Genomic DNA, 140,025 nt, shown 5'->3' on the forward strand with positions numbered 1-140,025 from the left:
GGTATGAAAGAGGTGGACCTTTCTGTAACTGAACACAAGTTAATTCCGCACACGCGTTAATACTCTGTCATAGATATTGTGTTTTGATATATAACTTTTGTCGAGATTCAGAAAAGTACACTTTAATATGAATTCATGCTTAAAATGTTGCGTATGAATGATAGGGTTCACTTAGCAAGGACTCGCCGTATACTACAAGACAACGGTGTGGACATGTCACAACCATGAGCCAGATTTGTAAGTGGCAGCGTTAAGTTTACCTCGTAAGGTGAGTTATGTTGAATCTACTCCTACTAACTTTAAATCGTTTTCCAGAATTTGAATCAGGGATCAAGTGTTGGAGGGTTAAGTTTAGATGGAATTTGATTGGCAGATATTAAAACTCCCAAACCCCTTTTCCGCCGTCAGTATGCAACTCGGCTCATAATTTCTGATTCTGACGCCAACGCATGCCAAATGGGCAGATGAAGGTAACTTTTTTTTTATCAAAAATGGATAGCATTAAAATTTGTTATTATTATTGTATACATATCATATCGAGTCTTGTCTAATTGCTTTTGATTAAGCAGTACATGTTAAGTTATTGTGGTGTTTCCTCTCACCAGAATTGTATTCATTCAAACAGATTTATTTAAGTTTGAATTTAAGAATGGGTACAAATATTAGTGAAAATGTATCATATATATAGTTCAGTTTGTTGTCAGCAACAGATACACGTGCTAGTGAAGAGGGTATTTCAGTTTGATGACAGGAACAGATATACGTGTTAGTGAAGGGGATATTTCAGTTTGATGACAGGAACAGATGCACGTGTTAATAAGGGGATATTTTAGATTAATGTCCGGAATAGATACACGTGTTAGTGAAGGGGATATTTCAGTTTGATATTAGGAACAGATGCACGTGTTAATAAGGGGATATTGGGGATATTTTAGATTAATGTCCGGAACAGATACACGTCTTAGTGAAGGGGATATTTTAGTTTGATATCAGGTGGAAACACGTGTCAATGAAGGGGATATTTTAGTTTGATATCAGGTGGAAACACGTGTCAATGAAGGGGATATTTTAGTTTGATATCAGGTGGAAACACGTGTCAATGAAGGGGATGTTTTAGTTTGATATCAGGTGGAAACACGCGTCAATGAAGGGGATGTTTTAGTTTGATATCAGGTGGAAACACGTGTCAATGAAGGGGATATTTTAGTTTGATATCGGGGGGATATGCGTGTACAAACGATAGGTTTTGAACATGCTTTATTTTTATGTTCACAGGAATCCATAATGAAAAAGCGCGTTGTATAACCCAGTGTTTATTGATCTGTTTAATTCTTCTACTTAAAATGTTATATTACTTACTCGTTATGGAGGACAATATTAATATTTCGTCTGAATCAGACTTATCGCCCTCAGATTAAAGACTAATTCTCGAATTTCTGTAAACTCTTTACCGAATAATTAAAGATAATTAACACGCTAATACAGCTTGATGTGACTTTGACCTAAGATGACAATAGGAAATCTAAGGAGACAATAATACAATTATCTATACCTGTAACAATAATGTGTCCCGTGTACACACGTGTCGGTATAGATCTGATATCAGTGTTACACCAAGGCCGGGATGAATCGCTGGTGCCACACAATGATGGCGAGATTGAATTTTCTATCTGTCAAATATGTTTTATGATAATTAACCATTCACCTGTGTTAAAACGTATCAACACGATGTATACACTACATATCACACGCTGACACAACTATTATTATTTAGATGTTCACAACATGTAAACATTATGTACACGTCGTTAAATAAAGATCAGTAAAAATATTTTAGTTAATATGAATAGAAGCTTACATAGATTTTTAATTCATAAAAAAAAATCGATAGCGAACTGAAATTATAAAAAAATGGTGACGACTTTCATTACTGCGTTTGAAACGGAAACGAATTCGGCGCTAAATATCACAGAAAACATTACTTTACTTGTCACTCTTCACTAATCGATGGTCTTCATTGTGACGTCATAATGTAATTTACATGCATCTGACGTTAATGTCTTAATAATCTACTGATATGACGACACGACACTAACTAGTGTGTTTGGCAAAAACATTATACATGTACTTTTAATTCGCTTACCGAGAGCGTTCGATCGTCGATCTTGGTCACTCTAGTGTTTGACGCCAGTGGCTACGACACTCGAAGGAGCGCACATGTTTACAGTGGTGATCAATCTACATGAGAGTCCGTAGTCCTGTACTGATAGAATTTTGATGGGACTCATAGAACTTCTGGAAAAACTTCAATCTTACATTGCGGGACCCATCTTTTAACAATAAAGTTGAAAAGGACTCGTGTAAATAATTTGAAAATCGATCACTGTTACAGCCGAATTTTTGAATTTGCAGATCAAGAAAATAGATTTTTTACAGATGAATTTACCGATACACTGGTTCATGTTCTTAACTCTCCTACACGAGATGTTTGTCACCAGCGCCTTCGACCCCGTGAGTACTTATAGTGAACCAGGTAGAGAATATGTTTGAAAGAAAAAGAAAGAAAAAGAATTGCTGATTATTATCTATCAAGCTGCAGTGACTCTTCATATTTAACTATCAAAATAATACGATTTTAATAATTGAAAAGATTTTAAAAAATTAAAATGGGAAGTGTAAACAATGGGTATAAGCTCTAGATTTGGTAAAATTTAATAACGTAAATGTTTGATCGTCTTCAAACCTTGCAATAACACGTGTCTGGTGTTGAATTATCCTTGCAGAGTTGGTCCAATATGACCTATGTGACGATGACGGGAATCACGTGCTTGAAATGTCCCCCTGGGACGTACTGGGTAGCAGATTGTATTGAAGATTATCACGTGTCAAATTGTCGTATGTGTCCGGACAATTACTACTCTGATGTCTACAACAGAGCGGACACTTGTCATCCTTGCTCCGTGGCCTGCTCCGTCCTACGTATGGTAATTACCTCCCCTTGTACCGGAATGTCGGATGCCGTTTGTGAGTGTCCTGAAGGCTATTATTACAGTCGACGGAAAAAGGGCAATTTTGAGGCATGTTATCCTCACACGCAATGTGATAAAGGATATGGTGTTACACGATTGGGTGAGTACGAATTTTAACTGTTAGAAGGGAATTATCTAATGCATGGGAAAATAGTTTAATTTCTCTCCGGACTGGAGCCCGAGTTCCCTCTGGTCCCAACACCAGACAGTGGATATTTTGACGAACCGACAAAATGTTAACCGTCTAGTTTATGATCTTGAGGAAACCCGGACGATCATGGATGTATGTGGTCTCAACCAATCCGACAAAGCCGGAAATCCTGTCAGCAGCATCAACAAATTCTCAAATTCCCATTGGTTGATTTAAACAATGTTTTGCAATCCAAAAGTCCTTTACAATGTTGACTACCGAGGAAAAAAAATTTTTGTCAACTTTATTGAACAAATGTGTTTATTGGATAGCGAGGGTGGGGGTTGGGGATTATTAACGTTGTATTTAGATTTATTTGGTGTATCCTTTTGGATGGAACAACATTTTTGGCGAAGCACCATCGTCATCTTGACAGCTCTATAATGGTTTTTTCCTCTCTGGCCAATATAAGGGGAATGCCACGCAAGTGTAAATGTATTTTAAAACAAACAAACTAGAAAATGATTGTACAGGTCACCTTACTAGCCTTTGCTAGTGGTAAATCCCCTTTCGTCGAGAGATAGCGTGTTCGGCTAGAGACCGAAGAGTTGCTTGTTCGAACCCTGGTGGGAGCAAGGTACTTTTTCATCTCTCTCTCTCTTCCTATTACATGATTGATGCCGTTGACGACCCCAAGGGTAGAAGCTGTCGTCATAAGCCTTTTTGGACTTCAGTGCGTAAAAAGTAAACTCTGCGCTATAGTCGCAAAGTATGGGATATGTTGAGTAATTTTTGTTATTCTTTTCAAAATCTTACTGAAATTTACTTAAAGCATTTCATTTCCCTTCAGGATCCAAGACCAATAATACGATATGTGAGGCGTGTCGTCCAGGTTGTATGTACTCAGATGTATCGTCTGCTACTGACCGGTGCAAGAGCTGCAGCTCGTGTGGTCCGTTCGAAGTGCTCCTTGAGTGTGGCGCCACTCACAATACCGTATGTGGAATGCAGAGGACTTCCGAGGAGTATGCCCTGAACAAAACAATTGGAGCTCAAAGTGAGTACATTTGAAGCTAATTACAGATAGATGGTATTCAGTGCTATCTCAGACCCTCAAATTATCTGCGTAGGTGATTGGCTGGCACAATGGTAACACTCTTGTCTTTCGCTCAGTGGACCGGGGTCAATTCCCCGATTTGAAACGAAAAGGTAAAAATTATCACCTACCCGAACACGTGGATTTTCCCCGGGTATTCTGGTGTCCTCCCACACGGTATAACATCTCATGCGCTTCCATCCGGGCGAACGAGAGTGATTAATTTAAGTTGGAAATAATTTGTTTGACAATTGATGTAAATTTAAGAAGATGCAATTATCCGATTTCAGTGCTAAGCAGCACTTTTTCTAATGTAGTAGATAAAATATAGGAAGCCGTCATGCCATAGATAAATTATAGGAAGCCATCATGCCATAATGATATTTCACGTTTAAAAATCATCAATATCGTGCACAAACTTGTATTTTCAAATGTCTGTAAGATATACCGCTCACGTGCAGTTTTGTGTAATATGTACGCAAACACAGTTTGACATGCAAGAACAATTGAAATTCCGAAATTATTTCGCTTGCTTTCTGTTATATGTAGCGAGATGCAGATAACAAATTGAGAAGTTATGATTTTAAAAGATGTGCAATAAAAATAATATATATATATATAAAGTTATGAATCCAAATTGGTGGTGTTTTCATATAAACATTTTGTGGTATCTACTTTTTATCATTGTAGATATACGTGGTCCAGATTTCCCTCTAGTGGTCGTCCTAGTGCTGGTCTTTTCTATCGTGTTGTTTGTGCTTATCCTTGTGCTAATAAAACTCTACTGCTGGAGACAGAAGTATAACCAGATGAAGGGTATGAGCATGAATGCCTCCCATCTGTATACCGACCATTCTTCACTACAGTACGCGTACGCTCAGGACGGCATGTCGTCATTCTACTTCAGTGACGCCTCCAGCATCGCACCAAGTATGAGGTCAGTAGAAGGAGACTTTGTCATACTGTGAAAACATCCTTTTTTGTCGGACTCAAATTTCGCAGTTTTTCGAAAAAAAATGTACATTATTTCGTGATATTTCATTTATTATAGTATCTTATTGTAATTATCAGGAAATTCATCTTCAGTTCTATGTAAATTTTTAACAGTTATTGGAATTCATAGGCTGGGAATACCCACAGAGAATAAAACCACCACGAAAATTATTTTACAACAATACAGAATATTATACTTGTTTCTAATTATTATATGTGTTTCTACTAATTTTCAATTTGATTTTACCGAGCTTCTGGAGAGATAGAGTTCAAATTTTGGCGGTCTTTGTGTTTGGTTCTTGTTCTCCATGCACTTTTTCATGAGTCTCCGTGTAAATCATTCTATTGGTTATGTTTTGTTGGAGATTAATTGAATTTGAGTTTTGATGATGATCATGTTGGCACATTGATATTTTCTTGTTGTTTTCTATTAAATGGAAACATATAGGGATAAGATTGTGTTAACTTAGATACTTTTGTGTAAAAACAGCATTAAATTAGACAGATACAGTGATATTCTCATTATATACATCCGTCTTTGTTGATGACGTCAATATGAATATGACTCTTTAAAGTTAAGACATCACAATGAAAATGATGGGCACATTCAGCCAATCACAACTCAGCTTGATCTTTATACTTACTACAAGTGTGTCATATAAATTATGTTATGGATGTTATTACACTGGTAATATATTTGGTAAATAGAGGTTACACAACGAGTGCTCTTGGTATGTGGAATCTCTCTCTCTCTCTCTCTCTCTCTCTCTCTCTCCCTCTCTCTCTCTCTAGTCATTTGTTTTTCAAAAGTTAGACAAACATGAGTATTTTTTTTTAACTTTTTGATAACACCTTACGAGAGTGAAAAAAATTCCATATACCACCACCACCACCACCACCACCACCACCACCACCACAACTTTGTGTGGCCTATTTCTACCACAATAAAAAGCCATTCCAATGTTAACTTGACCTGTTGTGTGTTTTGTTAACGTCATCAATTGGGGCGTGATGATACGAACTTTAATAAAATGTTATATGCACAACTGAGAAATACATGGGGACATTGTGACTCATTACAAATATTATAACTCAAATGAAATTGTTTGATATCGTCATAGCAAAAAAGGAAAAGAAACCTCAAATAAAATAAAAAAAATCGCGGACTACTTTTGCACGTTTTAATTTCAGTTAGTGTGTGAAGCGTGTCTCATATGGTATAAAATTTATGTTTATATAACAATTGAAATAATAAACCGATGCGTTTGGAGTGATTTCCAAACTGTTGTGGCAGAATTTTATTTATCAAACATTTTTATCCATACGTGTTGAAATGTGGTATATTTTCACTTACCACCTGATACATTTGGTGTGTGACTCACTGGAATATTTGTGCGGAGACGAACACCCTATAAAATATCCAATGTACAAATGCTAAGTATCTTCTGAGCAAGTTCACAACGTCAGGACCAGGTAAGTTCACTTTAAGCAAACAAAAGCCATATGCAACAGATCTCGTACGACTGTTAAAACGCCGTCGACTTATTTGCCAGTTAACGAAGCGGACGTCTCATCTCGTTTAACAAGTGCGCAACTGACGACAATTGAGACGATATAACCAATCCAACAGCTAGACAGAAAGGACATCGGACACAATTATTGCTTACAGCTTCCGGTGTGGTAGCGGGCACCGTTCACATTCGCAATTTTAACTGAGAGAGATATCAATGTTCTTGCATCCACTGTAATTCTCTATTCCGATCATCGACTCCCTTCACCGAAAGCGATTCTAACCTTTGCTCTTGTCTGCCTTCCCTTTTGGCCTTTAGTTTAGTGTTCGCCATTTGAGGTAAACTTTGTTGGTCAAGACGTACAATACTTAAATAAAAATGATAGTTTCATATATGTTCAGTATTGCGGTATGGATGTTGTGACCAGCTGGGAGTCTTTCAGTGTAATAGCGCTATAAAATCGGTTTCAGTTCAGCACTATCACAGTCTCCTACAAACGCACGTGTTCACTCCTCATACCCCAGGAGGCCGTCATGGCTGTTGATGGAACATTAAACAGTATCAAAACAAACCAAATCTTTTGACGATGTTCTACGGCGAAGCACTTGTGGTGCATTCTGATGAGACCACCTTTAAGCTCTTTGAACAAATTTTATCATTTTAGGTCCAGAACAACACGTTCCGTAAGGTCGATGGCCCCGATAAGCGAGATGGGCGACAAGTCCGTAAATGGGTCCATGCTTACCATCGACGGACAACAATGGGGTTATAGAGGGCGCTACAGGGACAGCAGATCCACACTCAACCTTCAGTTGTCTTCTCATGAAGATAGCAATGGCTGGGAAGCTCGCTACGACTCTGTCTTTAGCTTCATGGCACGGAAAATCTCCCCTCACTGGAAATCTCTTATAACCCGTTTGTTTATCGGTACGTGTGTCTTGATTATTTCCTTGCATTTGAAGAATTTTAATAGGCGCCATCTTAAGACATTTCAGTGAACCGTAGTAATGATGGGTTTCCTGGTGGTACGGGAAATTCATGAAACAGAGGCATTGTCTTTAAGACATTGTACATTAAATAGCGCAAAGTTTGCAGAGAACAAGGTCTCGACGTATTTATCAAATAATGTCAGATTAGTTTAATCCATTTGAACCGATCCAACCCTATGTAAATTGAAATACAAAAAGACTGAGATGAATTCATCCTTGTGTCTAACATCTATGATGACATTCGAGAGACCATTTTCAGGATGCTGTATATCGGATACGAATTGACGAGAGTTTCAAGTCAATAGATAACTATTTCCTTTTTAATGTTTTTATACTAGGTATTGGCGACAAGCAGGCCTACACCTATACCAAACAGCTTGAGTCTGAGGTGAGTTCGACGAGGGAGAAAATGCACGAAGGTCTGTTGGAATGGAAACATAGGGGCGGTGATGCTGCATCGCCTGGAAAACTCCTCGCCGCTCTTTACGTCCTAGATCACCATAATGTGATAGCGCTCCTCAGAAACAAATACCCGACTGTTTTCAACAACGAAGATGATGATGACGACGATAGTGACGACGATAGGGAAACAGATGTGTAGATTTAAAGTTGATAGTTATACATTTATGTGTTCATGGTGTCCCGTCATTAGATACCCGGGAAAATTCGGAGTGGACAAGGATCAATTTTGAAATATATAGTAGTAGATTTTCAGACGCCAAAATCTCAAGCAAAATCATTCTCATTTCAAAAGAAATAGCATCGTTATTTTAATTTAAACAATATTGTATAATCAGCAGTTTTTGCTAATTTCAATTTTCGAAAACATTTTCAATACAGAGCTAAGTGTCTAAAGTTTATTTAAAGAATATCAGGCACGTATGAGCTACTTGGTCCTCAGAAAAATAACAAATTGGCAGGCACTACGGCACAAGAGAAGTAACTCGTATAGAAAATAGTCCCAATTCGAGATGAATTTGTACATAAATATATATATATATTAGGTAAATAAAAATATGTACCAACGTTATTTGTTACTTTTTTTCTTCGTCTGATTTTCCGTCCGGTTGAAAAAAGGGCCAGAAATATTTCTATGCTTTCGATCGACCTCAAAATTACATGCGTAAATAGCAACGGGGATAGTCTATACAGACACCTGAAGTTTTCTCTGAGAAATTAAAAGACTTCACAACTAGGAGCCAAGAAGAGCCTACATTCGACATCCGCTAAATAAGGCATGTTAGGGGAACATCATGGTTGTCATTTTTAGCCCTATTTTCCCGAGATCATAAAACTAATAACTGAAATGTCAAGGAGTAGTTTCTATGATGACGACACACATCTTTTAGACATTTTGTTTTCAGGATCACCGTCAGAACGAATCTACCCAGGAGGTAATGATGACCTTATATGTTACATGTGACAATAGAAAGATATGCACCAACAAATGACGTTCTATGAAAATTGCTCTCCGTGGTCATCCCGAGATCTGTCTCAGATTTCACGTGTAGGTTTATTTCGGTACGTAGTTATATCCTCGTCAGTTTTGGACCAATAAGAACAAGAGGTCAAAAAGGCCTGCATCGCTCACGTGGAAATATTCTATTTAGTGACAACATGTGTCATAATACATGGAATGGCATATGGTTCTTAAGATTTCTACTACTGATCCTGAAAATTGTACTAAATGCTTTAAATAGTATCCTTATGAAATATGTTTTGCTTAACCATAAACAAACGTCACTAAAATGGACAAGTTTTTAATGACATATGACCGACTTGTGAATTAGTTTTGCATATTTGATATAATACACGAAAAAAGGTGCCAGACGGGATATTATAAAATTATAAAATAATTCAGAAAGAGATCAAAAATTGTACTTATATTCCGAGTATAAACAGCGAAAATCTTTTAAAAACGTCTTCGGTATCCTTGTGAAACATGAAAATATGAAGATTGTAGGTACGAGACCAGTCAGAGGTATATCACGTTTATCTCCCCTACCCTTTAAGATCAGAAAACAGGCTAAATGTTTTTTTAGACCTCTGGTGATTAATGAGAAAATATTTATTTCACCCTAGCATGACTATAGCGAAACTAAATGAACTAGTTTTTCATGAATTATTTTCGAGTCGAGATGTTGCTGTGTAATCTACATAATACGTAAAATGATGTAGGACACAGTAACATTTTTTTCATTAACTTGGTCTAAATAATTAATCAAGATGTTAATAATTATATATCAACCCGTCGAAAGTGCTTTTACACTATCTTTAGTATCCTAGTTAAATAACATAAAGAATATTGAGATAGTTAAGATCTGACGAGTATGAGGACGTCTATCTCCTTAACCTCTTAATAGCGAATATTTTCAGGAGTTGCTATTAATGTAATGAGAATACATTTCTTATCAAAGCATGAGTATATTTAGTAAGTAAATTACGTTTGAATAACATGTCCAAATTATGAATTTGTTTTGTAACTTTGGTTATACGTAAAAAGTATGTAAGACAGTGATAAATTATACAAGTTTTAATTTGTATCTAAACCTTCACGGACAAGATTTGTGTTTTAGCTATTTCCTTTATATATTTGTGGTTAAATAAGAAAGTATGGACAAAGTGAAAGATTGATCGGTGAGATTATTATCGTTTTTATTTCCTGTCCCTTTAAAATGTTTAAACCTGTCAGCTCATTCAATCAGAACCTTTGTAACAAAAGTATTTACAAAGTATATCAGTTCTTAGTGTTACAGTACTAACGTAGGCATATCGGTATTTTTTTTCATAGAAAATAAACATATTATGCTATGAAATGTAATGTAAACTATAGTAAACTTTACCCCCTTCCCAGGGAGAAATAAGAGATCCAGAGGTCATGATTTTTTTTAACTTTTTGGTAAAGCATCCTTCCAGCCATTAAGAGTAACTGATTCAGGACCCTTAGGAATTAGGGCCATATCATTCAGAATATTTCTTCACCTTTGGCCAAGGAAGATTTCTGTGAAATTTCATGAAAACCGGTTCTGGGACATCCTCGTTGCTACAGGAGTTACAATTTCTTTCGCTCTCTGCACCTCTGACACATGTCACGACAAAATTGAAGCTTCCATGTGCGTCACCTTGTGATCAAGACGAACATCAAACGAATCTCAGCGTATCAGCTTGTGACTGGTCATTTTTTTTTTCTACTGGAACCAATCGAATTACTTTGCTTGTGCCTTCAATTTTACCACATGTTCCTGGGGTGAAGAGAGCGAAAGTAACTCCTGGAATATTGAAGATAGTTCTGGGGTTTTTCAGAAGTCGAAAATATCAAAAATTCACAATGTATGAAAAAGTAAAGTGTACAAGCCAAACAATGTCATCACACGACTTCGTCTCAGATGGCCTGAAAACAAAATGTCGGACAGGCATCCATCTTGGATTTTAACAATGAAAGTTTGTTATTGTTAATTCTTGAGAAGTACTGAATGCATCTTTATCACTGGTTCCAAGTTATGCAGTCTTTGATTTGACAAGTATCATCATCACGATTTCTCGCGACGAATGTCATTAATCCAAGAGCAAGAACTGCGGAAAGAGTACAAATGATGTCAAATATGGGACTTTTAAAAACAAATTAAGAGCTAACGTTGGCGATTACCAAAATCCCTCTGGCATCTCTTGTAAAAGGCTGATAAAGTACATTACTAAAGAGGAGTGTAAATTTGAGGAGCCTGGAAACAAGGAATTGGCAAGGAAACATAGCTTGTGATACAAAGAGTTTAACTGCAACTTATCTGGACCATATTTTTCCCATACTGATAGTAAATAAAGCAAACAGAAGCTGTGGTGGAGTTAACAGTGCCCCCAAAAATTTACCCTCTAAATCTAGTATAAAATGGACCATCTGTTTATCACAATCAGGTGATGGTGACATAGTACAAGCGGCACTGATTTTATGAAATTTTATTTTAGTTGTGGTCACTTAAGATAGTAAGAATTTCTCCCTCCATAAAATCACCATATTTTAGGGACTCTAACATGTGTTGGCATTCAGGCAATGTTTTACATAGTTTACAAAAGCACCTAGTTATAAATCATACATGATGGAAAGATAAATCATTTTAGTACTAACTTGCATATGTGTCAAAGTAATCAAATGTTCTACACTATTAGTTCTATTCAATATCTGCAACAACTTTACTTCAAAAATATATTCTTAAGAGAGCAGTGGGAAAAGAAGATTTACAACAAGTCTAGAATAATGATTTACAGAACAAAAATAAATAGATAAACTCAAAGAAGAAGTTAAAGGAAAATTTCAACTACTGAAGTACACTTTTCTTTAAAGAAAGCCACAGAAAAGCAAACACCACAAAACAAATGAAATTATTTTAATTGTAATTATAAATATTCTGCAATGCTTGACGAGTATGAAATAGAAATGCATCAGTCAATGTCTAATTTACCTTCCATGTGTACACTGGATCAACCAAACATACATTCATTACAAAATATCAACCAGTCTGATTTTCACAGTTTATCCGAATTTATTGTCAAATTTATGAAACTTCATTCTCCGCATTGGATTGAACACAAGAACATGGTATTTTGGATGAAATGTAAACTTCATAATTTAAATTTGAGAAAGTGAATTACACAAACAATTCAAAAATCACTTAGATATCTAGTTAAAAAAAAAAATCCTTTGCAATATATTGATGTCACTGATGATGTTTGTTGTCAATGATGTTCCAGTTTGTATGTTTTCTATACACAAATTTCTCCATTTTTTTTTCAACTTTACGTAGTCTTTGCACGAATTGCAGCACGTTTGCCAGTGACAGCCTGGAATCCTGATTTGATGCTGGCGACAGAACATCTAGATCCACATGTTTCACACTGAAGGAAGAATAATCGGGTATCCTTTTGAAGGAGGGTGTCTGGCGATCGGCATGTATGACAGGTCACATATTCCTCTGCAAAGAAAATAATCAATATGTGTTGTTTTTGCATCTGTGGACAACAAATTTCAATACAAACTGCTTGTTTTCATTTTCAGGATGTTTGTACATCTTTGTTAAAGTCTATACATTTGGAAGTGATGACTGTAAAGTCTAAATACCATTGTTTTTAAACAGATTTTTCATTCTTTTCAAAGTTGAAATGAAATTATGCAAATATGAGACCTTGAAAACCCGTAATTGAGAATATCAAACACAATTTCATTATTTCTATGAATAAAAACAAGGAAATCATTATTTAATTTTTTTTTTATAAAACTTTTTATAAAACTGCAAATACCTGAATGATTGAAATGAAGAACATTACAAAAAATATTTTCCAAAGTTATCACCATTCGAATAAAAAATGTTAAGTCTCAAAATCCCAAGAAACTTATAAATACTTACTAATATATCGTCTAAGAACGTTCTCAATCTGTTTCTGGTTGTATTTTCCTCTGATAATAAGCTGGTTGTTACCATCAACAGATCCACTGAAAAAATAGATCAGAAAACTGGTTAAAACACAAATCACCTATAGAGGATTGATATCTGGTGATAATAACCCCAGGAGGTCAATAACATACAATCTCGCACCAAAAGTAGAGAAATTTTCGTATCACAGGACAATGATATAATACATATAACCTAACCTGACATCTGTAATTGATGGACATATGTCTAGTACCAGGTGTATATTATTGGACAAAAACAAACAGAAATATCGCTAATGTAACAACAGGTATACAAAGCCTGCTTCCTACCTGAAAACTTCTCAAAAAGTTTGAAAATTTTTACCAACATTACAGTGAAACTCAGGTTTTGTCTTAATATTTTCAGCACAAGATCTAGAACCAAAAGAGTTGGTAAATGTACTGAATTTGATTGAGAGCAAAACTCTTCCATGCCATATAGCATCAATTTTCACTATATTTTATTTCATTAGTCACAAGGATACTCTATAACCTGGCCTGAATGTGATACTGTATTTGTTTCACATTAAAGCTTGTGTGCAAATGCATTACCTCCGACTCAAGTTCAGGGGTGGGCTTATTACAGGACACTGAAATAGCATTTGTTGGTAATCCTACTTACAGCTTTATAGCCTAATAAATGTTTTCTTTTGAATGAAAGTGACAAATTTAACTAACAGCACTTATATAGTCACAACAGTGTGTTTACTCCAAAACTAAACATACCTTGTTCCTAATTCTGCCAACAAAAACGCAAGGACATGTTTTGGTTGTCTGTGTAAACTGTAAAGTAAACAAGGCCATATTTAAGTGCTGATAGGAAAGGAGAAAATATCTACTTGTATATTAGTCAACATCACCTCAAAACATCTTTCTGCATTAAGTATTTTAAAAGGTCCTTAGCATTAGTGAGCCCTTGAAGGATGAAACAGCTCTATGTTGAAATTTTATCCATTACTTGACGACAATGCATCTCATTAAACAATGTTTAATTAAATTTATATTTATTCTACAAGTAGTTAAGTGCTCAACAGAGTAACATTTATTGTCAAAACCCTTTTTATACAGAGAGTAGATTCCCTTTTTTGGTTAAAATCATACTTACAATCTACAAATATCTGAAAAGTTAGCAAATGATGTTTTCCTAGTTCCGACTTTAAGAACTTGTGGGGGACGCATTTTGAAAATTTTCTTTTCTCCCGCCACCATGTCTGGGTTCTTTTCCCTGATGATGTCAAATACTCTGGATAATAACTGTCGAAATGAAACAACAAATCAGAATAAAATACACATCACTTGTGTCAAACAGTCTGGATGATAATCGTCAAAAGGGAAAATGGTTTGGAATCAGACACATTACTACTTTGGTATTAACCAAACTAATACACCTTTCCAACAGTTTAATCTCTCAGGATATACCCTTACCACATCAAAAGGTATAATCTCTACCTGACCTCAGCCAGGATTTATTCTCACCTCATCATTGTTATAATCTCTACCTGACCTCAGCCAGGATTTATTCTCACCTCATCATTGTTATAATCTCTACCTGACCTCAGCCAGGATTTATTCCCACCTCATCATTGTTATAATCTCTACCTGACCTCAGCCAGGATTTATTCTCACCTCATCATTGTTATAATCTCTACCTGACCTCAGCCAGGATTTATTCTCACCTCATCATTGTTTTAATCTCTACCTGACCTCAGCCAGGATTTATTCTCACCTCATCATAGGTATAATCTCTATCTGATCCCAGCCAGGATTTACCCTCAGGAATGTTTCCTGACACTCTGTCATCCTTTGCGTCTATGGTATCATCTAAAACAAAAAATCAACAATGTAAATCAAGTTTAACGTTTTAGTTCTCTTTAAATACTAATACCCTAATTTTCCATGCACCATATTTCTGAATATAAAGAAATTTCATCGTTTGCAAGCCTTAACCATCTGCATAGCCCATATGGTTAAAAAATCTACAAACTCTTGTATTGATTATGCTGGTGTTTTTTAAAACAAACTTTTCTAAATTGGTTTGCAAAAACCACACACCCAACAAAAGTAGTAACTGTACTTTTCTGTAAAATAGGCCAATGCCTGCTAATTGCTGGTGCAATAAAAATACAAAGTGATGCTATTTTTTGTCCTGTAATAAGTCCACCTTCTAATTGTTGGTAACAGGCAATGTGTTGACCCATGGGGTCCTGTAATAGGTCCACCCCAAGAGATAATGTGTTGGTCCCTTGTTTGCTTAAATAATTAAACCTGCACCTAATCCTAAATAAGACATAATGTGTTGGCCCCTTGTGCCCTGTAATAAGCCCACCTCCTGACTTTGATTAAAAGGTAATACATCTGCCCCTTTAGTCCTCTAATAAGCCCACTTCCAACCCCAAGTAAGAGGTAATGTGTCAACTCTGGTGTCCTGTAATCAGCATGCACCTTGATTTTGAGTAAAAGGTAATGTATCAGCCATTGTGTCCTCTAATAAGCCCATTTCCAACCCCAAGTAAGAGGTAATGTGTCAACCCTGGTGTCCTGTAATCAGCATGCACCTTGATTTTGAGTAAAAGGTAATGTATCAGCCATTGTGTCCTCTAATAAGCCCATTTCCAACCCCAAGTAAGAGGTAATGTGTCAACTCTGGTGTCCTGTAATCAGCATGCACCTTGATTTTGAGTAAAAGGTAATGTATCAGCCATTGTGTCCTCTAATAAGCCACATTTCCAACCCCAAGTAAGAGGTAATGTGTCAACTCTGGTGTCCTGTAATCAGCATGCACCTTGATTTTGAGTAAAAGGTAATGTATCAGCCATTGTGTCCTCTAATAAGCCCATTTCCAACCCCAAGTAAGAGGTAATGTGTCAACCCTGGTGTCCTGTAATCAGCATGCACCTTGATTTTGAGTAAAAGGTAATGTATCAGCCATTGTGTCCTCTAATAAGCCCATTTCCAACCCCAAGTAAGAGGTAATGTGTCAACCCTGGTGTCCTGTAATCAGCATGCACCTTGATTTTGAGTAAAGGTAATGTATCAGCCATTGTGTCCTCTAATAAGCCCATTTCCAACCCCAAGTAAGAGGTAATGTGTCAACTCTGGTGTCCTGTAATCAGCATGCACCTTGATTTTGAGTAAAAGGTAATGTATCAGCCATTGTGTCCTCTAATAAGCCCATTTCCAACCCCAAGTAAGAGGTAATGTGTCAACTCTGGTGTCCTGTAATAAGCATGCACCTTGATTTTGAGTAAAAGGTAATGTATCAGCCATTGTGTCCTCTAATAAGCCCTTTCCTAACCCTGATTATGAGGTATTTTGTCAGTCCTGTAATAAGCCCATCACCAGACTTTAAGTAAGATGTAATGTGTTGGTTCATCTTTCATGTAATAAGTCTATCCCCAGACTTTGTGTAGAAGGTATTGTGTTGACCCCTGGGGTCCTGTAATAAGCCAACCCCCTGACCCTAAGTATCCGCCCTTGGACCTACTACAGGATAAACATTGATTGCTGTATCAAAGTTTAAGCCATCAAGTAAGAAAAGAAAACTTGTATAAATTTCCTACCATCATCTAGATCCTCTGGCTCCTCAATTGCTTCAAAGTCAACATTCTTCTTCTTCTTCTTTTTCTTTTTTTGTGGCAGATCAAGATTAAAATCACCAGTCAGGTCATCTGCAGCCCCAGTATCCTGAACGTCTTGAGATGCTGGAACTTCAGTGTTTTCAGTCGACTCCTGCAAGTTAAGGTATATAAACATTATATAGTGAAACTTTTGTCACAGTTTAATAACTTTCATCTTTTGTCAATATTTGAAATTTTAAAATAAAAACGGAGGCTAAAGTTTTTTACAGCTGAAATAAATGTTATGCTTTCAAGACAAAACTTTTAATAGGAGTGTAAAAATAACCATGGTAGAATGATTCCCTCGTATTTCTCAGTGAAACCTTACAAACTGGTTAAAGAGCTTCATCAAAATAGTCTTTGGTAGGAGTCTACTTTTGCTTCCTCATTGCAACTCTTTAGTAGGAGCCAAACTTTTGCTTTCCCATTGTAACCCTTTAGTAGGAGCCAAACTTTTGCTTTCCCATTGTAACCCTTTAGTAGGAGCCAAACTTTCACTTCCTCATTGTAACCCTTTAGTAGGAGCCAAACTTTCACTTCCTCATTGTAACCCTTTAGCAGGAGCCTAACTTTTGCTTTCCCATTGTAACCCTTTAGTAGGAGCCCAACTTTCACTTCCTCATTGTAACCCTTTAGTAGTAGTCAAACATTCACTTCCTCATTGTAACCCTTTAGTAGGAGCCTAACTTTTGCTTTCCCATTGTAACCCTTTAATAGGAGCCAAACTTTTGCTTCCTCATTGTAACCCTTTAGTAGGAGCCAAACTTTCGCTTCCTCATTGCAACCCTTTGGTAGTAGCCAAACTTTCGCTTCATCATTGCAACCCTTTAGTAGGAGCCTAACCTCTGCTTTATCATTGTAACCCTTTAATAGCAGCCTAATTTTTTGCAAAACCAGAACACTTACAGGCAAAGCATCTCCCATATCATCCATGTCAAATGCCTTCTTCTTCTTTTTCTTCTTCTTTGTATTTGTGAAGTCAAAAGACATGTCTGAAAAAATAAAAGAAACATTGACTGATTTCTCAAAGATGAATTCTATTTACATCTGTAGTAGGAGGCACAATTTTCTTCATCTCATGCTGGATGAATAAATTCATTTTCATCTTGGCCCCTCATCGGCGATATTACCCAAAGTTCAACATTTTGTGGACTTAAAAAGACTTTCAAAGCCTACAGCAATAATTATAGGTCTGCTGTGCTGCACTTACAGGATAAAACTTGAAAAACTAATATATGACAGTATGTACACAAACTGGCAGTCTTTTCCATTCCATTTAACATTTTTGCAATACAGAGTATAAAATTAAATACTGCAGAGGATAAGTAAAAAGTCACATCTGATATTCTGGATTTGCTAAAATCTGAACACTGAATTCAGGCCATAAAAACAATTGTAGGAAATGGCTTCCTGTTACATTAAGACACTCACTTTTGTCAGCAATCTCAAATTTTAGTTATTTAAGGAATAGAAGAAGACTTTCATCGTTTCAAAATAAAGTGAAATGTAGACCTCCCATCTGACCAGTTGACAAAACCAGGCAATCCAGAAAACTCAACATCCAAATGATTCCAGCCTAGAACATAGTTGTCCAGACAAAAAATATGGGTGAGGATCCACTTGAATATAAGAACATTAATTATTGAGCTTACCATCATCAATTTTGTCTGCCTTTTCAGACTTCTCTGGTTCTTCACGCGTTTCTGGTGGGGTGTCTGTTTGGGATGGTGAACCGTCATTCATTTCAACACTATCAATATCAAAAGGTACCTTCTTCTTCTTCTTTTTCTTTTTCAAGTCGAGCATAAACTGTAAGATATTTTGATATAATTCATGAATAAAGGCTCACTATCTATACACTACATTAAATAGATTAAGCTCTTATTAACTTATATACAGCCCTCTGAGCTAAAATGTTTTTATATCAACAGATCTGTACTCCGTTCTTGAAATAAAAATCTCAGGAACATCCTTGATTATTTGGTAAAAGACCACTCATATCTGAATTGGAAAGATTTAGTTACATTTTAGGTCAATCTTAGAAGCACTGTTAACAAATTGCCAGTTGGATCATAATTAGGAAAAATCTGTTTGAAGTGGGAAAGTGATTTACAATTTCCGATTAGGAAATCATTACATTTAGACTACAAAGATCCTTGTATACACAATATCTTTCCATATCTTAAACATGTCTAACTATATATATAAAACTAGTAAATTTGTGCATTGGTATTATCAAGTAACGTGTTGTCTTCGAGCAGTAACATTATTACTGCCCCTACTGTTAATATTTGTTATATCATAATGTTTTTACCAAGTCATTAAAATAATCGCCTGAAGATGGTCGCTAGGCCTGAAAACTTTAGCGAACTACTGTGTTGATAAGGAACTTCTCTGTATTGGAGTGGATGTCAATCATATTGTGTCCTTTATGAAAAAAGATTTATCTCAAAAAGAGTTTAACAATAAATAGCAGAACTTAACTCTGTAAGACAAACAACATACACAGGCTGACAGCTTAACCTGGGTAATACGCTCTTCAAAACACTGACAAACTAGAACTCGGCTGGAGTACGAGGCATTGAGCAAAGACTCTTAGTGTCAAGATGATGAATAAGAAAGTAACGATACCTACGACTGTTACATCATCATCAGAAATACAAGTCGAGGATGCAACAATGTCCAAGTATTTCATAAGATCTTCTATAAACACAAAATGGAGCAGCCAAATTGTTTTACCTGTTCCACATTGTTGGCTGATATGTGAAAAAAATATGTCTGGTTCAAACAGCTGGACAATTACTGAAGACATATAAGTATGTAGTATGTTTCCCGTATTTTATGCCTAATCTCAAGTCATTTGGTTCATAGTTGATCCTTCCAGGACACTTGTTGTAGTTGTAATGGTTTTCCAGATATCTAGCTCACCAGCTTTAGATCTGGTTAGAATGACATTAATCAATGAGCTAAAAAAAAAGAAATCTCCCTAATCAAAATAAAGCTATAAATTGCGTATATTCTGAAAGGATGGCAGTCCAATAGCTTCTGCCTTTATACACAAAATTTACATTGATGTACTATACAATGCACTCTATTAATGACAATTGTGTTGGGCACCTGTCAGTAATTACATGTGGGTGTTCTTTTTTCTAATTTTGATCTAATGACAAATACAGTTTTTATTTTGATTTATTTCATTTATCTAGTAGGTTTTACTTCCACTATTACAACCTTTCAGTGGACTAAAAAAGACAGAAAAAGGAGTAGAGTGGAAATACTATCAGGTGATGTAGTGAGTGGGATATCGTGTTTTTATTGAAAATGATATGGTTTTTTTTTTAATTTTGTCAAATATAGTCTCTCTTACTCAGCTGATCGAGTAAGCTTTTGTGACCGTTATATTTCCAAGCCTCCTCAGCAGAGAAGATTACCTCTGATTTCTGTCAAGCACTCATCAGGAATGTTTTTCACTTTTACCCCAGGAATCAGACGTTATATATGTGAAATACAGCTAATAAAGCACTAAAATAGCAAGAATCATGCACGATTATAATAACTCTTGCTATTTTAGTAATTTTAGGAGTCATTTCACATATAGGCCTAGAATGATTTATGTTACTAATTTATAACTACCACAAACAAAATTATTTTGTCGGTCTGAGTATTAGGTCTAGAGCAAATCATGTCTTCACAAGTAAACATTTGAAAGATTGACTATTGTGTACCCGATCTGACCTAGCTCCAAAACCTTTACAAAATGTCCAAATACCGATCAGCCATAATCTCCACCACGTTTCAAGAAAATATTTTAAATTATAAGGTAGATTACATAATTAGGTGAATATCTTCTATCAGGATATATTGATCTGGATACCGGTTGATAATTCCAGAAAAATAGTACAGGACCGTCTTATAACGATTATGGGTCCAGCTGTTAAAATACCCACATGTTCAATGGACGTCGCCATATTGGATTTTCTAGCGAACGCATGCAATCATTATATTCAGTTTCTTACCGATTCATCGTCAGCCATTTTATCTTTAGGTTGAACTTCAAACTCTTCTTGGTTCTTTTGACGTGTTTAAAAAGGCGTATGCTCTTATTTCGCCGTGTAACACGAATTAAATACTCTCAATATTTTCACACGCACACCGCTTGCATCAGATGATTTCAGATCGTCGGTGAAGGTCGACAAGTCAAGGGAGGTTACTTGCGTTGGGTTAAAAAAAATCACCAGACGACATGATGCGTGTAGATACACACACATATATAGCTACTTATTGATTATGGTAATTGGCAATGGAAATCTATGTTTAGTTTTACTGATGCGTTAGCTGGGTTTATATTTATAAACGAATCTTCAGTAATTGCTCAGATATTGCATCATATTTTACGAAGTAAAAATACGTCTTCGTCATTTACAGGGAAGTATGACAGGAGGATATGAAAATGCCTATTTCTCTTTGCAACGATATATCGAAGAACATCGGTTTAACTAGTCCTGCTGTATTTTTTGCAATTAATTAGAAAATTGATAAAAAAAATGTTGACCAAAAAAATATGGGTGAGAGAGAGAGGCGGGGTTTTGGGATTTAGATAAGTCGTCCCGACTTCACCAAAAAGGTTTGTACCGCTTTTGCAAATTTTAAGAATATCATCTAAAGAAATAACGCGTCACTATTACAGAGTATATATATATCCCCTACCCCGAATCCTTGATTTCACTGCCATCACGTGACTACAACTGCAAATCTGTTATGTACATTATTTGGAGAAGTCATTTAAAAGTTTGTAAAACTTACTTGATGCAGTTAACACGCCAAAAAATCGATAAAAGCTATTTAAAATAATGAGAAAATTTTAACTATATTACTATCTGTATTTCATTAAGGCACAATGAGAAGTCCAAAGTTTCATTCCGAAATATACTACGGAAAAGGCGAAAAATCTTTGTATAAATAATGTGTTTCATCTCAATGCGACCAGAGGGGCAGGTCCAGTTAGGGAAAAATAGAAAATTCTTTAAAATCATTCTTCTGTAGGAATCCTAGATTCTTTACCAATTTTGTTTAACGGGAAGAAGAAACAGTTTTGTATCAACGGTAGGTCTCGGCTCCTTCGGCACAAGAGACGAGGCCTAATCTGGAGGTGTTGACAGAGAGAGAGAGAGAGAGAGAGAGAGGATGGGGGAAGACGTAGGGCAAGTTCTTCCAAATACTTCTTTTATATCGAATAATTGGAACCTGTCATAATTTGGTATGAAAGGTTATTTGGTGAAAGGAAATGTATGAATGATGGGTCCCGGTCCCCTATGACTTGAGAACGGACCCATACTTCAAATGGGCCAAAATATTTGAAATTCTTCTTCTGTACGAACGACAGGTTTCTGTCGCAAACTGTAAACACTCCTGGGTAAAGGAGAACAAATGTCGTATAAACGTTGAGTCTCTATCCCTTCGGGCAGGAGAGGCGGAGCCCACTAGAAGTACTAGAGTAAAATCTTTAAAATCCTTCTTCTGTATGAATGTCAGGATTCTTTCCCGATTTTGTCTAAAGCTGGGTGATCCAAGTCCTGGTTCCGATCTTTGTTTCTGAAATACAGCTGTCACTGGATGTAATGTGTATACTTATGTTGATTGACAAGTAATGGTGGAAACTGTGGCAATGTTCGCAATTTTGAACATCAATATTCCTTTGTATAAATCGTATACTACTTTCAACAGAGTGGCGGCACATCGTCCTCCCCATTAGGTGTGGCCTGGGCCCATATGACCTCGAGCGAGTGACGTATGTAGTTAACCAATATATAGTTACAAATAGTCCAAAAAATTCATACTGTTAAAATGAGCATGCATCATCTTGTGTTGCTGGAGTCGGAGGACCTAGGCTCCCGTAACTCTATATACTACTGGCTTACCTAACCTGAACGTTGTGCAGCAGGTTGACTTACAAAAAATACAAGGTATTTTGGTTGGACCCCCAGGGTTTTATGGCATTGTGATCAGCATGTGTACATGGGATATTAAGGTAGTCAATTTCATCTCCGGGGTTGTCAGTAACACCAAAGCATCGAGTGCCGTACTTACAGCGAAAGACGCTTGATAATCTGTAACACATACGGAAAAGAAAATGTTTGGTTTATACGTTTCTTCAACGGGTATTTGAATAAAGGCCAGCACGATGCAACATCAATGTCTAGAAACCTTCCATCGTCGGGGAAGTTTGCTAATGACAATCAGTAACATAACATAGCACATTGACCGATATTTTGATATTTGTATTTATGCCCTATTTTATAGTGAATTCTGATGCCTTTTTATGTGCAGCAGGTGTAATGCTAATTACTGGTACGTATATAGATGAAGTTAAATGTAGGTAGTGTAATTGGTAGCAGGGTTACAATTCGAAATCTTGAATGTAACTCTAACCTGGCCTCACTTGTATAAAACATCTCAACTTGAGATTTCCTCAAGCCCAGATTTTCCTCAGCTAATATCTCCTTGAAAATATCTTGTATGAAAATTCCTCAAGGAATTTCAGGACATCCTAGCCGATGCCTTCCTCCTGTTCCTTTAGAAAATTTTATACAAGCTGTTTTTGAGGAGATATCAGCCGAGGAAAATCTCGACTTGAGGAAATCACATGAAATTAAGGGGAGATAATCATCATATGAGAAGCGGGTAAATATAGGATAGTTTTCTTTATAGTAGGTGGTCACCAGGTTGAGTCCATACGTTTAGTGGTAAGGGCTTAGATGACCAATGCTTCAGAAATAAATTCAACATTGACTTTCTTTTTCTTAAATTACTTTGGTGAGTTATTTTGATTTTAGGTTAACATTGTTAGGACAACGGTTAGAGTTCGAATGTATGACTTTGTGATTTAAAATCCGAGATGCTCGCATGTGGTGTAATAATGACACTTGACGAGTTCAACTGTGAGGGTGGTACCTTAGAAAAGCTCATTTGTGGCGAATAATGTCACTATACAAGTTCAATTGTAAGGACAGTACCTTAGACAAGCTCATGTGTGGCGTAATGATGACACTATACAAGCTCATTTGTAAGGACGGTACCTTAGACAAGCTCATGTGTGGCGTAATAATGACACTATACAAGCTCATTTGTAAGGACGGTTCCTTAGACAAGCTCATATGTGGCGTAATAATATTAAGCAATGCTATCTGTACTTTAACTTCCTGTCTATAAAAAAAGTTTTGATATATAAAACATTACATCGAGAGTACTCTATCCTTTTTATTTATATTTGCAGTAAACGTTCTATTCTCTTCTTGGCTGGGTTGTTACATTGGGTCAAACTTCAAACACCGAGAGAGTTCCTATACTCCCTGAGTGCACCTCGTGTGTCCCCAGCTATTTCATAACAGATTCCCAGCAGATTGTGGACTATCCAGTAATAACTACCTCCTTGTTTCTTATCATACTTCACGATCCGGAGATGAATCAAGGCTGCGTCACGTCTTCGGATGTCACCAAGTTCGTGGTAACAAAGGAACGACAGGAACACAGCATAGGGGAGAGGGGGAATCAGAAGTGTAGTACCTCGAACGCAACTTCTAAACTCTGGGTGTAGTTGGGGTGGACAGAAGCATAGATCGTTTTGCTTGAACTCAAAGTCTGATACACATATCTCCCGGAATTTATGCAGCAGCGAGTACCCTCTTCCACAACACACCTGGTTGTAGGTCGTCTCCTCCTTTAAATCTAAGGGAAAACCAAAATGAATCTTGACCGAAGTGATCATGTGACCACATATTTCCAGTGCTTTGGGGTAATTCCCAGTGTGGTAATGATATGTTGCTAATGCCAGCAGCCCGGGACTTGTACTTACTCCGGCAAATGGTGTTAGAAATTTCTTGCATTTTCTGAGAAACTTGTACTTTTCTTTATTTGCAATGATAGGCCGATGTTCACCAAATATCGCTATTCCTTCACATGTCAGTCCTGATACTATCGGAACGTAAGACAAGAACTCATCCAGTTCTGATTTTGATGCAGACAAGTGTTCTAATAACACAGGAAGTGCATCCCGTCTGATATTACTTCTGTCTACCTGGTTGAACAGCACTTCGTCACGTTTCCTCTCAAAAACAGCTGGTGAATATAGAACGGATTCCCACTCTCCATTGCGCACCATCTCAATAATCTCTCCTACAGCTGTCAATGAAGTCCTGTTAACTGAAAGACATTCCCATTTCAGATCGTGAAGATCAATAAGAAAGCGAAGGAGTTTTTCTTGATTTTTGCCATTAACTTTGCCAAGGAACATATTGTTACTCTTGATGAAGTAATTTGGACAATATCCTGTTTCCACCCAACCGATCAAAATTTTCAGGCAGAGCATGAAACAATAAAATATGTTTCTGTCTTGCCACAGTGAATGGTGTGTACTTTCAACCGCATGTAATATAATTGTTTTCATAATATATGATGTAAGAATTTCAATATTCCCTAGTAATTCTTTCAAGATTTCAGAAATCTGTTGGAGGAAGCACTTGAGAAGTCCGTACACTAAGAATTGGACATGGCTGAGGGAATAAAGAAGTTTCCTTTCCGCAGTAACAAAAGAAATTCTCCATTGTAAGAATGAGTCACCAGACGTTTTATCTCCTACAGGGACAAGATGACAGCCATCCCGTACTATCTGATCCCTTAATGTTTTATTCGGCCATCCGTGCAAACGAGGCCTAATCACCCATTCGTTAGCTTCTTTCGGCCAGTTAGGACAACGGAGAGACATTACAGTGTCCACATTAACTAAGCCTGGGCTGACTTCATAACTGATACCTGAAGCTGGACCGTTAGTTTCAAAGGTTATCCGAGTCAAATCACTGATGCCATCGATGTGAGTACGACTGTATACTTCACTAGAGACGAAGAATTTATCACCAACTGGAACAATAGACTCCGACAATTTGCTAGAAAAATCCCATCCCTTAACTAGTTCCAAAAATACATAACCAGGTCTACTGTCAGCAGCATCTCTCATCATCAAAACCGGTATATCATCACTCCTTGACACAGCCTGATCTGGACTTAAAACAACTATATTTTTATAAGTGTACATCGTGTCCTGGTCCGAACCTACCACAGCACTCCCATCACTTCTGCTACCCGCATTGAACTTCGTCATTGTAGATGATTTTTCTGCATTCACAATAAGCTCATTCATAACAGCTAGCTTTCTTCTGACGGTTATCATTTCTTGATTCCCAACAATCCGGTCTAACAAGTGATAAAGGACCCATGACTGCTCGTCATGCTCTCCCACATCCGATACCTCTGCCATAGAGTCCTGTAAATATACACGTGTAATTATATATTCAATTCTCGTATACATCTCTGTTATGAAAGCAAATAAGTACTTAAAATATTGTCTTAAGATGCCCTATTCCTTTCATTTCATTTCAGAATATTTATATTTCATTGATAAAAATAATCAATAGACAGCCAACCATAGCCTATATAAGTCTTCTCCCAAGACGACATGGTGGTCAGACATAAACATAATACACAGTACACCATAAACATACATATATACATACATACATTACACACATACAAACCTTACATAACATACATTACACACATACAAACCTTACATAACATAAATTACACACATACAAACCTTACATAACATACATTCCTTTAAGGTTGTGATATTAAATTTCCTTCACATATCTAATGCGCTAGGAATCTCTAGTCACCTAAACTCTGCTATTTTCAACACTTACTTCATTACTCTAGGACTTCATACTTATTAAGCAGAAAAACAATACAAAACTCCTAAATGTCTATTTTATAACCCCTATTTTTAACCCCAGAATTTCCAATGAACCTCCATAAAACATGATGTTTGGAATATCATACTCTATGCAGTATACAGCTAACGAATATTTATCTTCCTGCAAAAGTCAGGCTTGTCAATGAATTGCAGCAGTATGGCCCAAACTGACACTGCTCATTCAACACAATGTTCTATCTATATTCATTTCATACTTCACTACTTCATATACAAGCATTAACCAGATATCAATGCCTAGTAAGCTCATGTATTCAACCACAAGCCGATGCCTGTTGACAACAGCGTGCAAAGTGATCTTTGAGATCATGTATACACTGTTTTGTACGATCATTTCGGACTACATGTAGAAGATATTGTTGGTGAACTTCAATCCCTAAGGTTTGGCGTAATCCAGCATGCCACGATAAAGTAGACATGTTGAAAGTCGATATAAATACAAGAAAGTACAATATAGAGGGATAAGAAACTAGGCCCATAAACGACTTCTCTAGCGTTAAGTATTGTGTTTGTTAACCGAGTCGTAAACCTTGCTTTTCCAGTCAATCGGAAAATTACTCAGCTTTTTAATGCCATTTATTTATAGATGATTTTCTTCATATTTAGGACTGAATGTGGTATACCATACAGGACGGTATTTCAGCTGTTATGAAGTTATATATAACCATCTAAAGCACATAGAAATGATTTGTCACAAATTAACGCAATTAAATTTTTTCCTGTCACTGTTTAATTTGAAAATATTAGTCATGTAATTTTGTAGGAAAATGGTTTACAAATAAAGCAAGGCAGGTTAACTTGAATGTCTTCTTTATAGCAAAACAAAAAAGTACAGGATGTTTCTTATCTCTCTGTATTATATGTACCTGGTTTATACTATCCGATACAGGTGAACAATACAAAGGTAGACATACCTTAAAATAGAATCACAAATAAAATAGTCTCATGTAGTGTACCCGATACACACAGGCCAGGCCTAGTCTGTCGATATGTGTACGTTTACATGACATATATACGATAGTGGAAGCGTATCGTCACCACACACATATACTGTGTAAATATCGAATCTCATGAACGGTAGATGTACCCAGCTGTAAACCGGACATTAGACGTAGTTGCGTATTTTCATAAAATTAGATCTACTTTCATTTTAGCTAAGGTTACTGAGATATAAAGAATCGCTTCAAATACGCACAATAAACGTAAAATGCAAACTTGCAGCGAACTAACAGACTTAAAATAAGACAGTTCAACAGTTTAAGAAATGCCAAAATGTAAATTAATAGTTTCAAATAATACTGCAATTGCGGAAATGCTAAGGGATCTTAAAAAAAGTTCTGAACTGGGAATATGTTGCAAATTATATCATTTTCCAGGTAATCCTCAGCAACCTACTATCATGTACATGTGATATATTGCCAGTTAATAGTTCATTACTGATTTAAAACCCATTGACATTCATACAAATATAAACCAATCCCATCCCATCCTGTTTAGATGAGACAGGAAGAAATCTAAACACATCTTAACAACAAAAGGATAGAGCACCAGTTATTACAACTCCTAATCACGTTTTCCAATATGCTTTACGTAACGTTTATAAATGTAACACAATGATCAATGATACATACAAGATTACTTTACAACAAGCACATAAAATGTACATTATATGGTATGAAACAAAGATAGCCTTGTGATGAAAAGTGTAAACTATTAAGCTACTAATGATAAATGAAAAACAAAGAAAGCAGGACATGGCTTGCTCACATCTAGAAATATACTTACACCTCAGATCTTGTTTTGATTTTTTTTTCTTCTAGATCTATTGATGTGTTCATGAGCTATCTCATGCAGCGGTCAAGGGTGACCTTGACTTATGACCACCGAAATCTAACAAAGTTATATAACTTGGTGATGGCATTGTGATGTGAATGTGAAGAAATTCTATCTATGGCCTGGTGTTAATAAGATATTGTAACTTGTGCATAAAGTAATGATACAGAGATAGACACACAAAGTGGTGTTTAATTATAAACCAATAATGAATTTAAAAAACATAAACATCTGAGCTGATATCCTTGACCTGCGGTCAGATGACTTCTCATTTGATTTCAGACAATCATGTTTTATTATTTTATAAGTAAACTTTTACCACTTAACGTTCAGATGATATATATATATATATATATATGTGTGTGTGTGTGTGTGTGTGTGTGTGTGTGTGTGTGTGTGTGCTGTATATTCAAATTTCTACTTAAAGTCATGGTGGCCTTAGCCTTTGATCTCTGAACAAGAAACACTATTGAGAGCAAGCATTGTAAAGAAGCAACGGAGAAAGTAATTATACAAGTATAACTGAAGTTGTTTCGTAGCAATACTTTTTTTCCATTTATAGTAAGTGACCATGACCGTTGACCTCAGGACCTGAAATTCGTTCTCACCAAAGCACTTTCTTTAAAGAAGCATTTGATAAAGTTTGAGTGCAATTGACTCAATTGATTCAACAGAACTTTAGATAGTGTGCCAAAACAAAAACCTGACAAACTGTTAGACAATCTGATTACTACAATTAATATAGAGATTTACATAGATTGATATAGAAATGACAATGTTAGCATAAATTACATCAGGACAGGACAGGATGGTATACATAACTTTATACAACTCAGTTCCGGTATGTATTCTCCTACTTGAAACAAGGGTTGGTCACATGGACCAGGTTCGAAGAAGATAAAAAACACAAAAGACTGAGGTTTAAACACAGCAACCTCTGAACAGTAATACCTGGTCCCTGACAATCAACCAGTTCCACTACAAATAGTTCTATTATTTGAGGTCACCTGAAACAAAGGGTGGCCTTTTGCAACCCCCTTTTGTCGAGGGACGTCGTGAGTAGTCCGTAGTGCGTTGTAAACCATTTTCGACTTTCGACAATTGTGAATTGTATGGAATAGGTCAAAAAGACTGGAATTTCAAAAATCTTTTTTCAAATCCAGTGTATAGTTACAAGAAGCATTGTGACTCAGATGATCGTTAAGACCCTGGAGCATTTTGTTTATGATGAAGCTATAGTATATCTTATTCATTATAGTAATATCTTATGGTACCTGTTACAAAGTTTATATACAGTTTTGTATTTATTCAAAAGGTACATGTATGATTGACCGCGTGATACGGTTTACTGAAAAATGTAGATGTTTCATTATTCGCCATAAATTGGATATATATAGTCAATAAAACATTTACACTAACATTAATATATAGTTTATATACAGTTTTGTAAATATTTTCAAAAGGTACTTTATTAAACCATTTGTTAAAAATATAGAAAACATATTTGAAATTCAATTTTATATATATAGTCAATAAAACATTTACACTAACATTAATATATCACATCATAACGTATGTGTAAATATTTTCATTACTTTATTAAACCATTTGTTAAAAATATAGAAAACATATTTGAAATTCAATTTTAATAAAATAATCAAAAAGGAAGAAGTATGTCGTTGACCTAGGAGCTGTACGATTACATTATTTTGAAACTACATATGTAAGCGAGTTATATATTCCAGAACAATTCTTACTTTCTACCTTAGTTACATCAAGTCTTGTGTAGATGTATAACATTTTAGAAATTGATCGAATAATTGATGAACTTCGTTTCTTGAAGGAAAAGTACCAAATTTCCTTGTTAGAAGTCATATAACTATTTGTCAAAATCCTGAAGGTCGTCAGTTGATAGCGTTATATCGGGATAACCACATTCATAAACAAACAGTACAATGCTTAGAATTCAAAACCAATAACCAAATGGATCTTTCAGAATTGTTTGGATTTCTATAAATTTAATGTTGTGTTTGATGTATGTCTTGTTACGGCCGATGATTAACTGGAGTAAGTCATTTTCGAAGCGTTGCGTGTAATATGTGAAAGCAGATGTAGCATGGTGACGCTAAATTATTTTTTCAATCTAAAATTTTAATTAGTGACCGTAAGTTACTTTTCCGGTCATTATTAAAATCAACATGGATACGAAAGCATCAACAAATAACTTTTTGGAAGACAATTTTTGTAGGCCCTTCTTCGATTGTATCCAAATCTGATTATCAGATACTATAGACCAATGAAAACCGGCATCCACACACAAGAAATTTGCGAAAGGGATCCCTCCATTTCTTCAACATCAAGAAGCCTTTTTGGTCAAAATAATAGATGAAGTAAAAATCGCGATCTTTATTTTTCATTTTGTTTTTGTTGTTTTTATTACTGGTGCTTTAATGAAAGTGAGTCTGAAGAGCTGCGGATAGTGGGAAACTCTATATATGACGGAGAATTATCTCTACAGCTCTTCCTTAGAAAGAGTAAATAGAGAAATTTAAAGGTGGAGGAAGACGGGCCTACAAGATCGTAGCGATAGTTCGTTTAAGCAAATACGGTACAGCATTAATTTCATTTTCACAAAGCAAATTATTAGTCAAATTGTCCTTATTTCTTTCTAGCTTTTGTGGCCATTCATTCAAACAAATTTTAAGGAAAGGCGTCGAACACAACACTTACAGAGGGGATGATGGATTTTTAAAAATGTGCGTACCCTCAAACACGAGCTTGCTGTTTGAAAGTGATTTGTTATAATTACTCTTTAGGTTTTTGCGAGTTTAATAAACGTTCTATCCTCTTCTTTGTTTGATTCTTATATTGGGTTATACACAGAACACCTAGAGAGTCTCTATATGATCTGAGTGCCCTCTGTTTATCCTCAATCATTTCGTAACAGATCCCTAACAGGTTGTGGACTATCCAGTGTCTATCACCTCCTTGTTCCTCGTCGTACTTAACGGCCCGGAGGTGAACTAATGCTTCATCACGTCTCCTTGTCTCGCCTAGTTCATGGTAACACTGGAAAGATAAAAACACAGCGTAAGGGAGAGGAGGGATCGAAAGTGTAACACTTCTGAGTGTTAACTCCGGTTGTATACGAGACGGACAAAAATATGGAGCATTCAATGAAAAATGTATGTCTGATAACCATGCTTCCCGAAATTTATTCAGCAGCGTGTATCCTCGTCCACAATGCAGATCTTCGTACTTTTTGTCCTGTTTCTCCGAGTGACAATCGAGATAAAGTTTGTCCGATGTGATCACGTGTTTGCACATTGCCAGTGTTTTTAGGTTATTTCCAGTCAGGTAATAATAAGTTGCAAGTGTCAGCAATCCAGAACTTGTACATGCTGTTGCAAAAGGTTTCAGAAGTGTTTTGCATCTCCTGAGATATTTGTACTTATTTTTATTTCCAGTTGCAGAAAAGTATTCACCGAATATTTCCTGACCTTTATTTGATAATCCTACTGCTGTTGTAACGTAAGCAAAGAAATCATCCAATTCTGACTTCGACCCAGACAGGAGATTCAGTGACGCAGGCAGTGCCTTTGTTCCGCAGTCAAGTACACAGCATTCACGGAATACGTGTAAATCATGCTTTCTTTCCAATGTTGTTGGTGGAAACAGTGCTGATTCCCATGGCAGATTTCCTGAGTCGTGCATTATCTGCCCTATAGTTGGCAATGTGATTGTTTTAACTGAAAGACATTCCCATTTCTTCTCTTGAATATCAATGAGAAAACGAAGAAGTTTTTGTTGATTTTCGACATTAAGTTTGCCATGGAACATATTGTTACTCTGAATGAAATAATTAGGACAATATCCTGTCTCCACCCAACCGATCAACATTTTCATGCAAAGCATGAAACAGTAAAATAGGTTTTTCTCTTGCCACAATGAATGATGTGTATTTTCTACTGCATGGAATACGGCTGTTTTTAGTATATATGATGTAAGGATATCTGTATCTCCTTGTAATTGTTTCAATATTCCCGATATCTGTTTGATAAAATACTTGAGAAGTCCGTACACTAAAAATTGGACATGACTAAGAGAATAAATGAGATGCCTCTCCGCAGTAACAAATGAAATCCTCCATTGTAAGAATGAGTCATCAGACGTTTTATCTCCTACAGGAACGAGTTGGCAGCCACCCTGTACTATCTGATCTCTCAAAGCTTTATCCGGCCACTCATGTAAGCGAGGTCTACTCACCCACTCATTAGCTTCTTTAGGCCAGTAAGGACAGTGGAGAGAACTTGCGGTATCCATACTAATTGATTCTTTATTGTCTTTATAAGTTAAAGCTGAAGCTGGACCATTAGTTTCAAAGGCTATTTGCAGAAAATTACTGTACATGTCTCTGTCTATACGTTGATATACCTCACTTGAAACGAAGAGTTGATCCAAAACTGGAACAACGGAAGCCATCAAATGTGAAGGACATTTCCCTCCCCGATGAAGAAATTGCAAGGTCACGTAGCCAGGTCGGCTGTCAGCAGTATCTCTCATCAATAAAACTGACGTATCTGCACTGCTTTGTGGAAGACCAGTGTCCTGATTAGGACATATAACAGTTACGTTTTTATAAATGAACATGAAGTCTTTGTCCGAACCTACAATTGCACTTCCCTCGCTCCTGCTTCCTGTGTTAAACCGTTTAACAGGTAATGTTTTATCTGCGTTGGCGATAAGCTCTCCCATAATTGTCATTCTTCTTTTGACTACCACCATTTCCTGGCTCCCTATAATCCGGTTTAATAAATTATAAAGGAGCCATGACTTTTTATTATTTTCATCCTGGTCTGACATCTTTGTTATAGATAACGAATCCTGTAAATATACAGTGATCAAATTTAATTTTCGTAGAAATTCCTACGCCAAGGCTTCAGAGTATAAAATCTTATATTAAACTTAAATCAAAATAGCCAACAACAATTCATTTATCGTCAAAGAGATTATCTAATATTTCACCATTTTGAACGGTTTACTTCGAACTGGAATTAAAATGCGATGTCTTCGACAAATGATATAAACGCGTTTTATACAAAAAAAATAAAATGAAAATAAAAAATATACACCAACTAGAAAAAGTATATGTGACGATAAAAGGACTTTACTGCCGCCTGGATCAGAGATGGTTATGCAATCGACAGGACATTATGTGATAATGATGTGCAATCCCATAAACGTCGATTCGGCTAGCTTTGTTACAAGATGAGTGAGAGTCTTTGGACCCCATCTGCCTTGTTAGGGACCAAAGTTTTCTTACCGACTTTAAAAAGTGAATTCACAACAGAATCCAAATTTATGATTTTGCATCATATTCACGTGGTATTATGAGGTTTTTCAATGGTTTTATTTCATTTAAATGACACAAATATGGATATTTCTAGCATATACAAAACATCAAGAATAATAGCTACAGCTTGTCCATATAATCTTATCCCTCATTTACTCGACTCATTCCTTTTTCAATAATTAGAAATAATAAATAAGATTTGATACTTACGCATTAGAAAACACAAAAAAAAATTGTTTTCTGGAGGAACTTCTTACGTCGAAATCTGTCTATTCGGCGCTCGTATACATCCAGTGACGACACGTATCCTGTTTCCTGCCATTAACTTAATGCAATGTGATCATAGTCCTTTCAGACTCAATGTAGTAGACATTATTGGTTAACTTATGTCCCCGAGGTTTGCTGTAACCTGCATGTCATGCCAGAGCAGCCATGTTGAACACAGGGGTCTACTGGCCAGGTACATGTAACAATACACAGGTAGACATAATTGAGGATGTAATCAATACGGGTAAAAGCCTCGGACATCTTATATACTGTACTTTATCCTAACCTAGTCTGTCCACGTACATCAAAAATATGTATGTTTACATAACATAGCTGGTTATTGATATGTGAAGGTCCATGCATCTCCAGGATACTGCTTGGTACATGCGCAGCAAAATTTCTATACACACCACTACACACTGCTCCCGTCACTCGTAGCTTGCACTCCGAGTAGACGCTAAGCACCGTCTCCCCGAGATTTAGTGTACGTGCATAGCTACTTTGGTAATGACTGTATAACTCCTTTAATTAACGTAGTATTACGTACAGTTTTAGCTACATATATCAGTCCATTTGGCTAGTTGCACCGATATTCAATCTGTATTAAGTACAAGAAACCTTAGAAAAATTGTCGTTTCTCACAACTACTTACACAATGTATACGATATGTATACCTAATATAAATATAACAACCCATCCATGAACAGGTAGATATAACAACCCATCCATGAACAGGTAGATATCACAACCCATCCATGAACAGGTAGATATAACAACCCATCCATGAACAGGTAGATATAACTGATATTACAAACCATCCATGAACAAGTAGATATAACAACCCATCCATGAACAGGTAAATATAACTGATATAACAACCCATCAATGAACAGGTAGATATAACAACCCATCCATGAACAGCTAGATATAACTGATATAACAACCCATCCATGAACAGGTAGATATAACTGATATAACAACCCATCCATGAACAAGTAGATATAACAACCCATCCATGAACAGGTAGATATAACTGATATAACAACCCATCCATGAACAGGTAGATATAACTGATATTACAACCCATCCATGAACAGGTAGATATAACTGATATAACAACTCATCCATGAACAGGTAGATATAACTGAACATATATAACAACCCATCATGAACATGATACACAAGATATGAACAGGTAGATATAACAACCCATCCATGAACAGGTAGATATCACAACCCATCCATGAACAGGTAGATATAACTGATATAACAACCCATCCATGAACAAGTAGATATAACTGATATAACAACCCATCCATGAATAGGTAGATATAACAACCCATCCATGAACAGGTAGATATAACTGATATATAACAACCCATCCATGAACAGGTAGATATATCCATGATAGGTATAACAACCCATCCATGAACAGGTAGATATAACTGAGATATTACAACCCATATATGAACAGCTAGATATAACTGATATAACAACCCATCCATGAACAGGTAGATATAACAACCCATCCATGAACAGGTAGATATTACAACCCATACATGAACAGGTAGATATAACTGATATAACAACCCATCCATGAACAGCTAGATATTACTGATATAACAACCCATCCATGAACAGGTAGATATAATTGATATAACAACCCATCCATGAACAGGTAGATATAACTGATATAACAACCCATCCATGAACAGCTAGATATAACTGATATATAACAACCCATCCATGAACAGGTAGATATAACTGATATATAACAACCCATCCATGAACAGGTAGATATTACAATCCATCCATGAACAGGTAGATATAACAACCCATCCATGAACAGGTAGATATTACAACCCATCCATGAACAGGTAGATATAACTGATATATAACAACCCATCCATGAACAGGTAGATATAACTGATATAACAACCCATCCATGAACAGGTAGATATTACAATCCATCCATGAACAGGTAGATATAACAACCCATCCATGAACAAGTAGATATAACTGATATAACAACCCATCCATGAACAGGTAGATATAACTGATATTACAACCCATCCATGAACAGGTAGATATAACTGATATATAACAACCCATCCATGAACAGGTAGATATAACTGATATTACAACCCATCCATGAACAGGTAGATATAACTGATATATAACAACCCATCCATGATATATAACAACCCATCCATGAACATGATATAACTGATATATAACAACCCATCCATGAACAGGTAGATATAACTGATATTACAACCCATCCATGAACAGGTAGATATAACTGATATATAACAACCCATCCATGAACAGGTAGATATAACTGATATATAACAACCCATCCATGAACAGGTAGATATAACTGATATATAACAACCCATCCATGAACAGGTAGATATAACTGATATATAACAACCCATCCATGAACAGGTAGATATAACTGATATATAACAACCCATCAATGAACAGGTAGATATAGATATATAACAACCCATCCATGAACATATATAACAACCCATCCATGAACAGGTAGATATAACTGATATATAACAACCCATCCATGAACAGGTAGATATAACTGATATATAACAACCCATCCATGAACAGGTAGATATAACTGATATTACAACCCATCAATGAACAGGTAGATATAATTGATATAACAACCCATCCATGAACAGGTAGATATAACTGATATATAACAACCCATCCATGAACAGGTAGATATAACTGATATATAACAACCCATCCATGAACAGGTAGATATAACTGATATATAACAACCCATCCATGAACAGGTAGATATAACTGATATATAACAACCCATCCATGAACAGGTAGATATAACAACCCATCCATGAACAGGTAGATATAACTGATATATAACAACCCATCCATGAACAGGTAGATATCACAACCCATACATGATCAGGTAGATATAACAACCCATCCATGAACAGGTAGATATAACTGATATAACAACCCATATAACAATATAACAACCCATCCATGAACAGGTAGATATAACAACCCATCCATGAACAGGTAGATATTACAACCCATACATGAACAGCTAGATATAACTGATATAACAACCCATCAATGAACAGGTAGATATTACAACCCATCCATGAACAAGTAGATATAACTGCTATAACAACCCATCCATGAACAGGTAGATATACCTGGCATAACAACCCATCCATGAACAGGTAGATATAACTGATATATAACAACCAATCCATGAACAGGTAGATATTACAACCCATTCATGAACAGGTACATATAACTGATATAACAACCCATCCATGAACAGGTAGATATCACAACCCATCCATGAACAGGTAGATATCACAACCCATCCATGAACAGGTAGATATAACTGATATAACAACCCATCCATGAACAGGTAGATATTACAACCCATCCATGAACAAGTAGATATAACTGCTATAACAACCCATTCATGAACAAGTAGATATAACAACCCATCCATGAACAAGTAGATATAACTGCTATAACAACCCATTCATGAACAGGTAGATATAACTCATATAACAACCCATCCATGAATAGGTAGATATAACAACCCATCCATGAACAAGTAGATATAACTGATATAACAACCCATCCATGAACAGGTAGATATCACAACCCATCCATGATCAGGTAGATATAACAACCCATCCATGAACAGGTAGATATAACAACCCATCCATGAATGGAGAAAGCCTGGTCGGACTATTCTTAAACATTCGGATCAAGAAAATATTTTTTATATTTCAGGCGATAATACATCCGACTCGCGGATTGCTCACAACATAATCCAGTTAATATTTTTAAGCATACTTACTTGTCATGTGTTCAATGGAACTCTTTTATAACAGAATTCCTTAACACAGATATGATCCTGACAGGAATCTAGGGTATAGTTTTGGGATTTGGCGGGTGTGGAAGACAATGGAACATTCTGTGCAGATACCGCGAAATATAAACCTGAATTTCTCGTAGCATTGCAAAGGTACCCCTCACGGCATAATGATGGAAAGTATGACGATACCTAGCAATGCATGCCGGGTATCAATGTTTATCAACGATTTATTCAAAGAAGACGGAATAATATTGCGGCAAATACAGTATTCTAAAATGGTTGTGTGACCAGTTTGCACAGAAGCTGTAGTTAAATATATAAGGATAATATGGCTGACCTTCGTCTTTCCTCCAACTCACCAACCGATTCGATAAACTGAGTTTGTCCTGTGTCAAACACGTGTCTACTCCATCGATCACGTGAGTTAAAGTGTCAAAACCAAATGATTGTAGCATTGGTGGGGCAGTTTTGTTGCATTGTCGCCACTACCAATAACAACAAAGCGAGATGGTCAAAATAAATCATAACATCAAATTCTTCACTGGAATGATGACTGTGTTGTTAAAAATACAACAGTCACGTTTTTTAAAGAAATGATTTTAATTTTTTGTTGTTTACTGGTGTGTAAACTGCATTTTTTTTACAGATATTTTCAATGACGCGCGTTAGTTTACATACCAATAAACAACAAAAAATTAAAATTATTTTACCATTAAACTTACACTTATTCAACATATTTAATTTAATAAAGGTTTGTTAAATGTTAGAACTTTGAAGAAAAAAAATCACTGCGCATTGACATTAATTGCGTAAGAGTGTTACAGTGATGCGGCTACTGAAGGCCAATGTATTCATACGCGTAAGGTTTACCGAAGTGTAAACGTCGATTTCGTTGGTAGGTCTATGTAGAAGATACACACCGGAAATGTAAATATAAGGATGTAAACGGTATACAATATATATCGACGATGTAAAGTAAACCATTCTGATGAAATGACATCCCACCCCATTCCTGGTATAATAAAACACAGGTAGGGATATTTAGCATGGGCCTGTGGGCTTCTTCAGCATTTCATTATTTTCTAGCTTACTAGAATACTGCCAAAATGTTGAAAACAGTGTCGAAGGCAAAAAAAGAGGGACGGTCGGGAAATCCGAAACACACACACACACATATATATATATTGTTTGCCTTAGAATTGTGATTTTTCATGTCATCTCAATCACTGATTGAATAGTCAATAGTAAAACGGAAAAAATCCGTTAATGAGTGGCTAGAGTGGTTGAACTGTGTATAAGAAACATTAAATTCGAAGGGAGGTCATTCACACCTGATTACATATCTAGAATGCAAATTAAAACTTCCAAAGTTGTTCAAACTCTTTTAACAACGCTAGTGGTACTCTTGATTAAAATAAGTCCTTTAAAAGAGCACGCAAAGTGAAAGTCTAACTTCCAGATGGCAGTGCCTCCATGAGGTGCTCTTTTCCACTGAACCTATTGCTGTTTATAGTAAATATCTCCTCCACTTTAGATCTCTCCATATTACATATAAATGGTTCTCTCAAGTGCCTCCTTGGGTGAAGATCTGAAGTACATGGTATGAAGCTCCTTACCTGTTTCTCAGGAAGCTGAGAAAGGACTCATCTGTCCTTCACAAAACAGTTCACTTGCACTGCTCTGGATGGCATATGCCTCCTGTATGTTGTTCAGAGAGGAAATTACCAGCTGCTGTAAGGAAACAGTGCCTCAAAATCACCCTTGCTTTTGAAAGGCGATTTGTTATTTACTATTCCCATTGCATTTCAATTTCTTTCTGCATTCAGAACCACTCGATGATAATAATATGGCGTTTAAAATGCAATGAAACTTCATCTCAACACAACACTTAAAACACATTTTCATTTTCTGTCTGTATTTTATTGCAAGTTTCTTTTAAAACTTATTCTGTATTTTTTTTCAATCTTTTCAGGAAAATGGTAAAAATATATATCATACAAAGTACAAAGACAAACAGATGACGTAACGGCAGAATATGGTTAACCTGAATGTTTCATCCCGATACTTACAAAGTTTGGAATGGTAAAACCAAGTGTCACAATGACAAGTCATGAATGAAAGATCATGATAAATGGTGATTATATAGGTAGATCTACTGTAAATGAAGGATCTAAAACTGATCTTTTAATTGTTTCAATTACTATCAAATATCTAAAATGAAAATTCGTATAAAATGAGAATTTGAAAAAAAAATTAAAAAGAAAAGAATTCGCTGTTATTCTTTCACAACTTTGTGGTGATTAACACTGCCTTTAAGGAAATGAGCATGATTACAATGTCATCAAATAACAGTCATAGAATTAAATATAACAGGTTACACATGATCTCAACTGTACATCACAAGCTTTTTCCAACAGCTTCAGACAGTTAAAGTTTTGATGTTCTATCAAAGTAGCTTTGTGTGAGGTTTCTCACTCTGATACTCATTTCATAAATCAAAATCTGATAGAGCAGAAATATTAATCTGAAAATTATCTCAAATATTTGACAACAGCACATTATGCCATTGAGTGTTAAACCAGTTTAAAATGAAATGAAAAAATGATGCTGCCAATTCCAATTTCATTTGTACTCTTTTTAATAATAATTTTTTTGTGAAAAATCAAGCTAATTGCTACTGAAGCATTACCAACCATGTATTGGAAACATTTCAAAAATTTATATTGTTCATGTAATTTGTAAGCAAACAGTAAGCACTTCTTTTTTTCTGAAAAAGATGCGTTTCGAATTCAAATCCATTAATTTTTTTTTATTTGTATCTTTGTTTAAAACTCTAAAATATCCTTTTCCTACTGTTGGTGTCATCAATTTATCGCACTTCTACTGCTATTACAAACAGCTATAAATGGATAGGGAGTACATTATCAAATCATTCTTCAGCTTCTTTACACAAATGAAAATGAAATGATGAGAAAAACAATGATTTTACACAAATTATAACATAAAATGTTCCTTTTTATAACAGCCATAAGGAGCTAGACATCATCTACTTCTTCCAATGCTTCAATTTTCACACTAATGCATCAAGTGAATATTTCAATTCTTGGATTTGTAAGAAGAGATTTGTGACTAGAGTCAACAATAAAACAATTTGATTGGTCACAGCAGTGTGTACAGCAGGAAAGCTACAAGTGAAAATCTACTGCTTTACCTACGCAGACAGATAACTATAACCCCATCAGCCAAACTTGAGGTACAAATTAATACCCGTTAGTAAAGAATTTGTGTATTCCTATAACACTACCCAGATTTCCTTTAATCTAAATATCTACACACACCAAATGTTAAGATAACCAACACCTTCTACTTAAAATTCTGTACTTCATCCCATTTTGGTCCCAAACAGTTTTCTAATGTCATATATCCTGTCCTGTTTTCTATATATAAGTGTTCTGGAAGTTCCTTCACAGATAATTGTTCTGTCTTATTCTTTCCTTTATTTAAAATGAGAATCAGATACCAAATCTGGCTTTTCATCTGAAACCAAACTTGTTCATTATACGTACTTAAAAAGGCTTGGTAGTGACAGTTCTTACCTAATGATATAAAATTCAAATATAACACTTCCATGTAAACTTCTGTGAGATTGTAGTCCAACACTAGGTCCAACATTCCTACCAAACGAAAATGTTTTACAATTTCTTTTTAGCTGTGATATACATACATTGACATAAGACCAGCTTCCAGCCATATATCTAATAGAAAGTGAATGAATAGCAAATCTATCGCACTTTATTGTTCAATCCCTCAATTAATCCCTATTTAAAAACCTTAAAAACTTTTACAAAATAATTTCATCCACATCTTGATGACAACACAAAGCACATGGTTCCCTGTCGTGACACACAGTCAATTGAATATTTAACAAACATTTTACAAAGATTTACAAAATCCTGATAACATTGACTAACAATTTCATGACATGGCACACAAAAATTAAAAAAAAATCTACAGGAAGAAAATTTAAGGATTTATCAAATGATGTTTGACCGGTATACTGTTTATGTAACTATTGTGGTAGGATAAATTTGACAAAAGTAGCTCAACCTAATACTTCTCAGTAAAATTATTCATACTATGCATAAAAATATCAACAATATTTGGTTAAAAACACTACATACTTAGGATAATAGAGGGCATGGTTAGCATGTGTGTAATGTACATAAATTTGTCACAACATCGTAATATACAATGCTTAATCTCTCTCCATGGCACTTAGACACTTTCAGTACTTGTAGTCAGAGGAGAAAATGCTGCCTATTGCATTCATTCTGTACAGTTTAGGTGGGCAGGGATATTAACGACAGAACACTGTCCAGTCTTCCAACACTTCAAGCATCCTTAGCTGCAGTGGGGGTCGCACCACCAGGTCTTAGACGTTGGATTTGGGCAATAACTCCATCGCACCAAGCTGCAAGATTGTTCCAAACTGCTTCAAAACTGGAATCACACAAAATGTAAAAAGTTTTCAGACTGTAATGACAGATATAAAACTAGTTCATGTTTTGAAGTTGTATTATCAGCAGGACCTAAATCAACCACTTTTATTTTCAAATCTAAACACACACTGATTACCGTCTTGTTCAATTCAGTTATTTATACATCTTGAATAAAATCTGAAGTATTGGAGTGGGTTATATATTTTACTGGAATAACCCTTAGCTCTGAACAAAACCTGGAGTCCTTTGGTGGGTTAGATGGAATAGTCTTTACCCCTTAACAAACATGGAGTCCTGGAGAGGATTAAACATTTAACTAGAAACGCTTTTAACTCTAAACAAAACTTGGGAGTCCTAGGGTGGGTTAGATTGAATAGCCCTTACCCCTAAGCGAACATGGAGTCCTGGAGAGGGAATGTTTAACTAGAAAAGCTTTTAGCTCTAAGCAAAACTTGGAATCCTGGGTATGGTTAAATGGAACAGCTCTTGCGAACATTAAGAAAATGTTGAATCATAAAGTTTTTCCTGGATTATTTCTTGTCTCTGCATTATTGGTGTTCCATACTATATAATCAGTTTCCACTTACAGAAAACAAGAAGTGAATACCCACAATCATTCATTAATGATTATATAATACATTGCAAAATAGATAATTGTTCCTTGCATTAAAATATTGCCAATTTATAAATCAATGGTTTTAAGAGGCTTGGAATCTTGCTATATATCTTTTTCCCAAACATTGTTCTTTCAAGTCTCTGGTTTGTAAATTATGTCTCCGTGAACAACCTTATATGAAGAATTACACTTGATTTGTATGTTTCTGAGATTCTGACTAATTCTTCTTCAATATAAATTACTTGTCTTTTCAATCATAATTCTACCAATAACAAACACCTAAACACAACCTCTAAATACAGAAACCTATTAAAACAATTTTGTCTTGTTTCTGCTGCAGCAAAGACCGAAATAATCACAACTGGTTTGGATCTCATAACATTCACAAAGTTTTCCAAGAACATTTTGAAAGAGTCAGCAACATTTTCCAAATTTACATAAGGTAGAAAAACATCAAGCAGCCACTGCAATTCCTAAAACCACAAGCTTACAATTGCTTTAATTTAAGGACTATTCACCAAGTTTCATCAACATTATAAAGGGACATCACGGTAAGAAAAATCATTATTTTTATTGACTGTATGCATTTAATACACTTTCAGTATCATTTCTATGCTATCCTGATAAACAAAGTTGATTTCCGATGTCCGATGCACAAAGTTACATGTACAGATTGTTGATCTATGGCGAGAGATTTTGATTTCTGAATCACTGATCAAAATCTTACATGCATATTTCAGCAAAGCCCAAATAACACTGTTCCAAAGGTCATATGCTTGATATATATGCAAAAACAGAATTTGTTTTAACTGAATACTTACTCAACATATTTTTCCAGCAGAAAACACAGTGTTATGATGGTTATACAGGAGAAAATGATCATAACAGGTACATCAGATGTGTTCAGGCGGAGGAACTCAGGGAGCTGTGGCTGCCATGCAGGTTTTAGTGATTTCCTGTCACTTGTTGACTTTGTCTGTGAGGTCTTTGTTGTCCAGGTTTCTTTCACTACTGTTGTTTTGATATCCTCATCAACGTTGTTCAATGGCTTCACTTCTTCCACTGTTTTCTGTCATTGATGTAACAAATGCAAATGTCAACCTTTGTTATGATTAACAAGATTACTGCAGCTTAACTTTTAAGAGGGAAACCTTTATTTGATCTGTATAAACATATTGAAGATAAATCAGAACAAAATTGTTTGTAATAACACTAATATTATTAAAGAATTGATCAGTGATTTTTCTTTTTAAAGACAATCTTCGTTTATATTTCTTTTAAGGGCTTTCAAGAGCCCATGACAGAGATGCAGAGTTTGCCAAAATATCTTGGGTATTTTTTGTAATTCATGTCCACTTCCTTCTGGCTCAACAATCAACAGCTACAAGTCTTCCATATCAGACTCCTTCCATTTTCAAAGCTCTATCAATTAGCTTACAAACTAGTGTGTTGAAAATTGGTTTAGAAAAGGTATCACTATTTGAAGTAGCAGAGATTTTGCTACCAGGTCGTGTATCATAGGACCATTCATTTTCTACATTTAAATAAGCATTTCGGTAATCAGCAAATTTTATTTCAAACTTTTTTTTAGTTTACATTGGTTGGGACATGTTTGATATTAGGCCTATTTTTTCACCCATGATAAGAGTTTTTCTGAAAACAAGTTTGCTGCATTAAAGTATTAAAACATTCTATTCTTAGAGTATATCATTTAAAAAAATCAGTTAGAACTACAAGAATCCGGTAAACTGACTGATCCATTTGATTCATCCCCTATCAGTTATAAAGAAAACATACCGTAGTTTTAGTTGTGGTTTCCTGTACAACACCTGCGTCTACAGTGGACCTCCTTGACTGCCGCACACTCACTGTTTTTTCCTTAGCAGGAGTAGCAACTTTTTTCCTTGAAGGAGACTTTCTACTCTTTGATGATGCTCTTCCTCTTGATCTTGACCTGGACCTCGAACGTGAAGAGGATCGAGACCTAGAAGCTCTCTTTGTTGTTTTTTTAGCAGGGGTCTAAAAATAATTTGGAAATATTTAATGACATCATACTGATAAAAAATTATGTGAAATAACTAAATTATTTAAATATTACATCATAAAAGTCAATAAAAGATATCTTTACTTATTTTGCAAAAGTTTATGCTGAATGTAAATAACATTTTGCTAACAAAAAAACACACTTACCAAACTTGATTTTACAAAATCTTTGATAAGATTGGCACAATTTGTTAATTTGCCTTCTTGTTCCCAAGAGTCTTCCTGTGGTCCAAACCCTCCCCATCGTACCAGATATTCTGTTATTCCTCGTCTGCGCCTCTGCTGTAGGATTTTCACAACCTTTAAAACAAAAGCACATAGCATCAATTCTAATATGCAGGTCAGCTTAGCAGTATATTCAATGTTCTTATTATAACCATCATGCATAAAATTAAAGAATTTGTGCATTTAAAAGTTTCAAACTTTGTATCTTTTTCTATTTTCAATAACTAATTAATGTCAAAGTATCTTATCATTAATATCAACATTAAAAAGCTAATATATATTAACCAGTATGTATAACACTGAATCCAGTTTGCAATTAAGTTTTAAAACTACATGTATATTAAGAAAACTACATAAAAGGAAAAGATTTCATTTTATCAATTTATCCTACTCAAAAATTTTGAAGGCTCATTTATATTTAAAAAGCTTCTCCTTGTTGCATTTAAATTGTTTTCAAACAGATCCATATCAAAGTTTATATACATGTACACATGATTTAAAAAAACTTCTGTCATATTTGGCAAAACAATTTCACTGCACACTATTAAATATTAGCAAACATACAACAACATTTATGGTTTAACAGAATTTATTTAGAGTTTATGGCATGTATACCACAGTGTGGCAGTTACTCCTGTAGATTTTTCTACGTGAACCCAGAACACCATTTCCAAAATTTTGATGAGACCCATAACTAAGAGATGTAGTGGATCCTCAATATTCGAGTCTTTTGAGAGTGGCATATATGTAGAAAATCAAGAGTCAATGACAAAAATATCTGAGTTCCAAAATTAATTGTTGGGTTGACTAACTGGTTACGTTGTGAAGAGTGCCAACGCCAAGGGAGCTAATATATATCTCGTGAAAGGTCTCTTGAACAAATGGTACGATAATGAAACAGGTAAATTTATTGTAGTAACTCGTGTTAATTTTTTCAACAAATACGTAATTTTCTTCTTAACGAAAACATTTCTTTTCAACACATGTGACTTTCATGCTCGCAAAAATAAATCTAACTAGATAGTCTATCCCCCCCCCCCCCCAAAAAAAAAACTCGCAATGTTTTGAAAGGTGGTCTCCCTTGTTAACGATCTTGAATTTTTGCAAAATTCAACTCTTTTGTACAGAATAACTGCATTCCTGAACTTTTGTCCCTTAACTTCATACAAACAGTTTGAAAGAAAACAAATAAGGAATAGATAATAATTAAGTTGATGAGTTACATCATGCAAATACTAATCCAAATTATTACAAAGTGACAACCGCCGGTTGCATGGCGGTTCAATGTTTCAAATGTTCTGCGTCTAATTTCTTTATGAATCAAGCAGTAATAGTAAAACGACTTCATCGATTAACCAAATTAAACTATTCTTTTTTTAAGTTAAACATCTGTAACATCGGTTTGTGCTCATCAGTAACGCTAAATAGCACCTGCAATCATACCTCATATTCTGACCCTGATTCGGTATCCGAAGCCATTTTGAATAAAAGCACGCTCCCATGGTGCAACGCGGAAAAATAACCACATTGTCGTAAATAGATAGTATATACATACCTGCATATTTTTTACACACAATATGTTAAAACAACTTTAAAGTATTCGCAAAGAATGTTAGGTAATGAAAGGCCAAATCTATATGAAATTACCGAAATATTTACGACTTTCGTAAACTGTCTTTCACCTTCCGTCCCCGAGAAGGACACCAAAAATGTTGGCGATTCCTAAGAATCAGTTCGCTTCGGCTGTGAAGCAGGTTTCAAGTTTATGTCTGAAACCTGTTGCTGTTACAGCTGTTGTACATCATGATCCACCTTTGATTGTAAGGAAAACAGAATCAGTTTCAAGTTCAGTAGCAACATTATCGATGGCGAAAAATCTTCAATGGGCAACAAAAAGCATAACCGGTGGTAAGTGTAAAGTTTGGTTTCTTTGAACGAACAGACATTCAAACTTAACAGTTGAGCAAGATTTCAGAATGAAATAATAATCAAATTCCGACACATTAATACTTGTTCGGGTATCAAATGTTTATTGAAAGAAACAAGCTGGATTATTGGGGAAGGGAGGGATTATGTAAGTTAAAATAAGAACTTCAAACTAAAACAGCATAGTTTTCGCTCAGTTGTGTCATGTGTTCATTATTTGCATTTTCATGGTGTTGAATGGATTCCGAAGTAATCCGAAGTATCGCACCATTAAACAGCTTGGGCACAACCCCTCATATGGGTGATAGTCATGTATTTGAAGGATATTTAACATTGTGTAATCGGTTAGTTACACAAATGCAGGGCTATTCTGCAGTAGAAACACATAAAGTTTACTTAAAATTTGAAACAAAAAAGGGCGCCATCTTTTGATCCAATAGTCAATGGGACAATATAATTGCATAGAATATGTTAATTTTTGTTATCCAACTTTGTGTTAAAATAACAATTTACATAACTAACTTTGTATTCAGTGGTAGGATTTAGTGCAAATGTTATATGTGAGCCTAAATATACCTGTGCCCTATTTTTGGCCATACTATATACATATATACTGTGGAAAGGGACTTCAGTTTGATGAAATGGTTATAATTTAATAAAAGCTCCTTCAGTTTTATGTCTGGCCAAGAAAAAAATGGAAGAATTTAGGAGACCATATTGGAGTTTGACAGTTGCAGTTTGTTATCATTATTTCTCAGAAAGTTCTTGTTATGTCTTCTACATATTTCATATGTAAGACACCCTTGTTATCAAATGATTGAGAGGAGAAGGGGAAAGAAGGAAAAAGCAGATAATTAAAAAACAGTTTTTCATAGACATTATAAAGATCATTCAATGGTGGGCACCAAGATCCCCTAGGATCTTTTTTTGTTAAAATAAATTTTGGGAAATTTTCAATCAGACACATTTTGGGATATAATATTTTTCTGAAATGTTTTGAATTGAGAAAAAATGTCAAAAGTAAATGAGGTAAAAATGTTGTTATTTTGAAATATTGGAGTGCCCACTGTTTAATCTAAACATATACCAACTTTGATGAAAATTAGACTTTCATATATACTTTACAAGCATTAATGCTAAACATACAGTAAAACTAGAAGATGAAATGTTAAAAGTCACACTATATTGCCTATTTTAATTTTGCTACTATTGTTCAAAGTGAGACAAAAATCAGTGTTCTCTTTAAGCTGATACATACAACTATTTCTACAGGTATAGTCCCAGTCAGGATGAATCACACGGACATGAATACACCTGCCTTTGGGTCTTACAGACGAGACAGTACATCCAACGCCATTGTTTCAGCAAAGGACACAAACGAGTCAAGGAAGATGTTCACTTATGTAACAACAGCAGGTATTTAACAAGGTTTTGTTGTATGGATATCTGTATTTGTGAAATGATAATATTGATATCCAAGGACTTTCCTAGAACAAACCGGCAAATTATTAAATGTTTTATGTATGACCTTAAAATCACTGAATCTTTCGAATTTGGACTCAAAATGCAAAAGTCCGATAAGTTTCTGGTATCATTGGTAAGAAAACACAAATAAGAGTGCAGTAAACTTAAATGTCATGTATTGGGGTATTTTTGCAATGTGGATTTTTTGCGAAAATCCCCAAAATAATATGACTTATGCAGTTTCTACTTGTTTTTTCTTTTTTTTTTTTTTTTTTTTTCAATTTCATTGTCTCCGAAATTTGGAATGCCTCTTTTGAAAACTTTGAATACATAAGAATGGATATTAGTGTAGATTTTAACATCAATTGGAGATCTAACTGACCAGTCAAACTAGATTAGAGATTTACTTCCCGGCCGACTAGTATTTGGTTATTATAGAAGTATTCATGACTAGAAAATGTTCCGCTACATGTAAGTACATCAGCTTTATAGATGTATTACTCATGCGTTTACAATTAAAAGAAAACATGTAAATTTGCAATTTTGAAAGGGTTGCTAAATTCACAAAAAGTAGATACATGTAAAAAAAAATCTGATACACATTTTTATGTGACTATCAAGTAAATTCAAATGCTTCTAAAAGTAAATGACCACTTCTATCTTTACCAGAGCAAACTACCTGTCTAGGATTTAACAAATTTCAGGGAGATAGTTATCAGGAACCAATTTATTATAACCACTCTGGAAGGGATTGTTTGTGATTCTGAGTTATCAGGTTTGAGCTATAGATTAATGATTAGAGTTTGTCTTCAGTTCAAAGTTTATGATGTTGTCCAGCAAGTTTGAATGTTACAAGAGTTTTTTTATGTTGTTTAAAATATTCAAAACTCATTTTCAGATAAAACAGGTTTAGATGTCAAAATGGGGTAAGGGAAGTATGAAAACATTTCTTGATGGTAAATAAAAGATTGGTATCCCAATAATTGTAGCTATTTATTTCTGCTTTGTTACAGTTGGCACTGTCGGAACTGTTTATGCAGCCAAACATTTAGTCAGAAGTCTTGTGGGATACGTTGCCCCAGCTAAAGATACTATTGCCATGGCAACCGTAGAAGTCAATCTCCAAGAAATTCCTGAGGGGAAGAGCACCACTGTGAAGTGGCGTTCCAAGCCAATCTTTGTCCGACACCGAACACCAGCAGAATCTGAGGCAGAAAGGAGCGTTAATTTGGAAGAGCTACGTGATCCCCAACATGATGCAGACAGAACACAGAGAGAGGACTGGCTTGTTGTCATCGGAGTTTGCACACATTTAGGTAAATACTAAACTTTTACATTACAACCAGTTTTGTTTGATTTTAAGTGATACTTGAATGACTTCACTGTTGCCTTCAATGTATAAGGTGCCCAGAATCTAATTGGGTATATATCAGGATCATCTTCATCTGATTAAGGTGCAGTCATTGAGATGTCACTCATAAATTTTGTTACTAGTTGTTATCATCTCTTTTACACAATAACATTCTAGTTCCAATACCATATGTATCACAATACCGATACACTCAGTATTAATGTACTTCAGGAGTTTGTTGAAAAATGATTAAATAAAAATTAATTAAATATATAGATATAAGCATGTTTTTTTTTTTTTGTTGTTAATATAGAGAAATGGAAATAAAAAAATTCATTGACAACATGGTGATCAGGAGGCAATATGTTCAGCAGCCATTTTGACCAATTGTACTGAATTGTGTATCATATATTGAAATAGCAAAAAGAGAGATTCAAAATTGAAACCATAGGCAATGTCTTTTTTTAAATTCATTATGAATCACTTCACTTTTATTTTCTATTTTTTCAAGTACATAATATTTCATTATTTACTGCTTGAAGTTCGTCAGAGATCTCAAATTGATGGATATGAAATTATCGCGATGAGAATATTTCATTTTTACGATCCTAGAATTGATGCTCCTACAGATGAAGTGTTAGTTACTGGACCAATGTTGACTATCAACAAACATTGGTGTTGAAAGTTCATTTACAAAAAATAAATTTTAAAAAATGATGTGGTTCATTTCTAAACATTGTGTTTCATTACTAAACATTGTGGTTCATTTCTAAACAGTGTGTTTCATTACTAAACATTGTGTTTCATTACTTAATATTGTGAATCATTACTAAATATTGTGTTTCATTACTAAACATTGTGGTTCATTACTAAATATTGTGTTTCATTACTAAACATTGTGTTTCATTACTTAATATTGTGAATCATTACTAAACATTGTGTTTCATTACTAAACATTGTGGTTCATTACTAAATATTGTGTTTCATTACTAAATATTCTGGTTCATTACTAACTATTCTGATTCATTACTAACTATTCTGGTTCATTACTAAATATTGTGTTTCATTACTTACTATTCTGATTCATTACTAAATATTGTGTTTCATTACTAAATATTGTGTTTCATTACTTACTATTCTGGTTCATTACAAAATATTGTGTTTCATTACTAAACATTGTGGTTCATTACTAACTATTCTGGTTCATTACTAACTATTCTGGTTCATTACTAAATATTTCTGGTTCATTTCTTAATATTCCACACATCTCTTATTTTTGTTAGGATGCATTCCGGTAGCCAACTCCGGAAGTTATGGTGGATACTATTGTCCATGCCACGGATCCCATTATGATGTTTCGGGCAGAATCCGAAAAGGACCAGCACCACTCAATCTGGAAGTACCTCAACACAGCTTCCCTGAGGATGATATTCTTGTTATTGGAAAATGATGAAGAATACAGTATTTAATAGTTTATTTTATGAATTTTGTGAACGTTTTCTTGTTTGTATGACATTGTTTTGGAAATAGACTCCTGACAGTATCATGAACTGTTTGCAGTACCACCAAAGGTGCATCTGAAACAACTTCAAGAATAAAAATTATGATTTAAATTCATGTTTGGTGTTTTAATACAAGAAGAAACAATATCATTGTTATAAAGAAATTATCAGTAATTCCAGAATGATCTTGCTGCATCATATGATCTACAAATGTTTGATGTAAAGTTTGATCTTTTCTCTCCTAAATACAAAGGATTAGCTTCATTTTGTTTATACTTCCATAAAAAGGATTTCAGTGCTTTACAATGAAATTGTAATAATAAGACAAGTGTCCCGTCTTTTGTTTCAGAGAAAAAGTGACTTTGAAATGAATTATTCACAGATACAGTTTGACGAATGGGACAGGGACAATAAATTTAAATCTTTGTCTTTCCTTTGGCTGTCTGTTGTGCCTCGTTCTGTTACTGACCTCTATAGACACATCCTTTCTCAAGTGAACCAGGCCGTCTTCTTTGAGGTTTGGCTTGATATTAATATCCTATTATCAACAATTAAAATGATCTTTCCATGTATGTGTGGTTGCTTTTGTGTGAGGCAGAAGAAAGATCATGTAAGCCCCTTGTGGTAGTTCATGTCAACTCTTATCTTATCAGTGCCATTCCAAAATTGAATACCACACATTGAAATTTGCATTGGCAAGAAGTGCATGGCATTGTTGAAACAAACTGTGTATTATTAATAGATTTGTGAAATCTGTTAACATTTTAATGAAATAAAAGTAGGATTAACATGATATGACGTGAACGTTATAGCACTACTACACTGAAATGAAATCCTAAAGGCGCCTAAGATACCCCATCTGGTCATATTTTGCTGACAATCCAGTCCTAACATGACCATAGAGCTTTTGGGAGGATAATTGGATATAAGTGTTTGATAAAGTATTATTGTGTTGTTGATTTGGAAATAAACATCAAGGTTCTTATTTCAATGTCATTTCCTGATTATAATAATTATGGGTGAAATTTATCATTCATACCCCTCATAATTATGCCTTTTTTACAAGATAGTGTGTCATAACATGTTTGCATCCATTGTCAGAGTCAAGGTCACATCTGAAGGTCAGATTCAAATGATGGCTCTATCATCTCTTGTACCAATGTAGGTAATATTTCATAACTGATAGGAATTTTAAAGACGCTTGCATTATTCCCAGACAGTATATCAAGATCACTGTTCAAGGTCAAATACCAAATTTAGCATAGTGACCTTGTTTCATGCTTTACTTTGTCATTATTGCAGATATCCAAAAGTATATATTATTATTAAGAATTGATTGGTGGTAAGAAAACACAAGGACTTTTAAAGCAATCTTTACACTAAGAAACATCAATATAATCGGTTTCAATAAATCTATAGCCATGAAATGGTAATGTTCCCAATATCATTCAGCATACCACTGGTTATTTCTGAAACAAACTCAACAACTGGGACCTGTTAAAATCTCATGAACAGATGTTTTTGCATTATATTATGTTAATCCTACATTTATTTCATTAAAATGATAACAGATTTCACAAATCTATTATTACTACACAGTTTGTTTCAACCATGCCATGCACTTTTTGCCAATGCAAAGTTTCAATTCCACTTCAGTCACCACAATGAAATAGGCCTAGCTAGTACTTTTGGCAACCTTTGAGCAGTACTTCCCATTACAATCAAAGCATGTTCCGCAATACACAATAGATCAATAAACAAACAAGCAGAGACCTGACTGTAATGTTTCAGCAGATCTGACCAGACTGTTATGTCTCTGTAGATCTGACCTGCCTGTTATGTATGGAGGTCTGACCTTACTGTTGTGTCTCTGTAGATCTGACCTAACTGTTATATATGGAGATCTGACTTTACTGTGTTGTCTCTGTAGATCTGACCTGACTTATGTCTCTGTAGATCTGACCTTACTGTTATGTCTCTGTAGATCTGACCTTACTGTTTTATCACTGTAGATATGACCAGTCCGTGTTGTCTCTGTAGATCTGACCAGTCTGTGTTGTCTCTGTAGATCTGACCTAACTGTTATATATGGAGATCTGACCTTACTGTTATGTCTCTGTAGATCTTATCTAACTGTTTTATCTCTGTAGATCTGACCTTACTGTTATGTCTCTGTAGATATGACCTGACTGTTATGTATCTGTAGATCTGACCTAACTGTTATGTCTCTGTAGATCTTATCTGTTTTATCTCTGTAGATCTGACCTTACTGTTATGTCTCTGTAGATCTGACCTAACTGATATATATTGAGATCTGACTTTACTGTTATGTTTCTGTAGATCTGACCTGACTGTTATGTCTCTGTAGTTCTGACCAGTCTGTGTTGTCTCTGTAGATATGACCAGTCTGTGTTGTCTCTGTAGATCTGACCCAACTGTTATATATGGAGATCTGACCTTACTGTTATGTCTCTGTAGATCTTATCTAACTGTTTTATCTCTGTAGATCTGACCTTACTGTTGTTTCTGTAGATCTGACCAGTCTGTGTTGTCTCTGTAGATCTGACCGAACTTGTTGTGGTTGATACTTGCGTTGTTAATCCCTATTCCTCAATTGCCCTGCATACCGGGTGGTATCCAAGCAAGGGATATCCGGAACACCCTGATCTACACCTAGCACCAAGATGTTGACTCTAATCCCTGTGTTTAGATCTATATATAGGTACATTCTATGAAGTCATTTAGGTAATTTCCATGTCAAGGAGATCAGCTGACACAATACAAATGTAATCTTGGTAAATTATAACTGCAGTTAATGTACCACTGAACTAGGGAGAACTTATATCTAACTTGATTGGTATAGCGTCAGACTAGTAAACCAAAGTCGTTGGTTCTTATCCTAGTGGAGGCATTGAAATAAATAATGACCTCTGACACATTGGAACCCATGATGGGACTCCAAAATAATGTTAAGCAATGCCTGAAAAGCATTGGGCTACATGGGTGGTCAGGTGGAACAATGGTACTGCACTCGCCTTTCACCTAGCTGTCCGGGGTTTGATTCCTGAAATGGACCTGAAAAGGTATAGGGCCACCTTCCGGACCACGTAGGTTTTCTCCAGCTACTCCAGTTTCCTCCTACAATAAGAGCCCTTGTGCACTTCCATCCCAGCCAACAAGAGTGATCAATATAAGCTGAATTTTTTGCAATTGTAAAATAAATTAAGTTTATATATTACATATATTGCTCGACAAGCTTTGCTGGAAACTCCAGGTCAAGTTCTTTGAGAAGGAAGCTATTAATGTTTCATTTTGATTTGTGCGTAAGAAGTGGCATCTGATAATTATAACAAAGAATTATTAAGTTAGTCAAAATGGAAACTTCTACGATATTATGTTTGAATTTATTTAATATTAAATTATGTCCTCCTGGTCAAACATGACTTTCACACAGCCTTTACATAAGAATGTTTTCATGAATTTGGTCAACATCTAGGTAACTCTTAAACAGCCCAAAACCAAGGCACTTGAAATCTTGTCACAGGCAAAATTGTTTTCACTGTATAACATGAAGTTGCAGCAATGGAAATATACAGATGTGATAAAGATAATACTGAATGACGACAGAATAGAACTTTAAGCCTTTTAATATGTCCTGTTGAAATGTTCACATACAATTTTATCTCCAGGTACATTTATGTATACAATTTAATCATCAAATCAAAAGCATGAGTGAATTTTCAGTGATGAGTCCAGGTATTGTATACACATGTACAAGAGGCATCTAGCTAATTTCATTTCAATCGATGTAACAACATGGACAGTAAAAACACACTTAACAATATATTAATAGTGTTTTTATCAGGAGGAGAAGGACATGAAATAATATAAATGGTAACACAAATTACTGGACGAAACATTTTCCAGTTCTTTCCTGCAATTTCCTGGGTCAAAATGGAACTATGGACTTATTGCAGACAATAAGCAAAAGTTAACATTCATGAAAATTCAAATTTTTTTGGGTGGGCTTATTACCAAACATGAGTTTATTGTTGGATAAATATGACAGAATACAATATTTCAGTACACAAGAACCTTCACATGATGTTTAATAATAAAAAAACCTTTTTATATATCTAGCTGCCTATATTAAACACTGTCTTACCATTTAAACATAAAATAAACTTTGCAGTTCTCTATAATGGTAAATACTGCATCTATCCAGCCACTACTGTAAATGAGCTTAATTTGGTCCAACCAAATTTGAGCTCATTATCACTTTTTTGGTAGTCCACAAAAATTACTATATAATCAACATTCAGAAACTGCAATTAATGCAATCATATTTTATTGCAATATATTCAGCATGAAAAGTGCTAGAGTAAGACAACCTTTAAAATATTCATGTTAACAGTAAGCTATAGAGCCCGAAATGTATGGACTAATTACAGGACGATGATAAAGCATTAGTTGTTCTCTTGTCATGAAATTGCAATTTATACTTCTTTCCATATAAATATCTGTACCATTTATCAATACTTGATCTCCTATACTTACAGGACCACAAGCAAAAACACAATCATCAACGATACATAAAATGTGAGTGGAAAACAGGGGGCCACTTTCATTTAAATGGAGTGACTGCTTGGCCTACATCTTATTTAAAACATATTCAGGCATGAATTGGGACAGACCTTCCAATAATAATACAGATTCCCGAAAGCCTTTTCAAGACTTATCAGAAAGCAAAATCAGTCGTTAGATCAGTTAGGTTGGTCCTTATTTCATAAATGAAAAAATTCTGGTCAAATTGATCAACAAAAATGGCCTCTTTGGTTCATCATGACAGAATAATTATAGACCTGATGATGCATGCCCCTAATAAGTAAAAGATGTTTCACAAAACAGGAAGAATCATATTTTTCCTTCTGACTCAACAAGCCAAGGTTCTGTACTGGGCCATATGCTTAACGCTGACAAATAGATCAATCTTTTAACTTGTACTTTGGAACTTGTAATTCTGTACAACACCTTGCCTCTCTGAAACATGTATCATGTTTATCGGTGCTTGTATTTTTGACGACTTCAGCAGATTTGGACATCCACTGTTGACTTCATCACCTCAAGAATCACCAAGAGACTCTTCACTACAGGAGGAACAAGAAACAATATTTCACTGACACTTGAGAAACGACTTAATGGTCTAAGATGCCTGTGTTACTAAGAGATTTGTTCCCCTGGAATTGTTCTACCTGCAGGAATCTTTCATCATCCCCAGAACATCACAACTTACTGCCACAGATTGCAGTGGATGCTTGGAGGAATAATCCTCGTATTGTATCTCTCTGCTGACAGCCCTTTCTCCACAAGAAAGTTTCTAATGAAAACTTTGCTGTATGACTGCCCTATCTGACCTTCAAGCAAATTTCAGGATTTTGTCCCCTTAAACAAGTTTTTCTGATGTAAATCACTGAGGACTTATCAGAATTTATCTGCAAGTGTTTCCAGTGTAAATGTAGAAGCACCTGTCATTATTTTCAGCAAGCATTTCCAATGTTAATTTAGGAACACCTGTCAAAATTTATCAACAAGCTGTAGAATTCTGTTCTGCTCTGCTTCTCTAGCTTCTTTGTCTTGAGCTTCTCCAATATTGCCAGCATATTCTGAAAGAGGTTCATATATAAATTTTCAGAGGTGATTTTGTACATTATGATGATATATATTTAAAGTACTGTGGAGTCATTAATTTTAATTTAATTTAAAAAGGAATTATTTTTCTTGATTTCGTGGGTACTCGAAGTCCATTAATTCATATTTCTATGTGCTGTTAAAATCAGTATTGAGCGGCACAAAATCAAATGTTCATGAAGTAGTGATATTTTTTTTTAAGTCATGAAAACTGAGCCCCACAAAAATATATGATTCTCCAGTAAATATCTTCTTAGACTGAAGCTGCCATCCAAAGTTAAGATGTCACTATCATTTAGCACAAACAAGCTGAAGATCAGCGTTATTAAACTAAATGTGTGCATGTCTGTCTTGGTTTTACAGGTCTATGCAGAGATATTGTTTGTAAACAAACCTAAAAGGTTTAACAATGCATTTAGGGAATTCCAAAAATTATCAACTAACAGTTTTCTAGACATTCACAATTCTAAACTTCTCAGTGTGGACATTCCTATGAAAGTTGCTGAAACAGAGGTCACACATTGTATCAGCAGTATCATTGAGGGAATTTTTATCTGCTAGATATCATAATTACCCATGCTCTGATAGGAACAAGCCAAACCTTCTTAAACTATATATATACATATGTAGAAGTTGATAGCACTGATCACCTCATTAACCTTAGCTTGTGGGAATTTCCCTTTGGTGGAGAGGTAAAGTGTCTGGCTAAAGACAGAAGGGTCGCTTGTTTGAATCCTGCCACCACAGTTTTTTATTACTCCTTATCATTGCAGATTTTGGTGCCATGAACAGGATATAAAGAATTGAGATGCTCCCTTGGAGATTTCAAACCTGGGCTGTTGTAGTCTTTGTGGGTTGAAGACTTCTTCACAAATGGATGGGCTGATAAAGCCTGTTTCCATATTTTATACCAACTGTGTTAGATTGATGATTATTATATAAACAATTTACCTCGCATAATACTTTTGATAGATTTGATTGATCCCCCTCTCATATTCAGAATCTGCATGACTCTTGTTTTTACCTGGAACATAAAACATTTAGAGTAATGTGGAGGTTTGTAAGGAAAAACTTCAGGATGAACTAAAAACAAATATAGTATAAACTCTATTTTAAATGATCAGTGGACCTGCACCATTTTTTTGCAACCTATAATTTGCCCCACAAGAGAAGGATCTCTTTATTAAATCCTGTTAAAGTTTACCTACTGTGTCTTGTACTACCAAAGTTATACTTGTAAGGTGATAGTAAGGCAATGAAACATCTCACCAAAAAATTTGAATTGTTTGTGACATAAAACTGTCCATTCAATTTGAGTCAGATATATTATTCAATCCCCTGGATTTACTGTTGAATACATACAGCACAAATCTCACCGTTTGTTAATAGTTGGAAAACTTTGATACAAGTCATGCATACAGACAAGTACTTACTGACTTTGAGCCTGACATGTTTCTGAGCCGTACTTATTGACTGTGAGCCTGACATGTTTCTGAGCCATACTTATTGACTGTGAGTCTGACATGTTTCTGAGCGATACTTATTGACTGTGAGCCTGACATGTTTCTGAGTCATGCTTACTGACTGTGAGCTTGACATGTTTCTGAGCCATGCTTTACTGTCTGTGAGCCTGACATGTTTCTGAGCCGTACTTATTAACTGTGAGCCTGACATGTTTCTGAGCCATACTTACTGTCTGTGAGCCTGACATGTTTCTGAGCCGTACTTATTGACTGTGAGCCTGACATGTTTCTGAGCCATACTTACTGACTGTGAGCCTGACATGTTTCTGAGCCATACTTATTGACTGTGAGCCTGACATGTTTCTGAGTCATGCTTACTGAATGTGAGTCTGACATGTTTCAGAGCCATACTTACTGACTGTGAGCCTGACATGTTTCAGAGCCATACTTACTGACTGTGAGTCTGACATGTTTCTGAGCCATACTTACTGAATGTGAGTCTGACATGTTTCTGAGCCATACTTATTGACTGTGAGCCTGACATGTTTTTGAGCAATACTTATTGACTGTGAGCCTGACATGTTTCTGAGCCATGCTGACTGAATGTGAGCCTGACATGTTTCTGAGCCATGCTTACTGTCTGTGAGCCTGACATGTTTCTGAGCCATGCTTACTGTCTGTGAGCCTGACATGTTTCTGAGCCATACTTACTGTCTGTGAGCCTGACATGTTTCTGAGCCATACTTACTGACTGTGAGCCTGACATGTTTCTGAGCCATACTTACTGACTGTGAGCCTGACATGTTTCTGAGCAATACTTACTGTCTGTGAGCCTGACATGTTTCTGAGCCATACTTACTGACTGTGAGCCTGACATGTTTCTGAGCCATACTTACTGACTGTGAGCCTGACATGTTTCTGAGCCATGCTTACTGTCTGTGAGCCTGACATGTTTTTGAGCAATACTTATTGACTGTGAGCCTGACATGTTTCTGAGCCATACTTACTGACTGTGAGTCTGACATGTTTCAGAGCCATACTTATTGACTGTGAGCCTGACATGTTTCAGAGCCATACTTATTGACTGTGAGCCTGACATGTTTCTGAGCCATACTTACTGTCTGTGAGCCTGACATGTTTCAGAGCCATACTTATGGACTGTGAGCCTGACATGTTTCAGAGCCATACTTACTGACTGTGAGCCTGACATGTTTCTGAGCCATACTTACTGACTGTGAGTCTGACATGTTTCTGAGCCATGCTTACTGACTGTGAGCCTGACATGTTTCTGAGCCATACTTACTGACTGTGAGTCTGACATGTTTCTGAGCCATACTTATTGACTGTGAGCCTGACATGTTTCTGAGCCATACTTACTGACTGTGAGTCTGACATGTTTCTGAGCCATACTTATTGACTGTGAGCCTGACATGTTTCTGAGCCATACTTACTGACTGTGAGCCTGACATGTTTCTGAGCCATGCTTACTGACTGTGAGTCTGACATGTTTCAGAGCCATACTTATTGACTGTGAGCCTGACATGTTTCAGAGCCATACTTATTGACTGTGAGCCTGACATGTTTCTGAGCCATGCTTACTGTCTGTGAGCCTGACATGTTTCAGAGCCATACTTATGGACTGTGAGCCTGACATGTTTCAGAGCCATACTTATTGACTGTGAGCCTGACATGTTTCTGAGCCATACTTACTGGCTGTGAGTCTGACATGTTTCTGAGCCATACTTACTGATTGTGAGCCTGACATGTTTCTGAGCCATACTTACTGATTGTGAGCCTGACATGTTTCTGAGCCATACTTACTGACTGTGAGCCTGACATGTTTCTGAGCCATACTTACTGACTGTGAGCCTGACATGTGAGCCTGACATGTTTCTGAGCCATGCTTACTGACTGTGAGTCTGACATGTTTCTGAGCCATACTTACTGATTGTGAGCCTGACATGTTTCTGAGCCATGCTTACTGACTGTGAGTCTGACATGTTTCTGAGCCATACTTACTGAATGTGAGTCTGACATGTTTCTGAGCCATACTTATTGACTGTGAGCCTGACATGTTTTTGAGCAATACTTATTGACTGTGAGCCTGACATGTTTCTGAGCCATACTTACTGACTGTGAGCCTGACATGTTTCTGAGCCATACTTACTGACTGTGAGCCTGACATGTTTCTGAGCCATGCTTACTGACTGTGAGCCTGACATGTTTCTGAGCCATGCTTACTGACTGTGAGCCTGACATGTTTCTGAGCCATACTTACTGATTGTGAGCCTGACATGTTTTTGAGCCATGCTTACTGACTGTGAGCCTGACATGTTTCTGAGCCATACTTACTGATTGTGAGCCTGACATGTTTCTGAGCCATACTTATTGACTGTGAGCCTGACATGTTTCTGAGCCATACTTACTGACTGTGAACCTGACATGTTTCTGAGCCATACTTATTGACTGTGAGCCTGACATGTTTCTGAGCCATACTTACTGATTGTGAGCCTGACATGTTTCTGAGCCATACTTACTGACTGTGAGCCTGACATGTTTCTGAGCCATACTTACTGACTGTGAGTCTGACATGTTTCTGAGCCATACTTACTGACTGTGAGTCTGACACGTTTCTGAGCCATACTTATTGACTGTGAGCCTGACATGTTTCTGAGCCATACTTACTGACTGTGAGTCTGACATGTTTCTGAGCCATACTTACTGACTGTGAGCCTGATGCACAAACTTCCAGCATGATGTAATCCACTAACTGTAACGTAAACAGCCCGGCCTCTAATCGTCTCAGGTAAAATTCATCTTCTACATCTTCATCTATCTCCTCTCCGCTACTTTTTAATTTCTACAGCAGATGAAATATCAATATCACAACAGTCAATATTAATTTCCTTCCTTATTTTGATGAGAAGACATTATGTGAAAGACATATATAAGACATAACAAAGGGCCTTTAGAGCTTGTATCACTCATCTGGTTTAGTATGCTGAAATTGATTAGTTTAAACTAAAGAAAAAGTATTTCCCTTGATGTGTCCTTCCCCTCAGGTCCTGCCCCGTTTGGCCAAGGCTCAGTTTCTATACAAAGTTGATTCCCCTTCTTCCTGTGATGATACTATGAAAAACTCCAATAATTCCCGTTTATGGAGAAGGATTTAAAGAATTTACTCTGTGGGATCCATCCCTCCAGCCCCAGGTGGCCAGGACCCACTATTTGTAAAATATTGATTCCCATTGACCAAAGAATGATTTCAGACCAAATTTGGGCAAAATCAGATCATCCTACAAGAGGAATAGGATTTTAAACAATTAGATTAATTTCTCCTGTTTGGCCTTGCCCTTCTGGCAATACAAAATTGATTCCTCTCTACCCAAGGATGCTTCAGACCAAATTTGAGCAAAAGCAATCTTTCCTACTAGAGGAATAGGATTTTAAAGAATTTGCCTTATTTCCTGATTTGGTTGCACACCTTTGCCCTGGGGATCCAATATCTATCATTTATACAAAATTTGTTCCTCTTATTCCAACGACGCTTCTAACCAAATTTGGTCAAACCATGCAATTTGTATAAAAAATTCTTTGGAAAAATGGACGAAAATCGCCTCGGTATGACATAAGATCACCTGGCCCTTTGGGTCGAGTGAGCTGAAAATAACAACACACAAGATGTATAAAGATATCAACAATCAAATTGTTTGAAGAAATAAAACACAAACTACATGATGATACACAAAACAAAAATTGTATGTTGAAACTAACACATGAATTGTATGATGATAGTAAAACATAAATTGTACATGACATAGTTGAAGGAACTGTATAAAAATAAAAACACACCACATTGTTATGAAACAAGCATGAAACAAGTTTTTAATGATAGAAACGTTAGAATGTACAAATCATCTGTGTACCCTGTTGGAAAAAAAATTTCCCTACACATGACTTGGCAACATCAACAACTTACTTGCTTCTCAATTTCAATTTGTTCATCACATGACCTCACTTTATCCAAGTATTTAAAATGTAACTCAAGTAATCTTTCTACCTGTTGAAGAAACAAAAACATACTGTTAACATTCTGTAAAATTATGTATTCTCAATCCTGATTCTGTATCAATGATTGACATGACATGTACGTACTCTACTTGTATATATGGTGTCCAATGATTTGATCCTTGTCTGCAGACCTTATTACATGAACTAGGCTTGCATGATAATGAAAGAAACCCCACCTAAACATTATGTCATATTTCAAAACAAGAAATATTAGCTATTCATGCTTCAGTATTACAATCATTCAGATTGCTTTTTAATGATAAAGATACAGACCTCCCCTGTTTATATTGGATTCCTAAATTTCACAACAATACATATAAGTAGTGTTTTATTACTGGTGTATCTAGCTGTTCAACCAATCTTTTGTCCAAACTTCTTACTACCATTCTTTGTACTATCATATCTGGGTAAGAGTCATGTTGTAGTACTGTTTACTAAAGAAGGGAATTAATAATATGTGGATTTTAAAGAACTCCAAAAAGCATTTGACCAAGCTTCCACGTTCTCTTCTAAAATTCATTTCTTCCATAAAAATATTTGATTTTCCACTCTGTACACCACCATATCCCATTCTAAACTAAAAGAACGTCTTTGTTCTCTTGTTGTGAGAGTTATCTTTCCTGAGAAGGATCGATGGCGGTACACATAATCTGGTTGTGAATCATACTGGATATATAAATTTGTGGATTAACAGTAACCCCCATAAAAATTTTACAGTAAGGTTCACCTCACAAAATCAGGAAGTTATCAAACCTGTTGTACTTAGATATTTTAAAATTCACAGCATTGTCCAAATTATGTTTTGGCAAATGACTGTTTTTCTACATCTATTTCAAATATAGTAAAGTTACTCTTTATGTTAGGGGTTCTATTTTTTCAAGGATAGAATGAAGTCGTGAAAAATAGATGCCTCAAAAAATAATACCTACAGAGAAAAGATGATTTCATTTAAAAACTTCTGTATTACTAATTATCAGCATTTGTTTCCTTGACTTCTTCTTTTATAAAAAAGATATTTTGAGAAAAGGCAAAAAAAAGTTGTTTCTTCTCTATTTTTCAAATGATGTATTATAACACAAAGATACTAAGGGAAGTAAATAGATAGATCTAAGGCAAAAAATTAAAATCAACTTCAACAGTATGTGCATTTCAGCTGAACATTTAAGATTAAGAGAATGTGTTACTTGTATCTTAAGAGACAACTGGACTGTGAATCAGGATTATGTAAATGAACTTCAACAGTATGTGCATTTCAGCTGTACATTCAAGATTAAGAAAATTTGGTAATGTATCTTAAGAGACAACTGAACTGTGAATCAGAATTATGTAAATGAACTTCAACAGTATGTGCATTTCAGCTGTACATTCAAGATTAAGAAAATTTGGTAATGTATCTTAAGAGACAACTGAACTGTGAATCAGGATTATGTAAATGAACTTCAACAGTATGTGCATTTCAGCTGTACATTCAAGATTAAGAAAATTTGGTAATGTATCTTAAGAGACAACTGGACTGTGAATCAGGATTATGTAAATGAACTTCAACAGTATGTGCATTTCAGCTGTACATTCAAGATTAAGAAAATTTGGTAATGTATCTTAAGAGACAACTGGACTGTGAATCAGGATTATGTAAATGCAATTCCTGTACCAGTATGGTAAAAACTGTAAAGAATAATATAAGAAATGAGTGTTTTTGTAGTTATGGCATTCATATAATTATGAATTTTATTTTCAGTCATTTTAGTTTTAAATTACCTTTTCATGGTCATTTTCAGTAAATTTACTGAGTAACCTTTGTCGTTGTTGACCCTGACAATTCCTTAATGTCGAGGCAATAATGGAGGATATGTGTTCTGAAAGTGAGAGAGTTTGATTTTGTTATCATTAGACAATTGTAAATTTTCAGTTACACCATCATCATATAAAGTTTATTGAGTGAAACATGGTTATTTCCAAGTCAAGGTCAAATGTCTGCAGAATTCACTTTAGAATTTTACTCCTTAAAAATACTACATTAAGTACGGTACTTGCATATCATAAAAGATCTCATTGTGTGCATAATTGGAATAACTTTCTCTACAAGAATATGTTCTATTTTTTGGCAAAATTGTGACCTTGACCTTGGTCAATTTTCATTTTCTTAAATTTTCTCCTCCCACAGACAAGGGAGCTTATAATTATGTAAATTTTCACAATTATCTCCAGCTGTTCAAAAGGAGTAGTATTTTCTAATTCAATGGAAAGTTACACTGATTCCTCTTGTGTGCTGTTTTAGTATACATGTTCTGTACCTTCTAGTTCCTCTGACTGAGGTCCAGCCCGTCCCTTTTTGGGAGCTTTCATAAAGAGTGGGAAAACTGTACGCAGTCCAAGAATGTCAACAAACTTTTGGCAGTTATCTGCCCCTTCTGGCCCAGTCATGGCATGGTTCAATACTTTGACAGCACAATTCCGTGACATCTTCTTTTCTCTATTGAAAAAGAGTTTATTGTAATTTACTATTCCATTGTTAAGCAAGTATCATAATTGTTGTTTATCTTTAGATCAACAGAAGTTAATTACTGATATGAATATAATTCTGAAAAACTGCAGATTTTTTTGGGCTCAGTTTTTATGGTAAAAACAACAAAAGGCCTAATGAGCCGAGCCTGCAGTGCTCACCTGGTATAATGGCATATATACTTATCAGCCAAATATCATGTCTCTTGGCCTTTTAGTGCATGAGGAAAAAGTCATTAAAATGTTTTAACAAAGTTGACCCCCTGTGACCTTGAATATAAGTCAAGGTCATTTCTTTTAGCAAACTTTGTCATGCTTCATCCTAGGAATATACCAGCCAAATATCAAAACATTTGGTCCATTGTTATTAAGAAGAAGTTGTTTAAAGAAAAAAGTTGACTCCGTATGATGGACAGACAACAGACAGACAACAGCATTAGCTCACTTGGTCTTTTGGTACTTTTGTATTACCATTACATGACCAGACCCTCCAAACTACTAATTAACAGTAATTAATTACTGATCTTCAGAAGATGATGGTAAAACTTTGTTTCGATGTCTCCTGTCAGGTTAGTTATACAAAGTTTGTATATCAAAGCCATTCATAACATAGTTCAGCATTTCCTTCCCTAAAGCACTGCACATAAACAAATATAATCTACTATAGATGAAGGGAATTGGAAAAACAAAATCTGTTCGTATTTTTAATTTCTTCTATCAAACAACATTTTTTTTCTGTTTCGAAATGAAATTGATATTAGTTTAAATAAAATTCATATAAGTTATTTTCCTAACACAAAAAGGGTGAATATTCTACAATTACCTTCTGGTTGAAATAACCAAAAAGTGTAGCTTTATGATGAGGTTTTCATTTGTACATGGGGAAACTTTTGCTATACTTTAAATTTGTCAATGAGGCCAAGATAAAACAGTTGCCTATTAGTAAGTTTAAGCTGCAATACATGTTATTATGTCTTAAGGGTGATTTTGACAGTGGGCAAGGACAAATATTTATATCAGAGGGCATAAAAAAAACATTTTGAGTAAAAAAAGGACATTGATATTCTAGTTTTTGAGATAATGAATTTCAACTGTATCAGAAAGAAGTCTGTACAATTAGACAACAATTTACTGCAAAACTGTTACATATAATGATTCTTGTATGTACTGATGATGTTCCGATTAATCAACATTGGTGAGTATTGGTTGGTTTTGTAAATTACCTAATTACCGACTACAATCTTTCATGTTCTATCATCTGTAAAACAAAAATGACATTCATGTTTCCCTGTCTTTACCAGACAAGAGCACGAGTGAAACTGATGAATGCTCCCCTAAATGACTATTAGACACAAAATTTAACAAAGAGCCAAAATTCTGTGATTAAAGGGTTGCAGGCACTGAATTTGGTGTACAGCACATTCTCTTAATATACACAAAAACTTTCATGTTCCTAGTTTCCTTGCACATAAAGCTATGCTCATGACACAAAAGTTTAATGATTCGCAATAACTCTGCAATTAAGGGGTTTTGGGCCCAAACATTGTTACTCTAAATTTTGTCTTTGTATGATCAATGTATACATCAAGTTCATTACCCTGCCTTAAATGCAAGCAAAGCTATGCTCTGGACAAGTTATTTTAACAAAGGGCTATAACTCTGTAATTGAGGGGTCTGTGGCCCTGAAATTTGGTACACTGCACACTGTCTTTGCATGATCAATGTATCTACCATGTTTCACCATCCTAGTTTATATCCAAGCAATTCAAAGTTGTGCTGGGTGCTGAATTGGTACAGAGCACATCGCCTTAGTGTGAGCAATGTATACAGACCAAGTTCTTATCCTACCTTACATGCAAGCTAAGTAATGTTCTGGACGTTAAATCTAACAAAGAGCAATAACTCTGTAATTAAAGGGTAAGAGGTGGAGGACCCTGAATTTAGTTAACTGCACAACCCCTTATATGGCAAAGGTATACACAGTTTCATGATCCATACTAAAGTGTGGGCAAAGTTATGCTCCAGACACAAAAGGACAGACAAACCAATAAGGCAGCAATTGTATGCACAAAAAGTTTCAAATCTCGATCCTGTCAACAAACATTATGAAGTGATAATGCTGTTTAAGTGCTTTATAAATATCATTTTCAAATGAGTTTGGCAGCGTCCATTCTTCATGACTTTACAAGAATGCAAGCGTGAAGTACATAAAACTCGTTATTTATGTATGATGTTACCAATTTATCATTGTAAAAATGGAGTTGTCTGTCCTTTTCATAATCAGTTATTAATCGATCAGTTCAGATGATCCAATGATCCATCAAAAATGGTAACCAATTCCTAACACTTGTATGTACCTAAGCATTAGATTCATCAGCTGTAGCCCCTCCCCCTTGAGAAAGCGTCCTCTGTTGGAAGTCTGCATCAAGCAGGAACATAAAGAGTTGAAGAAGTTCTCCATCATTTCAACCTCCTCTTTATTACTAGGATCATGTCGCTTGTAGGCCTGTTATAATAACAAAATCATCATCATCATCATCATCATCATCATCATCATCATCATCATCATCATCATCAACTATAATTAACTTTAACCTTTCCGTATATGAGACCATGGGGTTGTGAAATTCACAATATTAGTACATTAGGGTGTTTCCTTGCATGAAGAGTAATTGATTATGCCATGGGTTTCCATATTCTGTCAATTATCTCGGTCTTGAAATTTCAATTCAACACATTTTGGAACTACCCATCATAGTTTTAAGTTCATTTACCCATGTAAGTAGTTAGGAGGTTTCAGAAAAGAAGCTGACAGAGGTTTACTAATGCTTGAAGGACAATGTCAGACAAAAGGTCATCACAACACATAATGTGAGACTTGGTCTTAGGTGTCCTTAAATTCTGAGACTTGTTTTTAAATCACATGAAGACTCACTTATAATCCTTTAGTTAGAACCATGGTGAAAATTTTAAGCAGAAACTCACCGCCAGCTGTTGTAGAAGTATATCAATACCATCTATATCGCCTAACATGGTTCTATTTTCTGTAATAAAGAAAAAGTACAGTTAAGGATAATCTTCAAAACCTTTATCTATAATTGGAAGTCGATTTCTAGTAGAAGCACAACGATAATTATTGTAGTGTTCTATACCTTTAAGTCATGACATACCACATTTTTAGCATTTCATATCAGCTTTTTAAGATAGCTAACCTTGAACTGGCCCTGCATATTTTCTAAACTTTGAAGCTTGCAAAAAAGAAGTGTCTGTAAAACCCTGGAAAGGCTTGTAAAAATTAAGCATTTGTGAGACCCGGTATCAGTTGATAACAAAAGATGGTGTTAAGATTTTCATATCCAATATCCTCATACCCATTGTAATAGTTTTCCATTATAGAACGAAGAGACACAATATTCTACAATAAAACTTGTACTATAACACTTAGTTTGTAGAACATCGGAAACATCTGTAGTTGGTTAAACACAAAAATGTTTAGAAGTTTGTTCTTTGTTTGGTTTATCATCTTGTGAACAACCAAGGTCATTCCTTGTAGTACCTGGTGACTACCTCATTTAACAACATACATGAGGCCCAGACAAACATGCTATCCAGAGCAAATGGAGTGTAGTATCTTGGTTAAGGACACAACCACAACAGCACATGACAAGGTAAGATTTCAATTTACTGAGAAAAACAACCTGCCTAAGGTGGAAATCGAACCAAACAACTCAGATCTTAACCACGTGAAACACAAACTGCCTCAGGTGGAAATCGAATCAAACAGCTCAGATCTTAAAACAGAGAAAAACAAATTGCCCCAGGTGAAAATTCAACTAAACACCTTAAAACTTAAACCAGAGAAAAACAAAGTGCCCAAAAAGGGAACTGAACCAAACAACACAGACCTTAAACTAGGTGGGAATCGGACAAAACAACCTCAGATATGAAACAAAGTTTGTAAATTTTGAATATCTAATGACAGAGGTATTACAGCCCAATTACAAACCTGTAAAACTCAAAACCTCAATAAAAGATAGCTTTCATAACATAACAATGCAAACACTGGATGGCACAACTATTATACTTGTCGGGAGATTTGAGGTTGACATGAATTTTGTTTAAGCCCCTACAACAACTGTATGAATATACATGACTTACCTTCACTGTTCTGTAGTAGTATGGCAAGTATTTCACTAGCGTAGAGTTTATTAGCATCAAATGGCATTTTAGCCTGAAAGCAATATCAACAAATGATGCTAAAGTTTTCCCCAATTCTGTCAATCAAACTAAATCATTTAATAAATTTCATCAGTACGTGTTATCTCATTTCAGAGTAAATAAATCAAATTGAAAAATACAAAATTACCAACTGCTCATCACAAAAACCTACTCCACATTTTAATCTAAACATTAAGTAGGTGACTTTTAAAATTCTAGAAGGTCATTTCATATCTACTCCACAATAAACCAGTTGGCCAGCCTACTACTCTTAACTTAGTGTAGGAGGGTGAATTTACTAATCTTAAAGATTATAGCTATTTTTTCATATTTTATTGACTGGAAATGTTGTTGTATACTAACAGATAATATATAAATAAAGACTTGTATAAAGTTTTGAATTTTAAATTGAAAGGGTACCGGAGATATTGGAAGATGGCAGATTTATTTACAATTCTTTGTGCATGCGTCAGAGGGCAGGACTTCCCGTATATTTATGAATTAGCATGGAGTCCTTCCAAATTCTTTTTTATAACTATTTATTATGTTAAATTGGTAGCGATTTACTTTAAAATTGCAGTATTACATGGTTAGTCAGAACTTTTGCTACCCAAGAAAAATAGAAAATCATGATTGTTTTTTTATATGAAATAACATCAGTCGAGGAGTGGGTCTGGCTCTTTAACAAATGATCCACAACAGAATCATATATGTGACATGTATTATTCAGAAAGATCCATTTTTCTGGAAAAAAATATATACCTTTATCCTTTTAAGAAGCCACTGTAATAGCCCCTGCTGGGACGCATCACTTGACATCTGTGGTCGGAACTCCATCATATTCTCAATAATAGCTGAAGATAAACCCATATCATTATCTGTAGAGAAATTCTCCAGCAAAATATTTCTGACGGACTTGATATTTGTACAAAATATACATGATCACAAGTGAATTGAAAGTAGCAACTATCACTACAAATGTAGAATTAGATACAGTCAAGCAAATTAATGAATTAAACTGCATCATACAATTGTTTCATCCTTCTAGGACTCGTCTGTAATGCTAAGCGCCTAATTTCTAAAATGTGGAGCTAGTAAACCAAAATTGATAGAAAGAAATGTCAAAATGTAGATGAGGTGGTGCACTAGCCCCATTATTCAATAAATTTTGTAATTTTCATATATCTGTATAGGCATCTTCCACAATAGAAATAATTTGAGCCATCACTGACACCAGAGAAAAAGTAGTTTTACATGGTTAAAGTCACATATGCTTTAACAACTGAAAATGTCTGCAAGACATGAATGCCATACTCCAAAAGTAAGTAGCAATGTTCAACAAATTTCTATAAGTAGTAATGGCAATCTTGACCCTGGAACCCTAAATAAGAACTTTCATGGGGTATTTTTCAAAGTTGACTTCTTCACAAAGTTTGATTAATACCCTTTGAGAAATGAAGTGGCCGGAGTGTCAGAGACATTGAATTGGAATGGGGCATGACATGACGAGATGCAAAGAGGTGAGAACAGATATGGGTTACACCACATACTCCAAATAAAAATTATCACATTACAATGGAAATTGTGACAAAAGTTCCCAAAACTGTTCAGACACGAATAACAACAAAACTATTAACCAATGATCTCTGTATTTAATTTGTAGCTGTAAATGTTTTAGCCAATGAGATTTTATATGAATCATATTGGCCAGTCTGAAAATTTAAGTTGCTCTCTTGAATTACAAAAAAATGGAACTTTGGAATTTCATGACACTTATACCTAAATAAAACTTACGCTGAAAAAAACTATTGCTTTCTGAAAATCAGCATCAACGCAATGTCTGACAAACATCTGTAAACAGTAACCCTGACATTAGAACCCAAAAACAATATCTCATTAGGGATTTCGTTTTCATTGTGTCAACTTTGTGAAAATCCCAAGAAAAGTAAAAATGTCATCTCTGAAGTGATGAAACCTATTTAAGATGGTACAAGATGGACAGACATGGATACCATATTATAAAGACTAGACCCCGTGACGCACCTAGTGTGTTGTGTACACCATCCGCCTCCTCCTTAATGCTCTCATCTAGACGGTCCATGTTCTGCACCAATAATGCCACTATTTGTGCCTCAAGCTGAAAATGAAAACAAAGATTGTTCAAAAAAATACCTCACATATATGTAGATTTATATAGGAGGACTGATTCAGAACTGCATTAACTAAGACCAAGAGAGATGAGATATGGGCTAATTAGAGGACAATAAAACAGCATTTGCAGTAACTCTCCTCAATATCAATGTCATGGACCATTGACTTACTCTAGTCTATCAGATTTTTTTTTTAAATGACTAAACATTTTATAACAGAATGAACAAGCTTCATTTTATTCCCAACCGATCAAGAAAAGGAACAGTTAAATGTCAGTCCTCGGGTTCTAAAGTTAGTATGTTTACCGGTAATAGTGCTGTCAGTCCTCAGGTTTTTAAAGTTAGTATGTTTACCGGTAATAGTGCTGTCAGTCCTCAGGTTCTAAAGTTAGTATGTTTACCGGTAATAGTGCTGTCAGTCCTCAGGTTTCTAAAGTTAGTATGTTTACCGGTAATAGTGCTGTCAGTCCTCAGGTTTCTAAAGTTAGTATGTTTACCGGTAATAGTGCTGTCAGTCCTCAGGTTTCTAAAGTTAGTATGTTTACCGGTAATAGTGCTGTCAGTCCTCAGGTTTCTAAAGTTAGTATGTTTACCGATAATAGTGCTGTCAGTCCTCAGGTTTCTAAAGTTAGTATGTTTACCGGTAATAGTGCTGTCAGTCCTCAGGTTTCTAAAGTTAGTATGTTTACCGGTAATAGTGCTGTCAGTCCTCAGGTTTCTAAAGTTAGTATGTTTACCGGTAATAGTGCTGTCAGTCCTCAGGTTCTAAAGTTAGTATGTTTACCGGTAATAGCACTTGCAATTTTTATGCTTCAAACATATCTTCTACTAACCAACATATCATGACCAGTTGCAGGGGCTATAGCCACACTGTCATTGTTGCAGTAATAAAACAAACTTTTAATATTCTCTCAGTCATTTACAGTTTGAAATTTCAAATTTTCCTTTCTTACAATATCAACAGATAATCATTCATCAACACTGTCAACACGATATTCATTTTTCACAAATTTGGACAGAAACAAACAAATATGTTAGATTGTCTAAATTAGTATGTACCATGATAAACATGATATAAAACACTGTTAGGTTTTTTGGTTCCATAGTCAAAGCAAACCCTTTTCCCTTATAATATTTGTGGAGTAGATGCTTCAACATTTGATAAGCTTTACGAGAGTGGCAGACTTATGTGCACTAAATTTTTATTTTGAACATACACAGTATTAATGTATCCTTTCTAATAATACATTTCTATGCCAGCTGTTTCCTCTGTCAATCATTTTGAAATGTTTTTACGTTAAAAAAGACAAAATTTTTCCACAGCTAAGGAACAACAACCTCAACTTGTCAAAGAGACATCCAGGAACCCACTGATGAATCAATGAGTCTCTTGTCAATAACTAAATCAGTAACTTGTGATAACTTTATATGTAACTTACCAATGAGTCAATCAGTGGCTCGTGAATGAGTCAGTCAGTAGCTCAACAAGGAGTAAGTAAGTGGCTCACCAATGAATCAATCAGTAACTCGCTGATCAGTCAATGGATATATCACCATTGGTCTGTCAGTAGCTTGCCAATGAGTCATTTAGGTGTTCATTCATTAGTCAATAATTTACTCCCCAATGAGTCAAAAAGTTACTCATCAATGCTTCTGTCAGAAGGTTGCCAGTTGAGAAGTCATTTAGCAACCCACTGGAGAGTCAGTAGGTAAGTCACTTATGTCAAAAAGAAACTCACCAATGAATCAATGAGAGCAGCTGCACCTTCTTCACTTTCATTCAGAGTATCAACATCAGTTAGTTCCTGTATCAGGTCAACTACAGCAATGGAGATATCTAAAATAGTAACATACAACTTACAGTAACTCCAACTACCACAGCAATCAACTGACCCATTGTTTTCATAATTGATCCATTATGGATAAAATTTGTTTTCATGCTGGAATTACCGCCTTGTGAGCAGCCAAGGTCATTTTGAGGTAGGGTCTCCTTGTAGATGGTGGCTACTTCAATGAACATCATACAGGATGCATGTCATATGCTGTCCAGAGCAATCATGTTATTGAGTCTTGCCCAAGGACATAACCATATCAACACAAAGCCAATTTGGTCCACTTCTAAGTTTTCTGAGAGACACAAATTGTCAAGAGTAGGAAGAGTTGAACTAGGCACCTCAAACCTTCAAACGAGTTTATGTAACCCAATTCCCTATCCAAATATTGCTGCCCCTTATTAATACCAATGAACCATATACAGGGCCAGTGCTTAATGTTTTCTCATCTGTACTACTGTTTTGTCACACCTGTATTTTTACGCACCACTATCGCCTCACCTGTAATCTTATTATCGATTTTTGTATCATCCATATTCTTATGAGTCACTATCGTCTCACCTGTCATTTCATGACCCACTAATGTTTCACCTGTATTTTCAAGATCTATCTTTTTCTCATCTATATTCTCATAAGCCAATTTTTCCTTACCTGTATTTTCATGTGCTACTAACTGCATCAGGGATGTAACAGTGTTCAGGTCCACTAAGATGTGATACTGGTCTGGAATAGTGGCGATCACGTGCATTTCCTGTATCACATCATTCAATTCTAATTCTGATTCCATAAATCTAAACAATACAAAATTTAAAATCTTATGAGTATGACACATTTTCAGAAATTTTGGGAGATTTGAACAACAAACAACAGTTCTCAGACACTCAATGGAATATAACATTTTTCTTGTAATTTATTTCATTTCATGAGAATTTTGTAAGAGTCCTACAAAATAACTATTAAATATCAATCCTTTCTGCTTTGATTTTACATAATTATTGTTGCTGGATTCTGTTAGTAAATGTATTAATACCTAAATCATCACAAGGGTTTCATTTTTAAATTAAAACCTTTTTCACATTGTTATCAACATCAGAAAATATGTTAGAGTTATTGTTGCATCATGATTTTTTTTTTTCACTAATATGTGTCAAAGAGTCAAAATATATACTATCATATCATTCATGAGTTTTCAATTCATAGAATGCCATATGGAATGAAAACAAATTTAATGACATTTTTAATGCATAACTTTGAAAAATGTTACTTTGACAGGTTAAGAAGATGGATTCAGTTATTTGCTCAATACATGACATAATGTTGTTGTCCATATTATGACATCACAATTGATTTCCGAATTGAATAGCCAATGAAAATTGCTCGTGGGTATATAATATCAGTCACATATGCAAATATGTTACATGGGCAAATTCAAATTAAAACTGGCAAATCAATATTACAAAACAGTATCAAATCATACTTACTTTTCTGGTAAATCAGGATATTTAATTCTTTGTTCCTGGTTTTTGTAAACTTTCTTTTCAAATGTGAGGAGCATTTTCTTCAGGCTTGTCTCATCTAATGCTTCAGGCTTATAAGGAAAACAATGTGCACAAAAACATGAAAACTAGTGGATCAGATCATTTTAATTTAAAGAAAATATTATTTTCAAAAATTACTTTTAGCCACGACAAATACCTCATTCAACTGAGGTACTAGGCCACTACCATTTTACTGCCCTCAAGCATCTATCCTTTTAGTTCAAAATCATGAAAGAGATAGATAATGTTAAGGTAAATTTGTAATTACTTTTTTTTAAACCAGATCAAACAAAACTAGGTCAATCTGTTCTTATAGGATATTATTAGGTCTGAGCATTTTTGCAGAGACTGCTGCTTGTACATGTCCTCTGCAGTAGTTTTATGACTAGACAACAGATGGATGGTAAATGAATTCTGCATTGACTCATCCTACTCATTCACTAACAACGTTAATTATACCATAAATGATAAGTTTTTTAGTGTTACTACATCTTTATCAGTACATGTATTATTTAAATATTGAATCTAATCAAATATCCTTGACTTTCAGAATTCAGAAAAGATTTTGGACTACATATTTCATCAATACTTTAACACTATATATGTTAAAACTTATTTAGAATTCTGAATTCTATCTTTCCAACTTTCAATGTACAGGATACCTGGTTTTACTACAATAAAATTTCACCCTATTTTTACAAATGTCTAAACAATACTTACCTCAGGTTCATTTTCAATCATTTGTAATATTTTCTCTCTTTCTGCTTCCATTACACTTGTATCTATACTATCTACATCTGAGAATCTCTTCTTCTTCTCTCTACCCGTGTCACCATTTTCGTCATCAAAGCCCTTCCGCTTCCCTGTTGGAGCTGGCTTTTTTGGCTACCAAACAAAATTAGCAGTTCACATATAAATTAGATCTAGAGATAAGTTCTGTATAAATCTATCACAATATTATTGACACTCTCAGTACTAACAGTCACTCAAAGGTTCAATAAATATGCAAATGAACAGAGAAAACACAACAAAGCCTAGAGGTGATCCCTCCGAGAACAGAATCATATGGTGTCCTGCCTGATAATCCAACTACCTCAACCATGCATATTGCTTCAACCGAGTAACATATACCATCTTTAGCACTAATTGTACAGTCACACCTCCCTGTTTCTTTTACACTACCTACCTTTTTTTCTGAAGATTTTATGAAATCTTTCAACCCAAGACTCTCAATGAATTACCACAACCCATGGGATTTAAATGGATGCCAACTTAATAATTATGTATTATAGAACAGAAAAAAACAAACCCATTCCTGCTCAGTGTCACAAGAGGAATCAAAACCAAGTTGAGTGACAATGCATGGCTCTACCAATTGTTCCCAAGAAATGTGATAGTAGATTGAAGCCAGCCCTAAAACATATTGCATACTCCGACAATTATTAAACTTAAAACTGTAACAATATACAGATGTTTGATTATGTTAACGACTACCACTATATGTATATGACATTGTTATGGGCTTGTAGATCGGTGGCAGATTCTAAAAGTATACAGCCGCCTTCTAGCCTTCATTATGAGGGAATCTACATTTAGATAGATTTGCAGAGCATGCACACTGACTCTTCAGTCATTAATTACGAGTTTAATCACGTTGGAGGCACACAACTCCTGTTCTGTTACATTTGAAGCTGTAGATCGCTTCAATTGAAACCTGGACAAGATTGTTACGAGGCATCGTTGGGCGGATGAAGTGATCATGGAATTACAGTTTTTTTTTTTAATTTAAATTGTTTATGAATGCTCCCGTCGTATCCTAGCATTGCAGTAGAGAGAATTTCCCTTTAGCTCAGTCAGTGAGCGACGGACCAATAAGCCAGCGGTCGCGGGTTCAATCCATGGCAGAGGCAAACTAGGCCTGCCCCTTTTCTGTTACACATTTATTAATCAAGGGAGATAATTTAACGCGGTTTATATACGACACTGAAACGTAGAAAATTTAGTCACTGATGTTTAAAATGTTGAGACTTCCTTGGGATTTCACAATCGTGATTCAAATGTACATCTATATGTTATAATTGAAATATAAATTAAAATGAAATCGGGGAAAGTCTCTTCAAAAGCACGTGTTTTGCTTTTATTCTTTCTTACCTGGAAAGTCAAGAGTTCCTCAACGTCCATGTTGTTTTTAGTGTGAATCGGAACCTCTCGTTTGATGCGGAGGCACAAGATAGAAAAAGGAAAAGTCTAGAGACTAACGAGTGAATCAAATGTCATATGACTTCGCCCTACCAATGAAATTATAGCAATGGCGGCGTCTATGCGATGAAGTGTGATTACCGTTAGAACTTACAGATGCTTTTTCATTGAAATTGAAACGAAACCTATACCAGAAGTGGTTGAAAGCCATTCATGGTTCAACTATCTAGCCTTCTGAAGCCGTGCGATCGGAATTGATCGCTTTCGTCCAGGTAAAAATTAGACTATCATTCATGTTTACCCGGCAAGAGGTTTCCATCATGCACTAGCTGTGCATAATAGATTTTGTAGGCATACCATTGAATCATCCGTTTTGATATGTCAAGAGCATGACTATAATTATGAAATTGACAACTGCATGATTGAATTCTCTGGTTTCTGAGTTTCTTTATTTGTTCAATTTTTATTATTAATATGTGTTAGAAAGTTCATAGAATTATAATATGAAAACCGTGACATAGAAAAATGAATCTACCCTGTGGGATGTCACGATCGTATTAGTGAATCCGTAAAAAACATACATTTTCTTCACATCGATCTACTAGGTATATGGGATATCTTGCATGGAAAATATGATTGCATGCATTTCCATACTAACACACAACGCTGGTTAAGACATTTTCCCTTTTCAGAAATGCAACAATTCTCTTGTGTCACTAGATAAATATTCAAAATATCATGTTTTACGAGATACATTCTGTCAGTCCACTTCAGTTGACCAGCCACTATGAAACATGCGCAAAAGATGTCAGGTGATCGAGGCTTTCTACTCATTAAGTAGCTATAGCCGTTTCAATATTGCCATGTGACCTGTCTTTTGTACTGCTGTGAAAATTACAAACAATATAGGTATTATTCATTGGTTCATTAAAATCTTTAATCTAGGTATATATTGTACTTATATTTTAAGCTGTCCCTAAATGAAGAGCATTTTGTTTCCCTGCTCTTAATTATATCCTGTAAAGTTTTCTTATCACTTACACCTTCTCTATTCAGTGCATCTAATGGTTGTATAGAAACATCTTAAAAGTTGTAGTTTCTTTTAAATTTGGTGCGACTCTACCAAGTTTTTTACCCAGTCGCGACAGCCATGCTGCATGCTTGCATTCGGCAATGGTACAAGTAAATCAGCATGTCAAATCAAGTTCACTCAATAGTCTCCCCAGGGCTATCCTGTTTTAGCAAATGCACAGAGGTACAGATGAAAATATATATATAACATCTTTTCACTCTTCCTTATTGCAAGTTCTTACCTTTTGCATCTTTTGAACAAATTAATTAAGTCAAAGAGGGGGGGGGAGGAGATTGTGACTCCTGATGTAATTAATTTGAAAAAGAGCTGATGTTCGCAGCAGAGCAAATTACTCATAACTGCCACTATCTCAATTCTCTCTTGACCAAAAATACTTACTCCTCCGGTAATTACATTATTTACGGCAAACAAATAATTTCACTGTTATTTTTTTTTTTTGATTTACAGATAGAACAGCAAATTAAAACAATGGATGTAGGGGACGAAGCAACATTAGCAAACAAAGAAGAGGATGACGATGGACAATCGGATCAACAAGATAACAATGTTGAAGAATTCAGTGATCAGGAAAACGGTGGTTCATCTGTAGAAGGAGAACGTTTTAGTGATTGTGAAGATCCTGTCTCATCCACATTAGATCATCAGGATGGAGACCAAGTGAAAGAAAGCGACTTAGCAAGTAGATTTGATGAAAAATTTGATCAATTGTCTGAGAACAAGGAGGAGGGTTCTGAAGACAGTAAGGGACAGGAAACTAAAGAATCTGACCATGATGATGAAAGTCAGGAAAATGATGCAGAAGATGGTGAGAGCCAGGAAGAAGTGTTAGAGGAAGGAAATGCAGATGTTTCAGAAGAAAGGAATGCAGATGATGTATCAAGTCAGGAAGATTTTCATGAAGATGATGAATCTATTGAGGATGACACGAAAAAAAATGGCAAGGAATTCAATGAAATTTGGAATCAGAATGATATGCATGGAGACATTGTAGCAGATATTCAAAGTCAGGAAGATGAAGATAAGGAAATAGACGAGGAAAGTCAAGATCTAGTAGAGAGCTCTGGGGAAGTAAACATCATCACAGGTGACAAGGAGATTGGAGAAATAGATGAAGATGATGAAGATTTCAGTGTAGGTGATGTAAAAGAGCTTGATGGTGATGACGATGATGTTAGCCAAGAAGAAATGCAAGTTCTTGACAAGGAATCTTTTGAAGAGTTATGGAAAAAGGAGGCAGATTCTGGTGGACAGTTGGAAGAGGAGGCTAGTGTAGCTTTACCAGGGGATAAAAGTAATGTTATACAGGAGAATAGTGATAATTTACCCGATTCTACAACATTTGATACAAATCCGACTGGAGATTCAGAGTATAATACAAATTCAGTGACAAATAATTACCCAACTGATGATTATAATGATATTAAAGAAGTACAACCAGATAAAGGAGACAGTGTTAATGACAATGAGGAAATTAGTGACACTGAAGGAGATTCTATAGGTTCCTCATTGTATGATGAAAATGAAGGTAAAGACACTAAGGACTTTGATGAGGAAAGTGCTGGCTCACGAGAACAATTTAATGATACTAGCTTTGTCTGTAGTGATAATGTTGATAATGAGGATACCCCAGTGATGGACGAGGGGGAAATGGACACTGGTGAAGTTTATAGCAATGAAAATGCCACTGACAGTGACATAGTAAATAATGAACATATAAAGGATGTATCTCGAGAATCTGATGTAGGACAAGAAAATGACATGAGTTCCGAGGGAGAAATTGGTGATGATGAAGATGAACTTAAAGATGGAGATGAAAATGCTAGTTCTGATGGAGAAATTAATGATGAAGGTGATAGGAATGATGAAAAAATGAACATTTATGAAAATGAAAAAGATGAAGAAAGTAGATCTGTTCCAATAAGTGAAGATGAAAGAGATAGTGTGAATGATGTGGAAGAAACTGTTGAGGGTGAAACAGAGTCTTATGGGAAGTCGATTGACAGTTCAGTTGATCAAAGAATTTCTCAGAGCACTACTGGTCAGTTTAGTGTAGAACAAGGGGATAGTGACAAGGATGAGGAATGGAACACTCTTGACTTGGAAAAGGAGACACCAAGTCACATCAGCGAAGATACAAACAGGCTAGAAATGCAGAAAGACAGAGCAGAGAAGAATGTAGAACCAGAGGACATCGATTCTCCAGAGGAAACAGAGGATATAGACTCACCAGAGAGTGACATGGACGAGGAAGAAGGAGAGGTTGAAGCCGATAATCCAGCTTCACCAGTAACGGAAGATGAACAGAAGGAGGAAGTCAATAAACAAGAGGAAAATGAGAACATCTACAACGATGTGTCTGATGAGGAGGAGTCCTACAGCGATGATGAAGAGGAGGCTGTTCCAGTCAGGAATATGGTGGACACTAGAGTGGTCAGCCGGAAAGAGGAGACGCAAACTGAACGCCCAAAGTTCACAGATTTGAGGGAGAAAATCCGAGAAGGACAGCTTAAGTTGCAGTCTAGTCTTCCAGAAGATCATGTTGAATTGGACTATGATGAAGATGGTATGGATGACGTTCCCAAATCGACAGATGACACCAACAAGGACAAAATGGATGATAGAGGCAATGAGGAAGATGATAAAAGGGAAGATGTGAGTCGTTTCTTTTTCCTGTCTGTTTCTGAGCAAAGCAATTTTCACTTCTCAAATGAAAATACATCATCATTTTCAGTATATGTGGATATTTAGACCACCACTTCAGTGAAGCATGTTGTATCAGCTTTTTATGCCCCCAAAGGGAGAGCATGTTGTTGCCACTTCAACCGTCCATCTGATTGTTTGTCTGTCTGTCCATCATAATTTTGTGCAGAGCAAAATATAAAAACTACAAGAAATATCAACATAAATCTTCATAGGTAGATAGATCTAAACAAGAAGAAGGGCAGTACACAAGAACCATAACTCTCTTTTGCATAATTTAGGAGTTATTGCCTTTTGTTATTTTTCATACTTAAAATTTGTCCCATTCTGAAGCATAGCCCAGTCCTTGTCTTTCGTCTGAGCTTGTTACAATTCATAGACAGTTCCAAAATTGCTTCATTTCATTATTCTTAATACATGCATATATAGGCTACATTTGATCGAAGACAGACTGTGTTTTGTTTGCATCATGAACATCTTCATAATATTATTTTAAGTGCAAAATGTTTGCAGATTAATTTATTTCTGAACATATATTCACATTTCATGGTTTAATGTCTTTCATGGTCGTATTATTGTAAAATTCTTTCATTTTGTTGCTTGCTACTTTTGTTTTAGGGAGAAGCTTTGTCTGACCGGGATGATGGTGAGGTGGATGATGTGAGTATAAAGACAAGCATGACAGATTCATATTCTTTTGGTCATAATTTCAATGTTGTTGGAACTTTTTTCCCAATGGTCCAGTTTTTCGCTGTTCCTAGCATAGCTACAAGTAGAAAAGATGTAGGTATTTTTACCAAAAATTATGAAACAGGTATGGATTTTTTACTCATGTTGTTTTCAAGGTGTCCATTTTTGGCAATATTAAAAATAGTCTTAAGATTTATTTGAATGAGTATTTATTTATTTTTCAACTGTAACTTTGTGTTACGTTTACCCTATTTCCTGAACTTTAAGTCATGTAAAGATGAAGAAATTTGTCCTTTATGTGTATGTGTGCTGCATATCTTTTCATAGTTACTTACAGAAAAATGTTGACATAGATTTATTAATTTAAAAAGGTTTTGAACTGTTACTGATCACAGCACTATACTCATCATTTAACATGATAGTAGTTTCTATATAATTATCTGTTATTGTGTTACATTTCACAAGGATGAGGATTGTGAAGAAGGGGAGATAAAAGAACCAGGAGCAAGGAAACCTTTTGTCAAACCAATATGTCGTTTTTACACACGCGGCCAGTGTACTTGGGGAAACAACTGCAGGTTTCTACACCCAGGTGTCAATGATAAAGGTGAGAGATTCTAATTCTATCTGGGTCTGTTATGTGGAGTTGTTAGATTACACAAGAACACACGAGTGAATAATTTTTTTTTTGTTTTCACTCAGAGCAGAAAAGTTTTTGACATAATCAGCCAGCAAACTGACATTTGTCAAAAGTAATTACACTACTCAACTTCCAAACATGTAACACTTCGCTTTCACATTCGATCATTTCTCATTTTCGATCATGTTCTAGTTTTTTAAAATACATTTTGTTTTATATTTCATTGTTAATATGGAGACATGAAAAACATTTAATTTGCTTTCATGTATCAGTCTATCACTACAAATTCTCATGCAAGTGTTAATTATTGTAGATAGAATCTGTTATGTTTGTTCAAGATGTTATATAAAATATATCTTTGGTTTATGGTTTAACAGGAAATTACAGACTCATAGAGAGACCTGGATTTGATAGTCCTACAAAAAAGGGTTTTGGAAAAGGCCCATGGAACCAAGGGGAGGTAATCAATTGTTTCTTGCACATGACAGCAAAGCCCTGACCACAATTTCACAAAGATTCTGTACTTTATATTTTTTTTCTTAACTGGAGCAATTGTTAAGTTTTTCACCAATGTCTAATGCTTGAATATCAAAAATTTATCATGGTGATCAATTTTTATGCTACTCAAAGTTTTTCGTGGGGAGCATGTTCATGTAATTGCAACATTGTCCGTCTTTAAATATTGCCCTTGCTAAAATGTTTGTGCCAAGAGCATAATTTTGCTTTCATTTAAACTATAATAGTGAAAGTGTTTACATTTGTCATATTAAGAGAATGTGCATTGTTCCATGATCAGGGCCTGTAAACTCATATTGACAGAATTATTGCCTTTTAGTTATGATTTTGTACCCAGAACATAATGAAACTTAGTGTTTATATTGGTCAGTTTGACATAATGTGCAGTACACCTAAGTCAGGGCATCAACCCGTTAATTACAAAGTGTTTGTCCTTTGTTAAAATCTCAAGTCAGGAGCAGAACTTTAGATTGCTTGCATTTTAGCTAAGATGATGAAACTTGGTGGAAACAGTAGTCATACAAAGATCATGTGCAGTATATTTAATTCAAGGCCTGAACACCTTTAATTACTGAGATATTGCACATTATTTGGATTTTTGGATCCAGACCATAACTTTGCATGCATTTAAACTAGTGTAATGAAACTTGTTGTATACATTGATTATACTAACACGATGTTTGGTGTACCAAAGTCGAGACCTGCAACCCATTATTTATATAGTTATTGTCCTTCGTTAAAATTTTGTGTCATGAGCACAACATTGCCCTCTTTTAAATTTTTTTCTTTTTCCTAATATCCCCCAACCCCCCACCCAGCCTATCTTTTGCTGTAAAGCTTTAACTATGAACAAATTCAGATTTTAAAGTTTTCTTTCAGGGATCTTTTGATGAATTACCTCCTCCTCCTATGGCTCCACAACCTGAGTCAGCATGGGAACGAGGTCTGAGACATGCAAAGGAGGTGAGCAGTCCTTAGTCTTTGAATGATAAATTGTAATTAATGAAATTGGTATTACAAGGATATATACGAAGTGCTGTCCCAATATATGCAGAAACATGTACCTGTTTTCTATCATTAGCCGTTGTATGCTTGATTGTTTGTAGGGTGTATCATCCTGTAAACAACCTAGGTCATTTTGCGGCATGAGTGTCATTGTAATATCTAGTCTCTACTCCTATAAACAACATTCGAGAAGCCAATTACATGTCATCCTGAGCAGTAAAGATAAAATTTCGCCCACTGGTGAAGAGAAATATTGCACTATTTTTCATTCACACTGGCACAGGCCACTGTTAAATGACGAAGAAAATCACAAAGTAGAATAAATGGTATTAAATAGTAGAGCTGTAAATTGATGTGAGATTAAAAGTCCTTTTCCAGCCAAAGTGTTGCATATATCAGCATATGGTGGAAACAAAAGTAATAAGACATTGATGAGTGACAGAAGTATATTGAATTCATAATTCATTTTCAGATGGTAAAGAAAGCTAGTCAACGGAAGGAAACAGATGCCAACTTTGAAGACAAAAAGATGAATTTATCAATTGAGGAAGATAGGGAATTCAACAAAGAAAATGACAGACTGAAGTTTGATAAGGGGCCAAAAGATCCCTACTACGATCAAGTGTAAGTGTATTTATGAAATTGTGAGTCATCCATTTATCCGTAATTTAATCAGTTTCCATGGACCTCTGATGATTAACACACTACAATATCGGCTCTGATGGCTTGCAGCAGACTGCACCTATGATATATTTAGGATGTGTGATACATGGCTTGTTTTTGTATGACAGGTATGATGACGAGTATTACGACAAACCTTATCAGAATCAACGTCAGCACCATAACTGGCAGTCTGGTCAGTATGAGAACTTTGAGGTACGCTGGACACGAGAACCAGATTGGATACAACCTGCCATGCCCCAGCAACATCATCATCGGCCCCCTTCAGACCCCTATGTGAGTATAGTCTCCTGGTTGAACCCCAATGTGAGCATAATCTCCTGTCCAGACCCCAATGCGAGTTGTTTAACAGTTTCTTCCTTCTAGAACCCTTTGTAAAGGAAGACAAATGATTTGTCTGTTTCATTAAAAACTTGATAAAAATTCTCCTTTTTAGTCCTCCATCAACACGTACATTACCTGTACTTGCTAACTGTATGGAATCTCATCCCAGTGTTTTACTTTGCTGGACCAGTTGAACTGGGCACTGATGTGTTTATGGGTTCTAGTTCATTGTAGTTTCCAGAATCTGTTCCAGACTGTTGTCTCGATATTTAATTAATTTCATTTCGTATAAAGGTTCTACTTCATTACAGGTACGAGAACGAGAGAAGTATTCACCGAGGAACCTATCTCCACCTCCACAACACCACATAGAAAGGTCAGTGTTTCATTTTGTGTAATTATGGTACAATTCATTATTCATCAATACTCACTTTCAAAATAAGAGGAGGTGGTCAACACATAACTTCTTATCAAAATTGGGGCAGGGGCTTAGCACTGGAGATGAAAGTGGAATTACTGGTAATTCTTCAAGACAACAATATATATGGTTGGGCTTATTACCAGTCTTTTTGGAAGGAAATAGTGTGATTTTGCTGAGTGGGTTTATTGCTAGGGAATTTGAAGATAAATATCGTGATTTTACTGAACAATTGTATATATGATTTGGCTTATTACAAGTCTGATTGACAGATAAATATTGTAACTTTGCTGAACAACTGTATATATGGGTAGGCTTATTACAAGTCTAATTGAAAGGTAAATATTGTAACTTTGCTGAACAACTGTATATATGGGTGGGCTTATTACAAGGCTAATTGGAATAGAAATATTGTAACTTTGCTGAACAACTGTATATATGGGTAGGCTTATTACAAGTCTGATTGACAGATAAATATTGTAACTTTGCTGAACAACTGTATATATGGGTGGGCTTATTACAAGTCTGATTGACAGATAAATATTGTAACTTTGCTGAACAACTGTATATATGGGTAGGCTTATTACAAGTCTAATTGAAAGGTAAATATTGTAACTTTGCTGAACAACTGTATATATGGGTGGGCTTATTACAAGGCTAATTGGAATAGAAATATTGTAACTTTGCTGAACAACTGTATATATGGGTAGGCTTATTACAAGTCTGATTGACAGATAAATATTGTAACTTTGCTGAACAACTGTATATATGGGTGGGCTTATTACAAGTCTGATTGACAGATAAATATTGTAACTTTGCTGAACAACTGTATATATGGGTAGGCTTATTACAAGTCTAATTGAAAGGTAAATATTGTAACTTTGCTGAACAACTGTATATATGGGTGGGCTTATTACAAGGCTAATTGGAATAAACTGTATATATGGGTGGGCTTATTACAAGGCTAATTGGAATAGAAATATTGTAACTTTGCTGAACAACAATATAAATGGATGGGCTTATTACAACGCATGAGCTTATTGCTAGATGAAAGAAGTGTACACTCTTTCCAATATATAATCATATTATTATATGGTAATAGGATTTGTGATTTATAAAATTCTTATAACACAACCCGTAGAAGATTTCAGTGTCATATTTCAGTGACAGCACATTTTCCTTTGTCAAACAAATTACCAGTGTAAAGCTTACTAGCACTGATGTATGTAGTGTACGAGATATGAAGTCTTAGCATAACTAATAGAAGGTTTAAGTGTGACGTTTCGATGACTAGACAGTCACCTTCATCAGACAAATGATCAGTGTGAAGCATACTAGCACTGATGTACCTTGTGTACAAGATGACATTGTGGTCAGTTAACTATACATACAATCACTCAACCCATTTAAATGGACAGATTAAAGAAGTGAGTGAAAAGATTTTTGTCTGAACACCTATGATACTGTCACATAAGGTGAAGTACTGTCGGTCTGCACTAGTGAGACAGATTAGTGATACATACATTTGTGTAAGTAGTGATAATTCAGTCCTGCTTGAAACAAAAATTTCATTTGGTTCATGATAAAATGCTATGATCACTTAACATAATCATGCCTTATAAGTATTTCATTGGTACAGGTTTGAACGTCACCGCGATAATCGTAGACGAGAGTGGGAAGATGAACGACCTGAACCACCAATTCACCAGCACCAACATCATCAGCCCCGACCCCGGCCTGCTGACTCATGGCATGATCCCTGGCGAAGGTGATTATAGAAAAATTATTTATCTACTTGTTTATTGTTTACTCCAATTCAAAATGTGATGACCTGGAGTAAACAAATTTGTGAATAATTAATTGTATTGATTGGAAATATATTAATGTGAAAATTGAATTGGAGTTAAATAGCAAGACAAAGACTCTTTAATATCCCTTAAGAACCATGTCTGTTGATTAGCATTCTTTTATTACTGTCAACAGAGAAACATTCACCCAGTCATTTTCACCTTTGTATAAATATGTTTATCTTAAGCCAGCATTATTTACATTAACACACAAATTCCGACTTTCTTACGAACTGGAATCAACCTAGTTTTTCCACTTGTTGGTAAAATTTGCAAAATAGGCAAAAGTTAACTTGTGGCAAAAATTCTCTGTGTAAACCATATATTTGGATGTTTGTTTTATAGTAGTTACAGTAGATGTTCTTAATATCTAAATATGTAGATATTTGTAGTGATTGTATCCAATTATCGTATTACAGGTCAAAGTCACCAAAGAGGAAACCGAGAACATCCCGAAGTCATTCCCGAGGACGACGGAGAGCTCGTCGTTCCCATAGCTATTCTTCTTCTTTCTCATCAAGGTAACAAGTCTTTCATTACTAGCTGTAGGAGACCTTTGGTTCATCAAAGGATATATAGTGTTAATTGTGTCCTGGTTCATCATTCCTATTGGCAGGGTTTTATAGTGTGAATTGTGTCCTGGTTCATCATTTTCATTGGTTGGGGGTATATAGTTTTAACTGTGTCCTGATTCATCCTTTTGGATTAGGTATAGTGTAGACTTGATTATGGGTGACAATTTTTCAAGTTCATTTCTATAATTGAAATTATGGTAGAATTCTGTTCAAAGGTTCAAAGAAACTTATGGACTAGTTTTGTTTCCATGTTCAAAGATTGATTTAACCATTGCTCTTTATACTTGTTTCAATTGATCCTCTCATCCTCCTCTGTCACCTTTAAGATTGTGACAAGATATCCTGTGCTCTAATGCTACTCACAACAGGATAGTGTCATCAATATATGTAGCGTAATCATGTTGCGAAACTGATAACATCATCAGTTTTGATGCAGATACATGGGACACTATTGATGGTGCTATGAATAGGTTTCACAACTTACAATTTGTTGCCGGTTTTTCAATTGTTTGAGAGAAATACTTCATCTGTCTGTTCCATGATCAGGAATATTTCAACCCTTATGTTGTTGTCCTTTGTTTATTTAAAAATAAAAAAAATGATAAAAGAAATGCCATACTTTTTACATGTGCAGTACTTTTATCATAAATAAATAAATAAATAAAGTCTGCAGTCCCTATACTGTTCACAAAAGGGAATGTTTTCCTCCACAATATGCACATGTACTGACATCATTTAAATGTTAGTGGTTTTAATTTAGTATTAACCTCTTTCAACAAGGCAAAATCAGATTTTTTCCCCCCAAACATAATTTTTACTATTTTTCAGAAATGTTTGGTAAATGAAAAACAACCTAGGCATATTTAGGAGTTTAGAGGAATTAATGGGTAAACTGGTTTGTTTCCTTTTCAGTACAGAGAATTTACAGGGAAAATGTAACTTTTAGTTTGTTCTATTTCTTTCTTGCAGCTCATTTTCAGGTTCATCACGTTCAAGGTCAAGATCTTCATCTTATAGTTCATACAGTAGTCACTCATCAGCAAGTCGGTCCTCCTCCCCAGGATCCAGGTATGTCTTACAACACTGTAATACAGTATGATATTCATATATAGTTCATACAGTAGTCACTCATCAGCAAGTCGGTCCTCCTCCCCAGGATCCAGGTATGTCTTACAACACTGTAATACAGTATGATATTCATATATAGTTCATACAGGAGTCACTCATCAGCAAGTCGGTCCTCCTCCCCAGGATCCAGGTATGTCTTACAACACTGTAATACAGTATGATATTCATATATAGTTCATACAGGAGTCACTCATCAGCAAGTCGGTCCTCCTCCCCAGGATCCAGGTATGTCTTACACACACAGTATGATATTCATATATAATACAGTCACTCATATGATATTACAGTATGATATTCATATATAGTTCATACAGGAGTCACTCATCAGCAAGTCAGTCCTCCTCCCCAGGATCCAGGTATGTCTTACACCACTGTAATACAGTATGATATTCATCTTATAGTTCATACAGTAGTCACTCATCAGCAAGTCGGTCCTCCTCCCCAGGATCCAGGTATGTCTTACACCACTGTAATACAGTATGATATTCATCTTATAGTTCATACAGTAGTCACTCATCAGCAAGTCGGTCCTCCTCCCCAGGATCCAGGTATGTCTTACACCACTGTAATACAGTATGATATTCATATATAGTTCATACAGGAGTCACTCATCAGCAAGTCGGTCCTCCTCCCCAGGATCCAGGTATGTCTTACACCACTGTAATACAGTATGATATTCATATATAGTTCATACAGGAGTCACTCATCAGCAAGTCGGTCCTCCTCTCCAGGATCCAGGTATGTCTTACAACACTGTAATACAGTAAAATATTCATCTTATAGTTCATACAGGAGTCACTCATCAGCAAGTCGGTCCTCCTCCCCAGGATCCAGGTATGTCTTACAACACTGTAATACAGTATGATATTCATATATAGTTCATACAGGAGTCACTCATCAGCAAGTCAGTCCTCCTCCCCAGGATCCAGGTATGTCTTACAACACTGTAATACAGTATGATATTCATATATAGTTCATACAGGAGTCACTCATCAGCAAGTCGGTCCTCCTCCCCAGGATCCAGGTATGTCTTACAACACTGTAATACAGTATGATATTCATATATAGTTCATACAGGAGTCACTCATCAGCAAGTCAGTCCTCCTCCCCAGGATCCAGGTATGTCTTACAACACTGTAATACAGTATGATATTCATCTTATAGTTCATACAGGAGTCACTCATCAGCAAGTCGGTCCTCCTCCCCAGGATCCAGGTATGTCTTACAACACTGTAATACAGTATGATATTCATCTTATAGTTCATACAGGAGTCACTCATCAGCAAGTCGGTCCTCCTCCCCAGGATCCTACAACCTTCCTATCTTACAGTGCAGTTGTTCATTGGAAAATTATAACTTAATTGTGTTTTCTGCTCCAGGTTGAAATGATTAAATTGTATTTTTTTCTTCAGATCATCAAAGTCAAAGTCACCTGGTAAAGGTCCATTAAAACGACCCCAGGGGGGTCCTCGGCCCCAAGGGGGTCCTCCGGGTGACAGGAAAGTAGGCGGTCCTGGAGACAGAGCCAAGTAAGAATCTGTTGTTATTTCCCTGCCATTGATTGGGGGCATATAGTGTTGCCATGTTTGTCCCATCGGTTAGGGAATTAAAGAATATTTGCATGTACAGTAAAACATGGATAGGTCAAGGTTGATGGGACCAAATGAAATATTTGACTTATCTAATGGTTCGACTTAGCTCTGTTTCTATGAGCGGAGACATTTTGCATCAAAGATTGACTCTATTTTCATCAGTTTTACATGTATATTAGTATTTGTATTTAAAATCTGAAACAAATGTGTCAATGGAAAACTAGTGTTTTCATCAATCTGTATTGGTGCAGTAGTTATTGCTTGTTTTTTTCCTTTGGTTTCCGGAAGCCTTATGCATAAAAAATGTAAGCAAAACACTGTAGATTTATGGTAAACAGACTACAGTGTATTTTTGTTTGGTTGCCTAATTCTGAATAAATTCTAACTTTCATCTGTGCATGTGTGTAAACACAGGGGTTAAAGTTTGATAAAAAATTACAAAAGGGCTTGTTAACACAGATATGGCTGATCGATCACATACTTAGTCATTTGGACAGAAGCCAGGAAATTTTTATCTGATGCCTGAATGACACAAATAAGGAAATTTTGGTAGAATGTAAAAGGGATGGACCTCTAAATATATTCGACACAAATGCAATATTTAACTCAACAGTATTGGAATCATACATGTTTAATTTACCAAGTCAAAGAACAGAAAAAATTGGGACCAAACAAAACATTTGACTTATCTGATGTATTTGATTCAACATGAGTTTTACTGTATGTTGAACAATCTAGATCAAGATCAATTTTTGCTAATAGTTTGGTTTCCACACCATAGCTTTAGAATGTCACAATAAAATTTTTAAAATTATGTATTGCATGAATTTTGGAGAAAGCCAAAATTTGAACCATAGATGATTTTCTGTGTTTTTTTAGCTCACCTTGCATGAAGGGCTTAATAACTATTCACACACCCCAGCATTTGTCTTCTGTCTGTCTGTCCATCAATTTTTCCACAAATCTTTACTAGTCATAATCGACAAAGAGGATTTGGACTAAATTTTGTCAGAAGCATCCGTGGGGAAACGGGACAAATTTTATATTAACACTGGGTCACAACCCAAGGGATTGAGTTCAAAAGGGGAAATTGAACCAATTCTTTAAAATTCTTCTTCTGTTGAAATGATGTGATTTTATCAAAATTTGAGCAGAAGCATTTTTGTGTGAAGAGAACTTAGTTTTGTATAAACAGTGCATCTAACTTCCTTGGGGCACAGAGGTGAGGCCTAATAGGGGAAATAGATACAAATGTTTTAAAACTTCTTTAAAATCATACTTTTCCCGTCAGAATGATTGGATTTTTCCCAAAATATGGTCTGAAGCAAGTTTTAGTGAAAGGGAATCAATTTTGTCTAAACAATGGGTCTTGGCACCCTGGTGCTGAAGGGGCAGGGCTCAATGGTGGAAATAGTGTAAATGCTTTGAAATCTGACTCCTCCTGTGGGACAGAGATTTCAGCAAATTGTTTAAAATTCTACCTCACCAGTTGGAATAAATGGATATTTCCCAAATTTGGTTTAAAGTAGTCCTGGATGAAGGGGAAGAAGTTCTGTGTAAATGGTGCATCTCGGTCCCTGGTAAGAAGGGATGGGTCCAATTGGACAAATGCCAGTTTTTATGAATAGTGAATCTGACCTCTGACCACAAGGGTGAGATGCAATAAGGAAATTATATCAGAAATTGTTTGTCATATATATATATATCTATTAATGGCTGAATAGCTGAATAAGCCTGGTGAGCAATGCAGGTCTTCGTGGCCTCTTGGTATTTATGAATTCATTGCAACATAGGTGTAGTTAAGTTAGACTTCTACTGTAAAAATCACATAGTTTTGTGAGGATTAAATTTCATAGTTTATCAGTAAGTTGATATTTTGTTGGTTGCATGGTATTCATGAAGTCAACTAGCTCTAATATTTATATCAGTTTCTTCCTGTTTATTGTTTTGTAAATGTATAAATTCATATCTTTCTGTTTATCATTTCAAATGTGTATAAATTTATGTCTGACAGCTGTTTATCATGGATAAATTTCTGTCTTACTGTTGTTTATCGTGTTGTAAAGGTATTAGTTCATGTCTTATTGTCTATCATTTCATAGACTTGAATAATTTTTTGTCTCACTACTTATCATTTTGTAGACATACAGATTTGTGTCTTGATAAAATCTCCAAAGAATTAATGGGTTTGCTGTTCAAGAAATATGTTAAATACTGTTTAAATTTCAAAAGAATTTCAAGTCTGTGTTGGATTTTAAAATATTGTATATCATTTACTTTCTGTACAGTGACCAGCCACGTAGTGCTGTGGCTGTAAAGGGCAAACCTCACACGAGTCCAGACAAACGAAGACATGGTATGTACCAGGGACCCGGGTCTGCTCCAGGTCCAGGGGGGCCCCCCAAGCAACGAGGTGCCCCTGGCAGTGCCCCTCCAAGACACATGCCTGCCGCTTCCCATCCTGGCAGGGCTCCACAACGGGGACCACCCCCCTCCCAGCGAGGGGGTCCACGACGCCCTATGCAAAAGTAAGTGTGAGGCAAAGTCTGGTTCCACCAAGTAGATACAAAATTTATTAAGTAAATAAGTTTTTATCAAGTTGATCAACAACACCAAAAGTTTTCATCGAAGAGAGTGTGAACTAAACTCTGAGTTGCTATCAGAGAATACATTGATCTATTTTGAAAAATTTTCAAAATAGGATTAAAATCATTTTGATTTGTTTTTCTTTTATTTGTAGACCACCACCTCGACGCCATGGTAGTGCCAGCTCCAGTGGCAGCAGTTTGTCACGATCACGGAGCCGATCATCCTCATCTTCAAGATCGTCAAGTAACAGCAGCATGTCTTCGTTCAGCAGTCACACTTCAAGTAGCTCCAGTGGCAGTGCCGACTCGGAGCACCTGTACCGTGGTGTGGGTGAGAGTCCATCTCCACTCAAACAACGCAAGCCTGCAGGTAAAAAATTAACTGTTAAGACCTTCCTTCTCGTTTGTGTGAAGTTTTCCCATCATTTTTTTTTTCCAGCTGCTAGAGTGTTATTTTTAGATCATCTCATTTTACTTGATATATGAGGATAAGAAGTGTAAAAGTCAATTTTCTTGAATTTTGATGACCAAATATAATGGAGTGAAATGTTTCTATCAATTTTGCATGAATACACATTTAGATGGTTCATATTTCAATAAGGTTTACAGGGAACAAAATTGACATGTCTGCTTCATCAATGATATCATTTTCATGTACGCTTCCCTTTTCAGTTTAACGTTCATACCAGAAATGTAATTAGGAGTGAATGTGCCACATCATTTTAGCCTGTATTTATAAGTATGTTTGGGTAATCAATAGAAATATATCAGTTATACAATGGAACCCACTTAATGGCACATCTGTTAATATCATTTTCCAGTTAATATCATGTTTTCTTGAAACACAAATTTTTTTCCCCTATATATTCCAACATAATCCAACATCTGAAAATGTAACTTATTTTCATGTGGACAATGCTTTATATCACTATATTTTGACAACTATCACAAAAAAAAAACCAGGTAAATCACAGTTAAGTGAGGACAGGAACTGTGGATTCATGCCTGAAAGGCCATGCGTCATACCTTGATGTGTTTTGTAAACATCGTCACTGCCTAACTGGCGAACTTGTACTGAATATTATGTACAGTTGTTTCAATCAATAATTGAAATCAATCAGTTTTGAGATATTGTTATTTATTTTTTGAATTAATTACATAACCAGTCAGTGATTATGATCAGTCATTTGGAAATGCTACTTGGAACAACAGTACCCAATATGATTTAGATAAGTGTTACTTGGAAATACTGTGACAGTATATACTGCTCATATTGTAAATAGTGAGACATTTGTTTATTTTCTCTGTCATACAAAACTTTCGATTTTCACCCGATAACTTGGCACCGAAAGTCATCCAATTGTATATTTTCCAGATTTAAAATCAAACTTAATTTAACTTCATATTTTCGTCTTTATCACAAAAGGATGAAAATGAAAATGAGATGAAAGTTTCAGTGCTAAATAGAGGATTTTACACACGGGTCAATGTTATTTGGAATTCGTAAACAACTTCAGTAGTTTGGTACGTCATAAGCCTTTGGGCGACTGTCAGATCAAATGATATTACATCGGCATGAGCGTTAAATTCTATTTATCATATACCCTGTATTTTTGAAAAATAAACATAAACCTTGAATTATTTTGATGTTGACAGTATATTTTTCACTACTTAGACAATCATGAAATGCCATCAAGACATAATTTATTTATGACATCACAATAATGTTAATACACATGTCATACAATATTTATGGCATGGTCATATGACATGATACAACAGCCCAGTTATGTAATAAGATGTCTTTTTACCTGATTCAAAAATTATATAAGGAGATAAGGTACAAGTGCATTTTATAATTTCTGACATATTCTGTAAGGCTAGACTAAGTAGGAATGTATTTTCTGAAATGATTCTGTCCTAATTTGGTGTGAGACATGCTTGGTAAAAGGGAATCAACTTTGTATGAAGAGTGGGTTCAGGCCCATTGGGATCAGAGGAGTGTGGCCAAAGAGTGAACATAAAGCCAATTCTTTAAAATCTTGTTGAGAACTTACTTATTTTTAAACAGCTGCATCTAACCCCACTTTTGAAGGAGGGTCAAGTCTGTTACGGGAAAATAGATACAACTTTCTGAAATACCTCTCCTGTAGTAAAATAAGTCAATTTCAGCAAAGTAAGCCAGGTGAGCTATATAGGCCATATCATCCTCTTGTTTTTAATGCAAGCTGATTTCAATATCATTAATTCAGCTCCGAAACCAAAGAAAAGAGGTCCCCCTCCTGCGCTCAGGGATAAAGCATTGCCCTCTGCTGCAATGAAGGGGGATCCAAGAGGAGGAAAAACTGCTAGTCGCCAAGACAACAAAGTGGACAGCTCTAACAGACAGACTGTGTCTGCTCAAAACAAACCCAAGGATCCCCTCAAGCTTACAGGACAGAAACCAAACATTAAACTGACCCTTCTCAACAAGGTAACATATCAGCAAACCAGCATATGTTTGAAATTTTTCTTACTAGCTTTTCTCCAAAAGCAGAAGTTTTGAAAATATATTTGATTTTTAGGTTAATCAGTAAAGAAATTCTGTAGACCTCTCCCTTTTTAATTGCTGAATATGATATATTGACTCATTCTGAATAAAATCCTTTCTATGTAAGTACCTCAAATTAGAATCGCTTTCATGATTTGATGTACAGGCTCCTTCAGACAAAGGACAGACGAGCAAGAAACGTCCAGCTGATCAACCACCAGTAGCTCCCCCGTCCAAGAGAATGGCTCATGGGCTAGTTGCACCTCTGAAGGCGCCAGGTCAGTTTCTGTCAAGGAAATCATATTTATGAAAAGATGAAATATGCACAGTCAAACCTGTCTTAAAAGCTACCTTCATACAAATGGTCACCTGCCTATAAAGGTCACTTTTTGGGTTTTCTATCTGATGCAATGAATTATAATTGAATCTTTATATAAATCAACCTGTGTATAAAACCACTTTTCTTTGTTCTCATGAGTCGCCTTTACAGACAGATTTAACACCAATTTTCATGTTGAAAAACCATCCATTTTTGTGAGGCTCAAATTTCAGGCACTTTATTTCGAAAAATAAGTCTTCGCAGGTCAGCTTAATAAATTTCAATTACTTCTTGGATACAAAGTCATGAATTCATACATATGTAATCTAGAACAAAATTCCTGGTGGAAATATGACATAGGTAAAATAAGGCATTCTGGTTTTGACACTCAGTGGTGAAATGATCCAGTTTCTCAGACTTTCTGTATTGAATCACTAGATACCCTGTTTGTTCAGTGATTTTACACTCTGTCAGCTTTTTAGGGTGTAATCAGTAATACCAAACAAGTTAGTACCATGATGACCAGATGCTGATACAGAGAGATCTCTTTTTTCAGAGAAAGTCATCAAGAAGCCTGATAAGGTTGTACGACCTACACCTGTAGTGAAACCTAAACCTGCAGCAGCAGCTCCCGTAAAGGCGCCAGCACGTACCCCTATCTCACCTACCAAGGCTCCGACTAAACCCAGTCTGGCAGCAGCTGCTGCCGCAGCATCGGCCCTCAGTCAGAAGGAAAAGAAGAGCACTTCTTCACGCCGAGAGGAACTGCTCAAACAGCTCAAAGCTGTTGAAGATGCGATTGCTCGCAAACGGTCGAAAATGTCATGATGACCACTTTTTAGTACATATTTATGTCATTAATCCGTCAGCCTTACACAGCTTAGAGGACATCATGAGTGAGAACATCGTAATTGTAGTTCTTTCAAAAATTATGACGGCGACTCAACATGTCAAAGTGAAATACGATGTCAATATCCAGACATGCAGCCTTTGTTTAAAAACAGCCATCTGGGGAGAGGAATATGATGTCATATCTGGTCACCCAGGCATTATAAAAAATAGTGGTCTTGTTAGAGAGATATAGTGTCATATCAGGACACCAAGCTAAAAATAAGATCTAGTTGCAGGTGTTCTGATGAAGATGGACATCTTGTAAGAGTGTCATTTCGAGATAATTGAAGGTATATAAAGTCATTCTCGTTTGTTAGAGTGATATTGTGTCTTATCAGGATGCTTCAAACCCTTCCAGAGGTGACAAAAGGATGTGGTTAAGATTAATACAGCAAAAACTTTTGTTCAAATGATTTTAAACTTGGTATTTTGCCCTTTGTGATATTTTCCTTATAGGCCTTTGATTGTTAAACCACAGAATTGGAAACAACAGGGGAAATACACAATCATTTCAGTTATGGGCGATCAAGTGGGCATTTGGCCTAGATTTGGTCAGTATCATTTCAAATTCATTGGTCCATCCCATAAGAGTAATGACTAAGTATATAGGATATAGAAAGTCCCATGGAAGACTGGATACTTGGAGTCATGTTGTCTGTGACTGTGGCACTGACCAGAACCTTGGTGTGTGCCTCTACAGGTGTGTATGTATAGAGAGATGCAGATCTTAGGTTTTATTTTGTAATAAATCATGTGGAAAGTATACTTAAAATCTTTTCTAATCATCTGTAAATAAAAACATGATATTTTCTACTTATAAATATGTACAAATTAAGTTCAGATTTTATGATTGTGACCCTGTTAAAGCTCATGTGAGTGAAGAGTTACAGAATAGCAGAGCTAAAACAGGTGTGAAATATGGAACGTGTGTGTGATTTGTGTTCATGTATGCAAGAATATGTTTGAATGAACTGATGATTGAAATAAATTAAAACTGAGGTTGATTGTTGTTTCATTGTTTTGCATCTGAAAACATTCTTATTTCGTTGCTGTTTACTGTAATGGATGTTTATTCAAGACATTCAATTTTTGTCTCACCTATGATAAAAAGTCAAACTTTTTCAGTTGATATCTGGAATTTCCTCTCTAGAAAATACCAAATTCACAAAGTGTGCTGATACTCCACAATAATGTGTATGAAATATAGGGTATAAAATTGTTCCAGGGTTATCTAGACCTATGCTGATAATTTGTTTAAACCTGTCACAAGGAAGCTTTACACTTATACAAACATCACAGACTCAAACAAATATACTAACATGGCACATGCACTTGTCTGGCATACACAGAGGCCATCCTTAAATGGCCACAGCTGATGATAAGACATTCAACTGTATGAAACCAACCATTTTTCTTCAAGTACAAAATTTTCTAACAAAATAATCATTCAATTTGTCAATGACTGTACAGTTCCTTCGCCATCAGCCAAAAAAGTAGATCATTTCTTAAAGTGTAACCAAGAGGGACAGCCTTCCACCAAGGTCAATAAGCATGATGATTTCTATTTATCCAGTGTGAATTTTCCATTTCTAGATAGTATAGCTACACTGCCTGCTTTCTGACAAAGTCTCAGGTGACCTTTTGCAAACCCCATTTGTTCAGGATCGTCTGTCATAAACATGAAAAGATTTTCGACTTTTTCTGGAACACTCCTAGACCGATTTCAATGAAATTTTACAAAAATCTTCCATAGCTTAAGGTGCACCAAAATTGTATTTCATGGTCCCCAACCCTCAGGGGCCCCGAGAGGCTACGATAAATATGGTCAATGGATTGAAACTTCAAAAATCTTCTTCTCAAATCCCAGGTATGTAAAATCAAGTACTATTCATAGATGGGAAGGTCTTAAGATGTTTCACCAAAATTGTAAATTCCATGACCTAAGGGTCTCACATTTCCCTCTGGGGATTGGGTAAAAGTTTACGATAGTTAATATAGGAAAATCACATTTTTGAACATTATTTGTTTATTTTCTGTTGGAAATAGTTCAAACCTGGATATATTCATTAGTTTAAGATGACAGTTTAATGAGATGCACATATTGACCTCGGCTAATATCCAGGGACTGTTGGATGGGGCCAAAAATGTGTAAAATTGATTGAAATTTCAAAAATCCCAGGTATGATAGAATTAAGTACTTTTCATGGATGGAAGTGTCTTGTGATGCTTTACAAAAATTGTAAATTTCATGACTCCCGGGTCTCACATTTCCTCAGGGGAAGAGGTAAAATTTTATGTAGGAAAATTACATTTTTTAGCATAATTTGTTCATTTTCTTTCAGAAATAGTTCAAGCTTAGAACTTGCTTTTTCTTAGTTTAAGCTGACTGTTTGATGAGATGCACATACTGACCTTGAACGACTCCCTGAGGCTGATGGGCGGGGCCAAAAGTGGGTCAATTGACTGAAACTTCAAAGACATTACTGTTCCTGGATGGAAAATTTTATATAGAAAAATTAAAATCTTGAGTGAATTTCTGTAAATTCAAACTTGGTTAGAAGCCTTAGCTTGCGACAAAAGTTAATGTAAACTTAATTTACCTTACATGTAAAATTTAGTTGAAGTTATATTACTTTTTTAGCCCACCATCTATTCAAATAGATGGTGGGTTATTCAAATCGCCCTGCGTCCGTGGTCCGTCGTTCGTCCGTCCGTCCGTAAACAATTCTTGTTACCGCTATTTCTGGAAAAGTACTGGATGGATCTTTCTCAAATTTCATATGCAGGTGCATTGTACCTTTTTTGGACTGATTCCAGTTCAAGATGGCCGACAGGCAACCATCTTGGATTTTGGAAGTAAAAGTTTGTTATTGCTATTTCTTGGAAAGGACTGGATGGATCTTTCTCAAATTTCATATGCAGTTTCCCCTTGGACTAGTTGTGCAACCCATCTCGAATTCAAGATGGCAGATGGCCATTTGATTTTGAATGTAAAAGTTTGTTACTGCTATTTCTTGGAAAGGACTGGATGGATCTTTCTCAAATTTCATATGCACGAATTCAAGATGGCAGACAGGTGGCCATCTTGTATTTTGAATGTAAAAGTTTGTTACTGCTATTTCTTGGAAAGTACTGGATGGATCTTTCTCAAATTTAATATGCAGGTTCCCTTTGGTTCCAAGTTGTGCATTATACCTTTTTGGACTGATCCGAAATCAAGATGGCTGACAGGCAGCCATCTTGGATTTTGAGTGTAAAATCTTGTTACTGCTATATCTGAGGAAGTCCAGGATGGATCCTTCTGATATTTCATAGATATTGGTTTCCCTTGGTCCCTAGTTGTGCATTGTACCTTTCTTGGACTGATTTGAAATCAAGGTGGCCCACAGGCAGCCATCTTAGATGTCGACAGTAATACAGCACAAGCATATTGTCCATTATCCACCTGTAACTGACTGCTATCTAATAATACTTTGGGATCTTTTTTCAAATGATATTTGCTAATAGGTGCTTAATAAAAATATCTTGTGCCATTATTGAGTACATTCAATGAAGACCAGTTCATGAACATTTACAACACTTGTAACAAACAAAATAAAATCTTCAAGAACTGAAAACAGATCCTCAAATGGTGGGCGCCAAGATTCCTCTGGGATCTCTTGTTTAATAAAATAATTTCTATGACATGTTACAAGAACGATTGCGACTCCGGTGACTGTTAAGCCCTTGGTGCTCTTGCTTTTCAGATAGCTTTAATACATAAAGAAACACTACAACAGACAATATCCTTTCATTAATGCTTGGAAATCAAGACTATTATGATATTCACTTTAGAATCATCATCATCATCCACTAATTCATTTATCATCGTACATGTGTGTATTACATACATAATGGTATGCATCATCATCCCCATCCAGACATGTCAAATAACATCATAATGCATGCACGCTCTGCACATATCATCATCATCATCATCATCATCATCATCTATCGTAGTACATACTTGCAGTACATACATTGGTATACTTCCGCCACCATCATCATGATCCACACATGGAAAGCATGTACTACACGTATACAGGTAACACCCAACATCATCATCATCCATGCACACACAGCAGTTTGGTTTTTAGAGAATTCAGTTACCAGATGTATTTATTTCTCATTTAACACATCTGTTGACAAGACATCTTACACAATGTATTTATATGACACTGATAAACTATGTCACAATTGAAAATGATTGTATGTACTGGTTCAGAATGATTATATCTGAACTTTCCAATGAAAATAAAAAAACAATAAAAAAAAAAAAAAATCAGTATTACTGTTGCTAGTTGATAGCGTGAATAAGTTGGCTTAATAATCCACTGTTATGAATATTAATTTCAACAACCATTTCTTGGATTATACAATACACACAAAATCATTGAAAATAAAACCCACACGAAAATTAAAGATTTTACAGTATGTTACTTTATGTGCACTGGTATAAAACATTGAGTATGTATTGCTTTACAGGTTGAAAAGCCAGATATCAATGTCTTTAAAAATAGGATCAAATACAATACAATAACAGCGACCAGCGTATCATACACTAAATAGTGTTATGGGTTCAATATCGTCTGACGACATTTGTTATCAGTACAAAACCAAAACCTGGCGCAGTTTTAAAACCTTTTCTGCGAAAAGCTTCTGTTCGGAACTATCTAAGTTTTACGTTCGAATAGTAATGTTTTACACAGTAAGTAAGGCATAGTTGTGTGTATATCAAAGATGGCCACCCAAAGTGTATACGATTAATTTCCACCAGCATTTCTCAGTTCTGAAGCTTCGGTGGTAAGTGCTTAAGAATTTGTATATTTTTACTGACCTGATAACAATTATTTTGTCCCTTTTGATAAATTTTGTAAATAAATGCATTTTGTTTGTTTTGTTTTTTTTTTTATTTCAATAATTCCCAAAGTAACGGTGTGTTTGGGTAATATTTGTTCCTTGTTTTGTATCCGGTTGTTTTTGATGCTTTTCAAAAGCAGGCTTACACATTTCCTCCTTGAAAGTTGGTATATAAATAAGGTTATTTACCTGGCGTATTAACATTGATTTACAATATAAGTGTTTTGAATCACATCATTACATATCAGGCACAATGCCTATAGTACATATTACTGTTCATAGTATATGCACAAAGCAGGAAATGGGATTGGTGATAACAAAGCAATATTTCCCTCAATATCACGCGCTTGAATTGGATATGTGTCATTTCTTATTATGCGAGACATAGACATCTTACACAATGTATTTGAAGTGTAAAACGAGCAAGAACGTCAGTCCCGATAATGTTTTTTATCTTTGTTTCTTTTATGTCACAATTGCAAACTGTTTTGATCTTTGACTTCTGTCAAGTGTATGTCTGGTTCAGTTGAACTGTTTTGACTTTTGACTTGTGTCACGTGTATGCCTGGTTAGTGAAACTGTTTTGACCTTTGACCTGTATCACGTGTATGTCTTGTTTAATGAAACTGATTTGAGTGTTGAATTGTGTCACTTGCACGGTTAAGGTTGTGTGGAACTGCTCTCAACTGTTTTGTGTCAGTTGTGCGGTTCTGGTTCAATGGAACTGTCTTGACCCTTTATTTGTGTCACGTGTATATCTGGTTCAGTAGAACTGTTTTTACTTATAACTTGTGTCAAGTGTATGTCTGATTCAGAGGAACTGTTTTGACCTTTGACTGGTGTCGTTTGCACGAGTTTTTGTTCTATAGAACTGTTTTGCCATTTGACTGATATTAACTATGTCTGGTTCAGTTGAACTGTTTTGACCTTTGACTTGTGTCACGTGTATGTCTGGTTTATTGAAACTGATTTGACAGTTAAATTGTTTCACTTGCACGGTTCTGGTTGTGCCGAACTGTTCTCACCTGTGTTTTGTGTCAAGTATCCGGTTCTATTTCAGTGGAACTACATACATTGGTATACTTCCGCCACCATCATCATGATCCACACATGGAAAGCATGTACTACACGTATACAGGTAACACCCAACATCATCATCATCCATGCACACACAGCAGTTTGGTTTTTAGAGAATTCAGTTACCAGATGTATTTATTTCTCATTTAACACATCTGTTGACAAGAATGATTATATGACACTGAACTTTCCAATGAAAATGATTGTAGTACATCTACAATAAAAAAAATAATCAGTATTACTGTTGCTAGTTGATAGCGTGAATAAGTTGGCTTAATAATCCACTGTTATGAATATCAATTTCAACAACCATTTCTTGGATTATACAATACACACAAAATCATTGAAAATAAAACCCACACGAAAATTAAAGATTTTACAGTATGTTACTTTATGTGCACTGGTATAAAACATTGAGTATGTATTGCTTTACAGGTTGAAAAGCCAGATATCAATGTCTTTAAAAATAGGATCAAATACAATACAATAACAGCGACCAGCGTATCATACACTAAATAGTGTTATGGGTTCAATATCGTCTGACGACATTTGTTATCGGTACAAAACCAAAACCTGGCGCAGTTTTAAAACCTATTCTGCGAAAAGCTTCTGTTCGGAACTATCTAAGTTTTACGTTCGAATAGTAATGTTTTACACAGTAAGTAAGGCATAGTTGTGTGTATATCAAAGATGGCCACCCAAAGTGTATACGATTAATTTCCACCAGCATTTCTCAGTTCTGAAGCTTCGGTGGTAAGTGCTTAAGAATTTGTATATTTTTACTCACTTGATAACAATTATTTTGTCCCTTTTGATAAATTTTGTAAATAAATGCATTTTGTTTTTTTTTTATTTCAAAAATTCCCAAAGTAACGGTGTGTTTGGGTAATATTTGTTCCTTGTTTTGTATCCGGTTGTTTTTGATGCTTTTCAAAAGCAGGCTTACACATTTCCTCCTTGAAAGTTGGTATATAAATAAGGTTATTTACCTGGCGTATTAACATTGATTTACAATATAAGTGTTTTGAATCACATCATTACATATCAGGCACAATGCCTATAGTACATATTACTGTTCATAGTAAATGCACAAAGCAGGAAATGGGATTGGTGATAACAAAGCAATATTTCCCTCAATATCACGCGCTTGAATTGGATATGTGTCATTTCTTATTATGCGAGACATAGACATCTTACACAATGTATTTGAAGTGTAAAACGAGCAAGAACGTCGAGTCCCGATAATGTTTTTTTATCTTTGTTTCTTTTATGTCACAATTGCAAACTGTTTTGATCTTTGACTTCTGTCAAGTGTATGTCTGGTTCAGTTGAACTGTTTTGACTTTTGACTTGTGTCACGTGTATGCCTGGTTCAGTGAAACTGTTTTGACCTTTGACCTGTATCACGTGTATGTCTTGTTTAATGAAACTGATTTGAGTGTTGAATTGTGTCACTTGCACGGTTAAGGTTGTGTGGAACTGCTCTCAACTGTTTTGTGTCAATTGTACGGTTCTGGTTCAATGGAACTGTCTTGACCCTTTATTTGTGTCACGTGTATATCTGGTTCAGTAGAACTGTTTTTACTTATAACTTGTGTCAAGTGTATGTCTGATTCAGAGGAACTGTTTTGACCTTTGACTGGTGTCGTTTGCACGGTTTTTGTTCAATAGAACTGTTTTGCCATTTGACTGATATTAACTATGTCTGGTTCAGTTGAACTGTTTTGACCTTCGACTTGTGTCACGTGTATGTCTGGTTTGTTGAAACTGATTTGACAGTTAAATTGTTTCACTTGCACGGTTCTGGTTGTGCCGAACTGTTCTCACCTGTGTTTTGTGTCAGGTGTACGGTTCTATTTCAGTGGAACTACATATATTGGTATACTTCCGCCACCATCATCATGATCCACACATGGAAAGCATGTACTACACGTATACAGGTAACACCCAACATCATCATCATCCATGCACACACAGCAGTTTGGTTTTTGGAGAATTCAGTTACCAGATGTATTTATTTCTCATTTAACACATCTGTTGACAAGAATGATTATATGACACTGAACTTTCCAATGAAAATGATTGTAGTACATCTACAATAAAAAAAATAATCAGTATTACTGTTGCTAGTTGATAGCGTGAATAAGTTGGCTTAATAATCCACTGTCATGAATATCAATTTCAACAACCATTTCTTGGATTATACAATACACACAAAATCATTGAAAATAAAACCCACACGAAAATTAAAGATTTTACAGTATGTTACTTTATGTGCACTGGTATAAAACATTGAGTATGTATTGCTTTACAGGTTGAAAAGCCAGATATCAATGTCTTTAAAAATAGGATCAAATACAATACAATAACAGCGACCAGCGTATCATACACTAAATAGTGTTATGGGTTCAATATCGTCTGACGACATTTGTTATCGGTACAAAACCAAAACCTGGCGCAGTTTTAAAACCTATTCTGCGAAAAGCTTCTGTTCGGAACTATCTAAGTTTTACGTTCGAATAGTAATGTTTTACACAGTAAGTAAGGCATAGTTGTGTGTATATCAAAGATGGCCACCCAAAGTGTATACGATTAATTTCCACCAGCATTTCTCAGTTCTGAAGCTTCGGTGGTAAGTGCTTAAGAATTTGTATATTTTTACTGACCTGATAACAATTATTTTGTCCCTTTTGATAAATTTTGTAAATAAATGCATTTTGTTTGTTTTGTTTTTTTTTTTATTTCAATAATTCCCAAAGTAACGGTGTGTTTGGGTAATATTTGTTCCTTGTTTTGTATCCGGTTGTTTTTGATGCTTTTCAAAAGCAGGCTTACACATTTCCTCCTTGAAAGTTGGTATATAAATAAGGTTATTTACCTGGCGTATTAACATTGATTTACAATATAAGTGTTTTGAATCACATCATTACATATCAGGCACAATGCCTATAGTACATATTACTGTTCATAGTAAATGCACAAAGCAGGAAATGGGATTGGTGATAACAAAGCAATATTTCCCTCAATATCACGCGCTTGAATTGGATATGTGTCATTTCTTATTATGCGAGACATAGACATCTTACACAATGTATTTGAAGTGTAAAACGAGCAAGAACGTCGAGTCCCGATAATGTTTTTTATCTTTGTTTCTTTTATGTCACAATTGCAAACTGTTTTGATCTTTGACTTCTGTCAAGTGTATGTCTGGTTCAGTTGAACTGTTTTGACTTTTGACTTGTGTCACGTGTATGCCTGGTTCAGTGAAACTGTTTTGACCTTTGACCTGTATCACGTGTATGTCTTGTTTAATGAAACTGATTTGAGTGTTGAATTGTGTCACTTGCACGGTTAAGGTTGTGTGGAACTGCTCTCAACTGTTTTGTGTCAATTGTACGGTTCTGGTTCAATGGAACTGTCTTGACCCTTTATTTGTGTCACGTGTATATCTGGTTCAGTAGAACTGTTTTTACTTATAACTTGTGTCAAGTGTATGTCTGATTCAGAGGAACTGTTTTGACCTTTGACTGGTGTCGTTTGCACGGTTTTTGTTCAATAGAACTGTTTTGCCATTTGACTGATATTAACTATGTCTGGTTCAGTTGAACTGTTTTGACCTTCGACTTGTGTCACGTGTATGTCTGGTTTATTGAAACTGATTTGACAGTTAAATTGTTTCACTTGCACGGTTCTGGTTGTGCCGAACTGTTCTCACCTGTGTTTTGTGTCAAGTGTACGGTTCTATTTCAGTGGAACTACATATATTGGTATACTTCCGCCACCATCATCATGATCCACACATGGAAAGCATGTACTACACGTATACAGGTAACACCCAACATCATCATCATCCATGCACACACAGCAGTTTGGTTTTTAGAGAATTCAGTTACCAGATGTATTTATTTCTCATTTAACACATCTGTTGACAAGAATGATTATATGACACTGAACTTTCCAATGAAAATGATTGTAGTACATCTACAATAAAAAAAATAATCAGTATTACTGTTGCTAGTTGATAGCGTGAATAAGTTGGCTTAATAATCCACTGTCATGAATATCAATTTCAACAACCATTTCTTGGATTATACAATACACACAAAATCATTGAAAATAAAACCCACACGAAAATTAAAGATTTTACAGTATGTTACTTTATGTGCACTGGTATAAAACATTGAGTATGTATTGCTTTACAGGTTGAAAAGCCAGATATCAATGTCTTTAAAAATAGGATCAAATACAATACAATAACAGCGACCAGCGTATCATACACTAAATAGTGTTATGGGTTCAATATCGTCTGACGACATTTGTTATCGGTACAAAACCAAAACCTGGCGCAGTTTTAAAACCTATTCTGCGAAAAGCTTCTGTTCGGAACTATCTAAGTTTTACGTTCGAATAGTAATGTTTTACACAGTAAGTAAGGCATAGTTGTGTGTATATCAAAGATGGCCACCCAAAGTGTATACGATTAATTTCCACCAGCATTTCTCAGTTCTGAAGCTTCGGTGGTAAGTGCTTAAGAATTTGTATATTTTTACTCACTTGATAACAATTATTTTGTCCCTTTTGATAAATTTTGTAAATAAATGCATTTTGTTTTTTTTTTATTTCAAAAATTCCCAAAGTAACGGTGTGTTTGGGTAATATTTGTTCCTTGTTTTGTATCCGGTTGTTTTTGATGCTTTTCAAAAGCAGGCTTACACATTTCCTCCTTGAAAGTTGGTATATAAATAAGGTTATTTACCTGGCGTATTAACATTGATTTACAATATAAGTGTTTTGAATCACATCATTACATATCAGGCACAATGCCTATAGTACATATTACTGTTCATAGTAAATGCACAAAGCAGGAAATGGGATTGGTGATAACAAAGCAATATTTCCCTCAATATCACGCGCTTGAATTGGATATGTGTCATTTCTTATTATGCGAGACATAGACATCTTACACAATGTATTTGAAGTGTAAAACGAGCAAGAACGTCGAGTCCCGATAATGTTTTTTATCTTTGTTTCTTTTATGTCACAATTGCAAACTGTTTTGATCTTTGACTTCTGTCAAGTGTATGTCTGGTTCAGTTGAACTGTTTTGACTTTTGACTTGTGTCACGTGTATGCCTGGTTCAGTGAAACTGTTTTGACCTTTGACCTGTATCACGTGTATGTCTTGTTTAATGAAACTGATTTGAGTGTTGAATTGTGTCACTTGCACGGTTAAGGTTGTGTGGAACTGCTCTCAACTGTTTTGTGTCAATTGTACGGTTCTGGTTCAATGGAACTGTCTTGACCCTTTATTTGTGTCACGTGTATATCTGGTTCAGTAGAACTGTTTTTACTTATAACTTGTGTCAAGTGTATGTCTGATTCAGAGGAACTGTTTTGACCTTTGACTGGTGTCGTTTGCACGGTTTTTGTTCAATAGAACTGTTTTGCCATTTGACTGATATTAACTATGTCTGGTTCAGTTGAACTGTTTTGACCTTCGACTTGTGTCACGTGTATGTCTGGTTTATTGAAACTGATTTGACAGTTAAATTGTTTCACTTGCACGGTTCTGGTTGTGCCGAACTGTTCTCACCTGTGTTTTGTGTCAGGTGTACGGTTCTATTTCAGTGGAACTACATATATTGGTATACTTCCGCCACCATCATCATGATCCACACATGGAAAGCATGTACTACACGTATACAGGTAACACCCAACATCATCATCATCCATGCACACACAGCAGTTTGGTTTTTAGAGAATTCAGTTACCAGATGTATTTATTTCTCATTTAACACATCTGTTGACAAGAATGATTATATGACACTGAACTTTCCAATGAAAATGATTGTAGTACATCTACAATAAAAAAAATAATCAGTATTACTGTTGCTAGTTGATAGCGTGAATAAGTTGGCTTAATAATCCACTGTCATGAATATCAATTTCAACAACCATTTCTTGGATTATACAATACACACAAAATCATTGAAAATAAAACCCACACGAAAATTAAAGATTTTACAGTATGTTACTTTATGTGCACTGGTATAAAACATTGAGTATGTATTGCTTTACAGGTTGAAAAGCCAGATATCAATGTCTTTAAAAATAGGATCAAATACAATACAATAACAGCGACCAGCGTATCATACACTAAATAGTGTTATGGGTTCAATATCGTCTGACGACATTTGTTATCGGTACAAAACCAAAACCTGGCGCAGTTTTAAAACCTATTCTGCGAAAAGCTTCTGTTCGGAACTATCTAAGTTTTACGTTCGAATAGTAATGTTTTACACAGTAAGTAAGGCATAGTTGTGTGTATATCAAAGATGGCCACCCAAAGTGTATACGATTAATTTCCACCAGCATTTCTCAGTTCTGAAGCTTCGGTGGTAAGTGCTTAAGAATTTGTATATTTTTACTCACTTGATAACAATTATTTTGTCCCTTTTGATAAATTTTGTAAATAAATGCATTTTGTTTTTTTTTTATTTCAAAAATTCCCAAAGTAACGGTGTGTTTGGGTAATATTTGTTCCTTGTTTTGTATCCGGTTGTTTTTGATGCTTTTCAAAAGCAGGCTTACACATTTCCTCCTTGAAAGTTGGTATATAAATAAGGTTATTTACCTGGCGTATTAACATTGATTTACAATATAAGTGTTTTGAATCACATCATTACATATCAGGCACAATGCCTATAGTACATATTACTGTTCATAGTAAATGCACAAAGCAGGAAATGGGATTGGTGATAACAAAGCAATATTTCCCTCAATATCACGCGCTTGAATTGGATATGTGTCATTTCTTATTATGCGAGACATAGACATCTTACACAATGTATTTGAAGTGTAAAACGAGCAAGAACGTCGAGTCCCGATAATGTTTTTTATCTTTGTTTCTTTTATGTCACAATTGCAAACTGTTTTGATCTTTGACTTCTGTCAAGTGTATGTCTGGTTCAGTTGAACTGTTTTGACTTTTGACTTGTGTCACGTGTATGCCTGGTTCAGTGAAACTGTTTTGACCTTTGACCTGTATCACGTGTATGTCTTGTTTAATGAAACTGATTTGAGTGTTGAATTGTGTCACTTGCACGGTTAAGGTTGTGTGGAACTGCTCTCAACTGTTTTGTGTCAATTGTACGGTTCTGGTTCAATGGAACTGTCTTGACCCTTTATTTGTGTCACGTGTATATCTGGTTCAGTAGAACTGTTTTTACTTATAACTTGTGTCAAGTGTATGTCTGATTCAGAGGAACTGTTTTGACCTTTGACTGGTGTCGTTTGCACGGTTTTTGTTCAATAGAACTGTTTTGCCATTTGACTGATATTAACTATGTCTGGTTCAGTTGAACTGTTTTGACCTTCGACTTGTGTCACGTGTATGTCTGGTTTGTTGAAACTGATTTGACAGTTAAATTGTTTCACTTGCACGGTTCTGGTTGTGCCGAACTGTTCTCACCTGTGTTTTGTGTCAAGTGTACGGTTCTATTTCAGTGGAACTACATATATTGGTATACTTCCGCCACCATCATCATGATCCACACATGGAAAGCATGTACTACACGTATACAGGTAACACCCAACATCATCATCATCCATGCACACACAGCAGTTTGGTTTTTGGAGAATTCAGTTACCAGATGTATTTATTTCTCATTTAACACATCTGTTGACAAGAATGATTATATGACACTGAACTTTCCAATGAAAATGATTGTAGTACATCTACAATAAAAAAAATAATCAGTATTACTGTTGCTAGTTGATAGCGTGAATAAGTTGGCTTAATAATCCACTGTCATGAATATCAATTTCAACAACCATTTCTTGGATTATACAATACACACAAAATCATTGAAAATAAAACCCACACGAAAATTAAAGATTTTACAGTATGTTACTTTATGTGCACTGGTATAAAACATTGAGTATGTATTGCTTTACAGGTTGAAAAGCCAGATATCAATGTCTTTAAAAATAGGATCAAATACAATACAATAACAGCGACCAGCGTATCATACACTAAATAGTGTTATGGGTTCAATATCGTCTGACGACATTTGTTATCGGTACAAAACCAAAACCTGGCGCAGTTTTAAAACCTATTCTGCGAAAAGCTTCTGTTCGGAACTATCTAAGTTTTACGTTCGAATAGTAATGTTTTACACAGTAAGTAAGGCATAGTTGTGTGTATATCAAAGATGGCCACCCAAAGTGTATACGATTAATTTCCACCAGCATTTCTCAGTTCTGAAGCTTCGGTGGTAAGTGCTTAAGAATTTGTATATTTTTACTGACCTGATAACAATTATTTTGTCCCTTTTGATAAATTTTGTAAATAAATGCATTTTTTTTTATTTCAATAATTCCCAAAGTAACGGTGTGTTTGGGTAATATTTGTTCCTTGTTTTGTATCCGGTTGTTTTTGATGCTTTTCAAAAGCAGGCTTACACATTTCCTCCTTGAAAGTTGGTATATAAATAAGGTTATTTACCTGGCGTATTAACATTGATTTACAATATAAGTGTTTTGAATCACATCATTACATATCAGGCACAATGCCTATAGTACATATTACTGTTCATAGTAAATGCACAAAGCAGGAAATGGGATTGGTGATAACAAAGCAATATTTCCCTCAATATCACGCGCTTGAATTGGATATGTGTCATTTCTTATTATGCGAGACATAGACATCTTACACAATGTATTTGAAGTGTAAAACGAGCAAGAACGTCGAGTCCCGATAATGTTTTTTATCTTTGTTTCTTTTATGTCACAATTGCAAACTGTTTTGATCTTTGACTTCTGTCAAGTGTATGTCTGGTTCAGTTGAACTGTTTTGACTTTTGACTTGTGTCACGTGTATGCCTGGTTCAGTGAAACTGTTTTGACCTTTGACCTGTATCACGTGTATGTCTTGTTTAATGAAACTGATTTGAGTGTTGAATTGTGTCACTTGCACGGTTAAGGTTGTGTGGAACTGCTCTCAACTGTTTTGTGTCAATTGTACGGTTCTGGTTCAATGGAACTGTCTTGACCCTTTATTTGTGTCACGTGTATATCTGGTTCAGTAGAACTGTTTTTACTTATAACTTGTGTCAAGTGTATGTCTGATTCAGAGGAACTGTTTTGACCTTTGACTGGTGTCGTTTGCACGGTTTTTGTTCAATAGAACTGTTTTGCCATTTGACTGATATTAACTATGTCTGGTTCAGTTGAACTGTTTTGACCTTTGACTTGTGTCACGTGTATGTCTGGTTTGTTGAAACTGATTTGACAGTTAAATTTTTTCACTTGCACGGTTCTGGTTGTGCCGAACTGTTCTCACCTGTGTTTTGTGTCAAGTGTACGGTTCTATTTCAGTGGAACTACATATATTGGTATACTTCCGCCACCATCATCATGATCCACACATGGAAAGCATGTACTACACGTATACAGGTAACACCCAACATCATCATCATCCATGCACACACAGCAGTTTGGTTTTTAGAGAATTCAGTTACCAGATGTATTTATTTCTCATTTAACACATCTGTTGACAAGAATGATTATATGACACTGAACTTTCCAATGAAAATGATTGTAGTACATCTACAATAAAAAAAATAATCAGTATTACTGTTGCTAGTTGATAGCGTGAATAAGTTGGCTTAATAATCCACTGTCATGAATATCAATTTCAACAACCATTTCTTGGATTATACAATACACACAAAATCATTGAAAATAAAACCCACACGAAAATTAAAGATTTTACAGTATGTTACTTTATGTGCACTGGTATAAAACATTGAGTATGTATTGCTTTACAGGTTGAAAAGCCAGATATCAATGTCTTTAAAAATAGGATCAAATACAATACAATAACAGCGACCAGCGTATCATACACTAAATAGTGTTATGGGTTCAATATCGTCTGACGACATTTGTTATCGGTACAAAACCAAAACCTGGCGCAGTTTTAAAACCTATTCTGCGAAAAGCTTCTGTTCGGAACTATCTAAGTTTTACGTTCGAATAGTAATGTTTTACACAGTAAGTAAGGCATAGTTGTGTGTATATCAAAGATGGCCACCCAAAGTGTATACGATTAATTTCCACCAGCATTTCTCAGTTCTGAAGCTTCGGTGGTAAGTGCTTAAGAATTTGTATATTTTTACTGACCTGATAACAATTATTTTGTCCCTTTTGATAAATTTTGTAAATAAATGCATTTTGTTTTTTTTTATTTCAAAAATTCCCAAAGTAACGGTGTGTTTGGGTAATATTTGTTCCTTGTTTTGTATCCGGTTGTTTTTGATGCTTTTCAAAAGCAGGCTTACACATTTCCTCCTTGAAAGTTGGTATATAAATAAGGTTATTTACCTGGCGTATTAACATTGATTTACAATATAAGTGTTTTGAATCACATCATTACATATCAGGCACAATGCCTATAGTACATATTACTGTTCATAGTAAATGCACAAAGCAGGAAATGGGATTGGTGATAACAAAGCAATATTTCCCTCAATATCACGCGCTTGAATTGGATATGTGTCATTTCTTATTATGCGAGACATAGACATCTTACACAATGTATTTGAAGTGTAAAACGAGCAAGAACGTCGAGTCCCGATAATGTTTTTTATCTTTGTTTCTTTTATGTCACAATTGCAAACTGTTTTGATCTTTGACTTCTGTCAAGTGTATGTCTGGTTCAGTTGAACTGTTTTGACTTTTGACTTGTGTCACGTGTATGCCTGGTTCAGTGAAACTGTTTTGACCTTTGACCTGTATCACGTGTATGTCTTGTTTAATGAAACTGATTTGAGTGTTGAATTGTGTCACTTGCACGGTTAAGGTTGTGTGGAACTGCTCTCAACTGTTTTGTGTCAATTGTACGGTTCTGGTTCAATGGAACTGTCTTGACCCTTTATTTGTGTCACGTGTATATCTGGTTCAGTAGAACTGTTTTTACTTATAACTTGTGTCAAGTGTATGTCTGATTCAGAGGAACTGTTTTGACCTTTGACTGGTGTCGTTTGCACGGTTTTTGTTCAATAGAACTGTTTTGCCATTTGACTGATATTAACTATGTCTGGTTCAGTTGAACTGTTTTGACCTTCGACTTGTGTCACGTGTATGTCTGGTTTATTGAAACTGATTTGACAGTTAAATTGTTTCACTTGCACGGTTCTGGTTGTGCCGAACTGTTCTCACCTGTGTTTTGTGTCAAGTGTACGGTTCTATTTCAGTGGAACTACATACATTGGTATACTTCCGCCACCATCATCATGATCCACACATGGAAAGCATGTACTACACGTATACAGGTAACACCCAACATCATCATCATCCATGCACACACAGCAGTTTGGTTTTTAGAGAATTCAGTTACCAGATGTATTTATTTCTCATTTAACACATCTGTTGACAAGAATGATTATATGACACTGAACTTTCCAATGAAAATGATTGTAGTACATCTACAATAAAAAAAATAATCAGTATTACTGTTGCTAGTTGATAGCGTGAATAAGTTGGCTTAATAATCCACTGTCATGAATATCAATTTCAACAACCATTTCTTGGATTATACAATACACACAAAATCATTGAAAATAAAACCCACACGAAAATTAAAGATTTTACAGTATGTTACTTTATGTGCACTGGTATAAAACATTGAGTATGTATTGCTTTACAGGTTGAAAAGCCAGATATCAATGTCTTTAAAAATAGGATCAAATACAATACAATAACAGCGACCAGCGTATCATACACTAAATAGTGTTATGGGTTCAATATCGTCTGACGACATTTGTTATCGGTACAAAACCAAAACCTGGCGCAGTTTTAAAACCTATTCTGCGAAAAGCTTCTGTTCGGAACTATCTAAGTTTTACGTTCGAATAGTAATGTTTTACACAGTAAGTAAGGCATAGTTGTGTGTATATCAAAGATGGCCACCCAAAGTGTATACGATTAATTTCCACCAGCATTTCTCAGTTCTGAAGCTTCGGTGGTAAGTGCTTAAGAATTTGTATATTTTTACTGACCTGATAACAATTATTTTGTCCCTTTTGATAAATTTTGTAAATAAATGCATTTTGTTTTTTTTTTATTTCAAAAATTCCCAAAGTAACGGTGTGTTTGGGTAATATTTGTTCCTTGTTTTGTATCCGGTTGTTTTTGATGCTTTTCAAAAGCAGGCTTACACATTTCCTCCTTGAAAGTTGGTATATAAATAAGGTTATTTACCTGGCGTATTAACATTGATTTACAATATAAGTGTTTTGAATCACATCATTACATATCAGGCACAATGCCTATAGTACATATTACTGTTCATAGTAAATGCACAAAGCAGGAAATGGGATTGGTGATAACAAAGCAATATTTCCCTCAATATCACGCGCTTGAATTGGATATGTGTCATTTCTTATTATGCGAGACATAGACATCTTACACAATGTATTTGAAGTGTAAAACGAGCAAGAACGTCGAGTCCCGATAATGTTTTTTATCTTTGTTTCTTTTATGTCACAATTGCAAACTGTTTTGATCTTTGACTTCTGTCAAGTGTATGTCTGGTTCAGTTGAACTGTTTTGACTTTTGACTTGTGTCACGTGTATGCCTGGTTCAGTGAAACTGTTTTGACCTTTGACCTGTATCACGTGTATGTCTTGTTTAATGAAACTGATTTGAGTGTTGAATTGTGTCACTTGCACGGTTAAGGTTGTGTGGAACTGCTCTCAACTGTTTTGTGTCAATTGTACGGTTCTGGTTCAATGGAACTGTCTTGACCCTTTATTTGTGTCACGTGTATATCTGGTTCAGTAGAACTGTTTTTACTTATAACTTGTGTCAAGTGTATGTCTGATTCAGAGGAACTGTTTTGACCTTTGACTGGTGTCGTTTGCACGGTTTTTGTTCAATAGAACTGTTTTGCCATTTGACTGATATTAACTATGTCTGGTTCAGTTGAACTGTTTTGACCTTCGACTTGTGTCACGTGTATGTCTGGTTTGTTGAAACTGATTTGACAGTTAAATTGTTTCACTTGCACGGTTCTGGTTGTGCCGAACTGTTCTCACCTGTGTTTTGTGTCAGGTGTACGGTTCTATTTCAGTGGAACTACATATATTGGTATACTTCCGCCACCATCATCATGATCCACACATGGAAAGCATGTACTACACGTATACAGGTAACACCCAACATCATCATCATCCATGCACACACAGCAGTTTGGTTTTTGGAGAATTCAGTTACCAGATGTATTTATTTCTCATTTAACACATCTGTTGACAAGAATGATTATATGACACTGAACTTTCCAATGAAAATGATTGTAGTACATCTACAATAAAAAAAATAATCAGTATTACTGTTGCTAGTTGATAGCGTGAATAAGTTGGCTTAATAATCCACTGTCATGAATATCAATTTCAACAACCATTTCTTGGATTATACAATACACACAAAATCATTGAAAATAAAACCCACACGAAAATTAAAGATTTTACAGTATGTTACTTTATGTGCACTGGTATAAAACATTGAGTATGTATTGCTTTACAGGTTGAAAAGCCAGATATCAATGTCTTTAAAAATAGGATCAAATACAATACAATAACAGCGACCAGCGTATCATACACTAAATAGTGTTATGGGTTCAATATCGTCTGACGACATTTGTTATCGGTACAAAACCAAAACCTGGCGCAGTTTTAAAACCTATTCTGCGAAAAGCTTCTGTTCGGAACTATCTAAGTTTTACGTTCGAATAGTAATGTTTTACACAGTAAGTAAGGCATAGTTGTGTGTATATCAAAGATGGCCACCCAAAGTGTATACGATTAATTTCCACCAGCATTTCTCAGTTCTGAAGCTTCGGTGGTAAGTGCTTAAGAATTTGTATATTTTTACTGACCTGATAACAATTATTTTGTCCCTTTTGATAAATTTTGTAAATAAATGCATTTTGTTTGTTTTGTTTTTTTTTTATTTCAATAATTCCCAAAGTAACGGTGTGTTTGGGTAATATTTGTTCCTTGTTTTGTATCCGGTTGTTTTTGATGCTTTTCAAAAGCAGGCTTACACATTTCCTCCTTGAAAGTTGGTATATAAATAAGGTTATTTACCTGGCGTATTAACATTGATTTACAATATAAGTGTTTTGAATCACATCATTACATATCAGGCACAATGCCTATAGTACATATTACTGTTCATAGTATATGCACAAAGCAGGAAATGGGATTGGTGATAACAAAGCAATATTTCCCTCAATATCACGCGCTTGAATTGGATATGTGTCATTTCTTATTATGCGAGACATAGACATCTTACACAATGTATTTGAAGTGTAAAACGAGCAAGAACGTCAGTCCCGATAATGTTTTTTATCTTTGTTTCTTTTATGTCACAATTGCAAACTGTTTTGATCTTTGACTTCTGTCAAGTGTATGTCTGGTTCAGTTGAACTGTTTTGACTTTTGACTTGTGTCACGTGTATGCCTGGTTAGTGAAACTGTTTTGACCTTTGACCTGTATCACGTGTATGTCTTGTTTAATGAAACTGATTTGAGTGTTGAATTGTGTCACTTGCACGGTTAAGGTTGTGTGGAACTGCTCTCAACTGTTTTGTGTCAGTTGTGCGGTTCTGGTTCAATGGAACTGTCTTGACCCTTTATTTGTGTCACGTGTATATCTGGTTCAGTAGAACTGTTTTTACTTATAACTTGTGTCAAGTGTATGTCTGATTCAGAGGAACTGTTTTGACCTTTGACTGGTGTCGTTTGCACGAGTTTTGTTCAATAGAACTGTTTTGCCATTTGACTGATATTAACTATGTCTGGTTCAGTTGAACTGTTTTGACCTTTGACTTGTGTCACGTGTATGTCTGGTTTATTGAAACTGATTTGACAGTTAAATTGTTTCACTTGCACGGTTCTGGTTGTGCCGAACTGTTCTCACCTGTGTTTTGTGTCAAGTGTACGGTTCTATTTCAGTGGAACTACATACATTGGTATACTTCCGCCACCATCATCATGATCCACACATGGAAAGCATGTACTACACGTATACAGGTAACACCCAACATCATCATCATCCATGCACACACAGCAGTTTGGTTTTTAGAGAATTCAGTTACCAGATGTATTTATTTCTCATTTAACACATCTGTTGACAAGAATGATTATATGACACTGAACTTTCCAATGAAAATGATTGTAGTACATCTACAATAAAAAAAATAATCAGTATTACTGTTGCTAGTTGATAGCGTGAATAAGTTGGCTTAATAATCCACTGTTATGAATATCAATTTCAACAACCATTTCTTGGATTATACAATACACACAAAATCATTGAAAATAAAACCCACACGAAAATTAAAGATTTTACAGTATGTTACTTTATGTGCACTGGTATAAAACATTGAGTATGTATTGCTTTACAGGTTGAAAAGCCAGATATCAATGTCTTTAAAAATAGGATCAAATACAATACAATAACAGCGACCAGCGTATCATACACTAAATAGTGTTATGGGTTCAATATCGTCTGACGACATTTGTTATCGGTACAAAACCAAAACCTGGCGCAGTTTTAAAACCTATTCTGCGAAAAGCTTCTGTTCGGAACTATCTAAGTTTTACGTTCGAATAGTAATGTTTTACACAGTAAGTAAGGCATAGTTGTGTGTATATCAAAGATGGCCACCCAAAGTGTATACGATTAATTTCCACCAGCATTTCTCAGTTCTGAAGCTTCGGTGGTAAGTGCTTAAGAATTTGTATATTTTTACTCACTTGATAACAATTATTTTGTCCCTTTTGATAAATTTTGTAAATAAATGCATTTTGTTTTTTTTTATTTCAAAAATTCCCAAAGTAACGGTGTGTTTGGGTAATATTTGTTCCTTGTTTTGTATCCGGTTGTTTTTGATGCTTTTCAAAAGCAGGCTTACACATTTCCTCCTTGAAAGTTGGTATATAAATAAGGTTATTTACCTGGCGTATTAACATTGATTTACAATATAAGTGTTTTGAATCACATCATTACATATCAGGCACAATGCCTATAGTACATATTACTGTTCATAGTAAATGCACAAAGCAGGAAATGGGATTGGTGATAACAAAGCAATATTTCCCTCAATATCACGCGCTTGAATTGGATATGTGTCATTTCTTATTATGCGAGACATAGACATCTTACACAATGTATTTGAAGTGTAAAACGAGCAAGAACGTCGAGTCCCGATAATGTTTTTTATCTTTGTTTCTTTTATGTCACAATTGCAAACTGTTTTGATCTTTGACTTCTGTCAAGTGTATGTCTGGTTCAGTTGAACTGTTTTGACTTTTGACTTGTGTCACGTGTATGCCTGGTTCAGTGAAACTGTTTTGACCTTTGACCTGTATCACGTGTATGTCTTGTTTAATGAAACTGATTTGAGTGTTGAATTGTGTCACTTGCACGGTTAAGGTTGTGTGGAACTGCTCTCAACTGTTTTGTGTCAATTGTACGGTTCTGGTTCAATGGAACTGTCTTGACCCTTTATTTGTGTCACGTGTATATCTGGTTCAGTAGAACTGTTTTTACTTATAACTTGTGTCAAGTGTATGTCTGATTCAGAGGAACTGTTTTGACCTTTGACTGGTGTCGTTTGCACGGTTTTTGTTCAATAGAACTGTTTTGCCATTTGACTGATATTAACTATGTCTGGTTCAGTTGAACTGTTTTGACCTTCGACTTGTGTCACGTGTATGTCTGGTTTATTGAAACTGATTTGACAGTTAAATTGTTTCACTTGCACGGTTCTGGTTGTGCCGAACTGTTCTCACCTGTGTTTTGTGTCAAGTATCCGGTTCTATTTCAGTGGAACTACATATATTGGTATACTTCCGCCACCATCATCATGATCCACACATGGAAAGCATGTACTACACGTATACAGGTAACACCCAACATCATCATCATCCATGCACACACAGCAGTTTGGTTTTTAGAGAATTCAGTTACCAGATGTATTTATTTCTCATTTAACACATCTGTTGACAAGAATGATTATATGACACTGAACTTTCCAATGAAAATGATTGTAGTACATCTACAATAAAAAAAATAATCAGTATTACTGTTGCTAGTTGATAGCGTGAATAAGTTGGCTTAATAATCCACTGTCATGAATATCAATTTCAACAACCATTTCTTGGATTATACAATACACACAAAATCATTGAAAATAAAACCCACACGAAAATTAAAGATTTTACAGTATGTTACTTTATGTGCACTGGTATAAAACATTGAGTATGTATTGCTTTACAGGTTGAAAAGCCAGATATCAATGTCTTTAAAAATAGGATCAAATACAATACAATAACAGCGACCAGCGTATCATACACTAAATAGTGTTATGGGTTCAATATCGTCTGACGACATTTGTTATCGGTACAAAACCAAAACCTGGCGCAGTTTTAAAACCTATTCTGCGAAAAGCTTCTGTTCGGAACTATCTAAGTTTTACGTTCGAATAGTAATGTTTTACACAGTAAGTAAGGCATAGTTGTGTGTATATCAAAGATGGCCACCCAAAGTGTATACGATTAATTTCCACCAGCATTTCTCAGTTCTGAAGCTTCGGTGGTAAGTGCTTAAGAATTTGTATATTTTTACTCACTTGATAACAATTATTTTGTCCCTTTTGATAAATTTTGTAAATAAATGCATTTTGTTTTTTTTTTATTTCAATAATTCCCAAAGTAACGGTGTGTTTGGGTAATATTTGTTCCTTGTTTTGTATCCGGTTGTTTTTGATGCTTTTCAAAAGCAGGCTTACACATTTCCTCCTTGAAAGTTGGTATATAAATAAGGTTATTTACCTGGCGTATTAACATTGATTTACAATATAAGTGTTTTGAATCACATCATTACATATCAGGCACAATGCCTATAGTACATATTACTGTTCATAGTAAATGCACAAAGCAGGAAATGGGATTGGTGATAACAAAGCAATATTTCCCTCAATATCACGCGCTTGAATTGGATATGTGTCATTTCTTATTATGCGAGACATAGACATCTTACACAATGTATTTGAAGTGTAAAACGAGCAAGAACGTCGAGTCCCGATAATGTTTTTTATCTTTGTTTCTTTTATGTCACAATTGCAAACTGTTTTGATCTTTGACTTCTGTCAAGTGTATGTCTGGTTCAGTTGAACTGTTTTGACTTTTGACTTGTGTCACGTGTATGCCTGGTTCAGTGAAACTGTTTTGACCTTTGACCTGTATCACGTGTATGTCTTGTTTAATTAAACTGATTTGAGTGTTGAATTGTGTCACTTGCACGGTTAAGGTTGTGTGGAACTGCTCTCAACTGTTTTGTGTCAATTGTACGGTTCTGGTTCAATGGAACTGTCTTGACCCTTTATTTGTGTCACGTGTATATCTGGTTCAGTAGAACTGTTTTTACTTATAACTTGTGTCAAGTGTATGTCTGATTCAGAGGAACTGTTTTGACCTTTGACTGGTGTCGTTTGCACGGTTTTTGTTCAATAGAACTGTTTTGCCATTTGACTGATATTAACTATGTCTGGTTCAGTTGAACTGTTTTGACCTTCGACTTGTGTCACGTGTATGTCTGGTTTGTTGAAACTGATTTAACAGTTAAATTGTTTCACTTGCACGGTTCTGGTTGTGCCGAACTGTTCTCACCTGTGTTTTGTGTCAGGTGTACGGTTCTATTTCAGTGGAACTACATATATTGGTATACTTCCGCCACCATCATCATGATCCACACATGGAAAGCATGTACTACACGTATACAGGTAACACCCAACATCATCATCATCCATGCACACACAGCAGTTTGGTTTTTAGAGAATTCAGTTACCAGATGTATTTATTTCTCATTTAACACATCTGTTGACAAGAATGATTATATGACACTGAACTTTCCAATGAAAATGATTGTAGTACATCTACAATAAAAAAAATAATCAGTATTACTGTTGCTAGTTGATAGCGTGAATAAGTTGGCTTAATAATCCACTGTCATGAATATCAATTTCAACAACCATTTCTTGGATTATACAATACACACAAAATCATTGAAAATAAAACCCACACGAAAATTAAAGATTTTACAGTATGTTACTTTATGTGCACTGGTATAAAACATTGAGTATGTATTGCTTTACAGGTTGAAAAGCCAGATATCAATGTCTTTAAAAATAGGATCAAATACAATACAATAACAGCGACCAGCGTATCATACACTAAATAGTGTTATGGGTTCAATATCGTCTGACGACATTTGTTATCGGTACAAAACCAAAACCTGGCGCAGTTTTAAAACCTATTCTGCGAAAAGCTTCTGTTCGGAACTATCTAAGTTTTACGTTCGAATAGTAATGTTTTACACAGTAAGTAAGGCATAGTTGTGTGTATATCAAAGATGGCCACCCAAAGTGTATACGATTAATTTCCACCAGCATTTCTCAGTTCTGAAGCTTCGGTGGTAAGTGCTTAAGAATTTGTATATTTTTACTGACCTGATAACAATTATTTTGTCCCTTTTGATAAATTTTGTAAATAAATGCATTTTGTTTGTTTTGTTTTTTTTTTATTTCAATAATTCCCAAAGTAACGGTGTGTTTGGGTAATATTTGTTCCTTGTTTTGTATCCGGTTGTTTTTGATGCTTTTCAAAAGCAGGCTTACACATTTCCTCCTTGAAAGTTGGTATATAAATAAGGTTATTTACCTGGCGTATTAACATTGATTTACAATATAAGTGTTTTGAATCACATCATTACATATCAGGCACAATGCCTATAGTACATATTACTGTTCATAGTAAATGCACAAAGCAGGAAATGGGATTGGTGATAACAAAGCAATATTTCCCTCAATATCACGCGCTTGAATTGGATATGTGTCATTTCTTATTATGCGAGACATAGACATCTTACACAATGTATTTGAAGTGTAAAACGAGCAAGAACGTCGAGTCCCGATAATGTTTTTTATCTTTGTTTCTTTTATGTCACAATTGCAAACTGTTTTGATCTTTGACTTCTGTCAAGTGTATGTCTGGTTCAGTTGAACTGTTTTGACTTTTGACTTGTGTCACGTGTATGCCTGGTTCAGTGAAACTGTTTTGACCTTTGACCTGTATCACGTGTATGTCTTGTTTAATGAAACTGATTTGAGTGTTGAATTGTGTCACTTGCACGGTTAAGGTTGTGTGGAACTGCTCTCAACTGTTTTGTGTCAATTGTACGGTTCTGGTTCAATGGAACTGTCTTGACCCTTTATTTGTGTCACGTGTATATCTGGTTCAGTAGAACTGTTTTTACTTATAACTTGTGTCAAGTGTATGTCTGATTCAGAGGAACTGTTTTGACCTTTTATTTGTGTTACGTCTTTATCTGATTCACTGGAACTGTTTTTAACCATTTATTTATGTCATGTGTATGTCTTTAACTTGTGTCAAGTGTACGGTTCTGGTTCAGTGAAACTGTTTTGAAATTTGACTATCAAGTGTTTATCTGGTCTTTGGAACTGTTTTGAACTTTGATTTGTGTCACATGTATATTTGATTCAGTCGACATGTTTTGAACTTTGACTTGTCACGTGTATGTCTGGTGCAGTGTAACTGTTACCTTTGACTTGTGTCACGTGTATGTCTGGTGCAGTGTAACTGTGTTACCTTTGACTTGTGTCACGTGTATGTCTGGTGCAGTGTAACTGTGTTACCTTTGACTTGTGTCACGTGTATGTCTGGTGCAGTGTAACTGTGTTACCTTTGACTTGTGTCACGTGTATGTCTGGTGCAGTGTAACTGTGTTACCTTTGACTTGTGTCACGTGTATGTCTGGTGCAGTGTAACTGTGTTACCTTTGACTTGTGTCACGTGTATGTCTGGTGCAGTGTAACTGTGTTACCTTTGACTTGTGTCACGTGTATGTCTGGTGCAGTGTAACTGTGTTACCTTTGACTTGTGTCACGTGTATGTCTGGTGCAGTGTAACTGTGTTACCTTTGACTTGTGTCACGTGTATGTCTGGTGCAGTGTAACTGTGTTACCTTTGACTTGTGTCACGTGTATGTCTGGTGCAGTGTAACTGTGTTACCTTTGACTTGTGTCACGTGTATGTCTGGTGCAGTGAAACTGTGTTACCTTTGACTTGTGTCACGTGTATGTCTGGTGCAGTGTAACTGTGTTACCTTTGACTTGTGTCACGTGTATGTCTGGTGCAGTGTAACTGTGTTACCTTTGACTTGTGTCACGTGTATGTCTGGTGCAGTGTAACTGTGTTACCTTTGACTTGTGTCACGTGTATGTCTGGTGCAGTGTAACCGTTTTGACATTGAATCGTGTGTCAAGGTACCCACGTGCGCTATGCAGATGCTTGCGTGATAGAGAATGACCGCTTTGGAGGAGGATCGGTCATGGTACAGGGAGGGATTACGCATGGTATCAAGACTTCTTTGGTCGTTATTCTGGGAAATCTCACAGCCGTCCGCTATCAAGATCAGGTCTCCTAGCGCCGCATGTTGTTCCTCTAGTAGAGCAGCGTCAACTGACGTTTCAGCAGGACAACGCCCGGCCGCATGTAGCGAGGGTCCCCAATGTCCCCACCCTAGACTGGCCCCCATACGGCCCTGACCTCTCCCAAATAGAACATTTATGGGACGAGTTGGACAGAAGGATAAGACGTAGGCCGAATCCTCCAATCAACGTCGCTCAGTAGGCGTTGGCGCGGGATGAGGAATGGAATCGTATACCAATGAGAAGGGTTAATACCCTGATCAATTCAATGCACAAAAGAGCTCGTGCAGTTATTGCAGCTCGCGGGGGCACACACGATATTGATGGGTCCAGAACGCTCTTCATTTTAATGGGGTACTTTTGAATCAACGTCAAATTTGAAAGGTTTACTTAACGTACACGAATGAAATTCTCGTAGATGACAAGAGTGGTCAACTATCTTCCAGTTACACCATAATTACATTCTAAAACCCTTTTCTATTTCCCGTAGTTGACCTGGAAATTCCTAATTGCATTTTTTATTCCTTTCAGTATATGTGCGGCAGCCCGCCCGCCGCCCGCCCGGGTGAAAACATATTACGTCCCGTCTTTTGACGGGCGTATAAAAATAGAATATTTGTCGCTGATATCACAACGACAAACCGAAAACTTACCTATATATTTCATCAATCTGCATCTCTGGCAACCATGTATTGTGTTTTGGCTGTCAGTGTTCGACATCTTGCACGAAGATCGTAAACAAACCCCTAGAAGATCGAATCAGTTGCGACATGTAAACACCTTGGGTTTGGGATCATTTTAGAATGGGGTATGGTGATGTACAGAATGGAAAAATCACATGCTCTTCGAGAAGAAATGCTCGATTCACGTACTATTAATTCTACCTTTTAAGTAAACAGTATCACAATGAGTCTATGACCCTGATTTGATAAGTACTCGGAATGATATTAAGACGTTCTGACGAATGCTCAGTTGACCGACTTATCCAGCCAGAATTAAAACGTTTTAATGGATTCTTGTAAGGATTAAGAATCCGATATAAACGGGGCTGTCCGTTTACTTTTCATCAATAGGAAAGTTAGATTTGCTCCAAAGTATGACATACTTCAATATGATAAAAAATATATTCACATGTTAATCTTTTGTCTCTCTTATATAATGTATTGCATATACACTAAAATGTATCGATTAATAATTCGTTTTGAAAACAACTTCAACGCTTATACTAACTAAGGCAATTCTCAGTAGTCCAGAGTATCAAGTTCCTCTTTTTTAATCATAAAAGACTTTTGAAATATACATTGTTATTGTTAAACTTAAATCTTTGGGTTTTTTTACAACTGATTAAACTATGTGGCCCAAGTCCTTCAAAGTTTGGTAAAAGTTATCGTGCAATAAGAGAATATTTTGATATATGAATGCATCAGAGCTGGGAACAATTTTTATCATTTTGCAACCGTAGATATGTTGAGACAGGCCAAACTGATATTTTCTGATGGACAATTTTGGATCATTTTACAACCGTAGATATGTTGAGACAGGCCAAACTGATATTTTCTGAGGGACAATTTTGGATCATTCAGGCAAAAATTATACATTTTTGTGAGGTTCAAACTTCGTGATTTTCCAAGAAAATAAACATATTCGTTGACACTTCTTGGATACTTTTAGTAAACAAAATATACTGTTACTACTATGTACAATCCATGTCATTTTTTAATTTGTTTTTCATTCCAAGGACATCTAAATTCGTGGACACGAATTAAACGAAAAGAACTCTCTGTTTTTGTCATGACTGAATTAAAAACTCAAATTACCTTATTTGTATTTTCGCAGAGCCTAATGGAAAGTTGATTACGGAATAATGGCGTATTCCCTGGACAGGTCAACGTTAGAACGCAAGCTGGACAATTTTCCATCAACTTTTCGATTTGATACAACGAACCTGACAATAGAGAAAGTGACAGAATTAATACAAAAAATAAATGATGACAAAGAAAACACAATCCAACCTGAAACAGAGAAAATGAAAATGAATAATTTTCTTTCGTTTTTACATTATTTGCTGCAAGACTTTGAAAAAGCACTGCAACATCTGGACGAATCTCTACAAAGTGACCCTGACAACATTACTGCTAATGCGAATAAAGCTAGAATTCTGGAAAACGGGGAAGTTTCTGATGTGGAAGATATATTAATAAAGCTTCAGGCCTTAGAAAAAGAAGATGATTACAATAAGAGGAAATGCCATGCTGAATCAGATTTGGCGTATGCTTATTCGCGGTCGGGCCCTTGGTACCATGAAAAAGCAATAGATATATATGAAAGGATTGTACAGAAATATCCCACTGAATACGCGTGGAAGTTCGGACTTGGTTTGACGTTACTCAGGCGAACACACAATTGCCATTCACAGGCAGATGTATTTAATCAAGAACAAAATAAGGATACATTATTGAATGCTTTTGAAAAATTACAAGACGTTGCAGACAAATCGGATGACCCCGTGCTCTGTGGGCTTGCCTATGCTGCACTGGGGAGAGCAGTGTACACCATAAGGAAATTAGATATCGGTATACCACCGGGGATAAAGAAACTAAAAGATGGAGAATGTTTTGAAAAGGCAATTGCCAGATGTCCAGAAGATCCATGGGTGTTACACACCAGTGGCCAATTCGCACGTTACAGAGGAGATTTAGACAAGTCCGAGGAACTACTTCGGAAATCTATTAAAATCCGCCCAACTTGTAATGGATATCACCATCTTGCCTTGACCTTGAAAAGGAAAGTAGAAATGCGTAGGAATAAAGCGATCTCGCTCAATAGGTCTGACAAAAAAACCCATCGGAAAGAACAAGAACTTCGAAGAAAAATTAAATCACCATTAAAAGTTGAAGTTCACCCCGATGATGAACTGCTCACTGAGGCGATAAAATTCTGCGAAGAAGCAGAGAAACTTAGCGCGCATGCGTTAAATGTAAAGTATGATAAGGGCATACTATATTGCATGTTGGGTCAGAACCAAGATGCCGTGAAAACTTTCAAGCAAATAGTCTCCAAAAAGAAATGTCTTCCAAATGAGTCCTTGTTGACATGTGTGTATGAACAACTAGGACTTCGTCTACTAGAGTTAGCTGAATCAGAAGAAACATCTTCAGACATGAAGAAGAAATTCAAAAAAGATGGTCAAACTCATCTCTTACACGCTCTTCAAATTCAATCTGAAATAGTAGCAAAAGACCGACTGTTCAAAAAGTCTTGGAACTCTTATGCAACCCTAACGGAACTCTTCAGTGATGATAAAGGTGGGAAACCCAAAGAACTGGCTGTCCTACATATGCTCATGGGGGACCATAGAGATTCAATAAATGTTTACAACGAAATATTGATGAAGGATAAAGACAAAATGGAGCCAGACGATTATAAAAATATGATTAAATGCTACTTGAAAGATGGACAAATAGAAGAATGTGTTACTCTTTTGAGATCCTTGGAATGTACTACTTTTTTTTCGGACCTCTCTCCGTCTTTAGTCTTCAATACCTATATCGAAGGAGCATTTCATGCTTACACGACAGGCAATTCACAACTTGCGTACACACGCTTCAGACGCGCTTTCCAAGTATACGGTCTATTTGAAAACGTTACAAACCAGACCGAAGCTAATGAGGAAGTGGACGCAAAAGATGTACTGGTATTGCACTCTTGCGCAAAAGACTTGGATTGCAAACTTCTCAGAAATGTTTGTACTATTCTAGAAGACTTTGTTGGATTATCATGTACCATTTGTACCGATAATGTACTACCAAATAAATTCCAAATGAACGCGAAGTGTTCTCTTCAGCAAAATACAGCATGTATTATTATCATGACCCATGACAATGAGGGCGCAAGCGATTTTGTCCCTTCCACTCCCATGATGAGCGAGAAGAAAGTTGTGGTTGTATCAGATGATAAATGTAACGTCCCAGATATTGCCAGAGCACAGCCATTTATCCTGATGCCCCCTCTGTTGCCGGGCTCCATGCATACAGACGACCAGATCCCAGAAGAATACAAAGAATGGATCAAAACGCTCATCACTCAGCTGAAGCCAGACTAACTTACATGTATGATTGGATTACAAGATGTTCTAACCAGTTCTTCCCCATGAAAGACAGAATCCTTCCTTCATTTACTACATTAATGGACAGCTTTGCGTCACCACCTGTAACAAAATTGAATTTTTTTGCTTCATCCTTTGTTACAACCGATTTGCTTTTTAGTCTGTTCCATCATTGAACAGCTTCGCGTAATAACTCCTTACAACATTGTAGAGTTTCGCTTCATGCGTTGTTACACCACGGATACAGCTGTCATCACTTTTTAATCGGTCCCCCATTAAACATTTTGACACTTTTGCATGATGCGCTATACCAAATAATAACTTTCCCGTCATCAGTTCTTCTCATCAGTGAACGGGTTGGTATCATCAAGTTTTACGTCAGTGCTTTTAGCACTATTGCGCTGTTATTGAGTACTCCAATAACAAATTTGCGACATCATTTGAAATACTGGTGAACAGCTTTGCGGTATCATTTGTAACACTAGTGAAAAGCCTTGTGGCATCATTTGTAATACTGCTGAACATTTTTGCGACATCATTTGTAATATTGGTGGACAGCTTTGCGACATCATTTGTAACACTATTGAACAGCCTTGCGGCATCATTTGTAACATTGAACATCCTTGCGGCATCATTTGTAACACTAGTGAACAGCCTTGCGACATCATTTGTAACACTAGTGAACAGCTTTGCAACATCATTTGTAACACTAGTGAACAGCCTTGTGGCATCATTTGTAATACTGCTGAACATTTTTGCGACATCATTTGAAATACTGGTGAACAGCTTTGCGGTATCATTTGTAACACTAGTGAACAGCCTTGCGGCATCATTTGTAACATTAGTTGACTGAATTGGGGCATCATTTGTAACACTAGTGAACAGCCTTGCGGCATCATTTGTAATACTGCCGAACAACTTTGCGACATCATTTGTAATATTGGTGGACAGCTTTGCGACATCATTTGTAACACTATTGAACAGTCTAGCGACATCATTTGTAACACTAGTGAACAGCCTTGCGACATCATTTGTAACACTAGTGAACAGCCTTGCGACATCATTTGTAACACTAGTGAACAGCTTTGCAACATCATTTGTAACACTAGTGAACAGCCTTGCGACATCATTTGTAAACCTAGTGAACATCCTTGCGGCACTATTTATTGCAATAGTGAACAGTTTCGTGGTATCATTTGTAACATTGGTGGACAGCCTTGTGGCATCATTTGTAACATTAGTGGACAGCCTTGCGGCATCATTTGTTACACTAGTGAACAGCCTTGCGGCATCATTTGTAATATTGGTGAACAGTTTTGCGACATCATTTTTAATACTGGTGAACAGCCTTGCGGCATCATTTGTAACACTAGTGAACCGCTTTGCGACATCATTTGTAACACTAGTAAACAGTCTTGCGACATCATTTGTAATATTGGTGAACAGTTTCGCGGTATCATTTGTAACACTAGTGAACAGGCTTGCGACATCATTTGTAACACTAGTGAACAACCTGGCGGCATCATTTGTAATACTAGTGAACAGTCTAGCGGCATCATTTGTAACACTAGTGAACAGCCTTGCGGCATCAGTTGTAACACTAATGAACAGCCTTGTGGCATCATTTGTTACACTAGTGAGCGGTTTCTTGGCATTTTTTTAACAGTAGTGAACAGTTTCGCGGCATCATTTGGAACACTAATGAACAGTCGCGTGGAATCATTTATAACAATAACACTAGTGATCAGTTTTCTGGCATCTTTTTTTAACAATAGTGAACAGTTTCGCGCCATCATTTGTAATACTAATGAACAGTTTTCTGGCATCATTTGTAACACTAGTGAACAGTTTCGAATTTTCACTCGTTATATACAGAGAAAGACTATGTGTACACTAGTGAATTTGTATTTTTTACTCGGAATTTGGCTGTTATAAGTGACTTATGAAGTGTTCACTTAAGATATATATATACATGTTCAATAGATTTAAAAGATATGCATTATATTATATCATTCAACAGCTGAACGACTTAAATGTACAGAATGAACAGACACTCAAGGTATCTGTTCATTCTGAAAGGAATAGACATAGCTGCTGGACTTTAGTCCCCGAAGTTTGCGACAACTTGCCAATGTCATCTTCCGTCGAACTACTGTTGTTCTTAAGGTATTTGATAGCTTGAAATGTGTATACAAGGAGCGGGTCGGCATGATTTGTGTGCACTATAATTCACAATACAGTATATGCAATTGAGAATGAAAACCCTGTTATTTATGAGATAGCACTGATATTCCAGTCACAAACTTAAGCATGGCCTGTCTTCGTACAAACAGACACTCACTGGTTATTACTGTCTTAAGAACTGCATGATTTATACAGCCATGTTGTCATGTTGTATCTGCTGTCACCTGGTTGCTAGGTACGCAAACAGGTATTTATTTTAAAGTGTCTTTCAGCGGACGAGAACAGATAGGAGAAAGAGTAGGAGGGGAAAGTAGAATTGATGAGAGAGGGTGGGATATAGAGATGAGGTAGGAAGGTCCGTCTATGCTACTCGTCCTAATTCCAAAACTATAAGTTAGAAGGCGACCCCCGTTTCTAATGGTATACCTAGCCTACCATTTAACACGACGCAGCAAGAAGACCGTTGTCAGGATTGAGAGGGAGATGAAGGGGTTTCTACACTGGGTAAATTCCGATATGTTTATTGAATTGTGAGGTCCAGTCAAAATTACTTAATAAATATTCCAAATGTTAATCTAACTCTAACCTCTGGAAAGGCGTTACCACGCCTGTTCTTTTCCGAAAAGCCATAGAGGAGTCTTTATCGTGCAAGTTGAACACTCTCACACGGGCCACCACTTTAAGTCCCATCCGACTGACTGTGGATTGATGGTTAGTTGTTAGTATGGCGTTGGTAGTGAAAATTTTTTAGCCCATGTGGGTGTAATTATTCTTTTCCTTCCTATCATTCCTTTCACGCTCTAACCGCTTGTCAAATGTCTATACTTTCTGTAATCCATACTGTTCCTTTCTTCTTGTAACTTCCCGACGTTTTTATGGCTATAATTTGTGATTGTGAGGTTAGTATCGGGAGAGGTGGAGGGTGTTAGAAGGAGTATTCTACGTGGTCAATGAAGTAGGTTTGTTACGATATAGTTTTGTTGGCCGACCAAGTGTTATGGGGGAAAAAAGGAAGGAGGGGATGATCGGAAAAGAAGGCTACTGGGGGAGGTAGGAGGACAGGTAGGTATTGTGTGCACTATAGAAATGGTGTAGGGTTCTAAACTATATACTATCATATACCAAACGCGATACTTTTTATATAGGATGTGGCATTGGTGCGATCTTAGGGGTGGGTGTGTGGGGTTGGGGGATTTGTATAGTGTTTGTTTGGTTTGTATGTTTGCGCGTAGTGTTGTATTGTATGTATGTATGTATGTATGTATGCATGTATGTATGTATGTATGTATGTAGGTATTGTGTGTATGTATAGAAATGGTGTAGGGTTGTATGTATGTATGTATATATGTATCATATACCAATGTATGTATGTATGTACTTTTTATATAGGATGTGGCATTGGTATGTATGATGTATGTATGTATATGTGTGTGCGTGCGCGTGTGTGTATGTATGTATGTATGTATGTATGCATGCATGCATGTATGTATGTATGTATGTATGTATGTATGTATGTATGTAAAACCAGTCCATAACTGTATGTATGTATGTATGTATGTATGTATGTATGTATGTATGTATGTATGTATGTATGTATGTATGTATGTATGTATGTATGTATGTATGTATGTATGTTGTATGTATGTATGTATGTATGTATGTATGTATGTATGTATGTATGTATGTATGTATGTATGTATGTATGTATGTATGTATGTATGTATGTATGTATGTATGTATGTATGTATGTATGTATGTATGTATGTATGTATGTATGTATGTATGTATGTATGTATGTATGTATGTATGTATGTATGTATGTATGTATGTATGTATGTATGTATGTATGTATGTATGTATGTATGTATGTATGTATGTATGTATGTATGTATGTATGTATGTATGTATGTATGTATGTATGTATGTATGTATGTATGTATGTATGTATGTATGTATGTATGTATGTATGTATGTATGTATGTATGTATGTATGTATGTATGTATGTATGTATGTATGTAATAGTTATCGAAAACTGTTTATCCCCAATACCTAACAGGGTTCCATATACTAACAGCCAGAGTACAAGACCCGAGTCCGACTGCAAACCAGTCCATAACTTTTATACCCGAGGTTCCCTTTATGTATAATGTTTACTGGAGCCAGGGTCCTAAATGCGAAGTTTGTTTGTCTATCACTCCTCCTGTTTGGTCGTTTGTTTTATCTGTTACTATAAGGGTTGCGTTTACCAGTGTGTGGTGTATGATTATTTGCGCAGGTTTCTGATGTTCAGAAGAGGAACTGTGTCCCCTTATATCGCTCTAGATAATCTCCAGCTCCTGACACCTTCGCCGTTGCAGTGTGGTGTTGTTAAATCGTGTTATATTTTGTTTTAGTAGCCTCTTGTTTTCAGGTACCTGATGATTGTGCTGTGGACAATGCCCTGTTTATCAAGCGATGCTAGAATTCTGTTGGTGGAATTTATTGGAATTTTATTTCGCTCTAATACCTTACAGAGTTCTGCCCTAGCTGTGAGATGTTTAGCACAGAATAAGAGTACATGATCTATTGTTCCTTCGTGATCACAGAACTCACATTTTGATGACATTTATTTCAACATGATAATGATGTTTGATTTCAATTCTGTTTTGCCTAATCTTAATCCTGTAATCCTTTTATCGTCCGTTCTATCAGAACCGTATATTTTTGATGTTGTGTTTTTATAATATTTGTCTCAGATTGTTAGCGCGACTTTGGTCTTTCCATATTTGATTCCACTTGGATTCTATTGCTTTGTTGATTAGCGAGCAAACTTCCGTTTTCGTACGATTGACGTCGATGATGACGTCATGATCAAACAGGTAAAAGAACCGTAGTATTTATATGAGTAGTGTGTAAATTTTCCTTTGATCTTGCATATGGTGTAATAAAGATTTACGTGTCACACGCTTTGACATTCAAGAAAAAATACGAATTATAGAAAAATATAAATTGTGTGAAAATGTGATTAGAAAGCTTAATTTCAACTTGCTCGTTAGCGTGCATTCTTTTTATGAGCCAGCTATGTAGGAGTTATCGCTCTTTATACCTTCCTACTGATTATCATAAAATCAAAAAATGTGCCTGTGAAATATTTCTTTGTATATGTTTCTGACGTTTGGACTTTGGCTTTAAACATCTGATTGTCATAGTTAATTTAATAAATGGGTTGGACAGAAATTATTAGAGTTTATGATATATAGATATATATACTGGACAAAATAAGTTAAGGATCATAAATTGTGACCATAATATCTTTAAAAATTCAAATCATGTATTGCCGGTAATTGCACTCGTAGTTTCTCCAATATGTACCTAAAGTCATGTCAAAGGTGAAAGCACGTGCATCTGAAGGTCTTGCCGTTCCGCTCTAGTTAACTATGGTGGAGTGAAAAACTGACTGGTCTATTACTACAGAGGAATCTTGCAGGTTTTGATTCTGTTACTTCTAAGCTAAAAAAAGTTGAATTTGGAAACATTTAATCAATTTGTAACGAAAACTTGAAAAACTAATCATGCGAAGACATTTAAATGATATGGAAGCCGCGCGAGCTATAGGGCTCCTTCAAGCTGGTCAAACTCAACGAAATGTGGCGGCACAGCTTCATGTTTCTCAGAGCGTGATTAGTAGGCTATGGAATCGCTACCAACAGACAAATAACGTCCGTCAACGCCCCAGATCTGGACGACCACGCTGTACGACAGCCCGACAGGACAGATTCATTTGCATCACGGCACGACGTCAGCGGTTTTTGAGTGCTCCTGTCTTGAATCTTCAGTTTCAGCGTGCTACAAATCTAAGGATTTCATCCAGACAATCAGAAACAGACTCCATGCCTCTAATTTACGAGCTAGAAGACCAGCAGCAAACCAATTTTATCCAGAGGTCATCGACAATCCAGACATCAATGGGCCACTCATCATTTGAATTGGCAATTACGTCATTGGAGAAATGTTATGTTCACAGATGAGTCTAGGTTTTGTGTTGACTTCCATGACGGTAGGAGGAGGGTATGGAGAACCCAAGGAGAGCGCTATGCAGACTGCTGTGTTGTCCAGCATGATCGCTTTGGTGGTGGGTCAGTGATGGTTTGGGCAGGGATCAGTGTTGACTTCCATACAGACCTCTACATCATAGACAATGGATCTTTAACAGCTGTTCGATACAGGGACGAGATTTTACACCCTATAGTAAGGCCCATTGCAGGAGTTGTTGGCCATGATTTTATTCTGATGGATGATAATGCTCGTCCTCACCGTGCTCGTGTGGTCAACAACTATCTTCAACGTGAAGCAATCGTTCGCATGGACTGGCCAAGTCGTTCTCCTGTAATCCTTTTAACCCTATCAGAGCATGCTTGGGTTGTGTTTTGCAACGCCGGGTTTCAGCGCGACCTAATCCGCCACAGAACCGCCAACAGCTTATGATTGCTCTGCAAGAGGAATGGCAGCGCATCCCACAGATCAGCCACCGACGACTAATAAGGAGCATGTGCAGACGTTGCAGGGCAGTTATTGATGTCAACGGAGGTCATACTGCCTATTAAACTGCCAATTGCAGTTTGATGAGTTTTCCTTGTCTACATGATTAACTTGCTCTACTTCCTCTTACACTTTGATTTCAAGGGTGCTGTTACTCAGGGTTATCTGCTCTTGGTAGCAATTACCACAAATGAATTTGTTTTGTGTAATTAAAGACTAAAATGAATGTTCTGTCATTAAAATTTAAAATATAATCATATTATTATTTGTATGTAAAACTGCACTGTTTCAAGTTTATGATCCTTAACTTATTTTGTTCAGTATATATAGCCTGCCCGCGTCATACATCTACAATCACATGATATCTGTGAAATAGCTTGAAATGACGTACACATATGTAAATAAAACCTGTGGAAAGCCCATATAGAGGAAGTATATAATCATTGTTATTTCTAAGTGTGTATCGGTTATTTTATTTTTTTAATATTTGAAAGTATTTAAATCTGACTCAAATCGTATATCCTCGCTACATGTTTAAGAAGGGAGGCCTGATAGAATACAAGAAGTGTCTCGTTGGGCTTTCTCTAACTTTTCTTATTCATATCTAATACAACCGTCCCATATTTCACATACATATTCTAAAACTAATAAAATGAATAAAGTATTATTTTAAAAGACTAATTCTATTTGGCAAACATTTACATCGTTACAATATCGAGTGTAGTTTGCACCCGGTCATACCAGAGAATAGACATGTTTTCCACGCTCTCGGTGTGATTGCAAACTATATCATACAGACCTGTTCTGTACTACATATTTACGCATCATTCTCCTTATATTTATATACCCTTACAACAGTAGGATGTGAAATTTGTTCACAACAGAACTCTATATGGTATTAATATAATCCATAACAAGAGATCAGAAGACGAGTATTCTACCATTATAGCATTGGCATTTTCATAATGTATTAAACACATGTTTTTGCGATAAGAAGCCTTATCAAATGGTATCACAGAAGAATTAAAATAGGGACGAGCAGACTGGTTTCGGCCAGCCCAAAACGAGTAGGTCCATTTAAGACATTAATTATATATAAAAAAAATCATCAGATATATATAGAAGGGCGTATTAGTAAGTACATTTTTCAAAATTACCTCAGTGCCGGAACATTTTTAATTCGATAAGCGATATCCTTTTAGTTAAAAACTAGTAATTATAGACCAAAACACCACCACCAAGTTCTTATCAAGTCAGATAAGTTCATGAAATCCAGCTGTATATGTCAGTCATCTGTAGGTTTTTTTATTATGTAAATGAGTTTCTGTTTAATATATAGTATTACATTCATCTGCTATATCATCTTCATAATCCAATTTATTAATGACACTTATTATTTAAAGGTGAAATATTGAACTTCGATGTCGATAGAAGTAACATCATAATTACTGGAAAACTTCAAACAAATCATGAAAACATTAATACAGCTTACAGATTAATTAACCATCCAAGATAGAACGGACCTCGGTCGAAAATCCATAAAGATAATTAGAACGAAATGATATAAAGAAATTTACACGGAAAGTGAAAGATAATATGCAAAAAATGCAATTAACCATATATTTGAAGTCACGTAAAGTAAGGCGATGAAAGATATTTATAACTTTCAGTTCAGTTCATTCTCACGCGCTTACTGTCTTTGACTTGGCGAACCTTGGCGCACACCTTGTCCTTGCTTAACACGACTGACTTCCAAATATATTGTCACAGACACTGAAATGTTAAAAAATGAGATAAAAACTTTCAAAATCATCTATAAATCAGCAAAAACTAAATGAACGACAACAATACTCCTACTCCATCACGTGACACCTCTTAGATTTTATTGACATATGTTTTTTATTTTCATTAGAAGAGAGTGTTGTCCGGTATTCGATACAATAATTTTGATGTATTTTGTCCTTTAATTTGCAAAAGGTCGAGACTAAAAGCAGTTTTTCGATCATTTGTGAAATCATATTTTTTATTTTATTTCATTTTATTATTTTTTAAAGAAAGAAATGAATAAAAATTGAACGGAATTAATTAGGATGTATGATTACAATTATAATTCGTAATACAACGTGCGTTTTCTTGTCGTTTTATACTCGAGTAGTAGTTTTAAACGAAAGACATTTGAAGTGGTAATTCCTTCGGTTTTAAATTTTAAAAAAAAGGTAGAAGCTAACATGCGGAGAAATAAAGTGAGCAAATTTTAAGAATGTCCTTGAATTCGAAACCACAGGCAGGACCCTTTGTTAAAAGTGCATGTTATAGAAAATACTTCAGTTGGATTTTTAGAAGCAAGCATTTGCAGTACATAGACAACCGAATAAAGAGTGCAAAGATCGATCCTATGTGATACATACTGTTTCATTCTTCTTCTAAGTGAACAGTAATGTAGAATTCAATATACTAGTAGGGCCTTATAACCGATCATTCCAGTGGTAATCAAGTCGATGTGCTTCCGGCCCACGAACTTAATAACGGCCAATCTTTGTTGTGTGGTAGAGACATTAGATACTGTGCTCGACACTTTTTCTTTTTCTTTGGAACAATAGATTTCAAAATAATCTTCAAACAAAACACTACATGATTTGAATCTCTGTTATAACGTGTAGTTCAATAATATCAACATTCATTCAACGCGAATGGATGGCGTCACGAACTCCATCATCTCCAAGGAGAACTCTAACACTCCATGATCAGAGAGCATCGATTGTATACCGACGCAAAAAAACGTTTTACAAAACAGAGTAATGGGATTAGAATGCCACCATCAGAAGCTAGGATCTGTTTGAAAGGTGGACATCATTCACATAGGTTACAAGTCTCCTGCGATATAGTAGATTCAGGTTCAGATTCTTTATTAGCCGTGAGCCTTACGACTCATAGGCACAAAAGTAGTACATATACATAAACATATATAATATATACATGTAGCATAAACACACACACACACACACCCTCGCACACACCCTCGCACACACATACACACAAACACGCACGCACACACACCCTAACTACACACACAGATGCACACACATACACACACACACGCACGAACACACACCCTCACATACACACAGATACACACACACGCACCCACACACACCCTCACACACACCCTCTCACACACACATACACACACACACACACACACACACACACACATATACACACACACATACACACACATACACACATATACACATATATTCAATAACTAGTCTATCTGATGACAGAATGTATTGCCTCTTCCAAGCGCACATGTACTTTGTATTGCTTAATGCAGTTACTGATATGTTTTTGTCTATACTCGTTTTTATAAAAAAGGTAAAATGAGGGAAATATCAAAATTTTGTATTCTGTCATGTAAAATACCTTTAATGTTGATTCATTATTTTCAATAAATGTGTTAACAACACCTTTGTCCGAATTTATCAAATTAACCTCGTGTGGACATTCGATTACGATTTGATTACGTTCAAAGTTGCAAGAAAACATTGTTCGAAATGATTGCGTTTAAGCTTGTAACCAAGTTAGTATTCTGACAATATTGTTTACTACCAAAAAAAATGTTACAAAAACGCACGCGTCCACTTGGAGATGTGGCGTCTTTGGTAGAACAGATTCTTTTCTTCTATGAGGTGACGGATCTGTATGTGGCAACACGGAAGTGAAACGTGAAGGACGCTGACAAAACATCCGAGGCTTTAAAAGAAATGGTTGGAAGATTTGAAACGTTAACACAATCGAATTCCAAAGAGCTTGTAAATCTTGCATTTGTTTCTCTGACAGGAAAGATAACGCAATTCTCTTTGATAACAAGAGTTGATGATGAGAACACATTGTGGATCAAGAAGTTCAGAAAGTGTGATTTCATCTTTGGCAATTCGGTCAGAAGAAATGAGATATCAACCAACATTTGTTCGAAAACTGTATAAAATATTTAACAGGCAGTTTTCGGAGAGAAGTTTGCCGTTCAGAGGCTTGAAACTGATTTCTATCAATTCAACAGCAGGGACGACTGCAAACTGTTGTTAACCTGTCTTAAGCCACTCCGTCATAACATGACCCAACACAATGGAAAAGGATGGACACTTTCCTGGTGTGTAAGTATCAAAGCTCAAGGCGATTAACAACACATATGTCGATTTAAAGGCAGTGATGCAGAAATGTTTGCAGGATAAAATATAAGTGTCATAGTTTGGGATATCATTCAAACTATAATAATCCATCGGTGTGGACCGTCAAGTAGATTTTAGCGTATATAACAGTCCCAAAAGCCGTTTTCATGTGTGATATTCAAAGTTCATAATACCTTTTGTGAACTCAAGATGTCCTGCTTTTTTTGCCGAGAAATGACTTGAGGTTTCGTCTGTAGGTTAAATGAAGAATGTTCTTTACCGCTGTGAGCTAAACCCCTTATTTTACCAGTTGATAGATCAGCATTGCATGCCGTTCTCTACTGACATGGTCTTGTTTCAATCATCTTTTAAAAATCTAAAACGGCCCATGCAAGATTTGTTTTCGAAATAGCCTTTCCAAAACCGTAAATGTTTGACAATATAATTGCGTGAGTAGTTCTAAAGATCATTGAATGTCTTGATACCCTTATCAACCAATTAAAAGATGCCCAATTGAAATTCTCTTTATTTCAAACAGTCTTCGGAACTGATCATTTCAATTCAGGAGAATTCCAGTCAAATAAGAGGGACATCACGGTAAAAACATTAGTTTTGTTATAAATTGTACGTGTGTTTTTTAATATTCCTAGTTACGTTTCTATGCTATCCACTGATAATT

The 140,025-nt window shown here is 35.7% G+C and overlaps 10 protein-coding genes across 11 annotated transcripts; 5 read left to right on the forward strand and 5 right to left on the reverse strand.

Annotated features, from left to right (window-relative positions):
• Positions 1 to 2,810: 2,810 nt before the first annotated feature.
• LOC132555195 (tumor necrosis factor receptor superfamily member 11B-like) lies at positions 2,811 to 5,223 on the forward strand. Its single transcript, XM_060219548.1, has 3 exons — positions 2,811 to 3,129; positions 4,010 to 4,216; positions 4,946 to 5,223. The coding sequence occupies exons 1-3, from the start codon at positions 2,811 to 2,813 to the stop codon at positions 5,221 to 5,223; spliced, it is 804 nt and encodes a 267-aa protein (XP_060075531.1).
• A 2,228-nt stretch (positions 5,224 to 7,451) lies between these two features.
• Positions 7,452 to 8,349, forward strand: LOC132555204 (uncharacterized). The gene is made up of 2 exons (XM_060219556.1): positions 7,452 to 7,686; positions 8,087 to 8,349. Exons 1-2 carry the CDS (start codon positions 7,452 to 7,454, stop codon positions 8,347 to 8,349), a joined length of 498 nt encoding a protein of 165 aa, XP_060075539.1.
• A 3,763-nt stretch (positions 8,350 to 12,112) lies between these two features.
• Positions 12,113 to 20,996, reverse strand: LOC132555207 (eukaryotic translation initiation factor 2 subunit 2-like). The gene is made up of 9 exons (XM_060219562.1): positions 20,843 to 20,996; positions 18,479 to 18,635; positions 17,733 to 17,818; positions 16,770 to 16,938; positions 14,936 to 15,030; positions 14,315 to 14,463; positions 13,936 to 13,992; positions 13,145 to 13,230; positions 12,113 to 12,712 (listed from the first exon to the last, which is right to left on the reverse strand). Exons 1-9 carry the CDS (start codon positions 20,858 to 20,860, stop codon positions 12,537 to 12,539), a joined length of 993 nt encoding a protein of 330 aa, XP_060075545.1. The 5' UTR covers positions 20,861 to 20,996; the 3' UTR covers positions 12,113 to 12,536.
• Positions 20,997 to 24,147: 3,151 nt separating this feature from the next.
• On the reverse strand, positions 24,148 to 26,049 carry LOC132555196 (uncharacterized). Its single transcript, XM_060219549.1, has one exon. It carries the CDS (start codon positions 26,047 to 26,049, stop codon positions 24,148 to 24,150), a length of 1,902 nt encoding a protein of 633 aa, XP_060075532.1.
• A 5,121-nt stretch (positions 26,050 to 31,170) lies between these two features.
• Positions 31,171 to 33,345, reverse strand: LOC132555197 (uncharacterized). Its single transcript, XM_060219550.1, has one exon. The coding sequence runs from the start codon at positions 33,343 to 33,345 to the stop codon at positions 31,288 to 31,290; it is 2,058 nt and encodes a 685-aa protein (XP_060075533.1). The 3' UTR covers positions 31,171 to 31,287.
• A 6,553-nt stretch (positions 33,346 to 39,898) lies between these two features.
• On the reverse strand, positions 39,899 to 46,862 carry LOC132555201 (testis-specific chromodomain protein Y 2-like). Its single transcript, XM_060219554.1, has 5 exons — positions 46,818 to 46,862; positions 45,297 to 45,449; positions 44,904 to 45,125; positions 43,928 to 44,175; positions 39,899 to 42,491 (listed from the first exon to the last, which is right to left on the reverse strand). The coding sequence occupies exons 1-5, from the start codon at positions 46,851 to 46,853 to the stop codon at positions 42,383 to 42,385; spliced, it is 768 nt and encodes a 255-aa protein (XP_060075537.1). The 5' UTR covers positions 46,854 to 46,862; the 3' UTR covers positions 39,899 to 42,382.
• Positions 46,863 to 47,070: 208 nt separating this feature from the next.
• LOC132555200 (cytochrome b-c1 complex subunit Rieske, mitochondrial-like) lies at positions 47,071 to 51,728 on the forward strand. The gene is made up of 4 exons (XM_060219553.1): positions 47,071 to 47,282; positions 48,573 to 48,716; positions 49,778 to 50,080; positions 51,399 to 51,728. The coding sequence occupies exons 1-4, from the start codon at positions 47,084 to 47,086 to the stop codon at positions 51,563 to 51,565; spliced, it is 813 nt and encodes a 270-aa protein (XP_060075536.1). The 5' UTR covers positions 47,071 to 47,083; the 3' UTR covers positions 51,566 to 51,728.
• A 3,518-nt stretch (positions 51,729 to 55,246) lies between these two features.
• LOC132555205 (beta-catenin-like protein 1) lies at positions 55,247 to 77,271 on the reverse strand. 2 transcript variants are annotated; one of them, XM_060219557.1, is made up of 16 exons: positions 77,231 to 77,271; positions 75,800 to 75,964; positions 75,023 to 75,129; positions 74,193 to 74,332; positions 73,449 to 73,546; positions 71,603 to 71,696; positions 70,322 to 70,413; positions 69,500 to 69,572; positions 68,327 to 68,385; positions 67,699 to 67,847; positions 65,134 to 65,312; positions 64,598 to 64,695; positions 62,748 to 62,828; positions 61,491 to 61,628; positions 58,257 to 58,329; positions 55,247 to 57,280 (listed from the first exon to the last, which is right to left on the reverse strand). In XM_060219557.1, exons 1-16 carry the CDS (start codon positions 77,258 to 77,260, stop codon positions 57,192 to 57,194), a joined length of 1,665 nt encoding a protein of 554 aa, XP_060075540.1. In that variant the 5' UTR covers positions 77,261 to 77,271; the 3' UTR covers positions 55,247 to 57,191. The 2 variants fall into 2 exon arrangements, with proteins under 2 accessions (XP_060075540.1, XP_060075541.1); XM_060219558.1 differs by lacking the exon at positions 77,231 to 77,271 and adding an exon at positions 76,703 to 76,744.
• Positions 77,272 to 77,427: 156 nt separating this feature from the next.
• On the forward strand, positions 77,428 to 97,819 carry LOC132555198 (zinc finger CCCH domain-containing protein 18-like). Its single transcript, XM_060219551.1, has 21 exons — positions 77,428 to 77,550; positions 78,819 to 81,023; positions 81,690 to 81,731; positions 82,227 to 82,368; positions 82,779 to 82,861; positions 83,797 to 83,880; positions 84,395 to 84,546; positions 84,714 to 84,879; positions 85,239 to 85,303; positions 86,985 to 87,113; positions 87,612 to 87,713; positions 88,737 to 88,835; positions 89,297 to 89,347; positions 89,679 to 89,729; positions 90,048 to 90,110; positions 90,308 to 90,424; positions 92,776 to 93,015; positions 93,228 to 93,445; positions 95,328 to 95,548; positions 95,772 to 95,883; positions 96,481 to 97,819. Exons 2-21 carry the CDS (start codon positions 78,840 to 78,842, stop codon positions 96,750 to 96,752), a joined length of 4,593 nt encoding a protein of 1,530 aa, XP_060075534.1. The 5' UTR covers positions 77,428 to 77,550; positions 78,819 to 78,839; the 3' UTR covers positions 96,753 to 97,819.
• A 28,414-nt stretch (positions 97,820 to 126,233) lies between these two features.
• LOC132555199 (uncharacterized) lies at positions 126,234 to 128,471 on the forward strand. The gene has a single exon (XM_060219552.1). It carries the CDS (start codon positions 126,234 to 126,236, stop codon positions 128,469 to 128,471), a length of 2,238 nt encoding a protein of 745 aa, XP_060075535.1.
• The last annotated feature ends 11,554 nt before the right edge of the window (positions 128,472 to 140,025 follow it).

Source organism: Ylistrum balloti, unplaced genomic scaffold (genome assembly GCF_031769215.1).
Source record: "Ylistrum balloti isolate Yb309-2 unplaced genomic scaffold, AGI_CSIRO_Ybal_v1 Utg370460, whole genome shotgun sequence".
Lineage (NCBI taxonomy): Eukaryota > Metazoa > Mollusca > Bivalvia > Pectinida > Pectinidae > Ylistrum > Ylistrum balloti.

Coding starts and splice junctions, on each gene's coding strand:
- LOC132555195 (XM_060219548.1), top strand. CDS start 2,811: ATGACGGGAATCACGTGCTTGAAATGTCCCCCTGGGACGTACTGGGTA. Junction 3,130..4,009: donor ATATGGTGTTACACGATTGG/GTGAGTACGAAT, acceptor ATTTCCCTTCAG/GATCCAAGACCAATAATACG. Junction 4,217..4,945: donor CAAAACAATTGGAGCTCAAA/GTGAGTACATTT, acceptor TTATCATTGTAG/ATATACGTGGTCCAGATTTC.
- LOC132555204 (XM_060219556.1), top strand. CDS start 7,452: ATGGCCCCGATAAGCGAGATGGGCGACAAGTCCGTAAATGGGTCCATG. Junction 7,687..8,086: donor TATAACCCGTTTGTTTATCG/GTACGTGTGTCT, acceptor TTTTTATACTAG/GTATTGGCGACAAGCAGGCC.
- LOC132555207 (XM_060219562.1), bottom strand. Junction 17,819..18,478: donor GGCAGACAAAATTGATGATG/GTAAGCTCAATA, acceptor TTATTTTTTCAG/ACATGTCTTTTGACTTCACA. Junction 16,939..17,732: donor ATATGGGAGATGCTTTGCCT/GTAAGTGTTCTG, acceptor CTTAACTTGCAG/GAGTCGACTGAAAACACTGA.
- LOC132555196 (XM_060219549.1), bottom strand. CDS start 26,049: ATGATAACCGTCAGAAGAAAGCTAGCTGTTATGAATGAGCTTATTGTG.
- LOC132555197 (XM_060219550.1), bottom strand. CDS start 33,345: ATGTCAGACCAGGATGAAAATAATAAAAAGTCATGGCTCCTTTATAAT.
- LOC132555201 (XM_060219554.1), bottom strand. CDS start 46,853: ATGGCTTCGGATACCGAATCAGGGTCAGAATATGAG. Junction 45,450..46,817: donor AATCAGGGTCAGAATATGAG/GTATGATTGCAG, acceptor TTTGTTTTAAAG/GTTGTGAAAATCCTACAGCA. Junction 45,126..45,296: donor ATTTTGTAAAATCAAGTTTG/GTAAGTGTGTTT, acceptor AATTATTTTTAG/ACCCCTGCTAAAAAAACAAC.
- LOC132555200 (XM_060219553.1), top strand. CDS start 47,084: ATGTTGGCGATTCCTAAGAATCAGTTCGCTTCGGCTGTGAAGCAGGTT. Junction 47,283..48,572: donor AACAAAAAGCATAACCGGTG/GTAAGTGTAAAG, acceptor CTATTTCTACAG/GTATAGTCCCAGTCAGGATG. Junction 50,081..51,398: donor CGGAGTTTGCACACATTTAG/GTAAATACTAAA, acceptor TATTTTTGTTAG/GATGCATTCCGGTAGCCAAC.
- LOC132555205 (XM_060219557.1), bottom strand. CDS start 77,260: ATGGACGTTGAGGAACTCTTGACTTTCCAG. Junction 71,697..73,448: donor CTGCTCTCATTGATTCATTG/GTGAGTTTCTTT, acceptor TTTCATTTTCAG/CTTGAGGCACAAATAGTGGC. Junction 61,629..62,747: donor AAATTGAAATTGAGAAGCAA/GTAAGTTGTTGA, acceptor CATCTGCTGTAG/AAATTAAAAAGTAGCGGAGA.
- LOC132555198 (XM_060219551.1), top strand. CDS start 78,840: ATGGATGTAGGGGACGAAGCAACATTAGCAAACAAAGAAGAGGATGAC. Junction 88,836..89,296: donor TCCTCCTCCCCAGGATCCAG/GTATGTCTTACA, acceptor TTCATCTTATAG/TTCATACAGTAGTCACTCAT. Junction 90,425..92,775: donor GGTCCTGGAGACAGAGCCAA/GTAAGAATCTGT, acceptor CTTTCTGTACAG/TGACCAGCCACGTAGTGCTG.
- LOC132555199 (XM_060219552.1), top strand. CDS start 126,234: ATGGCGTATTCCCTGGACAGGTCAACGTTAGAACGCAAGCTGGACAAT.